A 144,179-nucleotide genomic window follows, 5' to 3' on the forward strand; every position below is an offset into this window, starting at 1 on the left:
TAAAATTAGACTGTTCATGTCTTTGTCAGTGGGCAAATTTACAAAATCAGCAAGGGATCAAATACTTATTTCCCCCACTGTAAATACAGCCTTTGTCTGTCAGAAGGTAAAATACAAAGTAACAAGTCAATACAGTTAATACAATAGTGTGACAAAGTCACTGGAAAAGTACTAGAGGGGAGATATGTAGCTTCAGTAATATAAACCTAAGAAAAAAAATCTACAAATATATATACAGTATATATATATATATATAAATATATATATATATATATACAGTATATATACACATATATATATACACATACACATACACACACACATGTATATATATTTATATATATATGTATATATATATATATATATATATATATACACACAGTACATTTAGATATACTGTAAGAATATATAGCTCTACATAATATAGTACATGGCTAAATCAAAATAGAAATAAAATGTGCATTTGACATAAAACATCCATAAAAGTCTTTTTTATCAAAATATGTATTTTTCCTTAATGTATAGCAAAAATAAAAATTCTAAACTCCGAAATCCTGTTTCTCCATCACTGATCCTCTGTAACAATGCAATAAAAATTGAATATAACATTGTATGTCCCCATTACTGTTAATAAAACAAAACATCTTTTCACATAACTTATTATACATTTTGTGCCATTGTAAGTCAATATTGACAATATGCTAATTTATTCATATTTGTGTACCAGATTTTACACCACCCAGGTAGAGAAGTGATTTTTATGCAAAAGCCATAGTTACATAATACGGTTGAAAAAAAACATGTCCATAAAGACCATCTGAGAGCACATTTAAGAAATGAGTCAAAAACAATTACTCTCTCTAAATGATACCTATGTTGTCCAACAAAATCTCTAAATGACAGTTATAGCACAGCAGCAAAAAAAAAAAAATATTTAGAGGCATGACAAATATGCCGGACATTAAAGAACTCTAGAAAAAGACACAAAGTAGCAGAACAAGGAAAATAATTGGAGATGATAGAATTGTCGAATTTGACAGCTTCAATAAATTTTCCTCAAGTGCAGAGAGGCCGTACGGGGCCCCCGGCCATCAAGGGAGGCCGGCATGACAGGGTAACGCATGAATTTTGGTGAGCGTTACAGTTTAGGTGGCATTCGTGGTTAACAGGAGGGCTTAGGTGGTGAAAAGGTGTAGGTCATGAGGGAAGGAGAAGATAGAGGTGGGACGTAGGGGCTTGATACAGGGGATAAGCCATCTTGTAGGGGAACCTTTTCACGTACCTCCACTGAGCAGACAAGAAGCTCCCACCCTCCCTTTTGTTTGGTATTGTGGTCTCCGTTGACAAATTTTATTCCTAGTGTTCATAATTTTTTACGGCAGTGGGGCATGGGGGTGAGGTCCTCGATGTTGGTGGAATTGGTGAATGGCGGATTGGAGGGGGGATCTCAAGTGGTCCTGGACTCCCCCTGGGTGAGTGCAAGCGGACGGGGTTTAAATAATCCCTCGGATGTGATGATTAAGGAGTTTATTAATTGGTTTTGGCTTGGCCGGATTGGTTACTATTTGCCTCTGAGCTGGTGCATAGCGGCTGGGGGTAAAAGGGGCTTTACACATAGCGATATCGCTAGCAATATCGCTAATGCATTACCGATTTTGTGACACAGCAGCGATATCACTAGCGATATCGCTACATGTGATACTCACCTCCGACCCGGCTCCCCGCTGGTTATCGCTGATCGCGCGAGATCGGCCTGGTCCATTTCTCTTTGTCAGCTTCAGGAGGAAGAAGACATCATCGCTGCGTCTGACGGTAAGTATCGACCACCGACCACTGCTGCATCGCTAGTGAGATCTGCCTGTTTGGCAGCTCACTAGCGACCATTTAAAGATACACCAGCGATCCTGACCGGGTCATATCGTGGTCGGGATCACTGGTGCATCGCTAAATGTAACGGGGCCTTAAGACTAAACCTGGAGGCCAAGGTGTAATTTGCATAGCTGCAGTTTATATTTTTGGCGCTTCGAGGACCACCCCTCCTGGGAGGATATTGTTGAATTTGTTTGTAATTTAATGTTCAATAAAAAGGCTGCTGTGATCATTTAATCCAATTAGAGTCTCATGGTTTCCTTTGTAAGGGGAGGGTAATAGGTAAAAGTAAGATTTTATAAGTTAAGGGTTAAATGGGTGATTACAATAGGCTCACATGAGTCACTTGTACCCCCTACGTCATGCTAAGCCTGTAATTGCAAAGAAATGTGTGACACTCTGTGTTGTCCTAGGATTGTATAAAACCCATTTTGAGCTTTTAATTCAAACACAATTTTATTAATGTCTTGGTGACCTTAACATATATAGCTATAAATAAGCAGGTACTAACTGCTTGCTACAAACAGCATACAAAGACTTTTCATATGTTTTAATATTAGAAAACTGTCCAAAAAAATTATATTTTTGTGATGAAACACACCATTCTGTCATTGGCTGCAAGCCCATAAGAACAAATGACATTTCCTGCATGAGGGACAGAAATCACCTGGCCAGGTCTTTGGTCTACGTAAAACCTGACTGACCATGCATTTTACAATGAGGCATACAGGGTTCTGGACGTGATGATGACCTTCAATTATTTTGGCAAGCAAATTTTGAGTTCTGTCAACCAATGCTGGGAGTTTCCATGGACAACATGGTTTCAGACCGTAGAAAGCTGAAAATAAGGGTTCTGTTAAATAAATAAGCACTCCCCACTAATAGAATTGCCAGAAGTAATAGTAGTACCAAATGTTACCTATATATTTTTGAATTAAAATTCTCCCATCCTAAACAAAAGATGCTTAACAGTAAATAATGAGTTTGCTACTAAGGTTCACATATAGAAAATCATTTGCGGTAACAGCTAGCAGTATTGTTGTGCCACTTACAATTGTTAAATGCAACTAATAATACAGTTGCAAACCCTTAACTATATAGTTTTTTATTGTTTTTCATTTTGAAAATGTAATAAGAAACTCCTGGGCTCCTATGCAAAATCTATAACAAGACTATCTTCCATATTCATCTACAAATTACAATTTATAATACTAAGGACCCCCTAAAGCATCAAGATGTGGGTTGAACTTTTATACTGTTTTAAGAGGAGGGCAGGACGGTAGTCGTAGCCAAGGACACCGGGGCTCTGGTGTCCTGACCTCCTCCCACAGGAATATCTTCAGGAATATCTTCTGGTTACTGGTCCACGGTCAGGAATTCCACGGCGGTGTGACCCAGCTCCTGCACACTTGCTTCCATTGCGTATAGATGAAATAACGGACACAGATACTGGTTCTGATGCAAAGTTAATGCTTTTACTTTCTTCTTCAATGGTCCCGGACACATCAGTTGCAACACAGTCCACACCGCATTCCTCCTCTTTTCCTTTCTGACTTTCTTCGCCCTCAAGTACATTATGGGGTAATAGCACCTTTGGCTGTACCGCAGCTCCACTACTGTAGGACCTAAGTACATAGGGGATCCTGCTCATCCGCTTTGCCTCAGACTTGCAGGCCTCAGTCCTATTGAGAATCTGCCACATCATGAACATTCTGCGCCCTGCACGACTTTTGGATCATGTTTCCTTCTCCATCCCTGCTGCTGACATGAACCGTAACGTCCCCGGGTGCTCCGGTCTTATCCAGCACCCATCTGACTGTGCCGGTGCTTCTTCACTTAACAACGTTATGTAGCTGCTATGTTGTCCTGGGCTTAGAGCCCTGGTGGACCTGTCGGCGTGCGTGCTCTTTTGCCTAATTCCTACAACCTACACTAGCTTAACCCATTGCATTTCCTTCTAAAATTAACCCATAAGCAAACTTCCTAACAGCTATACCTCATAAGACCCACTAGCATGCCCCCATCTAGTGGCCCGTTTCAAAACTATGCTTACCCATTCTATGAATACTATATACTACAAGTGCCCTCCTCTAATGTTCCCGAAGGATGCACTAACTTACCCTAATCTATACAATAATGTACTGCATACAATACAATATAACACAAAGTCATAACAAAGCATAATATCTTATAGTTTGGCCACACAATCGTGGCAGTACCAAAAAGACCATGGGTAATACATGTGCAGCAGTACCTAAACACCATAGCATATTTACATGAGAACTCTTAAAGGGGAGGAGGCAGAGGCGTAACTACCATGGTCACAGCGGTCGCCACTGCGACTGGGCCCGAGGGGAGTCAGGGGCCCGGCAGGTCAGACCATGATATCTCCCAACCGTGCTGATTCTCATGGGATAGTCCTGTTTTTGACCCACCTGCGACCCGCACTGAGCCGCCACCCCCCCATGCACCCCATCCTCACCCTCCCATATAGACCCACCGCAGCCAGCCCCCCACAGCCTGCAATGAAGTCCTATTCTGTACACACAGGACCTGTGATGAGGTCACAGGAGAGGAGGAGTCAGGAGTCACATGATCAGGAGCCTTGTTGTCTGCAGGACTCTGCTGTACTGGTTGTCATACTGCTGGATGAGTTAAAATTTCTGTATGGAGTCAGGGGGGTTTACAGGGTGGATGTATCAGAGCTGTGTGTGTATGAGGAGTACGGAGCGGAGCCATGTTTGTATGGGGTGTGTAGAGCAGAGCTGTGTGTGTACGAGGTGTACAGAGCGGAGCCGTGTGTGTACGAGTTGTGTGGAGCCGTGTGGGTACGAGGTGTACGGAGCGGAGCCGCATGGGTACGAGGTGTACGGAACAGAGCCGCATGGGTACGAGGTGTACGGAGCGGAGATGTGCGTGCATTTTGTCATGGGGTGCCCCATTTGAAAGTTCGCACCGGGGCCCATAACTTTGTAGCTACGCCACTGGGAGGAGGCATTAAAGGGGTGTTCCATTCCAATCCCCTACAATGTATATCCTATAACTGAACCCTGATCTGAGGGCGCAGTCAGACGGCCGTATAGCATGGTCAACGATTTCATCACAATGCTTGGACTGGCCATTGGCTCTCCTGACCTGAACGTGACAGACTATATTTCTATACAGCTGTCACGCTCAGGTCAGGAGAGCTGTCAGTCAGTCCATGCACTGCGATGCAATTGTTGTCCATGTTATATGGCCGTCTGACTGCTCCCTTAAATTGGTTCTCATGGTTTTCAGTCAATAGCAGCAAACGTTTTGTTAAAGAATAAAGATACTATGAAGTTTTACATAATATACTGTACATTTTTCATGATATAAACTTTAACTAGTTTTCTTGCTAAAAGTAGACTTATCAATTGTGCTTAGGTTTGCAGTTAAATAGAGAACCAAGAGATTTAATTTCGGGAGATATGATTACTTCAGTAAACTAGTGCAATATAGGGAAGGCACATTTTGTCAATCATTTCCCATTTTAATTTACAGGTGCACATCCTTTTCTTTGCCCATGTAGAGATTTGGGAATAACTGCATCAGCATTTTGGACTTTATGGAAACTGTATGCTATTTTCTACCATGTACAGCTCAGTACATTCTAGCTTTACTTTAACATTTTTTAAATGGACAATGTAAGATAATTATTTCCTTTATTGGTTAATGTATAGTAAATGTTACATTTAATTCCTCACCCTTTTCTTTTTTTGCCGACTTTGTAGTATATGCATACATTAGGAAGGCAATTTATGTAATGTTTGAGCGACTCATTCACCTGCAATTAAATTGCAATCAGCGTCTGTCTGCAGTGTTACTGTATAGTGCTCAACCCAGTGGCCTGTAGAGACATTTTGTGTGCAGAATCAGGACTTATGAATTAATCCATATACCACTTATTCTGCTACTTTATATAAAGCTCCACAGCACGAACCTTGTATGACAGTAGATGGATCTCCTATAATTTTGCTTTATGAAAACGTATACTTTTAATATTCCGCATATGGTGCAATTATGAGGCATTCTATCCTTCTCTATAAGTAATGCAGTAGAAAAAAAAAGTAAATTAGAGCATACATTTAAATGTTCCACATTTTCATCTAAATTCCTGTCTGGGAAATGTTTCTGTGCAGTTAAGTGAACTGAACTGCCCCTAGAAGAGGTAAAGTAGCAATGCACCATAGCGCCACTCCAAAAAAAATGGATAGATTCTTGTTGAATCCGAAATTGCAATGAGGGTTAAAATTAAAGGGTTTTTCCCATGTTATAAAATATGACTAAGTAGGAAGACTATGCTAAATGAAAGCCGTTGTCCCCTACTTTAATCTATCCTTAAGCAAAATGGGGCCCTAGGCAAAGTTTAAAATGCGGCCCCAAATGCTAACATATTTCACATCAACACAGAAGTATTTCGATTGTATTTACATGCGCTGAGTTCAGGCCGCTAAATAAGTGTGATCGACAATATTGAAGTCGTTCAACACTTGATTTCCGGCCTCTTTCCACCATCTGAGAAATAATAATGGGGACAGAACAATTACTAATGGATCAATCTGTCCCCATAGAGTATCATGTTATCAGCAGCACATCTACAGTTTACACCCTATATTCCTCCATATAATACAATGTGCCCCATAGTCCTCCATATAGTATAATACACTCCCTATAGTCCTGCATATAATATAATGTGTCCCATAGTCCTCCATATAGTATAATACACTCCTCAGTCCTCCATATAGTATAATATACTCCCCATAGTCCTCCATATAATACACTCCTCATAGCCCTCCATATATTAAAATACACTCAGTTCTCCATATAATATAATACACTCCTCATAGTCCTCCATATATTAAAATGCACTGCTCTGTCCTCCATATAGTATAATATACTCCTCATAGTGCTCCATATAGAATAATACAACACCAGTCATCCATGTAGAACAATTCACTTCCCATAGTATAATTCACCCCCATAGTTCTTCACATAGTAAAATGTATTCCCATAGTCATCGATACAGTATAATGCAGCCCACATATAGTATAATGCAGCCACCTCATAGAGCATAATGTGGCCACCCCACAGAGTATAATGCAGCCCCACCATACAATATAATGTAATGCCCCATAGACTATAATGCAGCCCCATTTCTTATAGTATAATGCAGCCACCCCACAGAATATAATGTAATCCCCCATAGAATACAATGCAGCCCCTCCATAGACTAAATGCAGCCCCTTATATAGTATAATGTAGCCCCTCCATAGAATACAATGTAGCCCTCCTCATATAGTATAATACAGCCCTAATAGAATATAATGTAGCCCCCTCATAAAGTATAATGAAGCCCCCATACAATATAATTTAGCCACCCCCATAGAATATAATGCAGACCCCCCATAGAATACAATGCATCCTCCTCATATAATATAATGTAGCCCCCTCATAGAGTATGATGCAATCACCCCCATAGAATATAATAAATATAATACAGCCCCCCATAGAATAAAATGTAGCCCCGAATAGAATATAATACACCCCACCTCCCCATAGAATATAATGTAGCCCCCCATATTATATAACACAGCCTTCCCCATAGAATATAATGTACCCCCATGGTATATAACACAGCCCACATAGTATATAGCACAGCTGCATAGTATATAACACAGCCCATATAGTATATAACACAGCCACACATGGTATATAGCACAGCACCCCATGGCATATAGCATAGCCCACATGGTATATAGCACAGTCCCACATGGTATATAGAACAACCCCATATGGTATATAGCACAGCACCATAGTATATAGATCAGCACCATGGTATACAGCACAGCCCCACATGGTATACAGCACAGAATCACATGGTATATAGCACAGCACCACATGGTATATAGCACAGCCCCACATGGTATACAGCACAGCCGCACATGGTATACAGCACAGCACCCCCCGAGAATGGCCCCACAGTGCAGTACTCACTGTTACATCAAAAAAACACAATCCTCACCTCTCCCCGTGCCCGCACTGCTCCTGACTCCTGTCTGAGCAGCTGCAATGATGGAGGAGAGAGCGTCAGCTGACGCGCCCTCTCCCATCATTCCCCTGTGTCTCTCACACTGCGGGTGCACGATGACATGACGGCACCCGCAGTGTCAGAGGCACAGTGGGGAATGATGGGAGAGGGAGCATCAGCTGACGTTCTCTCCTCCATCATTGCTTTGAACTGTACCGGCGTCTATGATACCGGTATAGTTCAATGCGGTGGCTGGGGGAGTCGGCACTGGGGGCAGGCAGGCCCCCTGCCTCACAGGCCCCATAGTGGCTGCATGATGTGCCGCTACCTGGGGGCCCCTGGGGGAGCGGAGTCCCTAGGCAGCTGCCTGGGCTGCCTGCCCCTAACACCGGGGCAGGCAGCCCAGGCAGCTGGTGTATCGCTAGGTGGTCGCTAGTGAGCTGCCACACAGGCAGATCTCACTAGCAACATCTCTGGGGATGGGGATTGCTACTTACCTGTCAGACGCGGCGATCCTGACGTCCTCCCGCCCGGCTCCACGTGTCGCTCGTCGGCGCCACAGGAAGCGCCGCAGGAAGTGACCGACGAGGAATGGTCCAGCAGCTTCTCGCGCGATCAGCGGTAACCAGCAGGGGAGCCGGTCGGAGGTAAGTATCACATGCAGCGATATCGCTAGCAATATCGTTGCAACGTCACAAAATCGATGACTTTACAGCGATATTGCTAGCGATATCGCAGTGTGTAACGGGGGCTTAAGGGTAGGAGATCAATGTCTGACTGGTGGGGATGCGACACTCTGCACCCCTGCAGATCAGCTGTTCTAGGTCTGTTCTGAGCTGCTTCGTCTACTGATAGTGGTTGCGACCGGGAACTGCACAGTCCCTTATTCAAATCACAAATTAAGTTAAATTGCTTACTATGTAGTGCATATATTGGAAGTCGTTTTTTGTTTATTTCTTATAATAAGGTTCATTTGATCATTCAAAATGAGTAAAAATGTGCATTTTGTTAATTAACATGAAAATTTTCTCCAAATGTAAATTTTTAATAGGAAAATTTTGCTAAATCTATCCGTCTGACTGATGATTCAAAACGATGCTGTAAAAAATATAAAAGTGAATAGGTGGTTGATATACTAGCTTAAGCAGATGGTCTGCAGCTTTGTGGACTGTCAAGACAAGATGAAAATGTGTCCTCTCCTGATAACTCTTGTGAAATAGCTTTATTGGCTGGCATGGTTCCAGCTGACAGGTTTATTAACCAGATACAAACGAAGAGAGAAATTATCAGTGTGCTTATCACAATCACAATCCCTTATCAGTCCTGGATCCTCCATCCCGGAGATTGCAAAAATTAATTATCAGCTTTAATCAATCATTTCCAGGAAATGATTGTAGGAAATGCTGTAATCTTTTTGAACTTCTCAAGAAAAAAATAACCTTTAATGGAGCCAGGACAATAGAGCAGTATCCTGTATACCAGACATTATCTGTAAATTCAATTGTAGAGAGCAAATATTTAAGGCTTGTTTTCTTCCTATTTGGCAAACAGTATATTATTTTGTGATTGCTCATCGTTATGCATACTGCATTATTCCAGAATAAAGATAGTTATTCTATGAATCATTTTCCAAATTGGTAAAATTCTGTTCTTTGCTTTTTAAGTACGTGACCGTTATTGTAGCATAAAATAACATGTTTCATAATGATTTGCTTATGTGTCCCCTTCTGTGCTACTGTTATAGGGAATCTGTCACCCCTTTTCTCGAATATGAGCTGCTGACTAGAGTTGAGCGATACCGTCCGATACTTCAAAGTATCGTATCGGATGGTATCGGCCGATCTTTAAAAAAAGTATCGGTATCGCCGATTCCGATACCGGAAGTCCCATTCAAGTCTATGGGACTTCCGGTATCGGAATAAGAAAAACCCTTTCCTGCCCTTGTACAGCCTCTCTGGGGTCTGTACGGGCCTTTCGGGGGGCTGTGCCGGCCTGCCAGGGGGTCTGTGCAGGCTCCGGTGGTCTGTGCCGGCCTGCCGGTGGTCTGTGCAGGCTCCGGGGGGCTGTGCCGGCCTGCCGGGGGGCTGTGCCGGCCTGCCGGGGGGCTGTGCCGGCCTGCCGAGGGGCTGTGCCGGCCTGCCGGGGGGCTGTGCAGGCTCCGGGGGGCTGTGCCGGCCTGCCGGGGGGCTGTGCCGGCCTGCCGGTGGTCTGTGCAGGCTCCGGGGGTCTGTGCAGGCATCGTCCGATGGGACTACAAGTCCCATCGGGCGATGCCTGCTACCATGACAGTGATTGACACATTAGCCAATGATGGGACAGTAGTAGTCCCATCATCCGGCTAATGTGTTAAATGTAAAAAAAAAAAAAAATTACATGCTACATACATACAACATGCATACTACATACATGCTACATTCATACTACATACTACATACATGCTACATACATACTACATATATACTACATGCATGCTACATACATACTGCATGCTACATACATACCACATACATACTACATACATGCTACATGCTACATACATACCACATATATACTACATACATACAATACATTCATACAATACATACATAGACATACAGTACATATAACATAGAGTAACATACTTACCAATACTTGTCACATTGTTCCCCGAAGCCATTGTCTTTTCCGGAATAAATATTAACATAACAAACCACAAAAATACTCACCCACGATCCGAAGCAGTCCACGAGTGTGTCCCACGACGATCTTGGGTAGAGAACTGCAGCATCAGATGATGCTGCCGTTCTCTACGGGCTGCAGGAATCCAATGACGGAAGGTAGGTATCCTTCCGCACTGTATTCCTCCGCCACTTTAAAAAAAAAAAGTCCCTAGTCTCACTTTATGCCATTGCTGTGTGGGAATTTCCCACACAGCAATGGCATAAAGTGAGACTAGGGACTTTTTTTTTTAAAGTGGCGGAGGAATACAGTGCGGAAGGATACCTACCTTCCGTCATTGGATTCCTGCAGCCCGTAGAGAACGGCAGCATCATCTGATGCTGCAGTTCTCTACCCAAGATCGTCATGGGACACACTCGTGGACTGCTTCGGATCGTGGGTGAGTATTTTTGTGGTTTGTTATGTTAATATTTATTCCGGAAAAGACAATGGCTTCGGGGAACAATGTGACAAGTATTGGTAAGTATGTTACTCTATGTTATATGTACTGTATGTCTATGTATGTATTGTATGAATGTATTGTATGTATGTAGTATATATGTGGTATGTATGTAGCATGTAGCATGTATGTAGTATGTATGTGGTATGTATGTAGCATGTAGTATGTATGTAGCATGCATGTAGTATATATGTAGTATGTATGTAGTATGTATGTAGTATGTATGTAGCATGCAGTATGTATGTAGTATGTATGTAGTATATATGTAGTATGTATGTAGCATGCATGTAGTATGTATGTAGTATGTATGTAGTATATATGTAGTATGTATGTAGCATGTAGTATGTATGTAGCATGCATGTAGTATGTATGTAGTATTTTTTTTTTTTTTTTTTTTTTAACATTTAACACATTAGCCGGATGATGGGACTACTACTGTCCCATCATTGGCTAATGTGTCAATCACTGTCATGGTAGCAGGCATCGCCAGATGGGACTTGTAGTCCCATCGGACGATGCTTGCACAGACCCCCGGACATCAGCACAGCCCCCCGGCAGGCCGGCACAGCCCCCCGGCAGGCCGGTACAGACCCCCACAGGGTGCACAGACCACCGGCAGGCCGGCACAGCCCCCCGGCAGGCCGGTACAGACCCCGGGCAGTCCACACAGCCCCCCGGCAGGCCGGCACAGCCCCCCGGCAGGCCGGCAGAGACCCCCGGAAGGCCCGAAATGACGGCGCATCATGATGCGCACACACCGCGCATCATGATGACGTCAGGCCGTCAATCAACTGAACTTCCGATTCCGATGCCGAATTCCGATATTGAAAAAATATCGGAAGTCGGTATCGGAATTCCGATACAGCAAGTATCGGCCGATACCCGATACTTGCGGTATCGGAATGCTCAACACTACTGCTGACACTGACATCAGGGGCTTATCTACAGCATTCAGTAATGCTGTAGATAAGTCCCTGATGTAATCTGAAAGATAAGAAAAAAGAGTTAGATTATACTCACCCGGGGGGCGGTCCGGTCTTGGTCTGATGGGTGTTGCAGTCCGGCGCCTCCCATCTTCATACGATTCCATCCTCTTCTTTCCTTCCTATCATGGCACCGGCGCAGGCGCACTGCTTTGCCTTGTTGAGGGCAGAGCAGAATACTGCAGGGCGCAGGCGTCGGACCTCTCATGGCGCAGAAGCCACGACTGTCAGGATCCTGTCAGCGTCGGCAAGCTGCCACGGCTGAGCAGGGTGACACCCACACTACGGGAGGGCACAGGGTCCGATACTGCTGGGAAAGTTCAGGCAGACAGGACCTGTGACGCTGAAAGTAGTAAAGAGTACAAGGACCTACAATCATGTGACTGCAGGGGGAGGGGCTTAGCATCCTACTGCTGCAGATGATGTAATATACTTACTACAGGGATACTGTAGTAAAGGAGAGGGAAACTCAGGTCAGACATGCAGAAGTAATACATGGAGAGGGCGGCACGGTACCAGAGGGATGAGCAGAGTGTAGTCAGGTCACAGGCAGAGAGTCATACACAGAGAGGGTAGCGCAGTACAAGAGGGACAGGCAGAACTCGTAACAGGGATGGAACCGGATCAAAACCAAACAAGCAACAAGTTATCAGGCACAAGGCACACGTACGCAAGGGGTCAACTAACTCAGCCGAGGGCAGGAGTATAACTGACACCGGACCTAGGTCTAGTGGCCACTAAATAGCCGCCCTCTGCCAGAGAGAGGTAGAAACAATTAACCCCTGTCTGACCAGGACGGGCCAAAGACAAACCCCCGTCCTGGATCATGACAGTACCCCCTCTCAACGGGGGGCCACTGGACCCCCGGGTCTCTCAGGATACCTGGCATGAAAGGCCCGGACCAACCGATCGGGCAGGAACCCACGACCGATCCTCAAGACCGTAGCCTTTCCAATACACAAGTTATTGAAGAGCCCGATGGACCAACCTAGAGTCAACAATTCGTTACACCTCCTACTCAGACTGCCCGTCTACCAAAACCGGTGGCGGGGAAGACAATGATCCCTCCCCACAGTACCCCACAGTTTTCAAAAGGGCCCTATGGAAAATGTTGGGGATCCGTAGAGACGGCGGGAGACGCAACCGAAAAGCCACTGGGCTAACCACTTCGGTAATTTCATAGGGACCAATAAATTTAGGTCCAAGCTTCGCAGAGGGGACCTTGAGCCTTATGTTCTTGATAGACAACCATACCTTATCCCCAACCTGGAACACCGGCCCCACGGACCGTTTTTTGTCTGCAAAAAACTTATATTTAGTCTGAGACTTCGTAATGTTACTTTGGACCTCCCGCCATACCTAACCCAACCGCTGGATAGTCTCATCCACCCCAGGACACCCAGAGTCCAAACGGGAAAACTCTCCAAAATGTGGCTGAATCCCATAGTTGCAGAAAAAGGTGGATGTATCCGTAGACTGGTTAATGCGGTTGTTAAATGCAAACTTGGCCAAAGGTAATGCAGTACACCAATCATCCTGTCGGGCTGAGGTAAGGCAACGCAGAATTTGCTCCAGAGACTGATTGGTCCGCGCAGTCTGCCCATTAGTCTCTGGATGATAAGCGGATGAAAAAGACAGACCAATACCCAACCTCTTACAAAATGCCCTCCAAAATTGGGAGACAAATTGTACCCCCCTATCAGACACCACATTCAAGGGTACCCCATGCAACCGCACCACATGCTCAACAAACAATCTGGACAATGTTTCCGCATTAGGTAAAGCCGCCAAGGGTACAAAATGTGCCTGCTTACTAAACCTGTCCACCACTACCCAAATGATGGTATTACCCTTGGAAGGGGGAAGATTGGTGATGAAATCCATGGACAAATGGGTCCATGGTCTATCAGGAATTGGCAGTGGCAACAATTCCCCGGCCGGCCGGTTATGGGGGATTTTCGCACGTACACCACAACCAGACACAAATTCCCCAACATCAGAGGCTAAAGAAGACCACCAGAATATCCTAGCAATGGCCTTCAGGGTAGCCGAGATCCCAGGATGTCCACCCAGAACTGAGTCGTGGAATTCCCGAAGGACCCTGAGACGAAATTGAACTGGTGCAAAAAGTTTATCCACCGGCTTAGCCGGAGGGGCAAGAGACTGAGCTTCCCGAATCTCCCACTCCAACACATTAGAAATACCTGCCACCACCACCCCAGGCTGAAGAATGGAGGATGGAGGTTCAGGGGGAGACACCGGATCCAGACTGCGTGACAAGGCATCAGCTCTGACATTTTTGGATCCTGGCCGAAAAGTGACGCAGAACTGGAATCGGAAAAAAAAGTGACCATCTAGCCTGTCTAGGAGTCAACCTTTTCGCTGACTCAATGTAAGCTAGGTTCTTGTTGTCCGTAACCACGGTAATAGGATGGACAGCCCCCTCCAAAAAATGCCTCCATTCCTCAAAGGCCAACTTCATGGCCAGAAGTTCTCGATTCCCAACATCATAGTTTCTTTCCGCAGGGGAGAATTTCTTAGAGAAAAAGGCACAGGGTCTCAAATTAGTCAAAGTGGCGGGTCCTTGGGACAACACCGCCCCCCACCCCAACCTCTGAGTCGTCCACCTCAACAATAAATGGTTCAGACGGGTCCAGTTGAATAAGAACCGGAGCAGACATGAAACATTTTTTTAAAAACTGAAACGCCGCCATCGCTGCATCTGACCAATTCTTGATATCGGCCACCTTTTGAGTTTATCTGTGAGAGGTTTAACTACCTGTGAGAACCCCCTTATAAACTTGCGATAATAATTACGAATCCTAGGAAACGCTGCAGAGCCTTCAAATCACAAGGTTTAACCCAATCGACAATGGCCTGCACCTTATTAGGATTCATGCGATACCCCTCAGCAGACACAATGAATCCCAGAAAAGACAGTTCCTGAACAAAAAATAAACATTTCTCAAGCTTAGCAAAGAGACAGTTCTCCTGGAGCCTTTGGAGAACTGCCTGAATATGACCAATGTGAGCCTGTTTATCAGGTGAGTAGATAAGTATGTCATCCAAATACACAACCATAAAACGCCCAATAAAATCAGAGAACACATGATTGATGACATTTTGGAAGACTGCTGGAGCATTGGTCAGACCGAAAGGCATAACCAAGTTCTCAAACAACTCTTCAGTAGTGAGAAAAGCAGTTTTCCACTCATCTCCCTCCCAGACCCGGATAAGGTTATATGTTCCCCGTAGATCCAATTTCAAAAACAACTTAGCCCCAGACAACTGGTTGTGCAAATCAGGAATAAGTGGGAGGGGGTAAGTATTTCTCACAGTTATGTTATTTAACTCTCGAAAATCGAGGAATGGGCGCAAACCACCGTCTTTTTTCTTTACGAAAAAGAACCCCGCCGCCACGGGAGAGACAGAAGGACGAATGTGTCCTTTACGAAGACTCTCAGAAATGTATTCTTTCATAGCAGCCCGCTCGGGACCCGAGAGGTTATACAAGCGGGTCTTGGGCAATTTAGCACCTGGAACCAGGTCAATGGCACAATTAAATGGGCGGTGTGGTGGTAAAACTTCAGCCTCTTTTTCAGAGAAAGCGTCCGTATAGTTCTTCAGGTACTCCGGAATACCTTCCAGACCAACGGATGACACAGACACAGTAGCAAGACATCTATCAGAAGAATTAGGTTCCCATTTAACAATATCCCAGAACCCCAGTCAATAATCGGGTTATGCCGTTGCAACCAGGGAAACCCTAACACCAGGCCAGCAGAGAGGTTATCCAAAACAAAACATGACATATGCTCCTGGTGAAGGGCCCCCACCCTGAGGGTGAATTCTTCAGAAACAAAATGGAGACCGTCCTTGGTGAGAGGTGTAGAATCAATGGCCATTATTTTTTATAGGAGTCGCCAACCTAACTGTCCCTAATCTACAGCTGGCCACCAGCTTGGAGTCAATCAGGTTCAGGGATGACCCACAGTTCACAAAAGCCGAAGTAGGGAAAAAGCAGTTCTTAACACCAAGTTCCACCTTTAACAGTATCTTAGAAAATGAAGAAAGGGGTACCTGAGAGTCTGAGTGACCTCCAAGATGATCACCCAGACTCAGCCGCTTGTTAGTCGGTGGGCAGGAGGGACAGTCCTTTCTCCAATGTCCAGAATCACCACAGTAAAAACACAGTTTTCCTAAGCGCCATCGTCTCCTTTCTTTCTCTTTGAGGTCGATGATTCCCATCTCCATGGTCTCCAATGTAGGACTGTCTCCCCTTCCTTGGGAGAATAATGGGGTCTCAATCTGCATCACTCCTCTTGGCCGTAGCCTGCGATCCATTCGGATGGCCTGTGTCATAGCATCCTCCAGAGAATCAGGCGGAGGGTGAAGTGCCAAGGCATCTTTCAGATGTTCAGACAGGCCTATACAGAACAAGCCCCTGAGGGCGGCATCATCTCAAAATACCTCAGCAGCCCAGCATCTGAACTCTGAGCAAAACCACTCGGCTGAGTGCTTCCTCTGACATACACTCATCACCATGTCCTCAGCCATACGCACCTGATCAGGCTCATCATAAATATGCCCCAGGGCCTCAAAAAATGCATCCACTGACATACGCTCAGGGGCAGTGGTAGGAAGGGAGAAAGCCCAGGCCAGGGGGCTCCCCTTAGCAGAGACATAATGACCCCCACTCTCTGACTTTCATCCCCAGAAGAGTGCGGTCTTAATGTGAAAAAAAGCTTACAGCCCTGCTTGAAAACTTTAAATTCCTTTTTATCTCCAGAAAAGGTATCCGGCAATTTAACCGGCGACTCAGGGGAAACTAGTGTAACATCCTGAGCCCCCGAAGATAAAGCCCCCTGCACAGTGTCAGCGATCAGCTGCTGAGACTGAGCCAGGACTCGTTGTTCCCCAATGAGTTTCTGAGACATCTGAGTCAGGTGTTTTACCTGCTCAGAAAGAGCGTGCATAGGATCCATCATACACACAGGAGGAGAAAAAAAAAAAGGTAAGTTAGTTATAATGTCAGGATCCTGACAGTGTCGGCAAGCTGCCACGGCTGAGCAGGGTGACTTACCCACACTACGGCAAGGCCCAGGGTCTGATACTGCAGGGAAAGTTCAGGCAGACAGGACCTGCGATGCTGAAAGTAGTAAAGAGTACAAGGACCTATGATCATGTGACTGCAGGGGGCGGGGCTTAGCATCCTACTGCTGCAGATTATGTAATATACTTATTACAGGGATACTGTAGTAAAGGAGAGGGAAACTCAGGTCAGACAAGCAGAAGTCATACACGGAGAAAGCGGCGCGGTACCAGAGGGACGAGCAGAGAGTAGTCAGGTCACAGGCAGAGAGTCATACACAGAGAGGGTAGCGCAGTACAAGAGGGACAGGCAGAACTCGTAGCAGGGACGGAACCGGATCAAAAACAAACAAGCAACAAGTTATCAGGCACAAGGCACATGTGCACAAGGGGTCAACTAACTCAACCGAGGGCAGGAGTATAACTGACACCGGACCTAGGTCGAGTGGCCACTAAATAGCCGCCCTCTGCCAGAGAGAGGCAGAAACAATTAACCCCTGCCTGACCAGGATGGGCCAAAGACTAACCCCCGTCCTGGATCATGACAACGACAGGAAGGAAAGAAGAGGACAGCATCGTATGAAGATGAGAGGTGCTGGACCGGACGGCGACACCCAACGTATAATTAAAACCTGGCACTCAACTTAATGCTTAGTGAGACAATTTATTGTAGTACCAGAAAATGTTTTGGTCAGTTACCTTCATTCAGTTACCTTCATCAGTTACGTGCTAGTATGTTTGAATGCAGTTTAGAGGAGGGCGCTTTTTATGATTCTCATAGGTGAAGCCGATAATCAGATAGTCAGAATGCTGCTGTAATGCAGAATGATCTTAACAGTGGGCAGTATATGCGCAGCTTGGTCCTCCTGGACGTGGGTGAATACAAGAATCATAAAAAGTGCCCTCCTCTAAACTGCATTCAAACATACTAGCACGTAACTGATGACGGTTTATACTGACCGAAACGTTTTCTGGTACTACAATAAATTGTCTCACTGAGGCTAGTTTCACACTAGCGTTTTGGAGCGCAGCGACGGCCTGCGCACGGCCGCCGCTAAGCCCCACCCCCTGCCGCACCCCGTCGGTAGCTCCGCCCACCGGCGCATGATGCTGCATGCGCCCTGCATCCCCTATCTTTATCACAGGGGGCGCAGGCCGTGCGCAGTATGCGTTTGGCGGCGCATGCGTCCTTTTGACAGTGCGCCGACCTGCGCCAAACGCAACCTGCTGCAGTTTGGTTGCGTCGGCGCACCGTCAAAAAGGCGCATGCGCCGCCAAATGCATACTGCGCACGGCCTGCGCCCCCTGTGATAAAGATAGGGGACTCAGGGCGCATGCAGCGTCATGCGCCGGTGGGCGGAGCTACCGGCGGGGCGCGGCAGGGGGCGGGGCTTAGTGGCTGCCGTGCGCAGGCCGTCGCTGCGCTCCAAAACGCTAGTGTGAAACTAGCCTAATAGTGTTGAGCATTCCGATACTGCAAATATCGAGTATCGGCCGATATTCGCTGTATCGAAATTCCAATATCGAGTACCGATATTTTTACAATATCAGATACCGGAATCGGAAGTTCCCATAATGCAATGAGCCACTGTTGTGACTGTGATTGGCTGCTGAAATGATGTCATCATGACGTGTGGTCTGTGCGCATCATGATGTGCGGTCTGTGCGGGCCTGCCTGGGGTCTGTACGGGCCTGCCGGGGGTCTGTGCCGGCTGCCGGGGGTCTGTGCGACCTGCCGGAGGTCTGTGCGGACTGCCGGGGGTCTGTGCGGACTGCCGGGGGTCTGTGCAGACTGCCGGGGGTCTGTGCGGGCCTGCCGGGGGTCTGTGGGGGCCTGCCGGGGGTCTGTGTGGGCCTGCCGGGGGTCTGTGCGGACTGCTGGGGGTCTGTACGGGCCTGCCAGGGGTCTGTGCCGGCTGCCAGGGGTCTGTGCGGGTCTGCCAGGGGTCTGTGCGGGCCTTCCAGGGGTCTGTGCGGGCCTGCCAGGGGTCTGTATGTAGGCCTGCCTGGGGTCTGTGTGGGCCTGCCAGGGGTCTTTGTGTCTGTATGCAGACATCGTCTGATGGGACTACAAGTCCCATCGGGCTATGCCTGCTACAATGACAGTGATTGACACATTAGCCAATGATGGGACAGTAGTAGTCCCATCATCCGGCTAATGTGTTGAATGTAAAAAAAAAAAATATATATATATACACGTACTACATGCATACTACATATATACAACATTCATACAACATACATACATACTACATACATACTACATATATACTACATTCATACAACATACATGCATACTACATACATACTACATTCATACAACATACATACTACATACATACTACATATATACTACATTCATACAGCATACATACTACATACATATTACATATATGCAACATTCATACAACATACATACATACTGCATACATACTTCATATATAGTACATTCATACAACATACATACATACTACATACATACTACATATATACTACATTCATACAACATACATACATACATACTACATACATACTACATATATACTACATTCATACAGCATACATACATACATACTACATATATACTACATTTATACAACATACATACATACTACATACATACTACATATATACTACATTCATACAGCATACATACATGCTACATACATACTACATTCATACAACATACATACATACTACATACACACTACATATATACTACATACATACATAGTACATACTACATATATACTACATTCATACAACATACATACTACATACATACTTCATATATACTTCATTCATACAACATACATACATAAAACATACATACTACATATATAATACATTCATACAACATACATACATACATAGTACATACTACATACATACAACATACTTACAACATGCTACAGACATACAAAATGCATACTACATACTTACTACATACAACATACATACAACATGCTACAGACATACGACATACATACGACATACATACTACATACAATACACTCATACATTCATGCAATACATACATATAGACATACAGTACATATAACATAGAGTACATACTGACCATCACTTGTCACTTTGTTCCCCAAAGCCAGTGTTATCTGTGAAAAAAATTAGAAAATAACAAACAAGCAATATACTCCCTGATCCACAGAAATCCATGTGTCCCATGACGATCTGCTGCACTGCATCACTGAGAGGTTACTATCGTTCACTGGTCTCACTTTATGGCAAAAGCTGCGTGGGAACTTTCTCACACAGCAATGCCAAAAGTGAAACTAGGGACTATTTTTTTACAGTGGCGGAGGAATGCAGTGCGGAATGATACCTACCTCCCATCATTGGATTCCTGGGGCCCGTAGAGAGCGGTCGCATCAGCTGATGCTGCTGTTCTCCATGGGAGATCATTGTGGGACACTCGTGGATTTCTGCGGATCAGGGAGTATATTGCTTGTTTGTTATTTTCTAATTTTTCTCACAGATGACACTGGCTTCGGGGAACAAAGTGACAAGTAACGGTGAGTATGTACTCTATGTTATACGTACTGTATGTCTATATGTATGTATTGTATGAAAGAATGAATGTATTGTATGTAGTATGTATGTTGTATGTCTGTAGTATGTCTGTAGCATGTTGTATGTATGTTGTATGAATGTAGTATGTATGTAGCATGTATGAATGTTGTATGAATGTAGTATATATGTAGTATGCATGTATGTATGTTGTATGAATGTAGTATATATGTAGTATGTATGTAGTATGTAGTATGCATTTATGTATGTTGTATGAATGTAGTATACATGTAGTATGTATGTAGTATGCATGTATGTATGTTGTATGAATGTAGTATATATGTAGTATGTATGTAGTATGCATGTATGTATGTTGTATGAATGTAGTATATATGTAGTATGTATGTAGTATGCATGTATATATGTTGTATGAATGTAATATATATGTAGTATGTATGTAGTGTGCATGTATGTATGTTGTATGAATGTAGTATATATGTAGTATGTATGTATGTTGTATGAATGTAGTATATATGTAGTATGTATGTAGTATGCATGTATGTATATTGCATGAATGTAGTATGTATGTAGTATGTAGTATGCATTTATGTATGTTGTATGAATGTAGTATACATGTAGTATGTATGTAGTATGCATATATGTATGTTGTATGAATGTAGTATATATGTAGTATGTATGTAGTATGCATGTATGTATGTTGTATGAATGTAGCATATATGTAGTATGTATGTAGTATGCATGTATGTATGTTGTATGAATGTAGTATATATGTAGTATGTATGTAGTGTGCATGTATGTATGTTGTATGAATGTAGTATATATGTAGTATGTATGTATGTATGTTGTATGAATGTAGTATATATGTAGTATGTATGTAGTATGTAGTATGCATGTATGTATATTGTATGAATATAGTATGTATGTAGTATGTAGTATGCATTTATGTATGTTGTATGAATGTAGTATACATGTAGCATGTATGTAGTATGTAGTATGCATGTATGTTGTATGAATGTAGTATATATGTAGTATGTATGTAGTGTGCATGTATGTATGTTGTATGAATGCAGTATATATGTAGTATGTATGTAGTATGCATGTATGTTGTATGAATGTAGTATATATATAGTATGTATGTAGTATGTATGTTGTATGAATGTAGTATATATGTAGTATGTATGTATGTATGTTGTATGAATGTAGTATATATGTAGTATGTATGTAGTATGTATGTATGTTGTATGAATGTAGTATATATGTAGTATGTATGTAGTATGCATGTATGTTGTATGAATGTAGTATATATATAGTATGTATGTAGTATGTATGCTGTATGAATGTAGTATATATGTAGTATGTATGTATGTTGCATGAATGTTGTATATATGTAGTATGTATGTAGTATTTTTTTTTTTACATTCAACACATTAGTCGGATGATGGGACTACTACCGTCCCATCATTGGCTAATGTGTCAATCACTGTGATTGTAGCAGGCATAGCTCGATGGAACTTGTAGTCCCATCGGACGATGCCTGCACACACATACAACCCCCGGCAGGCCTGCACAGACCCCCAGCAGCCGGCACAGACCCCGGCAGGCCCGCACAGACCCCCGGCAGGCCCGCACAGACCCCCGGCAGTCCGCACAGACCCCCGGCAGGTCCGTACAGACCCCCGGCAGGCCCGTACAGACCCCTGGCAGGCCCGCACAGACCCCCAAGAGGCCCGCACAGACCCCGCACCTACAAACAGACACGCACAGTGTCCACCCACACTCTACCCCCCTCCCGAACAGGATGTGCAAGTACAGAAAGGGTTTTTTTTTTAATTCCGATATTTCTGTCTCATTGACTTGAATGGGACTTCTGGTATCGGAATCGGCGATACCCGATACTTTTTGGGAATCGGACGATCCAATCCGATCCGATATTTCTCAATATCGGATGGTATCGCTCAACACTACTCACTAAGCAATAAGTTGAGTGCCAGGTTTTCATTTTGCTATATATGGTTTGGGAACCTAACTTGGCACCATTACAGTAGTGCACACGCTGTTTTCTCCTAGGCGACACTTTTAGAGTGGATGGTCTGGAGCCGGAAACTCCAGGAGTGGATCCTCTAGACCGTGGCATCGAGGGGCCCCTGGAGAGCTGCCAGGTGGAACCGACCCCTATACAGGGACCGTTAGGAGCAGGCCCAGGGGTTCGAGTACCACGGTAGCCGGTAACGAGAGGGATGGCTCACAGGAGACACGGATGAGTATGACTGAGGGATGGTACTGGATACTTGGAACACCAGGTGTGTACACGGAAGTGCGCTAACTACAGGATAGTATGAGACAGGTACACGTGAGCATGTATGGCGTGTGGCGAGTAATACGTCCGGAGGTAAACCAAGCAAGACGCGTGCAAGAAGCACGACAGTACAGAATGGAGCAGTAGTCGTGCCTGGAGGAATATTAGAGTATAGGGAGAGGGAGAGTGCCCGGAGGCACAGCGGAGCAAGAGACAGAGCACAAGATCTGAGTGGATGCCAGAGGGCACGACTGAGCAAAGACAGAGCGGAATGGAAGTTCAGAAAGGGTGCCCTGGAGCACCAAGAACACAAGGCGGAACAGAGGACCTGAGTACAGCAAACAGCCTGGCAGAGACACAGACGTCCCAGCCAGGAAGCATAACAATAATCAGGCACCTCCCATAGGGGGAGGTTGCCTGATATAGCACATGACTATTATTGGTTCTGGGTCAGGTCCTCTAGCCAGAAGCACCTGATCACTACAGCTTCTGGGTCAGGTCCTCTAGCCAGAAGCACCTGATCACTACAGCTTCTGGGTCAGGTCCTCCATTACCATAGAGAGGACCGACCCGGAGACAGCACTGACAGGAGCGCACAAGTGCAAATGTGACATGGGGGAGGAGCCCCTGGAATGAGAGCTGCACGTGCGCACCCGACGGGAGCCCCTGAGGGACTGCCGTACCGGAGGGAGTGACGTCGGGACCGAAGCCCCGCCTACTGGAGAGCGCAGCATAACAGACACCCATCGGACCTGACCGGGCACCAGGGTGAGTATAATCTCTTTTTTCTTATCTTTCAGGTTACATTGGGGGCTTATCTACAGCATTACAGAATGCTGTAGATAAGCCCCTGATGTCGGTGCTGGCAGCTCATATTTGAAAAAAGGGGTGACAGATTCCCTTTAAGTTTTGTTGCTCGAGTTGGGCTTTGAACAGAATCATAATTTTTCTTCCTCTTTCATGAGCTGATGACAAGGATTTGCAAAGTGCCGTAAAAAAAGAATCCATCAGCTCAAAAGTAAACTTCTGCACACAAACTTGGCGGAAGCTATTTTGTTTCACAACATTCAGAAGCAGGCTTGGATTGGCCCATAGGACAAGAGGAGAATCCTATGGTGGGCCCCTGTGTAAGAGTGGGCCACCACCCTCTTATATGAGTAGTACTTAGCACGATATACTTTAATCACTATATACAAACAAAGACAGCATCTTATTCATTTATCAGTCTGCCCAGTTCATTGTTATATACATTTATAATTGAGGATAATGTTACACGTGCATGTAATTGAAAAGTGGGACAGTGGAGTTGGTTACTTTTGGGTCCTTGGCTGCCCACTCTCCAGAAGTTTCCTTTATATCACCTTTTAATGTATTCATTGCTGCAGGGGTCTTCAGGGTTGTGTCCACCAAAAGGTGGCCTGCTGACTTATAGATGCAGCCAGGGCCAGATTGTGAATTAGGGCTCGCCCACACGAGTCTATAACTCGGATGAGTGTTATCTAATGTTTTATCGGAAAGCATGTTATACTGTGGGACAGTGCAGATTTGCAATTTTTTTCTCATGTTGATTCAGCATGAGAAAACAATCGCTGCATGCTGTGAGTGCATCCGATCATCAGATACAAGTCTATGGGTACGTGTGACTCATCGGACTGCATTGGATGTCATCGGAGTAAAATCCGAATTTCGCGGACATAGAGAATGTAGAAGATGGAGAAATTAAGTTTTCCATCTTGTCCACACTTGTGCTGTGATTTTCTCATGAGAATCGGATCACACTAAGGTGACACTCGGATCAAAATCTGACAGTGTTTGATGTGAATGACATTAGCATAATTGGACTGATTCTCTCGCATGAGAGACTGTACGCCAGTGTTACCCAGGCCTTAAATTCAGCCTTGGCATTTGATAGCACACATAACCAATTGCTATGAAGTGAATTTGCAATATGTTTGTAAATTTGAGAATTGCTTGAGGTGTATAATCAAGTCAGAATCACACTATATAGAATTTAAGTTTCCCTCCTGAAAATTTAGATTGCGCTTAATGTTAAGCAGGACCATATTTGTAACAAAGAAGCTATGATTTCATTATTTACAAAGACCATGCTTTTCCACCCACAAATACACTTGCTAGATAAGGGTCTCTTTTACAATTATGTCCCTGCCTGGTATTAGAGGAAATCAAAATTTATTTTAAGTTACGTGTAATTCCATAACTGTTCCCGCCAAATATGTCATTTGCCCCTTCCCAGTTAGACCAAGGTTAGACTGTAGACCACCAAACTGATCTTGAGGACATATTGTTGGCAGAGGATTATTCAGGATACTCTCCAAGTGTGTGACAAGAGAGCTTCTTTATTGAGGAACAAACAGGAACGATATGCTTAATAGATCAGAAATAAATCATTTGTGTGTCTCTGTGCAGCATCTACAGCAGGCTGCTTCATTCACACACAGACACAGGAAAAACAGGAAATACAGTCACACGCTCTCCCTGTGTGAGCCTCTTGGAGTTTTTATTAACTTTATAAACAGCATAAAAGTCTAGCAACTAAACACTCAGACAGGAATGGAGTTGTTACACCAAATATATTCCAACACATATCTCTTGCAATTTTCTAACCAATATATCTATATGCATATAATTGCCTGTAAATGATACTGTGGATATTGTTCTTGTGCGATTTATCTGTGATAATATTCTTTCCTGCATTTGACCCTATTCAGTGAACAAAGTAGAAGAAGATTGTTGATCCTGCTACTTGCATTCAGATCACCTGTATTTACACACTGAACATAATAACAAAACAGTGCTGAAGACCTTCTAGACTCCCCTTAATGGCAGTTACAGAATTTTATCACCTAGCTCTATGTTTTTGTAGTGAGTTTTGAGCTCATTATAATAAAAACATTGCTAAGATATCATCGAGCAAATAATGTAAGGGTACGTGCACACGCTGCGGATTGGGGTGCGGATTTGGCCACGCGGATTGTGTAAAATCCGCTGGTAAATCTGCAGGTCAAAAGACCTGTGGTTTTACCTGCGGATTGGCCTGCGGTTCTGCCCTGCGGTTTTTCATCTCCACAATGGAGGAGATGGCAAACCGCAGTGGAATCCGCAGAAAGAATTGACATGTCAATTCTTTCTGCGGTTTCAAAACCGCAGGAAAACCGCGCGGAAAAATCCGCACCGTTTGCACAGCGGTTTTTTTATTCCCATAGGGAATAATGATACAGTAAACCGCAGCAAAAACTGCTGTGGACCCGCAGCAGCCAAATCTGCAGCGTGTGCACACACCCTAAGATGGATAGTTTTGTTCACACAATTGACCATCTTGGTAAATGGCAAAAATTGGTTCCTTAAAATTTAGGCCGCATAGTGTAATTTCAGTCACTAGTCAGATAAAAGAAAAAATGCATAACATAATTCCGTTAAAGTAAAACTAAAGGAGAAACATTTTTACGTCTTTTACAATCTGATCATGAGGCCAGGAGGTGAGAGAACTGAGTCACCCAGCTTCGTGAAAAGTGAAGCCTGCAAGAGATATGCCATAAAAGGAATATGCGAGACAACTGGAATGTAAAAGCCTCAAAACTGTAATTAAATTGAATGGGAAGTCTCCACTACAAATCTCATTTACACTGCACTGATCCAACTAAAGACATTAGATATTGTGCCACTGTGTGAGTAACCATATGCAAATGACTCATTTTGTGCAATTATTATGCTTGATTGCCTCTTTTCAATAATGTAAATGTATGCTTGAGTTGACAAGTTATCCCTCCATGTTTCCTTCAATGCCATTTTTATTCCTCCATTATATGCCTCAACTGCAGGTTCATCGGAGCTCTGTCCACGCCTGTTAACATGTTAAATGTTGTCAATCTTTGACACAAGCATTTAACATGCGACAGCAGGAGGGCACACCATTCTAGCCCCTCATTGGTGCTTCCATGATATGATGCCGGTATGTTGCCATGACAGCCAGGGGTCTGTTATCACTGTACTCCACCCTTGGATGGGGTTCATATGAAACTGTGATTTTAGCTATACATAGAACTGCTATGTATAACAGACACGATCAGATGATCGCAGCTTCAAGTCCTCAAAGGGGACTAACAAATACAGTAAAAAGTGAAAAAAAGTTTTAAAAAAAGAAAAAAAAAATATTATCCCCTTATCCCCTGGAGCTTTTTTCCGTTTTGCGTTTTCGTTTTTCGCTCCCCTCCTTCCCAGAGCCATAACTTTTTTATTTTTCCATCAATATGGCCATGTGAGGGCTTATTTTTTTTTAGGACGAGTTTTACCTTTGAACGACACCATTGGTTTCAACATGTTGTGTACTAAAAAAATGGTAGAAAAATTTCAAGTGCTGTGAAATTTCAAAAAAAGTGCACTCTCACACTTGGTTTTTGTTTGGCTTTTTTTCTAGGTTCACAAAATGCTAAAACTGATTATGATTCTCCAGGTCATTATGAGTTCATAAACACCAAACATGTCTAGGTTCTTTTTTATCTAAGTGGTGAAAAAAATGTCAAACTTTGCTTGAAAAAAAAAAATTGTGCCATTTTCCGAGACCCGTAGCAGCTCCATTTTTCATGATCTGGGGTCGGGTGAGGGCTTATTTTTTGCATGCCGGGCTGATGTTTTTAATGATACCATTTTGGTGCAGATACGATCTATTGATCACCGGTTTTTGCATTTTAATGCAATGTCGCAGTGACCAAAAAAAGTAATTCTGGCGTTTTTAATTTTTTTTGCGCTCAGGTTAATCCTTTTTTATTGATTGGGTGATTCTGAATGCAGCAATCCCAAAAATGTGTAAGTTTGATTTTATTTTTATTGCTTTATTTTGAATGGGGTGAAAGGGGGGTGATTTGAACTTTTATACATTTTTTAGTTTTTTATATTTTTAAACACACTTTTTTTTACTTTTGCCATGCTTCAATAGTCTCCATAGGAGACTGGAAGTTGGCACAACTCGATTGGCTCTGGTAACCTAAAAATTCCAAACCAGACTGCAGTTCCCAAATAAACGCAAAATAGAAAAATAATTGCACATTAATAGACATTTGGATTTACACAACTCCAAAATGTTATGCAAAAAGGTCGCTTAAAAAAAGCAATAGTAAATCTAACCAACAAAGGCTTTCCTTTTGCAGTCTGAATACTTGTAGCATTCTTAAAAATAGAACTTTTTTATACTCTATGTAGCTAAATTACTGACTTGCTGTTAGGAACGGCAGAATGCACTAAATAAAAATAACAATAAAGTGCGTTCGCCGCTCGGGGTCCACCGTGCAGTAGGTGATATAACCGCAGCTAAGTGGTTGCAGGAGCAATATGGCGGTAATGCGCAGAGGGTAAAAGTCACCCAGGTGCGCAGAGCAATCTCTGTTAAGACACAGAGATGCCAAATAAACACAAATACACAGACTGAGCCTGTTGAGGTCACAGTACTCAGTATAAATACTCACACGGTATCAGGTCACAGGAGTAGCCCAAGATGGCGGCACTACGTCTGTCTAGACCTACCGTGTGTGCAGCGTCGCAGCTGCGGATGCTAAGGAGAGCTGCTACTGCAGCACGGCATGGACACTGCCGTTAATCGACAAAGCTATGACGCAAGCGCAATGTCGGACGCTAGCAGCTGTGGATGTTGCAGCAGAGGAGCGCTGGTGCTGATTCTAGACTCAGTCCCTAACCACATACGTAATATCAGAGGGAAGAGGTTTTATAATGAGTCATTCACCAGAATCATACATCCATCCTCATACACACAGCAGCAAGTAAGTCTATACTAGCGCATGTCGGAACATCCATGTGCGCCTTTTATAGCAGCCGGGATGTTCTGCAAGCCTCCAGATCTCTGAGATGGACCAATGAGATCTGGAGCAGGACCTGAGCACATGACTCCTGATCTCCAATGAGAGATCGTCCCATGAGCATGCTCAGTAGGAGGGCAGAAGGACTTAGCCTCAGGAGAGATTTGCTGCAAGGCAATCTCCTCTGCAATCTCCTTTGCAGTAGATAAACAGCAGGAGACTGCAGAATGTGAGGGTCTGAATCCCTGCAGAGTAAATGCAGAAATCCGACGCCTAACACTTGCTATGAGCGCCGACCACTGGATGGCGCTCATTGAAATCTGACACTGACAACCATAGAGGTCTCCTGGAGACTTCGGGTTGTCATGCCAATATGTGACGCAGGTCACCGGTGTGTGCATTTCTGGCCCGATGGCCAGAAGCGCCATTTAAATGCTGCTGTCAGTGTTTGACAGCGGCATTTAACTAGTTAATAGCCATGGGTGGATCGTGATTCCACCCTCTATTGCAGGCACATATCAGCTATTCAAAACAGCTGACATGTCTGGGGAAAGATGTGGGCTCACCAATGGAGCCCACATCAAAGGCCGAGATACCGACATTGGCGTAATTATACGTCCGATGTCAGTAAGGAGTTTACAAATAAAGAATTTAAAAAACACGCATGTTTTTTGTTATGCCAAACACAAGGTTTGCTTCCAAGTTTGGGGAACAAAACGATCAAAGTGACTACTATACACGTTTAAAAACACATTTTATTAAATAATTAAATTAAAATACACGAATATGTAACACAGGAAAGGTGGGGGATACTAGAAATTAGAGGTGTATTAAAGTCATAAAATGTAAATATAGCAGCAGGTATAAATTTTGCTAAGCCCAAAAAATGGCTACATATGGTATTAATTCATATTTATAAACTATTGTTTTGATGGAAAAATAAATATAATCAATAAATAAATTGATTAACTCAAGATATAAATCAATACAGACAATAAATGACACCAATGAAATAAATCAGAGAAATATATTCTATTTACAATCACATACATAGACACAGGGTGGGTGGTGAAATTGTCTTTATGTTTAAACAAGGTGCCAGTTCCAAACCTTGAAGAAAACACAACAGAAAACCACTGAAGTTACCCAGGTCAAATTAATTAAGACATTAATCTCATGATTTATACGATGCCTTCAATGTAACCATATGACTGTAGTGCTAGGTTGAGCATACGTTTTTTCGTGACATATTTTACTTCATATTAGTGGTAAAATTTCTTCTATATGACTTGTGTTTAGCTATGAAAAAAAATGGAAATATGGCGAAAATTTTTAAAATTTTGCAATTTTCAAACTTTACATTTTTATGCCCTTAAATCAGACAGATGTGTAACACAAATTTCTTAATAAATAACATTTCCAACATATATACTTTACATCAGCACAAATTTGTAAACAAAATTTTTTTTTTGTTAGGAAGTTATAAGGGTTAAAAGTTGACTAGCGACTTCTCATTTTTACAACACCATTTTTTTTAGGGACCACATCATATTTAAAGTAATTTTGAGGGGTCTATATGGCAGAAAATTCCCAAAAGTGACACCATTCTAAAAACTGGACCACTCCAGGTGATCAAAACCACATTCAAGAAGTTTATTAACCCTTTACGTGCTTCACAGGAACTGAAGCAATGTGGAAGGAAAAAAATTAACATTTTAAATTTTTTACAAACATTTTATTTAGAACCATTTTTTTTTATTTTCACAAGTGTACAAAGAGAAAATGAACCAGAAAATAGGTTGTGCAAGGTCTCCTGAATATGCCGATACCCTATATGTGTAGGTAAACCACTTTTTGGGCGCATGTCAGGGCTTGGAACGGAAGGAGCGCCGTTTGACTTTTTAAATACAGCCTCTGATGTGCCTAAACAGTGAAAACCCCCAACAAGTGACCCCATTTTGGAAACTAGACCCATTAATGAACTTATCTAGATGTGTGGTGAGTAGAGTTGAGCGAAACGGGTTCAAAAAATTCAAAAGTCGCCGACTTTTGGCAAAGTCGGGTTTCATGAAACGAAACCCGACCCTAGGATGAGGTCGGCCACGAGGTCGGCGACTTACGCGCCAAAGTCGCTTTTCAAAAGTTTGTTTTGTGCTCTTTTTCAGCCAATCAGGATCCACGGACACTGTGGGCAACGTGATGACATAGGCACGGGTCACCACCATCTTTCAGAAGGGCATGCAAGTGATTGGCTTGCTTTGGTGGGCGTCACAGGGGGTATAAAAGGGCGTGCACGCCGACCGCCATCTTACTTCTGCCGATCTTAGTATAGGGAGAGGTTGCTGCTGATTCTGTAGGGAGAGCGTTAGGCAGGGAAGAAGACAAAAAAACTGCTTCTGTGTGTGCAGTGCAAGGGGAGGCTATATTGTGGTGTATCAGTGGTGTTGGTTGTTGGGCTGCCTTTTAAGGCTTCCTGACACGCTGGCATTGCTGTTTACCCACTGCTCCGCAAACTGCTTTTTTAAAAGCAATCCAATCTCCCTTATCCTCTCGTCACTTTGGTCACAGGCAGCTGTGCCATCGAGCGTGTCACATAGCGCTCAGATATCAGTGGGCCGCACACAATCCACAAGTGTCCACTGTCCACAAGTGTACGCAGAGATTCAAAATCTCCATTATCCTCTCGTCACTTTGGTCACAGGCAGCTGTGCCATCGAGCGTGTCACATAGCGCTCAGATATCAGTGGGCCGCACACAATCCACAAGTGTCCAGTGTCCAAAAGTGTATGCAGAGATTCAAAATCTCCATTATCCTCTCGTCACTTTGGTCACAGGCAGCTGTGCCATCGAGCGTGTCACATAGCGCTCAGATATCAGTGGGCCGCACACAATCCACAAGTGTCCACTGTCCACAAGTGTACGCAGAGATTCAAAATCTCCATTATCCTCTCGTCACTTTGGTCACAGGCAGCTGTGCCATCGAGCGTGTCACATAGCGCTCAGATATCAGTGGGCCGCACACAATCCACAAGTGTCCAGTGTCCAAAAGTGTACGCAGAGATTCAAAATCTCCATTATCCTCTCGTCACTTTGGTCACAGGCAGCTGTGCCATCGAGCGTGTCACATAGCGCTCAGATATCAGTGGGCCGCACACAATCCACAAGTGTCCACTGTCCACAAGTGTACGCAGAGATTCAAAATCTCCATTATCCTCTCGTCACTTTGGTCACAGGCAGCTGTGCCATCGAGCGTGTCACATAGCGCTCAGATATCAGTGGGCCGCACACAATCCACAAGTGTCCAGTGTCCAAAAGTGTACGCAGAGATTCAAAATCTCCATTATCCTCTCGTCACTTTGGTCACAGGCAGCTGTGCCATCGAGCGTGTCACATAGCGCTCAGATATCAGTGGGCCGCACACAATCCACAAGTGTCCACTGTCCACAAGTGTACGCAGAGATTCAAAATCTCCATTATCCTCTCGTCACTTTGGTCACAGGCAGCTGTGCCATCGAGCGTGTCACATAGCGCTCAGATATCAGTGGGCCGCACACAATCCACAAGTGTCCAGTGTCCAAAAGTGTACGCAGAGATTCAAAATCTCCATTATCCTCTCGTCACTTTGGTCACAGGCAGCTGTGCCATCGAGCGTGTCACATAGCGCTCAGATATCAGTGGGCCGCACACAATCCACAAGTGTCCAGTGTCCAAAAGTGTACGCAGAGATTCAAAATCTCCATTATCCTCTCGTCACTTTGGTCACAGGCAGCTGTGCCATCGAGCGTGTCACATAGCGCTCAGATATCAGTGGGCCGCACACAATCCACAAGTGTCCAGTGTCCAAAAGTGTACGCAGAGATTCAAAATCTCCATTATCCTCTCGTCACTTTGGTCACAGGCAGCTGTGCCATCGAGCGTGTCACATAGCGCTCAGATATCAGTGGGCCGCACACAATCCACAAGTGTCCAGTGTCCAAAAGTGTACGCAGAGATTCAAAATCTCCATTATCCTCTCGTCACTTTGGTCACAGGCAGCTGTGCCATCGAGCGTGTCACATAGCGCTCAGATATCAGTGGGCCGCACACAATCCACAAGTGTCCAGTGTCCAAAAGTGTACGCAGAGATTCAAAATCTCCATTATCCTCTCGTCACTTTGGTCACAGGCAGCTGTGCCATCGAGCGTGTCACATAGCGCTCAGATATCAGTGGGCCGCACACAATCCACAAGTGTCCAGTGTCCAAAAGTGTACGCAGAGATTCAAAATCTCCATTATCCTCTCGTCACTTTGGTCACAGGCAGCTGTGCCATCGAGCGTGTCACATAGCGCTCAGATATCAGTGGGCCGCACACAATCCACAAGTGTCCACTGTCCACAAGTGTACGCAGAGATTCAAAATCTCCATTATCCTCTCGTCACTTTGGTCACAGGCAGCTGTGCCATCGAGCGTGTCACATAGCGCTCAGATATCAGTGGGCCGCACACAATCCACAAGTGTCCAGTGTCCAAAAGTGTACGCAGAGATTCAAAATCTCCATTATCCTCTCGTCACTTTGGTCACAGGCAGCTGTGCCATCGAGCGTGTCACATAGCGCTCAGATATCAGTGGGCCGCACACAATCCACAAGTGTCCACTGTCCACAAGTGTACGCAGAGATTCAAAATCTCCATTATCCTCTCGTCACTTTTGTCACAGGCAGCTGTGCCATCGAGCGTGTCACATAGCGCTCAGATATCAGTGGGCCGCACACAATCCACAAGTGTCCAGTGTCCAAAAGTGTACGCAGAGATTCAAAATCTCCATTATCCTCTCGTCACTTTGGTCACAGGCAGCTGTGCCATCGAGCGTGTCACATAGCGCTCAGATATCAGTGGGCCGCACACAATCCACAAGTGTCCAGTGTCCAAAAGTGTACGCAGAGATTCAAAATCTCCATTATCCTCTCGTCACTTTGGTCACAGGCAGCTGTGCCATCGAGCGTGTCACATAGCGCTCAGATATCAGTGGGCCGCACACAATCCACAAGTGTCCACTGTCCACAAGTGTACGCAGAGATTCAAAATCTCCATTATCCTCTCGTCACTTTGGTCACAGGCAGCTGTGCCATCGAGCATGTCACATAGCGCTCAGATATCAGTGGGCCGCACACAATCCACAAGTGTCCAGTGTCCAAAAGTGTACGCAGAGATTCAAAATCTCCATTATCCTCTTGTCACTTTGGTCACAGGCAGCTGTGCCATCGAGCGTGTCACATAGCGCTCAGATATCAGTGGGCCGCACACAATCCACAAGTGTCCAGTGTCCAAAAGTGTACGCAGAGATTCAAAATCTCCATTATCCTCTCGTCACTTTGGTCACAGGCAGCTGTGCCATCGAGCGTGTCACATAGCGCTCAGATATCAGTGGGCCGCACACAATCCACAAGTGTCCACTGTCCAAAAGTGTACGCAGAGATTCAAAATCTCCATTATCCTCTCGTCACTTTGGTCACAGGCAGCTGTGCCATCGAGCGTGTCACATAGCGCTCAGATATCAGTGGGCCGCACACAATCCACAAGTGTCCAGTGTCCAAAAGTGTACGCAGAGATTCAAAATCTCCATTATCCTCTCGTCACTTTGGTCACAGGCAGCTGTGCCATCGAGCGTGTCACATAGCGCTCAGATATCAGTGGGCCCCACACAATCCACAAGTGTCCACTGTCCAAAAGTGTACGCAGAGATTCAAAATCTCCATTATCCTCTCGTCACTTTGGTCACAGGCAGCTGTGCCATCGAGCGTGTCACATAGCGCTCAGATATCAGTGGGCCGCACACAATCCACAAGTGTTCAGTGTCCAAAAGTGTACGCAGAGATTCAAAATCTCCATTATCCTCTCGTCACTTTGGTCACAGGCAGCTGTGCCATCGAGCGTGTCACATAGCGCTCAGATATCAGTGGGCCGCACACAATCCACAAGTGTCCAGTGTCCAAAAGTGTACGCAGAGATTCAAAATCTCCATTATCCTCTCGTCACTTTGGTCACAGGCAGCTGTGCCATCGAGCGTGTCACATAGCGCTCAGATATCAGTGGGCCGCACACAATCCACAAGTGTCCAGTGTCCAAAAGTGTACGCAGAGATTCAAAATCTCCATTATCCTCTCGTCACTTTGGTCACAGGCAGTTGTGCCATCGAGCGTGTCACATAGCGCTCAGATATCAGTGGGCCGCACACAATCCACAAGTGTCCACTGTCCACAAGTGTACGCAGAGATTCAAAATCTCCATTATCCTCTCGTCACTTTGGTCACAGGCAGCTGTGCCATCGAGCATGTCACATAGCGCTCAGATATCAGTGGGCCGCACACAATCCACAAGTGTCCAGTGTCCAAAAGTGTACGCAGAGATTCAAAATCTCCATTATCCTCTTGTCACTTTGGTCACAGGCAGCTGTGCCATCGAGCGTGTCACATAGCGCTCAGATATCAGTGGGCCGCACACAATCCACAAGTGTCCAGTGTCCAAAAGTGTACGCAGAGATTCAAAATCTCCATTATCCTCTCGTCACTTTGGTCACAGGCAGCTGTGCCATCGAGCGTGTCACATAGCGCTCAGATATCAGTGGGCCGCACACAATCCACAAGTGTCCACTGTCCAAAAGTGTACGCAGAGATTCAAAATCTCCATTATCCTCTCGTCACTTTGGTCACAGGCAGCTGTGCCATCGAGCGTGTCACATAGCGCTCAGATATCAGTGGGCCGCACACAATCCACAAGTGTCCAGTGTCCAAAAGTGTACGCAGAGATTCAAAATCTCCATTATCCTCTCGTCACTTTGGTCACAGGCAGCTGTGCCATCGAGCGTGTCACATAGCGCTCAGATATCAGTGGGCCCCACACAATCCACAAGTGTCCAGTGTCCAAAAGTGTACGCAGAGATTCAAAATCTCCATTATCCTCTCGTCACTTTGGTCACAGGCAGCTGTGCCATCGAGCGTGTCACATAGCGCTCAGATATCAGTGGGCCGCACACAATCCACAAGTGTTCAGTGTCCAAAAGTGTACGCAGAGATTCAAAATCTCCATTATCCTCTCGTCACTTTGGTCACAGGCAGCTGTGCCATCGAGCGTGTCACATAGCGCTCAGATATCAGTGGGCCGCACACAATCCACAAGTGTCCACTGTCCACAAGTGTACGCAGAGATTCAAAATCTCCATTATCCTCTCGTCACTTTGGTCACAGGCAGCTGTGCCATCGAGCGTGTCACATAGCGCTCAGATATCAGTGGGCCGCACACAATCCACAAGTGTTCACTGTCCACAAGTGTACGCAGAGATTCAAAATCTCCATTATCCTCTCGTCACTTTGGTCACAGGCAGCTGTGCCATCGAGCGTGTCACATAGCGCTCAGATATCAGTGGGCCGCACACAATCCACAAGTGTCCACTGTCCACAAGTGTACGCAGAGATTCAAAATCTCCATTATCCTCTCGTCATTTTGGTCACAGGCAGCTGTGCCATCGAGCGTGTCACATAGCGCTCAGATATCAGTGGGCCGCACACAATCCACAAGTGTCCACTGTCCACAAGTGTGTGCAGAAATTCTAAAACTCCCCTGTCCTATAGACACCTTGTACCTTGTTTTACATTACTATATAGTTTGTTGGATTTTGTCTACATTTCTACCAAAAATGAGGAAGGCTGGTGGAAGAGGCCGTGGAATTGGGCGGGGGTTGGCAGCTGGTAATGATGGTGTTGGTGGTGGATCTGATGGTAGTGGCAAGAGCAAAATAGGACCGAATGCAGGAGGTGCTGACCCTGCGTCATCGTCTGGCTACATAAGGCCTCGAACGCTTAGTTTTCTAGGAGTTGGCAAACCGCTTTTAAAGGCAGAGCATCAGGAAAAAGTTTTGTCTTACATTGCTGACTCAGCCTCCAGCTCTATCGCCTCCTCTTCTTCAGTTGTAAAAAGTAAAAGCACTGAGTCGTCATTGGAGGCTCATGTTCATGAACCACACCTTTCCTTGTGTCCTTCACCCCAACAAGATTGAAGGATGACGCAGGCCATACTACTGATTACTCCATGGAGCTGTTTTCACATACCATGCCTGGATTATCAAGTCAAATGGTGAATTACCCAGGCCAAGATGAATCTGACATGGAGTGCACTGATGCACAGCCGCTGATGGATGATTCTGCTGGTCCATTCACTCAGAGCACTACATTGTCCTCGCAGTGTACAGAGCCAGATTTTGACCCTGATGAGACTCAGGTGCCCCTTCCCACACACTATACCACCATACACGGTGACACAGAGAAAGGTGCACATGACATAGAAGAGGAGGTGATGGATGACCCAGTTGTTGACCCAGATTGGCATCCATTGGGGGAAGAGGGTGCTGCTTCCAATAGCTCAGATGAGGAGCATCCACAGCAGACATCGACATCGCAACAGCTGTTATCTGGCAGGCCCGGAGCCCTCCAAAGACAGGTTCCAAACATCAAAAGAGTTGCTGGACAGCTTGTCCAGAGGGTCAAAAGATCCAAGCGTGCTAGGCCGCAAAATGTCTGCCAAAGTAGGAAGAGTGCAGTGTGGCACTTTTTTGAACAAAATCCTCATGATCAGGCCAAGGTTATCTGTAAGAAGTGCGCAAAGACCTTTAGTCGAGGGAAAAATCTGAAAAATTTGAATACCAGTTGCATGCTTAGACATTTAACCAGCATGCACTTGCAAGCGTGGACACAACACCAAACCTCAAGTGCCACATGTGCAACTGATCACAACGAAGGTAGTCAGCAACGCTACATTGTTTCCCCCACTGTAAGCCCACCGGTTAGCACAGCAGCAAATGTTGAGGTGTCGTTGCAAGGCCACAGCAGTCAGGGAATCCCAATGTTTTATCAACGAAAGACTGATTCTAGGCCATCAGAAAGAACACCAACTCCATCACCATCATCAACCCTCTCTCAGTCCGCCCTGTCCACCGCTACTTCCACCATATGCAGCTCTCAAGTCCAGCTCACCCTCCCAGACACTATGAGTAGGTCAAGAAAGTACTCAGTCTCTCATCCGCGTACACTGGGTTTGAACGCCCACATTGCCAAACTAATCTCGTTTGAGATGATGCCCTTTCGGTTGGTGGAAAGCACAGCTTTCCGCGAACTCATGGCCTATGCAGTACCACGCTATGACCTACCCAGTCGCCACTTCTTCTCTCGCAAAGCCATCCCAGCCCTCCACCATCATGTGAAAGACCGCATTGTCCATGCACTCAAGCAGTCAGTGAGCGGAAAGGTGCACCTCACAACTGATGCATGGTCCAGTCGGCATGGCCAGGGCCGTTACTTGTCCATCACTGCGCACTGGGTTAACGTGGTGGATGCAGGGTCCACAGGGGACAGCGGTGGTGGGACAGTGCTGCCTAGCCCACGGTATAGGAAACAGTTGGCTGTAGGCGTTCGACCCTCCTCCTCCTCCTCCAGAAGCGACAGCTCGTCCACAGAGTGCAGTCGTACGAGCACTCCATCTGCAGCTGCCACTGTTGCACACGATGTGTCCCCCTATCGAGCAGCTAGTGGAAAGCGTCAGCAGGCTGTGTTGCAGATGATGTGTTTGGGCGACAGACACACCGCCGAGGTGCTGGCCGAGTCCTTGAAGCGACAAACTGAGTCATGGCTGGGCAGTGTACATCTTGAGGCAGGCAAGGTAGTTAGTGATAACGGCCGTAATTTTGTGGCAGCCATAGCCCTTTCAAAACTCAGCCACATACCTTGCTTGGCTCACACCTTGAACCTGGTGGTGCAGTGCTTCCTCAAAAATTATCCGGAGTTAACAGCCCTGCTCCAGAAGGTGCGAAGACTGTGCGCGCACATCCGCCGGTCGCCTGTACACTCCGTTCGTATGCAGAAGCTGCAGCGATTGCTCCACCTTCCCAACCACTGCCTCATTATCGACATTGCAACAAGGTGGAACTCCACCCTGCACATGGTGGAGCGGCTGTGCGAGCAGAGGCAGGCCATAATGCATTTGTGGGAGGATACACGGCCAGGCACTTTGAGAGCAGACATGGAGTTGACAAGCGTGCAGTGGTCGAAGCTGAAAGACCTTTGTAAAGTCCTTCAGTGTTTTGAGGAATGCACACGGCTGGTAAGCGCAGACGACGCCATCCTAAGCATGAGCATCCCACTTATGCGTCTGCTCATGCAAACTTTGACGCACCTTAAGGAGCAGGCGTCTGCAGCCAATGTTGATGAGGAGGAAGAGGAGGAGGGAATCCTTGATGACATTCAGCCATTGTCTGCTCAGGGACCTCTCCTGGACGAGGTGGAGGAAGAAGAGGAGGAGGAGGAGGAGGATGATGGGGATGATTAATTAGGGGAGGAGGATGCATCTCGTGGGGCAAGTGAAAATGTTGGCGTGGCAAGGTCTGGTACAGGGTTTGTGCGTGACTGGAGGGATGTGGATTTGCCAGAAAGTGCTCCTCCACCCAGCACTCTCAGTGTATCATTGACACCGGGAACATTGGCCCACATGTCAGATTATGCCTTGCGGATCCTAAAAAGGGACCCCCGCATTGCCAAAATGATGAACGATGACGACTACTGGTTGGCCAGCATCCTGGATCCACGCTATAAAGGCAAATTACAAAACATCATGCCACAGGAGAACCTTGACCTAATATTGGCTAATAAACAAGCAACTCTGGTAAATCGGTTGCTTGAGGCATTCCCAGCACACAGCAGCGGTGATGGTTCTCACACGAGCCGTACGGGCCGGGGGCAGCTTGGCAGAGGTGATCGTGGTGCACACAGCAGAAGTGGCGTTGGAGACAGGGGTTTCATGACAATGTTGTGGACTGATTTTTCAAATACCGCTCACACAACTGGTAATACTGCATCGATGGAAAGTGACAGGAGACAGCAGTTGTCAACTATGGTTACAAACTACTTTTACTCCCATATCGATGTGCTCCCACACAGGTCATTCCCCTTTGACTATTGGGCCGCTAAACTGGACACCTGGCCTGAATTGGCCCAATATGCCTTACAGGAGCTCGCTTGCCCAGCTGCAAGTGTGCTATCGGAAAGAGTCTTCAGTGCAGCTGGATCAATCCTGACAGAAAAAAGGACCCGTCTGTCAACCCAAAATGTGGATGATCTAACCTTCATTAAAATGAACCACACATGGGTTTCCAAGGATTTTGTCCCACCTTCCCCTGATGACACATAGGTTGACAGAAAAATGGCTTGCTTTGGTCCACCTCTTCCTGGTACTTCACCTATTTCGCCTTTTGCATCAGTTGAATGTCCAACATCAACATATGCCACTTTCTAAAACTCCCTAACTGTGCTGCCTCCCCCCCATGGCCGGGGTCACCACCTAGCGCACGACACCGTGCGAGTGCCGTTGCCCTGGACAGGTGGGTAGGCCGACTCTTGGGCGCGGGCACTGGCACAGGGTCCCTCATAGTGCAATCAAGTGTCTCTGACGGCGGTGGTGCACACCCGCCGTCAGACACACCGCTGTACTATGAGGGGCCCAGTGCCAGTACCGACGCCCACGAGTGGGCCCCCCTTGCTTGGCCAGGGCCCCAGCATTTGCAATCTTTACCTCTCCCTGCTCCTCCGCTGTGTAATCTGGGCCGTCAAATCCATACTGTGCCTGACACCGTCTGAGCCTGCCTCCTGAGACATATATTTTGAATGTGTACGCTATCCATACATGTTATCCGGGGATACGGTACCCCTTCTAACCTTTGTGCAATGACGTGCAATCCATACTGGGCCTAACACCGTCTGAGCCTGCCTCATGCTGTATAGACATATATTTTGAATGTGTACGCTATCCATACATGTTATCCGGGGATACGGTACCCTTTCTAACCTTTGTGCAATGACGTGCAATCCATACTGGGCCTAACACCGTCTGAGCCTGCCTCATGCTGTATAGACATATATTTTGAATGTGTACGCTATCCATACATGTTATCCGGGGATACGGTACCCCTTCTAACCTTTGTGCAATGACGTGCAATCCATACTGGGCCTAACACCGTCTGAGCCTGCCTCATGCTGTATAGACATATATTTTGAATGTGTACGCTATCCATACATGTTATCCAGGGATACGGTACCCTTTCTAACCTTTGTGCAATGACGTGCAATCCATACTGGGCCTAACACCGTCTGAGCCTGCCTCATGCTGTATAGACATATATTTTGAATGTGTACGCTATCCATACATGTTATCCGGGGATACGGTACCCCTTCTAACCTTTGTGCAATGACGTGCAATCCATACTGGGCCTAACACCGTCTGAGCCTGCCTCATGCTGTATAGACATATATTTTGAATGTGTACGCTATCCATACATGTTATCCGGGGATACGGTACCTCTTCTAACCTTTGTGCAATGACGTGCAATCCATACTGGGCCTAACACCGTCTGAGCCTGCCTCATGCTGTATAGACATATATTTTGAATGTGTACGCTATCCATACATGTTATCCAGGGATACGGTACCCTTTCTAACCTTTGTGCAATGACGTGCAATCCATACTGGGCCTAACACCATCTGAGCCTGCCTCATGCTGTATAGACATATATTTTGAATGTGTACACTATCCATACATGTTATCCGGGGATACGGTACCCCTTCTAACCTTTGTGCAATGACGTGCAATCCATACTGGGCCTAACACCGTCTGAGCCTGCCTCATGCTGTATAGACATATATTTTGAATGTGTACACTATCCATACATGTTATCCGGGGATACGGTACCCCTTCTAACCTTTGTGCAATGACGTGCAATCCATACTGGGCCTAACACCATCTGAGCCTGCCTCATGCTGTATAGACATATATTTTGAATGTGTACGCTATACTTACATGTTATCCGGGGATACGGTACCCCTTCTAACCTTTGTGCAATGACGTGCAATCCATACTGGGCCTAACACCGTCTGAGCCTGCCTCATGCTGTATAGACATATATTTTGAATGTGTACGCTATCCATACATGTTATCCAGGGATACGGTACCCTTTCTAACCTTTGTGCAATCACGTGCAATCCATACTGGGCGTGAGAACGGCTGGCGAGCTGTTAAGCAAGCTACAGCACCTGTCCAGACAAGTACAGGGATTCCCTAGCGAGGAGACTTATTTGATTGTTTTCTATGTTGGGACAGCAATTTTTGGGGAGCACTATACTCTGGAGAATGATAGATGGGGCCCACCATACACTGGAACATTCCAAAGGTGGACATCAGACACTGGAGCAGCATTTACAGGGCCCATTATACACTAGAGCAGTAGAAATGGGGCCCATCATGTTTGGAGCATTATTTGGGCCCATAAGACAGTGGAGCTTCATCCATGGGGACCAACATATACTGTAGCATTATGTGGAGCTCATCATATACTGTTTCAAACATTATATGGGACCAATGATTTTGTATGGAGAAATAGATGGGCCTCGTCATGAGATGTAAAAAGTGAGGTATTTTTCATTGTACTATACCGCTATTTCTCTGCCGTATCGGAGCATGATGAGTTGTGGTATGTGTTAAAGGGGCGCTCTTTCGCCCAGGGCACATGAAAACCTGCAGCCAGCCCTCCCCCCCCACAAATTTAGCCAAATAACCCCCATTTTTCAGTGCGTAACTTGTATTATGAAGTTAATTAAGGTTGACAAGCTTAAGTAAGAAGAATTGATGCTTTTGGCATTCAAATGGGCACTGTTGGTGTGTTTCCTGTCCTCCTCTCACTGCCGACTTTTATTCCCCATTGACTTACATTGGGTTTCGTGTTTCGGGACGACCCCGACTTTTCCCTATAATCGGACGATCTTGCTCGACCCGACTTTTGGAAAAGTCGGGTTTCACGAAACGAAACGCGACCCTAAAAAAGCAAAAGTCGCTCAACTCTAGTGGTGAGCACTTTGAACCTCCAAGTGCTTCACAGAAGTTTATAACGTAGAGCCGTGAAAATAAAAAAATCATTTTTTTCCTCAAAAATGATTTTTTTCATCCCCAAAATTTGCAGACTTTGATGGAATGTTCTGTTGACATCATGTTGCATTTGCAGAGCCCTTGATGTGCCTAAACAGTAGAAACCCCCCACAAGTGAACCCATTTTGGAAACTAGACCCCCAAAGGAGCTTATGCCTTTTTCACAAAAGTGATTTTTTTAGCCCCCAATTTTTTTATTTCCAAATGGTAACAGGAGAAATTAGACCCCTAAAGTTGGTAAATAGTGGAAACCCCTCAATTCTAGCTCCAACCCTAACCCCAACACACCCCTAACCCTAATTCCAACCCTAACCCTAATGATAATCCTAACCCTAATCCCAACCCTAACCCTAATTCTAACCCTAACCCTAATTCCAACCCTAACCCTAATTCCAACCTTAACCCTACTTCCGACTCTAACCCTAATTCTATCCCTAACCCTAATTTCAGCCCTAACCTTAATTCCAACCCTAACCCTAATGGAATAATGAAAATAAATATATTTTCATTATTTCATTATATTTCCCTAACTAAGGGGGTGATAAAGGGGGGGTTATTTACTATTTTTTTTATTTTGATCACTGTGATAGGATTTATCACGGTAATCAAAATGTACCTGTAATGAATGAATGGAATCTGCTGGCCGGCAGATTCGGCAGGCACACTGCGCATGCGCTCGCCATTTTCTTCCCGGACCAAGATGGCGGCGCCCACTGGAGGAGGCAGGAGGGCCTGAGAACCACAAGGACCACCAGGAGGGTACCAAGGGGGGAATCGGGGACCCTATTTCTCTCTCCTCTGATGTGCGATCACATCAGAGGAGAGAGAAATGAAATGCAAAATCACAGCTTTTTTTTGCGGTCGCACCATATGATCTGTCCCTCTTTCTGTTCTTCAATAGTTGGGAGGTATGCTCCCTCACTGCAGTTCTCTCCCTGCCTGTGTCAGGGCTGGCATACTCTGCATTGGAGCCAGCAATGCGATTATACTTGAATAGTCCCTACTCTTACATAGTTTCTGCATTCATATAGAGCTGTGTGAGCAATGAAACAATTAATTGGAAGATCTGTCCAATCAGCGCTAAGGAGGGACAATTCAAATAAAGTCACAGTGCTAGGGGATGCAAGCTCTGAAACATTTCAATTTTACTCTTAACAATCACTGATATGCCTGTTCACCGCAGCCATTAAAACAAATCTGTCAGCAGGACTTTGTTAGGAAAACTACAGACACTGTCAGGTTGGCAGTGTTAGGCTGGGGTCACACTTGTGAGTGCAATGCTAGAAACTCGGGTGAGATTTTCGCCTCAATACCCGGCACTGCCGCCAGCACTTGGGACCGGAGTATGCGGCTGCATGTCTTTCTATGCAGCTGTACGCTCTGGTCCGCACCACCGGCAAAAGTGCTGGGTATTGAGGCGAGAGACTCACGTGAGTTTCTCGCTTTGCACTCGCAAGTGTGACCCCCACCTGATACTGATTAAAATGATTCCTGGGGTAAAGAAATCCATCTTGTGGTTCTTGTGTAATCAGTGTTAGAAGCTTTCAGTTAATGTAATACACGTATTCCTGCTCTAAGCCAGTTAAACCAAGGAGATTCCTGCCTGCAGGCCACCCCAAACCATTTCAGAAGAAGCCTATAGAGAAAAAATGCAACAAAACCTCAGAGTACAGCAGCGTCTGTAGATGCACCCATGTCGGGGGTTTCATGAGAACTGAGCCCCCTTTGCGTCAAAACATGCAGCTGAACTGTGCGGTTTTGGCACTTTTTTTTCCCTCTCTTGGAGTCTGAAAAAAAACCTAAAACACTGCAATTGCGCTTTTAAGTGAAGGATCAAAGCACATTAAAAACATGTCTTCACATCTGCCCCAAAAAGTCATTAAATAAGGGGAAAAAGATTGTTGTTGTGTAGTTTGTTGCGGATCCTGCACAAAACAAGCAGCACATTATTTCTGAAACATATGAACATGACCTATAGACACAAAAAAGCCAGATGTCGAATAGTGAAGCTCCATAAAGATGAGAAAGCTCTGGCGGTTCCGACTTTGAATGAACAATAAACAAATCCACAGGTCCAAACTATAGATGAGCAGGAAGCGCAGATGACGCCATAACAGCACTGGCTAATCAAAAGCCACTCCAGGGAAGCCAGAAGGTTAGAGATTTGCAGCCACCTGTTCAGCTGCCATGTACCACTGATCTGGAGGCTGGACAGGAATACCCTGGATACAGCGGGCAGTCCTGGATATGGGTCTGCACCCTGAAGTCTCTGTCGTCTGCTGAAAGACACTCATTGCCACTTCCCCTCCTCCAGCCAAGGGAGAAAGAAATGGTAAATGGGCATGGATCAGGGTGTAGCCAAAAATTGCTGCGGCGTGCGATCTGTTCTTCAGAAGTTGGAAGGTAGGCCTTTCCTAACTCTATCCTATGGGCTCTAAGCAGTCTTATCCAAACACAATACATTCATAAAATGATGGTCCGTAACCAGCCCCTATGTTTAATACGGTCTTTAATAGTCTCCCCTGATTGGCTGTGCTACACCACATGATCAGATTACTGCATAGCACTCAGGAAAACCTGCACTTTCTGCAGCACGTGTGAAATGGTGCTGTGCATTTTTTTTCAGTTGATCATTGTGAATCAAAGATTGATCGATTCATAAAAGAATTATATGTTAATTTATTTTATTTTAAATAAATCCAAACAAAAGACAATAGCAAAACATGAAACTATTATCCATTTTCTTTTTTCTAGAAACTGCAGCCCCACAAACATTGCTGTTCTAGCACTGCTTCTGCTGTCAGACAATCCCAAGGCACATTACTTGACACGGATTTTGCTCAGTCGTGTGATTTCCTCGCAGGCTGTTAGGCCATTTTGCTGGCTTTGCTTGTAATCCCCTCAGGATCACTAACCGATCTCCCTTCCAGCTGAAGTTGTGACTCTGAGCTTCTTATATAGCTGAACCTAGGGGAGAAGCAAGGTCTAACCTCGTCAAAGTCCGGAATGCTTCATTTCTGTTCCTTTGGGATAATAGTAAATTAATCTCTATGGTAGCCAGAGAAAAAGGCCTCATCACTTCCAGCTATTCTCATTGAATGATAGTGACATGGAACTAGGCTATATTATTATATTACAACATGTAATATTTATTTGTATTTATTATTTTTATTATTAGTTACAGTCATATTTTAATGTATCATTCTATGCATAAATCACATGGAAACTAAAAGAAAAACGTTTTGATCTATATTTTCAGCTTTCTGAGTGAAAATATAAAAAAGATGTCTGGACATACAATATAACATCATCTTAAGTGTTAACAACTTTCAAAGTGTTGATTTCAATCTCCAACTCTTAGAAGGTCATAGTTGAATCTTCTACCACTGCAGAGATAAATACAAGCCATACAATTAGCTGGCATTGTTGAGGGGTGTTTGTTCTGCAAACATAACAATGTTCCTTTAATGTTAAGTAGGAACAAAATTTTGGCAGCTGCCTTCTTTGCAGGGATAAGTTGGTATAAGGGTTTATTCAGATGGATTAGTTTTGTTTTTGTGACAGAAAAATCCAGTCCATACAGTAAATGTGAATGATGTTGATACTGTAAGTCCCACTTCATCAAATCCCTGTACTTTTATACAGACTTCATATGGCAGCTGATATTTCTAGCTCAAAAGCAGAATTATTATGAAAAAGCAAATACTACAACAATGAATAATATTATGTGTAATTAGAGATGAGCAGATCAATTCCTCAGTCTCTCATCCATCATCCATGTTATGGACCAGTGATGGCAAACCTTTCTGAGACCGAGTGCCCAAATTACAACCAAAAACCCAATTATTTATGACGAAATGCCAACGTGTGCCAAATGCCCCATCATGATCCCTTTCTTGTAGTAATATGCCACATCATTGTCCCCTTCTTGTGGTAATATGCCATATCATGATCCCCTTCATGTAGAAATGCCCCATCATGATCCTCTTCATGCAGAAATATGCCCCATCATGATCCCCTTCATGTGGAGATATGCCCCATCATGATCCCTTTCATGCAGAGATATGCCCCATCATGATCCCCTTCATGCAGAAATATGCCCCATCATGATCCCCTTCATGTAGAAATATGCCCCATCATGATCCCCTTCATGCAGAATTGTAGAAATTGCCCATTTCACCACCTCCATCATTTCCTCCTTACCCATCACCCCATCATTGCCCTCTCCCCCACCACCATCGTTGCCCTCTCCCCATCACTACCATCAATGGCCCTTTCCCCATCACTCCCATCATTGGTCCTCTCCCCATCACCGCCATCATTGGCCCTCTCCCCATCACTGGCCATCTCCCCATCACTCCCTTCATTGGCCCTCTCACCATCACTCCCATCATTGGCCCTCTCCCCATCATTGTCCCTCTCCCCATCATTCCCATCATTGGCCCTCTCGCCATCACGCCCATCATTGGCCCTCTCCTCATCACTCCCATCATTAACCCTCTCCCCATCACTTTCATCATTGGCCATCTTCCCATTGCTCCCATCATTGGCCCTCTCCCCATCACTGCCATCATTGGCCCTCTCCCCATCACTCCCATCATTGGCCCTCTCCCCATCATTGGCCCTCTCCCCATCACTCCCATCATTGGCCCTCTCCCCATCACTCCCATCATTGGCCCTCTCCCCATCATTGGCCCACTCCCCATCACTCCCTTCATTGGCCCTCTCCCCATCACTCCCATCATTGGCCCTCTCCCGGTCACTCCCATCATTAGCCCTCTCCCCATCACTCCCATCATTGGCCCTCTCCCCATTACTCCCATCATTGACCCTCTCCCCATCACCGCCATCATTGGCCCTCTCCCCATCATTGGCCCTCTCCCCATCATTGGCCTTCTCCCCATCACTGGCCCTCTCCCCATCATTGACACCCACACACCACAGAAGCTTCACTGGCACAGTGGCCACACTTACCTCTCCACGTGCTGGCAGCCTCCTTCCTCTCACTGGCACAGCGGCCACAGAGCTGAATGATGATGTCATCCTGCTGCGGCCACGCCGCTCAATGTGTGAGGCAGGAAGCTGCAGCTCCGGAACAAGGATGAGGCGATGCCGCGTACCAGCTGAGGGGGCTATGCGTGCCCTCTCTGGTATGCATGCAAGAGGTTCACCATCAGTGTTATAGACTGACCTGGTTTGGAGCAGTGGTATTGCAACCACTAGGGGCAGCAGAGGCAGGTAGCATAGTCAGGGATAGCCAGATGTAGGTACACAGGAACAACAATGTAGTTTGAAGGAATAAGCAGGAATTTTAGCTAGGGATAGCGAGATGTGGGTTCATGGGCACAGTAATGTAATATCTTGAGGATATGCAGCAGGTGAAAGGAAGCTTGACTAGATTCTGACAGCTCAATAATCTCACAAGGAAGGGAGTGCCATGCCAGGTTTAAATAGGGTGTTCAATCAGGATGAAGCCAATCAAAAACACAGGGTGGTCACCAAGAGGAATTCAGGGTGGAGACCAGCAGAACAACATAGGTACAAGTATTTGGGATAGCACGGAACTGTCCAGCGACCTGAATACGTCAGAGGGAAGAGCCACCATCCGGTGCACAGGAGCTGCTGGGTACGAATCCTGACAGTCCAGGTCATTGGTACATGTCAGCTGGATAGAAGCTCCATAAATCTCTTGCTTTCCAGCACAACGTCATATGTGTGTCACCCCACTCAGATGACATCACGCCAGTCCTGACAAATCAAATGCCGTACCTCAATCACTGGAAGATCAGAGATTCAGAGGTTCCATCCAACTGACAGGTACCACAGAGCTGGAAGCTGGATGGAAGTCCCTTAAATCAATCTGCTCATCTCTCTGTATAATGCATACTTTTTAACTTTCAAAATGGCATCACCATTAGGTACATTTATGGAATATCCACAATTATTTTCTATCTCCTCCTAAATGCTTAGTGTTACCCAGCGTTGTGCCTGGGGTGGCTGCAAGCTATTATTTTGAGATTAGGAAGTAAACAGTATCTAAGGACCTTCCCATCCTATGAGGATCAGTTTTCCAGTGTTGTCATTGGCTGATTATGAAAATGTGTAGACCCACATAAAAAAATGAGTAAATTAGGTTGTTTTACATACTGTATAAACATATTATCCTGTGTTAGCTTGAATATATAACCAGGGGCTCAAGAAGGCAAAAATTGCTTGCTTCTATTCAAAAGAAATAAATGGCCCCAATATTTATTTATTTTACTAATTTGCATAGTGCCATTAATTCTACAGCGCCTTAAAGACATTATTGGCACTGTCCCCCAGTATATCTTTGGAATGTGGGAGGAAACTGGAGTACCCAGAGGAAACCCATGCAAACTCCTTGCAGATGTTGTCCTTGGTGGGATTTGAACCTAGGACCCCAGCGCTGCAGTGCTAACCACTGAGTCACCGTACTGTATAGTGCAAAACAAACTGTTTGACTGTGCATAAATGAACAGAGAACAAAAATAACATGTGTTCCTCTCCTCTTATTCTACATAACAAACCAAGATAAATATGACAGCATTTGACACATATGACAGGTTGCCACAAGAGGTGGTGAGTTCTACTTCAATTGAATTCTTCAAACAGAGCGCTGGACAGTCATCTACCTGGGATGATTTAGTGAAGTCTTCAAACAGAGGCTGGAAAGACATTCATCTGGGATGATTTAATGAATCCTGCTTTGAGCAGAGGTTTGGACCAGATGGCCCAGGAGGTCCCTTCCAACTCTAACATTCTTTGATTCTATGATACTATCAGGATGAAAAGATCCAACAATACTGTTCCTGTCACAACCTAAAAACACCAGCCAGCAGTCACTTCAGAGGTGCAGCGTGACAAAACAACTTGTGAAATGTACGTTGAAGTGTGGCGCAGCAGTGGCAGCACATGCAACATGAATCCTGGTTAGTATACTTACCTTATTCATATGTCTATTGAGACTTATTTTGGTTAATACATTCATTGAGACATATTACTGTCATGACATGACTTGGCCCTGTGTGACGCGACCAGATGATCGGTCAGTCACAAAAACAAAAAAGACAGAGACAAGTTGACACCGGGAACACAATTACAATGGTGGTCCCTGCAATAGAGACCGGGGAAATGAATACCTCCTGCACTCTCCTAAGGAAGTGCCCTGAACTCTCCTGACGTTCCCTATACAGGTTCTTTCAACCTGTCGCCGACCAGGATATCTTGGTCCCTCACTACTTGCCCTGCACCTATCCCTTACTAGGGAACTGGCAAGTGCGGACACGGGTCCCAACGCTGTACTAATAAAACACCAAGGAAAAATAACAGACAGGGAAAAATAAACAGCACGTATCTTCCTCTGCTGTCAGCAGAGTAAGGTACCTGAACACCGCTTTCAGCTGTATGGCCACTGCACCAGATAAGCTGCTAACACCACTGCTCCAGATAACTCCTCTCTTTAGAACAGTTGGTTTCCAAAGGAACTGATTTACCAACAGCTAGCTGGTGTATCAGGTGACCTTATATAGGAAGATGGGAGTGGTCATGTGACACCCCAGAGTCCGGTTGACACAGTGACATTGCCTCCCTCTAAGAGGTGAAGTCATGCTTGGAGACAGAAAAGGGACCCCCATGCCAGGTAACAGAGATTAAAAATCACAATTCCTGCTGCAAGTCAGAAAAGGGAGATTCCTTATAAATTCTGGTCAGCAGAGGGGGTTGGTGAGTCAGCTACAAATCAGCTGAGGGGGTTGTCATGGAAACGAAACAGCTGTGAGCTGTGAGGAGAAATAATGACAGTTACAACGTGAGGAGGTGAGGTAAAGAGATCTTTCTGGAAGATCCTGTCAGATGAAGACAGGGAGCCATTCTGAGAGGAGCTCGATAAGCAGAGCTGATCTGTGAAGAGGGAAAGGACAAGAGCAGAGACTCTAGGGGAGCTATAATACTGCATATAGCAGACCCCTGAGTGAAGCACTAATAAAGAGAAAAGGGACATCAGAGTCCTAGGCTGACAGGAGCTGTACGCCCTGATAGCCGAATCTGAAAGTACAGGGAATTGTAAATTCCTGTGCACATTAATCACCTGAGGGCACGGCAGCGGATAAGGAGCCCGGGGCCGACGGTGAAGAGAATGGTACCCTTGGAATAGGCTCACATTGACAGCCGTACAGGTTAGTGAAACCATCACGAATAGAGGGTCACAGCATAGTTATATACAGCGGAGACCCACACACAAAGCGCAGAAAGGAAGGTCCTAAATCCCCACCTGGCAAGGTGGATCCCCTGAATGCCTCCAGGCGAGCCAGGCTCATTCCATCACCTGTATGTGGTACTCCGGACTGCAACCTATTACCAGTAAAAGGTAAAGAAACTGCACCTCTCCGTGTCTTTCTCTCATTTATCTGCACCCAAACGTTTACAGCCATTTTTACTATTTATTTAACATCTTTGCCCTGGGACTACAGCCCTACCTGTGGACAACATCCTATCTGCGCCCAACATCCATCCCAGAGAAGCAACACCGCAGACCTGGTCACCTCTGTCCACAGGTGGCATCACGTATTTCACCATCTAATAACTTTATTTTCATTTTTACCACATAAATACCACACAACTTTCCCTATTTTATTACTGGACGCCTCTGGGCCACGGACCGGGTCGCCGCTGCCATGACACCGTCCCCCATGGAAGTCGACGGGCCTGGTACTGAGTACCCCCAGGCCCCGTGGGGCGCTCCAGTCACCAGCAGACTAACTAAACATGCAGTAACACCAGCGGCAAAAACTGATATTAACCCCCAATGGCCTGAAAGGAAAAAAGTTTATATCAGAGCAGCCCAAACTGACACAGATCCTGGCGGTGGATAGGCAGAGATTCTGTCAAGTCATGGCCACCACTATCCCCAGATATTACGCCCTTAGACTTTTACTTTTGGGGTTATGTGAAGCAACATGTGTACATTGAACGTATAAACTACATTGATCACTTAAAACAGAGAATCAAAGTTATTCTCTCTGTTACACCAGACGTCCTTACCTGTGTGTGGCAAGAAGCTCACTATTGTTAGGATGTGTGTAGGGCAACAAATGGAGCCCACATCAAACTGCAGTGAATAGGTATGGAACTCTGAGAGTTTTTCTTTGATTTGGAGCAGATTTCACATTTCTATCGTCTTTTGTTGCTTTCCAGTGATTGGTCAAAAGTGCACCATGACTTTACGGACACACTGTATATATTGTGAGGGGTTGACTCGCTCCGCTGTTTCACAAAGGTAGACACAGGAACAGTCCTAGTAGTAAATCACCTGCTGGTTTATTTTAGACAGCATAAACCTTCACAAGGTTCAGGAAAAACAAACAAAGCCTGTCTGGCAAAAAGGTAAAACAAAAAAAAGTCTCTCAGAGTCCTTGCCCTGCAAGGACATCGCAGGTAACACACACAGCATCCTTAGCTCCTATGGGAGCCATGTGGGAGTTCCACCTCTCTCCCAACACACACCCAGACTGAAGCACAGGTCCAGGTACTGTATATATCACATGTACCAGTCATGTGATCATGACATCACTGCAGGTCCTCATACAACTGAAGGTCCTGCAGGGAAAAGGGTATGGTGAGCACCCTCCCAACCGCAATGCGGGTGCTCACAAAAAAATGGGCCATTAAACTGTGTACCAACCGCTCAGCACCTGGTGTGCTGGAAACACAAAAACATTCCAGGTACACATCACTGACCACCACATGTGCAGTGACACGTACCTCTCTTCCTCCATAAAGCTAGTGACTCTGTCACTATATATCTAATATATAAAGCTCAAGTGTGTGTTTGTATGTATGTGTGTGTGTATGTGTGTGTGTATGTCTGGGATTGGCATCCACACCGTCGCAGCTACAGCCACAAAATTTGGCACAGTTACACGTCTGGAACCCGAGAGTGTCCTAAGCTATGTTGTGAGGCGAAATTTTAACCCCGCGCATTCCAATTCACCAAACAATTTTGCCCCTATCTACATAATGGGGAAAAAGTGTGTGTGTATCAAGCCCCGCCCCTCATTATGATGTCATAATGGTTGCCATGGCGATGCTGATGTTATCATAGGTTGCAAGCCCCGCCACTCATTATGATGTCATAATGGTTGACTATGGGATGGAGGATGTGTGATGGGTATATGGGCACTGGATTATGGGATGGAGGATATGTATGATGGGTATATGGGCACGGGACTATGGGATGGAGGATATGTATGATGGGTATATGGGCATGGGACTATGAGATGAAGGATGTGTGATGGGTATATGGGCACTTAACTATGGGATGGAGGATATGTATGATGCGTATATGGGCACGGGCCTATTGGATCGTGGATATGTATGATGAGTATATGGGCACGGGACTATGGGATGGAGGATAATTATAATTTGTTATAACTAACCACAGTTAGTTATTATGCCCGGGCAGCGCCGGGCTCTTCAGCTAGTATATATATACAGTCATATGTAAAAGTTTGGGCACCCCTATTAATGTTAACCTTTTTTCTTTATAACAATTTTGGTTTTTGCAACAGGTATTTCAGTTTCGTATATCTAATAACTGATGGACTCAGTTATATTTCTGGATTCAAATGAGGTTTATTGTACTAACAGAAAATGTGCAATCTGCATTTAAACAAAATTTGACCGGTGCAAAAGTATGGGCACCCTTATCATTTTCTTGATTTGAACACTCCTAACTACTTTTTACTGACGTCCTGAAGCACTAAATTGGTTATGTAACCTCATTGAGCTTTGAACTTCATAGCCAGGTGTATCAAATCATGAGAAAAGGTATTTAAAGTGGCCACTTGCAAGTAGTTCTCCTATTTGATTCTCCTATGAAGAGTGGCATCATGGGCTCCTCAAAACAACTCTCAAATGATCTGAAAACCAAGATTATTCAACATAGCTTTTCAGGGGGAAGGATACAAAAAGTTGTCTCAGAGATTTAACCTGTCAGTTTCCACTGTGAGGAACATAGTAAGGAAATGGAAGAACACAGGTGCAGTTCTTGTTAAGCCCAGAAGTGGCAGGCCAAGAAAAATATCAGAAAGGCAGAGAAGAAGAATGGTGAGAACAGTCAAGGACAATCCACAGACCACCTCCAAAGACCTGCAGCATCATCTTGCTGCAGATGGTGTCACTGTGCATCGGTCAACAATACAGCGCACTTTGCACAAGGAGAAGCTGTATGGGAGAGTGATGCGAAAGAAGCCGTTTCTGCAAGCACGCCACAAACAGAGTCGCCTGAGGTATTCAAAAGCACATTTGGACAAGCCAGTTACATTTTGGAAGAAGGTCCTGTGAACTGATGAAACAAAGATTGAGTTGTTTGGTCATACAAAAAGGCGTTATGCATGCGCTGTATTGTTGACCGATGCACAGTGACACCATCTGCAGCAAGATGATGCTGCAGGTCTTTGGAGGTGGTCTGTGGATTGTCCTTGACTGTTCTCACCATTCTTCTTCTCTGCCTTTCTGATATTTTTCTTGGCCTGCCACTTCTGGGCTTAACAAGAACTGTACCTGTGTTCTTCCATTTCCTTACTATGTTCCTCACAGTGGAAACTGACTGGTTAAATCTCTGAGACAACTTTTTGTATCCTTCCCCTGAAAAGCTATGTTGAATAATCTTTGTTTTCAGATCATGTGAGAGTTGTTTTGAGGAGCCCATGATGCCACTCTTCATAGGAGAACTACTTGCAAGTGGCCACCTTAAATACCTTTTCTCATGATTTGATACACCTGGCTATGAAGATCAAAGCGCAATGAGGTTGCAAAACCAATTTAGTGCTTCAGGAAGTCAGTAAAAAGTAGTTAGGAGTGTTCAAATCAAGAAAATGATAAGGGTGTCCATACTTTTGCACTGGTCAAATTTTGTTTAAATGCAGATTGCACATTTTCTGTTAGTACAATAAACCTCATTTGAATCCAGAAATATAACTGAGTCCATCAGTTATTAGACATATGAAACTGAAATACCTGTTGCAAAAACCAAAATTGTTATAAAGAAAAAAGGTTAACATTAATAGGGGTGCCCAAACTTTTACATATGACTGTATATATATATATACACATTACGTCTTGAGTCCTAGGGAAGAAGTCTGGAATGACTTTGAAATGCATTGCCTGAAAACCTGGATTAAAAAAATCCTGTATTATACTTCCATACTTCCATCTGGATCTTCATTGCCTAACAGCAGTGCGGAGAAACCACATTTGGCCCCTTTTTCCCATGTGTTAATTGGAGGATGTTTTTACCTAAATTTAAGACCTTTTAAGGACCAGATATTTTTTTTATTGTGTCAAGATATGTAAAACTTTAAAATGAAAATAGGGAATAGAAGTTCACAGGGAGACAGTGAGCATGGTGCTCAGTGTCTCTGCTGGAAGACAGGCTATATGGTGAGCACAACCCCCATCTGTGGACGTCGGGCACTCAGACCATCCTCATGGAGTTGGTTTCTATCTGTTTGTACAGACACATTCACATTTGTGGCCTGCTGGTGGGTCATTTTGCAGGGCTCAGGCAGTGCTCCTCCTGTTCCTCCTTGCACAAAGGCAGAGGTAGCGGTCCTGCTGCTGAGTTGTTGCCCTCCTATGTCCCCCTTCATGTCTCCTGGTGTACTGGCCAGTCTCCTGGTAGCGCCTCAAGCCTCTGGACACTACGCTGACAGACACAGCAAACCTTCTTGCCACAGCTCGCATTGATGTGCCATCCTGGATGAGCTGCACTACTTGAGCCACTTGTGTGGGTTGTAGAGTCCATCTCATGCTACCAGGAGTGTGAAAGCACAACCAACATTCAAAAGTGACCAAAACATCAGCCAGAAAGCATTGGTACTGAGATGTGGTCTGTGGTCCCCACCTGCAAAACCACTCCTTTATTGAGGGTGTCTTAATAATTGCCAATAATTTCCGTCTGTTATCTATTTCATTTGCACAACAGCATGTGAAATTGATTGTCATTCAATGTTGCTTCCTAAGTGGACAATTTGATTTCACAGAAGTTTGATTTACTTGGAGTTTTATTCTGTTGTTTAAGTGTTCCCTTTATTTTTTTGAGCAGTGTACATACGGTAAACAAATTTATGGCTTTTTGCCATCTTAGCTCTTTTGTGCTTATCTCACATTCTTTATCTTATACACACTCTTGGTTCCACACACTCTTCCCCATCACTTCCATCACTTCACTTTCCCTTTTTAATTTCTATTTTTTATTTTTTATATTTCTATTCATTATTTTTCCTTTCTTTACTTAATTCCCCACTTGTGTTCCCCTGATCATCCATCCCTGCTCCTATTTTTCCACATTAATAGCCTCTTACTCATTTCCATCTACGCCATGCAGGGGTGTGCACTCTGTCTAGTGTCCCATATGAGCATTGCTGGGGCGACGCATCTCTATGTGGCCGGCGCCTCCTCCCTGCTCTGACGCTCTGAGGCATCGCCTGAGGAGGCATGGCATCGCATGACGCCTGTCCCTGGTGACATCAGGCGGGAATCTCCAGCGGAAGCGCCACAGGACAGCCGCTGCCAGCAATGATTCGAACGTATATAAACCCAGTCACCCTAACTCTTTTACCTGCGCCCCTCGAAAAAGCTACATGCGAAACGCACATCGGGATATCCAGCCTGCACCTCATAGGTAATGTGCCTGCACTATTTGCCTTATACTTTCCTTAGGTAACTTTTTTTTTCATGTTTTGCTTTCTACTTCATTAAATCTTTTTTAAGCATTTAGCATGCACTATTTTGCGCTATTTTGATACTCTACACATATATAGATTTACTTTGTGTATATTATGTACTTCTGTCTTTTGTCACTTGACCCCTTTTTGGCAACATCATACTAATTACTTACTTGGCTACTGTAATCTTAACCCCTGATTTACCCTTTATGGCCTTCAACTTAACCTTATGCTTGAAGCATTTTTCATTTGTTTTGAATAATTTGGCGCTTTATTGGTAACCTTTTGGTATATCACCACTTTGGTGTGGCTTTTCATCTGCACATTGTGTCCTCATTATTTTATCATGGGTCATTGTTTTTATTTAAATATTTTTTTTATTTGAATTTAAATAAAGCTTAAACCATTTTAAGTCACATAGCTTCTCTTTTCCTTTTTTGATGTTAATTATATAGCTGTAAGCAGATATTAATAGCCTGGGAAGCTCCATGGGTATTACCCCCTTCCCAGTCTATAAACATCTGCCCCCAGCCATCGGATTTCTCTCTGCTGGTTAAGAAAATTACGTGGGAGTCCACACCATTTAAAAAAACAACTAATCTATTATTCATTAAAGACATGTACAGTAAACTGCACACACACTGTACTAATTGTTTATGTCACTGACATCTATATACACTGGGTGCGGAAAGTATTCAGACCTCTTTAAATTTTTCACTCTTTGTTTCATTGCAGCAATTTTGTAAATTCAAAAAGTTTATTTTTTTCTCATTAATGTACACTCTGCACTCCATCTTAACTGAAAAAAACAGTAATATAGAAATTTTTGCAAATTTTAAAAAAAAGAAAAACTGCAATATCACATGGTAATAAGTATTCATACCCTTTGCTCAGACACTCATATTTAAGTCACATGCCCTTGATTTCCTTGTGATCCTCCTTGCGATGGTTCTACTTCTTCATTGGATTCCAGCTTTGTTTAATTAAGCTGATAGGACTTGATTTGTAAAGGCACACAACTGTCTAAAAAAGGCCTCACAGCTCACAGTGCATGTCAGACCAAATGAGAATCATGAGGTCAAAGGAACTAGCCAAGGAGCTAAGAGACAGAACTGTGGCAAGGCACAGATCTGGCCAAGGTTACAAAAGAATTTCTGCAGTACTCAAGTTTCTTAAGAGCATATAACACCTGTCACTGCCTCACATACCTCCCCTGTTCAAACTTGGGTTAAACATTTGTCACCATATAGGAGGTCTGTGACAGGGCATCTGCATTTCCCCGCCCAATGTTCCACTGGGAAACTAAAGTTTTGTAGGGACAGGAATCATCTAGTGACTCAAACATTCCTCTCTTTTGCATTGCTCATCCACATAAGGAGTGAATGGATCACTGAGGTCCGCCCTGGTAGCTCTGAGAATATGTCCGTATTTTGTTGCACAAGAACTGAGTCTCCCGTCACTGCTGTTTTGTGAGAGCATCATTTATTTTAACCTGACCCCCGGCCACGTCCTTAGCCAGTGACAGAGAGGGTTCCCTGTTGGTACAACCAGAGTCACCTCTGTTACCAAACATTCCCAATCCTTCCAGGCTTTTAGCAGGTTTACATAGTACAGTTGTTCGGGTTTCCTTTTTCCAGGCTGGTACATTCAGTAATTTACTTCTCCCATCTTCCCCCATAGCTCATATGGCCCTTTCCACTTGGCCATGAGTTTACTCTATGTAGTATTACCAACATCTGGTCCCTTTCTCTAAAGGTTCTGAGTGTGGCTCTTTTATTATACGTGCGGCTCTGCGTGGCCTGGGAATCCTTTACTATGGGCCTGACTGTCGCAATCCGGTCCTGCATGCTTGCCACATGCTCAATTACAATCTGATGCGGAGTTGGCTCCTGTTCCAACGTCTCCTTGGCTACGTCCAACAACCCCCTCAGATGACTGCCATATAATAGGTCAAATGATGAGAAACACGTGGACGCCGGTGGTACCTCGTGGATAGCGAACATTAGTTAGGGCAATAACATGTCCCAGTGTCTCCCATCTTTGGAGACTACCGTTTTAAACACAGACTTAAAAGTCTTATTAAACCTCTCTACTAACCTGTCGGTTTGTGAGTGGTACACTGATATGCATAGCTGTTTAATCTGGAGCAGTTTACATAGCTCCTTGGTCACCTTGGACATAAAAGGAGTCCCCTTCAGTGCCGACTTTTATTTCCCATTGACTTGCACTGGGGTCGGGTTTTGGATGAAACTCCAACTTTTTTTTGCCCTAGTAGGACCAGTTTCATCTGAAACAAATTTTGTTTCATGAAACCCAATCCGACCAAAGTCGCTCAGCTCTAATGTTCAGATCAGGGTACTGTGAAGGCCATTGTAAAACTTTCTGTTTTTGCCTTTTGAGGTAGTCTTTTATGGATTTTGACATGTGTTCAGGATCCATTTGTAGAAGCCATCCTGATTTCAACTTCAGCTGTTTTACTGATGGTGTTATGTTTGAATCAAGAATTTGTTTAAATTTCATTGAATCTATGCTTACCCTCTAACCATGAAATGTTTCCCATTCCATTGGCTGCAACACAACCCCCAAGAATGAATGATCCACCCCTCATGCTTAGTGATTGGCAACATGTTCTTTTTCAGAAATTATTTCCCTTTTTCCTTCAGACACACCTTTAAACCTTGTGGCAAAAGAGTTTTATTTTAACCTCATCGGTCCACAGGATTTCGTTACAAAAAGCATCAGGCTTGTTAAAATGTTCTTTTGGATTCTTCTGACACTGAATTTTATGGTGAGGATGCAGGAGAGGTTTTCTTCTGATGCCTCTTCCATATGAAGGCCATATACAGTATGTGCAGGTGTCTGTGTACCACAATTCCAGGGTCTGCTAAATCTTTCTGAAGTTTTTTCTACAGTCAAGAAGGGGATCTTATTTGGCTCTCCAGCAATTATACAAGCAGCTCTCACTGAAATTTTGCTTGGTCTTCCAGACCTTATCTTGACCTCCACTGTTCCTACCATTTCTTAATTACATTTTGAGCTGAGGAAAAACTAATTTGAAAATGTTTTGCTGTCTTGGTGGAGGTCTCCTGCTTTGTGGTCCTCCACTATTTTCAGCTTAGAGTGCTAGGCAGCTGCTTAGAAGAAACTATGACTGCTGTTTTTGGCACAAGGTTTGAGGAGGTTGGGTTTTTATAAAGCTGGGAAATTTGCATCACCTGGCCTTCCCTAATGATGACAGTGAACAAGCCACAACCCTAACAGGCTGATTAAGGTCTGAAACCTTGGAAAAAGTTATTTGGGCACACAAATTTCCAAAACTGTCAAAACTTTTGGACTGACCCATTTTCCTTTATGTAATTCTTAAAATGTAAAAAATGACATTATGTATAGTCATATATATATTGCCTAAAATACGAAGGAAATGTGTCATCTTTAACTTTAGCCCTTTTAGAGATAATGTCATTTTCAACTTGCTTAACTGTTCACAATAACAGTAATTTTGAGCATGAGTGCCCAAACATTTACATGCCACTGTACATGCCTGTGAGTTCTTAGCCCAATAGGAAAAAAAATCAAAAAGTCCCCAAAACACCTTTAATTTAAAACAATACCCAGAAAGATGTATAGGTTGGTAAGTCACTAAGGAAATATTAATCACAAAATAATAAGTTTTCTTTTTAATTTGATAGGATGTATAGTAGAGGTGCTAGAAATACACCAATCTTAAGGAAGGCTCATTTTAAAAGCTGATATTTTGATCCATAAACAGGAAAAATGCCTTTAAAAATAAAAATACATACAGTAAGGAAATGGAAAACTTTTTAAGCATCCTGAACAGGAGCATGCATAGAAACCATAGGTACGAACTTTGACTGGGCCATTCAAACACATGAATACGCTTTGATTTAAACTAAGGGTGGGCAATTAATTTTCCCAATGGGACACATAGAAGAGGGGAGGGAAGAAAAACTTCCTGGACAACAATTAAAGGTCAAAAATATAAAACTGCTTTATTGGACACAGGGCAAGAAACAAGGGATTCTGGTGCCTGCCCCGATGTGCGTTTCGGGAACCTTCGTGCCCCCTGACAAAGGCTCCCGAAATGCGCGTCGGGGCGGGCACCAGAATCCCTCACCTGTCTGCGTGCACTTGCACATATAAGGCAACGTAGGACATATGGTTCTTAGGGTATGGCTATCTGCATTAATGACTCCTGTGATTTCAGTACAAACTTTTGAGCAGTCTTTTTGTCTGTCTCCTCTTAGAGGTTTATTGAAGCAGCAGGTATGGATATTGGTGTCCTGATGTTTCTTTGACAAGTTATCAGCAATTTTAACATGTTGTATTGTTTCTTGCCCTGTGTCCAATAAAGCAGTTTTATATTTTTGACCTTTAATTGTTGTTTTTCTTCCCTCCCCTCTTCTATGTTATTTTTGACAATTGGTCTTTTTACAGTCCACAGTAGATACATATGGGGCTACACATATTGTCTGTACCATTTACAAAAATTCCCCATATGATACTCATTCTGTTGTGTTCTACCTCTTGCTCCGATGGGACACATGACAGACTGTAACTGATGTGGAGGGAGCTATGCTCTGGTTTCCTATGCACCAACTCTCTGCATAGAAGGTGAGATATAATGATGTCATCGTGACTGTTGTCTCAGTCAAGCAAATTGATTCATGTAAAAAACAGCTGGTGGCTCCATCTTCCACTGCTGTCTTCATTCTGATGATGAGGATAGCAGTGACAGTAGGTCATGTCAGACAGGAGGTGGGTGAGGGATTGGTATGGCCCATGAGTCACTGTTTGAGCCCTATGACTGTCTCTGGCTGCAGGACGGACTGAAACAGCCAGTGGACCGGATGTGCAACTTTGCCCAGCTCTGGTCTAAACCATTCCATTGCAGCTCTGGCATACCTTTAGGGTCGGCCCTGCTGGAAGGTGAATTTATTCCCCAATTTCAAGATATTTGCAGCCTTTAACAGGTTTTCCTTCAAGATTTCCCTGTATTTAGCTCCATCCATTTATCCTTCAGCTCTGACCAACTCTCCTATCACTGCTGAAAAAAGCATCCCCACAGAAAAATGCTGTCACCACCATGTTTGATGGTGAAAGTTTTATGCAGCACATAGCTTTTTGAATTTAGCCCTAAAAGTTCTACTTACACATACCATGTAGGGGACACAGCTAGGATACACAGTAGGACTAATCTTTATCTCATTATAAGCACATCTCCAGTTGTAGTTCTGCACTCACAGTGCTCTTATCTCACCTGTACTGCCCCGTCACACATAGCGACTCACCAGCGATCCTGACAACGATAACAACGTGTCAGGATCACTGGTGAGTCGCTACATGATTGCTGGTGAGCTGCATCACTTAGAAACCCAATGTGTACCTTAGTTACCAGCTCTCTGCATCAGCGCGTTGGTAACTAAGGTACACATCGGGTTTCTAAGTGACGCACGTTCCTTAGATACCCGATGTGTACGTTAGTTACCAGCTCCCTGCATCAGCGCACTGGTAACTAAAGTACACGGCGACGCCGCGCGCTCGGCGTTGCTGGTGCTGATCGCTGGTGAAGCTGTCTGTTTGACAGCTCACCAGCATTCATGTAGCGACTCACCAGTGATCCTGACACATTGTTATCGTTGTCAGGATCGCTGGTGAGTCGCTATGTGTGACGGGGCAGTACAGGTGAGATAAGAGCACTGTGAGTGCAGAACTACAACTGGAGATGTGCTTATAATGAGATAAAGATTAGTCCTACTGTGTATCCTAGCTGTGTCCCCTACATGGCAGCGATGCGTGCTGGCCAGCGGGAGACCAGCGATCAAAGAAATGTCCAGGGCTTTCCAAGAGCGATCAGCGATACCGGCAGGGGGGCCGGTCGCTGATCGCTGTCACACACAGCGATCTTGCTGGTGAGATCGCTGTTGTGTCACAAAACTTGTGACTCAGCAGTGATCTCGCTAGCGAGATCGCTATGTGTGATGGGGCCCTTAGTTGTAATCAGACACAGCTCTGCAAAAGAGCTGACAGCAGAAGATGAAGCAAACGTGTTTGCAAATGTGTTTGCCATGAGACAAGGTTTAGTTCTGCAGTATTGTATTAGTTATAATCAAAAACAACTCTGCATTGAGATCAGGAGAGCACACTGTCAGTGATTACATGTTTCACACTGGTAATGCCAAAGAGATCTGGCAGTTCATTTACATATTAAGAAAAAAATAGATTTCTCTGGAATAAGGCATTTTTGATTTTGGACTACACCTTTAACATGCTTGTCCAACATGACAAAGATAAATTGCTGACAGGGATATCTTCCACTGTTTATTTTTTAAACAAAATTATTATGGATGTAAACTTATCATATTGTTCTTCCTCTGAGCAAGAACCTCCAGTAGTCTGTTGAGTAGTGTCTACAAATAGTGGATTACCACCATTTTTTTCCAAAATTTTTGAAGATTGAGGATCTGGTGTTGTATGTTGCTAAAGCCAAGGTGCAAATGCCACGTGCTGCTTTTTTGAAGACTAAATATGAGTTCAGTAGAAAGTCTATGAGCACTTCTTCTGTTTTCAGAGGACAGTAACACTTTTCTGAGGTCTTTGCTCCTTTCTGTTATCCTTCTATTTTCAGCACAGGTGTCAGCACTCAGAGCTCCATCAATCAAAATTTCCTGACTTTTTATATGTCAAAAGTTTTGTAAAAGTACAGTTTCTCTGTAATTATTGTGCTGAGAAAATTAGAATTCATATTTGAAACAAAGATTTGCCGAGCATAGAATATGACCATTTTAGTGCTGTGTTCCTTTTCATAACTACTTATAATCATCTGAAATAATTTTTGGGGGGAATTGAATGGATAATTAATAACGTGAGTTCATCAGAAGTAATTTCTGAAACCACACGTCTAGAGAAAACAATTTTTGTCTGGTTTCATAATGGGATTTCATTTCAGATCCCATGTTGCTAGGTATGAATAACACAGTTTTTTAAAAGGGGATTAACAAAGTAATGATAAAGCACAATATTAAAGGGCCAGCCTTAAGTAGACTCAATTTAGTTCTCTTTTGCCTTCTCCTACTTAGCTTTTCTACGCAGTATGTGCCTATTTTTTGACCGTTCATATCCTTTAAACCACTGTTGTCTTCTATTGTTTTACTGCTGAGCTATTTCCAGACTTTTTGTTTCCTTGTGAAAAGTAAAGTCTGTATGAGATTCTATTATTCCATTTTAAAGTTGTTAGTATGTGCTGCATGAGTTATGTGTTCAGAATATAAAGAGCTTTTACTGCTATTTTAAGATTAAAGTGCCTTGTGCTGAATGGCACAGTTGGTATGGAAAAATGTAAGCACGTAGTGTTCTGAGTCACTTATTAGTAGTCTCATTGAATTGAGGTAAATACACACATAAATGTGAATGGATGTGAATATTTTGCATTCAAGGGGATATTTTATTTTTTTAGAAAAATTAATAGATTTGCTGTTTGGAACCTATATCTTTACAAAAATGAATACATAGCTAATGTTTATTTGGAATTCTCTACATCAGTATCCAGTTTTTTTTAAATGCTAGTCTACACATTTAGAATAAAAGATTTGATTGCATTTCTTTTATATTCTGATATCGGTGTATTTGTCAATCAATTGGATTTCCAATTACTTTCAAATGTGCACATCATATTTGATTATCTGTTGATAATCTGAGCATCATACTAGATCGTTATGATTTCTTCCTGGCATAAAATATTTACACTTATCAACTTTATTCTGTGTCACCTTTCTGATAGACTAAGTTCAATGGACACATGAAAGCATCATCGGATTTTCATTCAATTCACTTTTTATCTCCATATGATATCTGAATTTGTACATTAGCAATAGGGATGAGCGAACGTGCTCAGTGATACTTGGTTATCACTCGAACATCACGGTGCCTGGATGTACTTGTTAGGACGGAGTCACACTACCGCAAAATACGGACAAGTGCTATGCAAAAAAAAAATCGCAGAGCACTCGGACCAATGTAAATCTATGGGGCAGCTCCCATCATCCACTATCTTCTCGGCCGTATTACACGTGCGAGAGAAATCGCAGCATGCTGCGATTTGCACCATATTACGGCTGAGACTCGCCAATGCAAGTCTATGGGTGCGATAAAAAAACGGATTACAGACGGACCATGCATGTGACTTGCGAGAAATACACACCGGTGTCCTTAGAAAACCCAGTAATTCAGTGTGGTGTACAGTAAAATCACACTGACAGCTTACAATGGAATACAGTGCCTTGAAAAAGTATTCGGTCCCCTGGAACTTTTCAGTCTTTTCCCACATATCATGCTTCAAACATAAAGATACCAAATGTAAATTTTTGGTGAAGAATCAACAACAATTGGGACACAATTGTGAAGTTGATCGAAATTTATTGGTTATTTAAAATTTTTATGGAAATTTAAAAACTGAAAAGTGGGGAGTGCAATATTATTCGGCCCCTTTATCTTAATACTTTGTTGCGCCAACTTTTGCTGTGATTACAGCTGCAAGTCGCTTGGGGTATGTCTCTATCAGTTTTGTACATCGAGAGACTGAAATTCTTGCCCATTCTTCCTTGGAAAACAGCTCGAGCTCAGTGAGGTTTGATGGAGATCGTTTGTGAACAGCAGTTTTCAGCTCTTTCCACAGATTCTTGCTTGGATTCAGGTCTGGACTTTGACTTGGCCATTCTAACACCTTGATACGTTTATTTGTGAACCATTCCATTGTAGATTTTTCTTTATGTTTGGGATTATTGTCTTGTTGGAAGACAAATCTCTGTCCCAGTCACAGGTCTTTTGCAGACTCCAACAGGTTTTCTTCAAGAATGGTCCTGTATTTGGCTCCATCCATCTTCCCATCAATTTTAACCATCTTCCCTGTCCCTGCTGAAGAAAAACAGGCCCAAACCATGCTGCTGCCACCACCACCATGTTTGATAGTGGGGGTGGTGTGTTCAGAGTAAAGAGCTGTGTTGCCTTTACGCCAAACATATCATTTGGCATTGTTGCCAAAAAGTTCGATTTTGGTTTCATCTGACCAGAGCATCTTCCACGTTTGGTATGTCTCCCAGGTGGCTTGTTGCAAACTTTAAACAACACTTTTTATGGATATCTTTGAGAAATGGCTTTCTTCTTGCCACCCTTCCTTAAAGGCCAGATTTGTGCAGTGTACGACTGATTGCTGTCCTATGGACAGACTGTCCCACCTCAGGTGTAGATCTCTGCAGTTCATCCAGAGTGATCATGGGTCTCTTGGCTGCATCTCTGATCAGTCTTCTCCTTGTTTGAGATGAAAGTTTAGAGGGATGGCCAGGTCTTGGTAGATTTGCAGTGGTATGATACTCCTTCCATTTCAATATGATCGCTGCACAGTGCTCCTTGGGATGTTTAAAGTTTTGGAAATCATTTTGCATCCAAATCTGGCTTTGAACTTTTCCACAACAGTATCACGGACCTGCCTGTTGTGTTACTTGGTTTTCATGATGCTCTCTGTGCTTCAAACAGAACCCTGAGACTATCACAGAGCAGGTGAATTTCTACAGAGACTTGATTACACACAGGTGGATTATATTTATCACCATTAGTCATTTAGGACAACATTGGATCATTCAGAGATCCACAATGAGCTTCTGGAGTGAGTTTGCTGCACTGAAAGTAAAGGGGCCGAATAATACCGCATGCCCCACTTTTCAGTTTTTGAATTCCCACAAAAAATTAAAACAACCAATAAATATTTCGATCAACTTCACAATTGTGTCCCATTTGTTGTTGATTCTTCACCAAAAATTTACATTTGGTATCTTTATGTTTGAAGCATGATATGGGGGAAAAGGTTGAAAAGTTCCATGGGGCCGAATACTTTTGCAAGGCACTGTGGATAGAATACATATATATATTATATGGAGGCCCAATGCTATCGCATCGGGAGGGTGGTAATGTCACTATGGAGGCAGACTTTGCAGTGTTGAGACTCTCCACTCTCTTTCCCCATATGCTGACTTCTCCCATCTGTGCTCTCTTCTTTGACCTGTCAACCCCATGTGCTGTCCCCCTTGTCTGTTGTCACTCTCCTTCCTGTGCTGTGTTCTCCCCTCATGTGCTGTCCCATTTGAGCTGTCTCCCTCCTGTGTCTGACCGTGTACAGAACATACCACAGCTCCTGGGCAAAAGACAATACTGACACTACAGCAGGAGATCGCAGAGGATACATTTGGCGAGGTAAAATATTGTTTAAAAACAGTCAGCAAAATATTTTACCTCACAAAATGAATCCTCTGTGATCCCTTGTTGTAATGTTAGTATTGTCTTTTGCTTCCTTCCCTGCCCAGGAGATGTGGTATGCTTCGTACACAGTCAGACACAGACAATTTTTAAAATGAACTTTCGTTCATGGGAAAACCCCATTAATGTGACCGGCTTTCTCTGCTTGTAGACATGTTGCGCATCTGCCGCCGGGATCAGCCAAATGATTCACTGTGCATGAGCGGAATTCGCACAGGCATAGTGCGACAGTGTTCCGCTGGTGGTACCGCACAAGAGGCTGCATGAGTGTGTGAGTGTGAGAGTGTGAGTGTATGAGTGTATGAGTGTGTGAGTGTGTGAGTCTGAGTGTGAAAGTCTGAGTGTGTGAGTCTGAGTGTGTGAGTCTAAGTGTGAGTGTATGAGTCTGAGCGTGAGAGTCTGAGTGTGTGAGTCTGAGTGTGTGTGTGTGTGGTGCCACGGTGTTCCGCTGGTGGTACCGCACAATAGGTTGGTACCAGCTGCAGTTTCCATATTGAGACACCCATCACTTGGGTGTCCTAATATGGCGGTCGTTGAACTTCCTCAGCTTGGAATTCTGGGATACGGTGACATCTGAACAAAACAGGAACTGAAAACATTACAAGGCACTTATATAAATAGATATATCTTGATATTTATTTGAGATATAGATAGCAGAATAGGTGATATTTCAATTGTTGGCTTCTGTAAAATCATTACAGAACCCGACAGGATAGGAGACAATGTTTACATACAGTAAACCATTGCATATCACTTATACTGTATTTATATATGTAAGTCACTAAAAATGTTAGTAGTGTTTGTGTGTAAAATTTTGTAGCTGTAGGTGTTTAATAAAAGAATGTATTCACAGGACAAATTGGCATAGGCTCCCATGCATTTTTCTGCGCCAGAGAGGGAAAGCCAGTGATGGAGGGCAGATATTAATAGCCTAGAGAGGGACCATAGTTATTGGTCCCCCTGGCTGAAAACATCTGCCCCCAGCCACCCCAGAAAAGGCGCATCTGTAAGATGCGGCAATTCTGGCACTTAGCCTTTCTCTTTCTCTTCCCATTACCTTGTAACATTGGCATATGGGTTAATAAGGGGCTAATATCACCTTGCTGTTGTAAGTTGACATTAAGCCTGGTTAATAATGGAGAGGATTATCCATTATTAATTCAAAAGTATGAAAGGGTTAAAAAGCACATGAGACTTGACTGTACGGCAGACAGGTATGGTATATTGTTGCATTTTTATTTTCTATTATTTACAGGAGAACGAGGGCTTCACTTGGCTTGGAAGTTTAATAAGGATGGCAAACTGTGTGTTTAATTATTTCATTAAAATACTTTATTCTTAATGTGTGTGTGCTTTTTTAACCCTTTCATACTATTGGATTAATAATGGATAGGTGTGTTTTTTACACCTCTCCATTATTAACCGGGCTTAATGTCACCTTACAATAGCAAGGTGACAGTAATCCCTTATTACTCCATATGCCACTGCTACAGGACAATGTGAAGAGAGAGGCTAAGTGCCAGAATCGGCGCATCTTACAGATGTGTCTTTTCTGGGTTGGCTGGGGACAGATGTTTTAGCCGGGGTGGGCAATAATTATGGTCCTTCTCTAGGCTATTAATATCTGCCCTCAGTCACTGGCTTTCTCTCTCTGGCACAGAGAATAGTGCGGGAGCACATGCCAGTTTGTCCCGTGAATACATTTTTTTGCTTAACACCTACAGCTACAAAATTTTACACACAGACACTGCTAACATTATTAGTGACTAACATATATAAATCTAACTGATATGCAATGGTTTACTGTATGTAAACCATGCCTCCTATCCTGTCGAGTTCTTTAATAATTTTACAGAAGCCAACAAATTAATGGCTATTCTGCTATCTAGCTCTGCATGAAATATAAAAACATATATATATATATATATATATATATATGCATCTTACTGATGCCATACAAATGTCGCATCCTCGCATTGCACACATATGATATGGATCACTCTTCAGGGAACATTTCTGCGATTCTCCTCCGTGTAAAATGGACTGATTTATTATACGTTTTGTGTGACGCCGGCCTTACTCAGCAAATATCGCTCTATTTTCTATGTAAAACTCAAATCCCTGCCCTGCATGTGTGGTGCCGGTTACACAGTCAATTAGCATGTGGGAATTACCTTTTAGTCACTGCAATGCCGTAGCCATCTTGGTTGTGGCTTTACTGTGATTGGCTGTCCCTGTGATATCAACATGGATTATAATAGAGCAGGCACTGCTTGGCTCGTCTCACTGACACCATTGCATAGCTATGTGACACTTCATATTGGGGAGAGAGAGTGTTTGTCTAGGCCTTTGTGTGCATGGTATCTCAAATCAGAGGCCTATAGCAAGCCTCCCAACCATCCCGGATCCAGCAGGACAGTGCCAATTTTTACAGCCTGCCCTGCTGTCCCAGTCGGGAGTTAACCTTTCCTGCACTGCACTGATAAACCGCCACCCCCCATGCATCAACCCCATCCCTTCTTTGCCCTCCCAGAGAGACCCACCGCAGCCCCTCACTGCTAATAGATCCCAGAAATGACGTTCCTAGGCTGTTCTGTGCACACAGGACCTGTGATGTGGGCATAGGAGGGGAGGAGTCAGGGGTCACATGATCAGGGGCCTCAGTGTATGCAGGACTCTGCTGTGCTGGTTGTCATGGTGCTGGATGAAGGGAAGTTTATATGTGGGGTCAGAAGGGGTTTACAGTGTGGGTATAGCAGAGCTGTGTGTGTACGAGGTGTATGGAGTGGAGCCGTGTGTGTAGAAGGTGTACGGAGCAGAGCCGTGTTTATGCGAGATGTATGGAGCGGAGCCGCATGTGTATAGGGTGTGTGGAGTGGAGCCGCGTGTGTACAAGGTATACAGAACAGAGCCTTGTGTGTATGAAGTTTACAGAGCCGTGTGTGTACGGGGTATATAGAGCGGAGCCACGTGTGTACAGGGTGTACGAAATGGAGCCCTGTGTGTACGAAGCGTACGGAGCTGATCAGTGTGTTTACGAGGTTTATGGAGTGGAGCCATGTGTGTACAAAGCGGAACCATGTGTGTATGAGGTGTGCGGAGCCGTGCGTTACAAGATGTATGGTGGGGAGCATTCATACCTCCCAACCTTCCCGGATCCAGCTGGACAATCCCGATTTTGAGAGTCTGCCCCACTGTCCCGCCCGGGAGCTTACTTTTCCCACAGACATAGGAGTACATGGCAGAGCCCCAGGGAGCACTTTAAAACTCACATGACATTCCACTGGAAGTGATGTGCTGGCAGCTAACCGGAAATGAGGTAATTTCGGGAGGAGATTGTGACGGAACCATAGAGGCATTTCAGGGTATGCTGCAGATCCATCACTGTGTCCTCCTCTGACAGTGCGGACAGCGAGATCACCTTGGAATCGGGGATGCTAGCCATGTGAGCGGATCATGATATGTTCTGCACCAAGAGGCTCAGGTGGGCAATACAATGGGAGCTGGGCTGCTATAGTATGTTTATAGAATCTTTCTTTCTCTCTGTTTCTTTCTCTCTCTCTCTGTTCTTTATTTCCCTCTCTAATCTTTCTTTCTCTCTGTTTCTTTCTTTCTCTGTTCTTTCTTTCTCTGTTTATTTCTTTTTCTCTGTTTCATTCTCTCTCTCTGTTCTCTTTCTTTCTCTCTGTTCTTTCTTTCTCTCTCTAATCTCTTTCTTTCTCTCTATCTGTTCTTTCATTCTCGCTGTTCTTTCTTTCTCTGTTCTTTCTTTCTCTGTTTTTTTTCTTTCTTTCTTGCTGTTCTTTCTTCCCCTCTTTCTTTCTTTCTTTCTTTCTTTCTTTCTATCTTTCTTTCTCTTTCTTTCTCTCTCTCTGTTCTTTTTCTTTCCCCTCTTTCGCTCTTTCTCTCTGTTCTTTCTTTCTCTCTGTCTGTTCTTTCTTTCCCTTCTTTCTATCTCTCTATCTCTCAGTTCTTTCTTTCTTTTTCCCCTCTTTCTATATTTCTCTCTGTGTTCTTTCTTTCCTCTCTGTTATGAATGGGTCACCGAGGAGGAAAACAAGACCAAGCTAAGTCACAGAAAGCCAGAGAGGTTGGTAACTACGCGGATTGCAGACCCCTGATCCTAACCACACAACTAACAGCAGACGTGGAGCATACCTACGATGATTCTAGATGCCTCGTCACAGCCGGAGGACTAAATAAGCATAAAGCAAGAAAAGGGAAAATCTAAAACTGTCCCAAAGCAGACCCCAAAGGAATAGACAGCCCCAACACATGTATTGATGGTGAGACAAGATGAAAACACGAACACAGGTAGGAAAATAGGCTGAGCAAACAATGGGGCCCACACTAACTAGAAAGGACAGGAAAGGAAAGATACTGTCTGCAATCACGCCAAAAAACCCTGCCAAAATGTACAACACTACTGATAGCAAAAAAACCCTGAAGTCACTAGACTTCTCCCACTATATCAGCACTCTGGCATATTCTGAGAACAGAGCAAAAAGAGGCCAATCTAATAAGGGACAAAAAGCAAACTGGCACATACAGTGACATAAGAGTGGAAATTCAGCACAGCCCCTGCCGGGACTGGCTGACCACACAAAAAACTGAATAGACCAAGTCAAATGTGAACATTAGCAAAGACAACTTAGCTTGAGAAGGTAGGAACTGAGCTGGAAACTAAGACCTCAGGAGGCAGGAAAAAATCACCAGCATGGGAATAGGGAGTTGGCTGTCTTAAATCCAGTCTGAGACTCCAGATGTCCAATCCTCTTCCTCATTATCAGGTGGCAGGTCTCTGTTAATTAGATCAGCTTCATTACCTCCTGCCACCACCAGAGGGAGCCCGGAAAGAGAACTCACAACTCCTCTGTCAGCACAACCAGCTCCCTCACCAGAAACCAGAGGCAGACCAGAAAATGAGTTCACAACACTCTCTTTCTTTCTCTCTCTGTTCTCTTTTTTCTTTCCCCTCTTTCTTTCTTTCTTTCTTTCTTTCTTTCTCTCTTTCTTTCTTTCTTTCTCTCTGTTCTTTCTTTCTCTCTCTGAAAAGTTAGATGCTCACCTAGTCATGCCCCTCCAGGCTCTTAATAGACCATGGCACAGTGCTTCCACAATTCTGATATATTGGGTATTTGTGTTTGCATTCCAAGGCCTTAGATGAAACACAAAATAACATGTTTCTAGCAGTTATCCAGGTATCACAATCAATTCAAAACCAGTGGGAAACTTGCAAATGCAAAAAAAAGAAACTATAGTGAATCCATTACACCGGTTAAGGAAACTAGACATGTTTGTGATAGATTAACCAAATAGGGGTATCCCCTTGGTTGTTAAATTTAGTCCAGTATATAGTTAGACTGAAAATCATTGTGAATTAATTTTTAATAGCGTCAATCAACAGAAAAATGGCGTAAGTTAAAATACAAGTAAATAATTTATATTAGTTCTTTCTTTATTATTCAGTTTATCAATTTAATGATACTGGAGGAATTATTAACAAATATTTGTTTTGCTTGAAAATAAGATTTTGACATCTTAATTACAATCAAGATGTATAATAGTGGCTAGGAGATCATGCGTTTTGGGTTATACTGTATACTCTCTCTCAGTTTCTTCATAATATCCAGGAATGAACTTCGTTTTATGATAATTGTTATTTTAAGTCAGATGCACATCATTGTAAAACATACCAATATACATTGATTTATACTGATCAGAATAATTCAAAAAATTACACTATTAAGCAATTTATTTATGAAGATGTCAAAGTTTTATGATGTACATTACAACAGAAATTATGTATAAGTTGTATTTCACACAAACTGAAAATTTGTATCCCTGAACACCTTAACAACATACCTAACAACACCAATAATACAAACTACAATATTTAATCTTCGGCTAAACATTTTAACGCTTTGTTATCAAGAATGACAACAAGTCTATTTGTGAGGATAAAATGAAAAGACTCATCCGTGATTGGGAAGCTTTTGGATTTATATAGAAATGAGCAAAAAAATTTGTGTTGAATAGAATTTGGCAAAAATCTGCATTTGCCAAAATGCGGAGTTTTTGTCATTCGCTTCTGCGCAGATTTCAGGAAAATTCTGGACCTTATTCGCCATTGTTTTTACCATGAAAGACCATGAAAATTTTATGATATAGAAAAAAAACCTCTTATACTCACCTCTCTGGTCCCTCCAATTCTAAATACCGCCTTTCCGGTCCTGGTGGCATCTTTGGATTGGTGTCAACAGAGTTGAAATACATGCGGCCTTGGTCATTAGCCTGGGGCTGCTGTGTTTGCTAGGCCTCAGATAATTCTATGAACATGCCTGCAAAGGTTGTGGCCCATGAAGTAGCTATTGTGGGAGCATGCACTGAACCCTCCAGAGCCTAGTACAACTGTAAGCCTTGGCCCGGCAACTGAAGCCCAGGTGATTTAAGCACCACTGCCGTTCCAAAAATGTGACGAGGATCAGACAAGTGGGGGTGCCACAGAGGTGAGCTTTGAGGTGAGTATAAAGATTTTTAGAGATGCAGCAGAAGATAATAAGGGACATTAAATTCACAGAGAATAATTCTCTGTGGATGAAATTTCCTCATAAAAACCTTATCTACTCATCTCTAGATTTGTAATCTTGGTACTTGATCCCCTGATGGTCTGAAGATGGATAAGGAAATAATGATTAACATCCACTAGGTGTTTTTATATTACATATTCTTCTTGTGATTACTTGTTTATGCTTTATGTTTTATGCATATTATGTATCATTTGACTTTTATTCAATTTGATTAAGTGGGTTTTAAGTGATTGCTTTTTTTAATTTTCCTATTTTTTGTGCTGTTCAAATCACACATCAGATTGATAACATCTAGTATTTATGAATGATAAGAGCTTATAGAAGAAGCCTGAAGAAAAAATACTTCTCTCAAAATGTATCACAAAGGTTATGTCACTGTCAGGTGACCCAATAACCAAGAGTGTCACTCATTTCATAAAATACATGTTTTATTAAACATTAATTGACAAACAACCATAAAACCATTGTCTCAAACCAACACTTATAGGAAGGAGAAACAGCAAAAGGATACGAATTCAATTATATAATGAGTCAAAATTTAAAGAAAATGACTACAGTATCCTGAATAATATAATATGCCCAACAATATACTTAGTATTTATTGATTAGATACATTTTTAATAAAACTATAGAAAATTGCATGCAAAAAACCTGCATAGGTGTGAATAAAATTTACTGCCTTAATTTGAATAGAATCTAACACATAATTCACACCATTGAATAACTATTCATTAATCAGCTGTTCCTACTGCTACACCACCATACCATGGCTGTAGAAAATTGCATGCGAAAAACCTGCATAGATGTGAATAAAATTTACTGCCTTAATGTGAATAGAATCTAACACATAATTCACACCATTGAATAACTATTCATTAATCAGCTGTTCCTACTGCTACACCACCATAGCATGGCTGCAGAAAATTGCATGCAAAAACCTGCATAGATGTGAATAAAATTTACTGCCTTAATTTGAATAGAATCTAACACATAATTCACACCATTGAATGACTATTCATTCATTAATCAGCTGTTGCTGCTGCTACACCACCATAGCCTTACACATGGCTGCAGAAAATTGCATGCAAAAACCTGCATAGATGTGAATAAAATTTACTGTCTTAATGTGAATAGAATCTAACACATAATTCACACCATTGAATGACTATTCATTAATCAGCTGTTGCTGCTGCTACACCGCCATAGCTTTACACATGGCTGCAGAAAATTGCATGCAAAAACCTGCATAGATGTGAATAAAATTTACTGCCTTAATTTGAATAGAATCTAACACATAATTCACACCATTGAATGACTATTCATTAATCAACTGTTGCTGCTGCTACACCACCATAGCCTTACACATGGCTGCAGAAAATTGCATGCAAAAACCTGCATAGATGTGAATGAAATATACTGCCTTGATTTGAATAGAATCTAACACACAATTCACACCATTAAATAACTATTCATTAATCAGCTATTGCTGCTGCTACACCACCATAGCCTTACACATATGTGGATTCTAATCACCCACAATATCCAGGAAGAAGCACGGGCGAAACGCGCGTTGGGGTGCAGGGAAGCAGCATCCTACTCTATGCCTAACTCCACTGTGCAGACTGCTTAGGTAATATGTATTTGGCCATTCATTCATCACATTTATTTTCATGCTTTGGGTCATTTTAACCTGCATACATGAGAGGCTGTGGTAGCGCTGTAGCAGCAATGGCTGCATAAATTGCATATTGTGGGTGATTAGAATCCACATATGTGTAAGGCTATGGTGGTGTAGCAGCAGCAATAGCTGATTAATGAATAGTTATTTAATGGTGTGAATTGTGTGTTAGATTCTATTCAAATCAAGGCAGTATATTTCATTCACATCTATGCAGGTTTTTGCATGCAATTTTCTACAGCCATTTAGCCCTGTTGTACCTAATTAAAGATACTAAGTATATTGTGGGGCATATTATATGTGTAAAGCTATGGTGGTGTAGCAGCAGCAACAGCTGATTATTGGTGTGAATTATGTGTTAGATTCTATTCACATTAAGGCAGTAAATTTTATTCACATCTGTGCAGGTTTTTGCATGCAATTTTCTGCAGCAATGTGTAAGGCTATGGTGGTGTAGCAGCAGCAACAGCTGATTAATGAATAGTCATTCAATGGTGTGAATTATGTGTTAGATTCTATTCAAATTAAGGCAGTAAATTTTATTCACACCTATGCAGGTTTTTTGCATGCAATTTTCTATAGTTTTATTAAAAATGTATCTAATCAATAAATACTAAGTATATTGTTGGGCATATTATATTATTCAGGATACTGTAGTCATTTTCTTTAAATTTTGACTCATTATATAATTGAATTTGTATCCTTTTGCTGTTTCTCCTTCCTATAAGTGTTGGTTTGAGGCAATGGTTTTATGGTTGTTTGTCAATTAATGTTTAATAAAACATGTATTTTATGAAATGAGTGACACTCTTGGTTATTGGGTCACCAGACAGTGACACAACCTTTGTGATATATTTGTGCATTGAGAGTGTAGCCCTCTCCTTTGAAGGATAATGGGCTTGGGTATTGTGCTTACCAATTCTCTCAAAATGTGTTGCTTTTCCTAAAAGTGATTTTTTAACAATTGGAAATTTTAATGGAAATTAAATAAACAATGTGCAATTTTTATCAATCACATTAGTATTATTTTTAAAATATACTCTATGTAACTTGATTTCAAATACATGTGTAGTGATATTTGTGCGATACCATGATTAAGAACATTGCATTTGAAAGCAATCTGACCTTTAACACCTCGTATTGCCAAGTTTGTAACACTAACTTTCGGATACAGCTTTAAAGAAGGCTGCTACTTGCGATATAATGCAATTTTATTTCAAGCTATTAAATTAAAGGAATAGTATGATTGCATACACTTTTGTATATTTCAACATACAAACGTTAAGCTCATATAAAGGTTAAGTACATATAGTTGTGCTGAAAAGTTTACAGACCCCGGCAGAATTTTGGCTTTCTTGGCCTTTTTTTCAGAGAATATGAATGATAACACCAAAACCTTTTCTCCACTCATGATTAGTGGTTGGGTGAAGCCATTTATTGTCAAACTACTGTGTTTTCTCTTTTTAAATCCAAAACATCCGAATGACCCTGATCAAAAGTTCACTTACCCCATTTCTTAGTAATGTGTATTGCCCCCTCTAACAACAATGACAGCTTGAAGCCTTTTGTGATAGTTGTGCATGAGGTTTCTTATTTTCTCAGATGGTAAAGTTGCCCTCTCTTCTTGGCAAAAAGCAAAATGCCTCCAGTTGCTGTAAACTCCTAAGCTGTCTAGCATGTACTGTGCACTTGAGATCTTCCCAGAGTGGCTCAATGATATTGAGGTTAGGAGACTGAGATGGCCACTCCATAATCTTCACTTTGTTCTGTTGTAGCCAATGACAGGTTGACTTGGCCTTGTGTTTTGGATAGTTGTCATGTTGGAATGTCCAGTATTTACTGATAACGTGATGCATTCATCTTTCCTTCAACTTTGACCAAGTTTCCTCTGCCTTTGCAGCTCACACATCCCCAAAACATCAGCGATCCACCTCCATGCATTACATTAGGAATTGTCTTTCCTTCATCATATGCCTTGTTGACCCCTCTCCAAATGTAACGTTTATGGTTGTGTCGTGAGGATGATACCTTTAGTAGACATTCAAACCCATTTGTGTCAACTTCTGTGCAAGTTATCAGGCCAAAATCACCAAGGTATGTGAACTTTTAATCAGGGTCATTTGGATGTTTTGGGTTGTAATTATGATTTAAAGAGAGAAAACACAGTAGTTTGACAATAAATGGCTTCACCCAACCACTAACCATGAGTGTAGAAAAAGTATTGATGTTATTCATATTCTCTGAAAAAATGCCAAGAAAGCCAATATTCTGCCGAGGTATGTAAACTTTTGAGCATAACTGTATACTCACATCATCACCAAGGAGCTTTTAAACATCATCCATGTGGAATATCAGGAAAGCATGCACCAAGACCGAGAACCCCTGGAAAATTCACAACACTGCAAAGGCGTTCCCACTTATGCAGGTATTACAACATTGTACACGTTTAAGTACAGATACACAACTTTCTGCTTCTAACTTAGTCAGGTTTCTCTGGCCTTATATAGTGATTTGCACTATGTAGTAAGTCAGGTTCATTCTTGCACTTGAGTGGCCAGCCATTAGGATAAGATGAATCAGAGATACGAGGCAAATATCAGACAATGGGGCAATAATCACAGACAATTCAAAAGCTCCCACAGCAGACAAAGGTTAAATAAACCTACATGTTTTACAATAAAAAATATAGAAAAATATGAAGCTATTTGTGAGGTAAAAGCTTTCAGACAATAAGTAAATAGTTCTCAAGATTGGGTCACTATGTGCATTGTCTGTAAGTAAATGTATGACCAGCAATGCTGCTCTGTCATGGTCTGAATTCATTCTGAAAAATTTCATTTTGGACTCAAAATATCCATTTCTATGTTCTCACTACACGCCTTCACAGCCATCAAGCCTTTTTCAATCTTTATGACGAAATGTTACAATTTTGACCATTGTCATTTAATGTGGTAATAACTCTGGAATGCTTTAACGGGTCCTAATGATTCTTGGATTATTTTTTCGTGACATGCTTACTTCAAATTTGCTCACTATGACTTGCATTTATTTATAAAAAAAGAAGGGAAATTTGGCAAAAAATTTGAACATTTTGCAATTTTCAATCTTTAATTTTTACTCAGGAGCGTTATTTATCACAAAATTGTTAAATAAATTAAAAATCACAATTACAAACTGCAATTCTAAATGGGTTAATTTAAGGGTGCAGTGATCATATTGACACCACAGTTGTGTCACAGAATTTTATACAATTTAACAGTGAAGAAATAATAATTACATTTTTACCACAAAAAATGTGTCTTAGGCCCAGGTTTTACATTTTCAAAAGGAGAAATTGGTAAAAATGGCATCAAAATTTGTCCCAGAATTTCTGCTGAAACTAGAAATACCCCATATGTGGTCATATAGTACTGCTTAGTCACACGGCGAGACTCAAGAATGATGAAGTGCTATTTTCCTCCTGAAGTGCTATTTGCCACCTGGAGCACAGATTTTCCTAAAATAGCTTGCAGACTACATATATAGAGCCCCTACGTGCTAGAAGAGCAGAATACCCCCTCTAGAGACCCCATTGTGCAAATTATACCCCTTTGAGAATTTGTCTACAAGTGTAGTCATGATTTTGACTCCATAGGTGTTTTCCAGAAACAAGCAGTAGTGGATGTTGCTGAGTGAAAATTGTATATCTGCTATAGTAAAGCCTGTGCATTGTAATGCTTCGTACATTGTGGTACCCAGTGTGTTATGTCCAACTTCTGCTTCTGGAGACATGTGCCAGTAAATTAAGATGGCTCTCATTGCTACAGAAATGCCAGACATGTGGATGCCAATTGTGGTTTAGTTACACTGATGGGATCAGAAGGGAAGTGAGCATTTGGATTTGAGAGTGCACAATTTGCTGGATTTTTTTGAGGGGAGGTTAAAAAGCTAAAGTGTTTTTCCAGAGCCTTTATTCTACAGTAATGTGGAAACCCCTCTATATTTCTGTTAACGGATGACAGATCTGAGTGGGGACTTGCTTTTTTGTGAATTGAGTTGAAGCTTTTATTGGGAACATTTTAGATAATATTTGAGATCACGTTTATCTGACACTCTAGAGCACTGATAAAGGGGTTTCCATCTAAATCTCTAAATGATGTGATTCAGATGAAACCCTCAATTGGTCCATTCACTATAATGAGGCAGCACAGTTACTCTGGACTTCGTCTGGCCTCTCTCCTTCTTTTCACGGGTGCATAAAACAGTAGCCGAATGTACTTTTATGCACGCCTAAAAATAAGGGCACTGCCAGTTCATAGGCCAGATGCATCCACAGTGCCTCCAATTGCCTCCTTATAGGGAATCTTCCACCGGGGGTTCCATCTGGATCATGTATTTCAGATATTTACACTGTGTAAGCACTCGATGCAGAACTAAGGATAAATATAAGCTGAGCGTTACTGCCATTCTTGTGAGGCAGAGTGAACAAATCATCAGCAGATCAAGAATTGGTTTTATTTGTTTTTACATTATTCGCTGTAAGGTGTAAGTGATTAGATTACGTTATTCTTCTGGTCAGTGCGATTGCTGCGATACCAGATTTATTAGAGTTGAGCGAGTTTGGTCGGATCGTGTTTCATGAAACAAAATTTGTTTCAGATGAAATTGGTCCGACTAGGGCAAAAAAGTCGGAGTTTCGTCCGAAACCCGACCCCAATGCAAGTCAATGGGGAATAAAAGTCGGCATTGAGTGGATGAATGTCCGACTTTTTTTGCCCTAGTCGGACCAGTTTCATCTGAAACAAATTTTGTTTCATAAAACCCGATCTGACCAAAGTCGCTCAACTCTAAGATTTATATATTTTTTTTTAGGTTTGGCTGCTGTCACACACTAAGTATATGTGCACATGTTGCGGATTTGGCTGCGGATCCGCAGCAGATTTGACCCTGCGGATCCGTAGCAGTTTTCCATGCGGTGTACAGTACCATGTAAACCTATGGAAAACAAAATCCGCTGTGCACATGCTGCGGAAAATTCAGCGCAGAAACGCAGCAGTTTATTTTCCACAACATGTCAATTCCTTGTGCAGATTCCGCAGTGTTTTTACACCCATTCCATTCTAGAAATCTGCAGGTGTAAAAACGCAGCCTAAATAAGCACAAAAACTGCAGACAATCCACAGTAAATCCACAGTGAATCCGCAGGTAAATTTTACCTGTGGATTCTGCAGATTCTGCGTGGAAAAGTCAGCACAGCAGTCCGCAACATGTGCACATACCCTAAAAGATTCTATTTTTTGCAAAAACAAGGTTTTGAAACCCCATATTTTGAAAGCTATAATTTTTCCATATTTCTGCCAATAAGAGTCATGTGAAGGCTTTTGGTGGGGCGAGTTGACATTTTTAACGGTATCACTATCAGGCACATGACATTCATTGCTTTTGCTTTCTATTATGATTTTTGGAAGGCAAATTGAATAAAAATAGCAATTCAGGAATAATTTCTTGGGAGATTTTATGCTGTTCTGCATGTGGTAAAATTGATAAGGCAACTTTATTCTTCAGGTCAGTATGATTACAGAGATACCCACATTTATCTAATTTTTCAATCTTTTGATGCTTTTACACCATAAAAACTATTTTATAGAAAAATATAACTATTTTTGAATCATTTCTTTTTGAGAGCTACAATAATTTTTCTGCTGATGGAGCTGTATGGCACCTTGCTTTTTGCGATACCATTTTTAACTCTATTTTTTTCTCGTTTTATTCCACTTTTCGTTAGGTGGTATGTTAAAAAAGCATCGTTTTTTGCCTCATTTTTTTATACTGTTCATTGATGGGGTTAACTAATGGATCAGTTTTATAGGTCGGGTCATTACGGATGCAGAGATACCAAATATCTGTGGCCTGCAATACGTGGGTCGGACATCCAGTCCTTATGAGCCCGTATGAATGGCCACAGACACGATATCAAAAATGGCTCTTTAAAACAGAGCACTTATGTTTGAAGCATAATAAAGCATTCAATATTTCTGTGACCCCGCTGGAGCAAATACCTGAGAATTGTACTAATACTGTAGGGGACAAAAATTAAACCGGAAAGAATCATATTGGATCTTCCGTCAGGGTACATTATACTCGGTAGATTTTTTGGTAGGTGTTATTTCAATATAAAGTTGCCTGACTACACATGTGTTTTTTACACTTAGTGTTATGATCATTTATAGGTATGAAATTTGGTGTTAAAACTGTTACCTTTCCGTGTATATTCACAGCTCTTCTACCTGATCATATGGATCATAAAACCCGCGAAAAAGCGTGGCTTACAAAGCTTAATGAGGTATTTGGTGGAGACCAGAGTGTGGCTGCTAATTCAAGAGAAACAGAGGATTCTATTTTGAAATTAAAACAACTTTTAAATAAAAAGACAAGGTTATGGTGGAACAAGTCGTTTCTGGAGCGATATATTGATAGAGGCCTGATACCTAGGGGACTTCGGGTACAAGTTTTCCCCTCTTTTTCCACTGAGGATGAACTTTTTAGGAGGCAATGGGAGGAAGTGTCCGCTAATTGTTCAAAGGGCTTTATGGGGCTCTTAATTAAATCTAATGATGTAACACTTAATGAATTGGAGACGGAAATCAATTCTCTTCAGACGTCTTTAAAAACTAGTCTGACGACTGAAGCTCTCACTAAATTAAATGAGGATTTAGAAACTGATTTCATGAGATGGGAAAAGGACATTGTCGCCACCAAAACCAAAAAATATCAAAGAGATGTAGCGGATTTCTCCAATGATCGGGTGTATAAGTGGAGTAGGAAACAAGTATCAATAAGGGGGACCCATAGAAGCCATCGTAATTCATTTTCATCAGCATCCTCTATGGATGAAGAGGCACCTGCTGGACCCTCTCTTCCCTCCCTCCTTAATGAAAGGTTGGGATACGTTAAATCCGGTGCGAGGAAGGGGAAAGGACCAAATAAAAGAAAACTTACTCCACCACAATCATTAGAGAAGAAATCAAAGAATAGATTGGAGGTAATTAATTTATCTAATTATACCCTGTCACAGCCTCAATTAGAGGTTCTGAATATGGGTTTATCATTTGTTCCCACTAATTCTTTTGATTTCTTCTCAGCAATGAAGGATTTACAACTCTTCCTAAGGAAGGTGGTTTTACGTAAAATATATACTAAAGCGGAGGTTGGTGCTGATTTACCTACTATTCAAGAACAGGAGGCCTTAATTATCTTGGAGGAATTGAAGACTGGTGTCCCCCCTCATGAAACAGTTACTTTTCCTACATCCATTTTCCCTAAGTCGACCACGTTTCCCTCCTTTTCTATCTGTCCGCAGGTGGATATATTTAACAAATTGGTCCTTGAGGACTTTAGGAACCTGCCTAGAAAGAGAGGTGGACAGAACCTTACATATGCACAACGGCAAGCAGTAAAGGAACTTAGTGGTTTAAAAGATATAATCATTAAGCCGGCAGATAAGGGGGGGAACGTGGTCCTTTGGCCATCAGGAATGTATGAAAGAGAGGCATTCCGGCAATTGAGAGACCGGGATGCCTATATCCTGTTGTCGGGTAATCCAACTGAGAGATTCCAAGGAGAATTATTTAGAATTTTGGATGAAGCCTTAACACAGGGGGTAATCCCTAAAAAGATATTCAATGGTCTGATGGTCGAAAATCCGACTACACCTACGTTCTACCTGTTGCCAAAGATACATAAAGACCCTTTGGTACCCCCAGGGCGTCCGATTGTCTCTGGCATTGGAGGGTTATGCGACTCAGTCTGTAAATTTATAGATTACTATCTGCAACCTTTGGTTGAGTCGCTGCCCTCCCATGTCAGAGACACTACGGACGTCCTGAGGAAGATTGACGGTTTATGTATGGACCCAGACATGCTTTTAGCCACTGTTGATGTCGAATCACTTTATACCAGCATTCGACACCCAGACGGCCTGTTGGCAGTGGAGTATTTTCTGGGCATGAGCAATTATGAACCCGCTCTGGGCTCACTAATCCTGGAACTATTGGAATTTGTCTTAACACACAATTATTTTACCTTCAAGGACCGGTACTATTTGCAACAACGGGGCACTGCGATGGGTGCGGCCTGTGCGTCGTCATACGCAAACCTCTTCTTGGGGTATTGGGAAAGGGAGGTTTTCGGTGACGGCGCTCGGGCCGCTTCCCATGCGCAGTGCTGGTACCGGTTCATTGATGATGTTTTTATGATTTGGCAAGGGTCGGAGGCTGGCCTTCTGGGCTTCATCCAGGAACTCAATCAGAACACATTTAACATCAAATTGACGTATAAGATTGATGCCAAAATGATAGACTTTTTGGACATCAAGATTATGGTCGATGGGGTGGGCAGGATTCAAACTGATGTTTTTCGCAAGGATACTGCAGTAAATGCTTTGCTGCATGCGACTTCTGCCCATACCCCCTCGACCATACGAGCAATACCTACTGGGCAGTTTTTACGCATGAAACGTGTGTGTTCGATGGATGCAGCCTTTGAGGGTCAGTCTCGTGACCTAACTTCCAGGCTTAGTGAGCATGGATACAGTAATAGATGCATCAAGAGGGGTTTGTGTCGTGCCCGGGGTATTCCACGTAGTGAACTTCTTTGTGGTTCTGTGCGCAATATGGGTAACGATCAACCACTGAGATTTATTACAACTTTCAATAATCAGTGGACTGATATGCGCCAGATTCTCCAGAAACACTGGTCAGTCCTCAAAACGGACCCTGTTTTAGGTAAGATTTTACCTGAACACCCCCTGATGACTGCTAGAAGGGGGAAAAACCTTAAGGATTTACTAGTTAAAAGTCACTACGTGGCGACTACCCCTAATCTATTCGGGGTGCAACAACAGCGATGGGGATGTTATCCTTGTGGCTCGTGTCGGGCTTGTAGCAATATCTTAAGGACTTCCTCTTTCATGGCTTCCGATGGTGGTAGAGAATTTCGTATTCTCACATACATTTCCTGCAGCTCATGGTATGTCGTGTATTATGCAACCTGCCCGTGCAATTTGATTTATGTAGGTTTGACATCCCGTGAGCTGTGGGTTAGGACTCGTGAACATGTCAGGGACATCCGGGCAGCACGGGAGGCTGCGGATGTCCCTGGCTTGAAGACAATCCCCAGACACTTTCGGTTACACCACAATTCGGATCCATCTGGATTGTGTGTTAGGAGGATTGACCGGGTCCATTGTGGTATCAGAGGGGGTAATCTCAAACGTACCCTAGCACAGTTGGAGTGCCGTTGGATTGTGACCTTAGGCACAATGACCCCAAAAGGTCTCAATGAGAAATTGTCGTTCTCACCATTTCTTTAATTCTTTGTGCTTTCTCTTGTTCTCTTTTAATTTTAATTTCAATTTTTGTGGGTTTTAATATTAATTTTTGTTTTTAAATTTTCAACAGTTGGTATATATTTGTAATATCATCATTCTGGTTTCTTTGAAGACCCTTCTTCTGGCATTATCTGGATTCTGAGGAGGAGGAACTGCCTTAATAACCATTCTAGAATTGAAAGGACTCATACATCATCCATGATTAAAACAATGAAAGATGCATGTGTTTAGTGTCACAGCATATTTATATATGTACTTATTATTTTTATTTATGTTTATATATATATTTTGTGTCTAATTTATTAAAAAAAAATTTTTGTTATTTAATTTCTTTTTCTTTTATTTATATAAAATTTCCTTATATTTTCCTTTTTTGGTTAAATATATTAATTTTGGTATACTTTATTTGTATATATATATTTTTTTGTCTTATTATTATTATTATTATTTGTTGTGACCTAGATCTGTGCTTAGGTTGTTGTTCTGGCATTATACTGTGTAACAAACTCCCCCTGTGTTTATATTATCTCCCTCAGTGAGGTGGTTTTGGTATATGTGGTATATATGGACGCATTTGTAACAGACTTCATGTGAGGTCATCTTGAGAGGGGCATGCGCTGTGCATGCACCTGCCACGCCGTGGAAGGTATCCTGACGGGATCGGCGTGCGTCTGTGCGTCCATGGTTACATGGGCGTGTTGACGGATGCCGGGTTCCGGGATGACCGGAAGTGACGCGGCGGGGTTTCTGCGTTGCCCGCACTTGCGTCGTCACGATGGCCGCGCGCGTCAATGTGGCCATAGCAACACAGGCACTAGGACGTGCGCCCATTACCGGAAGTGACGTGGCGGTCCTGTATTGACCGCGCATGTCGCATTCTAATGACCGCACATACCGGATACAGATGATTTTAATGATTGCCAGTATAAGAGGGCCTTGGCCCACAGCAGTGGCCACACAGCCCCCCGAGGAAGCCTCTGGGCGAAACGCGTCGGGGTTTGCCAGTACCGCTTGACTTGTCCACATGGGTAAGAGATTTGATCCTTAAGAGCTTATTTCTGTATATCTCCTTCGGGATGATGCAGATTGTGTGGTATAGAGGTGCTTTATAGGTTAATTTACATGTGAGTTACTGGCAGCACTGCAATAGGGAATGTTATCCCGTTTGCTCGCACACTTGAGTATGTTCATTTTGATCCTTAATCTGAGGTATGAGCAAGTGTATGCATAAGCACTTTATTATTACCAATAGCTTACTCCAAGCTATACCCAGCTCTAGATGTTTAACTATTTACACCCTGTGCACATTGTGTTGAGCGGTTTGTTGTTTCCACCTTATATATGCTCATTGAATTTGTGACTATATGTATTTTATTCAATAAAATTGTTTGTACTTTTGCACATAAACACTTGCTTTGTGTGTTTTCTCGTTAGAGTTTACAATTTTTGGGCATTTTGAACTCGGTAGATTTTTTGGTAGGTATTATACCAAGATGGATTAAATAATGTTATAGAGGGTATATGATGTTTAAATCAAATAAATAGACAGGTATAAAATGGCATATTAGGTTTTTTCATTGTTGTTTTTTTCATTATTGTTTTTTACATACATGAATGAATAATCAAAAAATTCTATTTGGTATTTGGAAATAGTCATATTATGTAAAAAAGGAAGAGTTTTAAATAATGTAAATGTTTGTAGGATTTTACATTTTTGTATGAAATCACACTTTAGTATGTTCAATAACATTTTAAAAGAAATTTTACATATGTTATAATAATATTTATAGCATTTTTAGAAAAAAAACTTTTGTGTGAAAAATTTGTGTGTAAAAATTTTTTTGTGTGAAATGTTTTTTTTTGTGTGGAAAAACTTGTGCATAAAATTCATTTAGTATATGAGTTTTGTTAGATTCCTCAGAGTGCGAAATCTTGCATATCTGAGTATCTGAGTATCAGGGTGTGTCTGAAAAACAGATCTTTCAACCCCCACCCAAAATGACATGCAAGGATTTCTGCTATAAAATGTGTTCAGATAGATCTGTTTATATGCATGACATTATACCTGAGGAAGACTCTAAGGGCTCATACTCACTTGCGAGAGACTCGTGCGAGTCTCTCGCATGAAAACCTGGCACTGCCACCGGCACGTGGACTGGAGCGTGAGGCTACATGTATATCTATGCAGCCACACATTCCGGTCCGAGTGCCAGCAGCAGTGCCAGGTTTTCATGCGAAAGACTTGCATGAGAATCGTGCAAGTCTCTCGCAAGTGGGTATGAGCCCTAAGAAGTCGAAACCGGTTGTATTTTAGTTTGAAATAAAAATCATTCTTGAATCTGTCATGTCCGCCATGTCCGCCATGTCTGTTATGCTGCAAGTTGCCTGGAGCAGTGTGCACGCGCGCCTTACCTCTTGGCTGCACGCTGTTGCTGGGTAACCATCAGTCTCTGTCTGACTCTGCAATCCGCTGTACTCCTGAAACCCCTGATCATGTGACCTTACCTATGTTCCAGCCCTGCTCTGGTTCTGCAATCCGCTGTATCCCTGGAACTCCTGATCATGTGACCTGCTCTATGGTTCTACCCAGGCTGTTCTAGTGATGCTCTCTATGATCCTGGAGAATCTGAACCCAAAGTCCCTCCCTGGTCTTGACCCGGAAGTACTGGTGCTATGGTGCTATATCAGAGTATCGTGTTGCTTCCCTGCATGGCTGCTTGGTCTGCTCAGTCGCTCTCTGTATTCTGTGCCCCTGCACTCTGCCCTGTCGTGCGTCTCTGCACACGATCTGTGCTTGTACTTTGCCACCTGTCTCGTGCCTTGTCTTGTGTGGTCTCTCGTGCCATGTTTTGTCTGTGTCATGTTTGGACTTATAATACATTTGCTGTCCTCTGCCTTTGTCTGTTTCGCCATGTCTGGTCTTTGCTATTCTGTTCCTTGTAGTACTTCTCATGTGTCTTGCCTCTGCCTGGTTTTCCGTACTCTGTCCAATGGTGCTCTCTTGCACATTTCCATGTCTAGTCTCAAGGTTCTCCCTTGACCCGGCTCTGGGCTTCGGCCTACGCTCCGCTGCTAGCTCTGTTCTCGCTCTAACCTGGCTCTGTTTCTGCCTATGTTCCTCTCTGTGTTCCGTACCCTGTCTTGCCTTGTTTCTTGCCTAGCCTTGCCTTGTTTCTGCTTTGCCTTGTCTTGTTGCTGCATGTGCCCTTTGCATGCGCCTGGCCTTCCGAGCCTCCTGTTTGTACCTCAGCCGTGCCCGCCCTAGCCGTGCCCGCCTGCTTGTGCCTCAGCCGTACTCGTTGGTCAGTGACAGCTGTGTCACCTGCTATGCCTCAGCCGGGTTCGCTGGAGTCTTGCCCGTCTGTCAGTCCAGCTAGCCAGTGCCCCAGCCATGCTCTCTGTGCTTCCTTGCACCCATGCTGTCACTGCACTATGCTCTCTGTGCTTTTCTTAGCACGCACAGGCCCTCACCTGCCCCGTGGCATACCTCCCCATGCTTCTGTAAAAGTACACGCAGGTCTTGCCTTGTCCTCTGTCGTGCCCTCTCACACGCACAGGCCCTAACCCTGTTCTTGAACCTGACCCTGGCGTGTCTCCTAGCACGCACCCTGCCTCGTATCCTGGTTTGTCTGCCGGATTCCCGAAGCCTGCCGACCGCTGCCAGAGGTCCGGAACCAGATGACTACATTCTGATGCCTGGATCCTGTCAGTCCTTGCCAGTCTTTCAGAGTTCGATGCCTTTGCACCTGCCTTGGACCCTGGCGTGTCTTCTTGCACGCACTCTGCCTTGGACTCTGGCGTGTCTCAGTGCACGCAACTTGTCTTGGACTCTAGCATGTCCTAGCATGCATCCCTCCAAGGTACTCTGGTGTGACCCCTAACACATACCCTGTCCTGGACTCCGGTATGTTTTCTGCACGTGTTATGTCTGGAACATTTGGCGTGCCCTTGCACGCACCTTGCCATGTTTCACCGTTTGTGCCCTTTATCTTATTCTCTGTTTTTGCCTTGTATCTGATTAAAGTGTGTAACCACGTTTGCTGAAGAAACCCTGTGACCTCGCTTATTGTTTCGTATCCTGTTCATCCTGTTGCTAGACACTCAATAGTGTCTCCCTGAGCCGGCCGTCTGGTCCAGCTGCCGTGGTGGCTCACCCCCTTGGCCTTGCCCCTGACACTCCCTGTACAGGGGGTGGGTTCTCACTAGGTCAGCTCACCCTAGGTGGGTGGGTGCCACGGCCCAGATGATCTACTCTAAGAAGAAAAATGACTCAGCGTAAGATGACGCTTGTTACAGAATCAGAATATCGAGTTCCATCATCATCCTTCTGGAGCGCATATTGATGGGAAAAATATTTACAAAGTGTTATTGCCTATGAAAACACTGTCCAGTGCTCTCATTAGTTTCCAGATCTCTGTAGAAAACTGAATGGAAAGAGGAATGGAGTGATTCAAGAATTGGATTTATGAGCATTATCTCAAGACACCAAGCCGGTGAGTGATTTCACACTGAGTATATACCTTTGGAAACTAACTACTACACTCAGAAGCCTGAGCTTCCCATTTATTTCCCTATAATCTCCTCTTTTTTTACATTGCAGCTCTAAGGCTAGTTTCACACTTGCTTTTTTTTGCAGCGCGTTTTTCCCGCAAAAAAACGCATTGAAAAAACGCATACAAACGCATACAGATGCTGCGTTTTTTTCAAGCATTTTTATGAGCATGCATGAAAAAAACGCAGCGTTTTTATGCGTTTGTATGCGTTTTTAGTGCGTTTTTACCGCGTTTGTGTTTTTTTCCAACATTAGGTGGCCCCTCACACTAACCCAAACCATGACTTTACTAACCCTAACCCTAACCCTAACCCTGACCCTAACCCTAACCCTAACCCTAACCCTGACCATAACCCTAACCCTAACCCTGACCCTAACCCTAACCCTGACCCTGACCCAAAACCCTAACCCTAACCCTAACCCTAACCCTGACCCTGACCCAAAACCCTAACCCTAACCCTGACCCTAACCCTAACCCTTAACCAAACCATACCCTGACCCTAACCCTAACCCTAACCCTAACCCTGACCCTAACCCTGACCCTGACCCTAACCCTAACCCTTAACCAAACCATACCCTGACCCTGACCCTAACCCTGACCCTAACCCTAAACCCCCTTAACTAACCCTAACTCTAACCCAAACCCCTAAATTCCATTGTCTAAACTAATGGTAAAAAAAAAGCATGTGCAAAAAAACGCATACATAAGCATGCCAATGCGCACATATGCTCACCATAGACTTATAATGGGTGTCTTGCTGTAAAAAAAACGCATTGCGCGCGCATGCGTTTTTTTGAGGCAAGTCGGACGCCCAAAAAATGCAACAGGTTGCATTTTGTGCGCCCGAGCGCATACCGCAAAAAAACGCATGCGCGGAAAAACGCGTACAAACGCATGTGTATGCGCACATAAGCGCATCCCATGCAAAGTATAGGAAAAAAAAACGCATGCGCTATTTAGCGCTAAAATACCGCGAAAAAAAACGCAAGTGTGAAACCAGCCTTAGAAGGTTATACATGCCTGGAGTGGTGCCACCAAAATCCAGCGGCGATTGAGAGCAGCTTCTGTGCGCACAAAATCGCCTGGACGTATACGAACATCCAAGGTTAAGTACCTACCAACCTGGACGTATGGATAGATCCAAGGTTGTGAAGGGGTTAATATATCTGTTTTCTAGACATTTATTATGTTTACTTGAATATATTAAAGAACATTTTGAGATTTTTTTTAAAGTATTAGCAACGTTTTTGGTTTATATTTCAAAAATTTTAAATAATCTAAAAGATTTATTCAGTACAGTGGTTCACTTCAGAGTTATATAATGATGCATCACATTTTATATACTTCACATGCTTGCTTGTTCTGCTGGGAAAAAAAAAATAAGACTTTCAAAATACATTAGAAGAGACATGAGTGAATTTATTATGATGTAATATAATATGTGAATTATATTAAAAACAAAGGAATAAGAAACTTTTATCATTGAAATTCCTGAAACTGGTGTAGCTACTGCCAGATGGAAATCTAGAATTAAAATTAAAATCATTTTTCTATTAGCGTTATCAGTAACAGGGTTACTTTCAATAATCCAGCTTGTAAAATATTGAACGTTTAAAATTCAGAGCATCCACAAATAATGAATCTGTTACCGTTTTGATGAGGTGGCTGTGACCTGGGATAGCTCTGCGCAATTTAGTTTTGATTAAATCAGACCCCAAATGCCACTGCAATTTTTTAGAGAGCTTTAAAGATCGATGTATATATGACAGGACAGGGAGAGAAAAAGATTATCATATAAAATAATAGTTGGTAAGGAGATAAAGCACGTTTGGTTTATATCACAAGCCAGTGCAGTTTAAGCCCTTTATTGCTTAATTTGACATTATAATTTAATGTGCTTTGAGCAAGCACACAACCTTATAATTTCACCAAGAGCTAAAATGTTAAAAATTACATCTTCTTCTGCCTATGATACTTTAGGAAAAGTGAACTTTACACTTTCGCCTTTTTTTTAATGTACCCATTGTCATATTTTAAAAAAAGAATTAAAAAAAAAAAAATTGATAAAGACATCAAATTGGTAACATCGATGAAAAGTGTATAAGTTGAAAAAACCACGGGTACTTGTCAATAGCATTCAGTACAGTGCCTAAACTACATAAGTCTGAGATTTCTGGAAGTAAAACCTCAAGAACCCTAACACAGTCCATCATAATCATAATTTATTTTCATAGATCTGTGCAGACTTTCCCTGATAGGGCAACATTTAAATCTAATGTTCTTTTTAAGAATAAAAGGGTCAAAATAGTCTCCTGACAAAGTGTCTCCAAAAGTAAATTCATGTTGAGAACGTTGGTTGATTTAATTGCATTTTAGTGCTTTTATGATTATATTTTCACTAATGAGCTGTTTTCTAATTTTGCTAGTAAAGAAGAATCCTGAAACCTTGGCTTGCACTATAACAAGCAAAAGGGTAACAATATTTTAAACTTTTGACTTTCTGGCTCCATATCTCACCATCCACTACTGTTTCGAATGTGAGACTACCATCATTTTATAGAAAATCATCTTGGTTATCTCATACATAAATTTGACTTGCAACTATTTTGCATATGATTAGTTATGCAGATTCTAGTCATGTCACTGCATTGTTACTGTTTTCCTCCTAAAAAATCAAAATTTTTAATTTTTACTATTTTGATAGTATTTTCTAAATCCAACCTTGGCTTTCAACACAGCCTAAATCCTTCTGGGCATGCTCTCAATCACATTAAACATGTTTCAGCCAAAATCTGCTCCCAAGTTTTTTCTACAATTCCCAAAGTTGGTGCATACTGGTCAACTCATTTGAGTTTGTATACAGCTTTTTCTTCAACTCTACCCACAAGTGTTCAATTGGGTTGAAGTCTGGGGACTGTGAGGGCCAGTTCACCACCTCTACTTCATTGCAAATTAACTATTTCATAACCAATCTTGGCATATGCTTCGGGTCATTGTCCTGCTGTAATACTATGTCATACTTTTCATACCCATAGTACTCGAGTGTATGAAGTAACTCATCTTGTCGGATGCTCAAATATAGCTCAGCGTTGAGACCACCAGCAATCCTGGTCAAGTATCCAAGATCTTTGGCTGTCAAACTAACCTATATCAAACTTGACAGGCACTTAGAAACCCACTGTTTACCTTGGTTACCAGCTCCCTACACAAGCGCGCTGATATCTAAGGTACACAGAGGGTTTCTAAGCGCCGCTCAGCACTTAGAAACCTGCTGTTTACCTTGGAAACGAGCTGGGAGCTCGCTGATCGCTGGTCTTCCACCTACTGTGCTGGCCAGCGGGAGACCAACGATCCAAAAAAAGTCCAGGGTATTGGAGCACGATCAGCGTTACCCGGCAGGGGGCCAGTCGCTGATAGGTGTCACACACAGCGATCTCGCTGGTGAGATCGCTGTTGCGTCACAAAACTTGTGACTCAGCAGTGATCTCGCTAGCGAGATTGCTGTGTGTGACGGGCTTTATTTTAAATGCTCACATTTAAACCATCAATAAAAAGCTGGAAGGAAAGTAAAAGCACAAAGAGATTTTACTCACCAGATAGAGCCCAAACACAGGCTCATAGAAATATTAGCAGCTGCAGATCCACTGGTCTCCTCGTGACCAGCCAGAGTAAAAAAAATGGGATAAAAAGGTGGATTAACTCCATGCTGGAAACCATTTTTGTGGGTTCCTGATGAAGGAGTCATAGTAGTCGCGTTGAATAAAGCCACTTTTTCATCTGAATATCCATTTGGACTTCTATCTTTCAAGCAGGGCCGTTGATAATCCACCTTTTTATCCCTTTTTTTACACATTTAAACCATAGATTACTGGAAGTGGGTGTAAAAAGGGTGGAGTCAATGTAATGACCTATTAGTCAAAATATGCCAAAAATATTTCTAAAAAAATAGAGTTGAGTGTCTGGCGTCATGTGACTCAAATGTGTAAAATGAGACCCTGTTATGTATAAAAGCACAAGAATAAAGCTAGCTTACTATAAGATGCGTATGCCTAAGAGTAAGTTGATGTCAGATGATGCTATGTGTGTCATAATAGAGATGAGAGAACCTTTTAAGATTCGGATTGGTGATCTTCCCAATGTTTGCCGAATTCGCCTAACATAACCAAACCCTGTTGAGTTCAATAGGAGACAAAACCAAAGGCAGCACCTTCAGGGGGGCCCAAAAACTGCCAAAACAGCTCAACTTAGAGGCAAACACCAGGAAAAGTGGCATCAATTGATCCAGAGTACAAATAGTATAATTGCTCAGCATGATCCATGACCTCCTCTTGCTACTCTACATTCTACAGCATGTTACATGGATCTGTTATGACTGCACAAGCACATGCACTGGTTAATAACAAAGATAAACTAATTACTAAGGGTTAAAGGTTTGATTCATCGTATCGGCTGAAAAATGGAATTTGAACCTATGTGATTGGTCTTGAGTTAACCTGACCTGAAAGGATAAAAAAACACACAAAAATTGAGCTTGGTTTGAGTTGGTATACATGCAGCATATAAACTCATGTTCACATTGGCCATAAAGCATACAAAACCTACAAAAGACAAAATGAGAAAAACCCTGCTGTAATTAAATAAATAAAAAGCAAAAGTGCTTTTAAGTAACTCAGATTTCTTAGTAATACTGTGTTTAATCAAGTATAGCATAAAAGCCATCCCACTAAGAACAAGGTAACTCTGTGGCTGGGGTGGTCCTACACTGTCTAATATTAAAAACCTCATCCTGTGTCAAAGTTGACATAAGTGTGTGAATAAGGGCAGACAAAAGAACCGGGTCCCAACCAGAGGACACCAGTCAGGGGAAGCCTATTACTAAGAACTCTGTATTATATAAATGAACTTTTGCTTTTTATTTATTTAATTACAGCAGGGTTTTTTTCATTTTGTCTTTTGGTAGTTTTATATAACCTGAAGGACGTTTAAAGGAGATATCCAGGAATTTAGAAGAAAAAAAATAAATGTAGTTGCTAACAGAGCCCACTACCTATCTGTCGTACCTGGCTATGGTCATTTACCACTCCTGCCGCTGATTCAGCTTCTCCCTGTCAATGGAGCAGAAGTTTCTCTTCCTGCTTACAGGGTGGGAATACTAGTGTCTTACTGATGGACAGGTTGCTTCCCCCAATTAGGCAGCAGAGAGTCAGCTATCAATCAGCATGACACCAGTAGTCTCGTCCTGTCAACAGGAAGAGAAACTGCTTATCTGTTCATAGGGAGTAACTGAATCTCTGGCGAGAGGGGTCAATGACTGGTGCCGGGTACAACAGATAGGTGGTTGCCTCAGTTTGCAACGGCGTGCCTTTTTTCTAGTTTTGGATATCCCCTTTAATATTAATATGCTCTGAGGTGTCTCCAGACCCATAACATATTAAATCGAAAAAAAGAAAGGGATTAAAAATAAAAATATATATATTCACTTGACCTACACCAACCCCTCACCAGTCTTACCGATGCAGCTCCCTGCCCCTTCTTCTAGTTATCTTTGTGTCTTTTAGCTTCCAGTTTTCAGACCTTCTGGTTTTTAGGTCTTCGAGAATTGACTCATCTGGTCAAAAGACGTCATTTCTTTTTAACCCCTTCCTGACATCCGACGTACTATCCCGTCCATGGGACCCGGGCTCCTATGCCCATGGACGGGATAGTACGTCTACCACGATCAGCGGTGCCCACGTGGTGAGCGCCGCTGATCGCGGCCGGGTGTCAGCTGATTATCACAGCTGACACCCGGCACAATGTGTCAGGGGCGGTCACGGACCGCCCCCGACACGTTAACCCCTTGCACACCGCGCTCAAACATGATCGCGGTGTACCGGGAGTTAAAGGGAAGCATCGGCAGGGAGGGGGCTCCCTCCGTGATTCCCTGAGCCCCCCACGGCAGCGCAATGTGCAGCGCTGCTGCCGGGGGCTCCTTTCCTGCAGGCCCCCGAATCCAAGATGGCGACGGGGGCCTTCGGGGGCCTGCAGGAAGCTGGCTTCCTCAGTGCCTGCAAAGCGCAGGCATGAGGAAGCCTTGTGCACTGCCTATGATAGATCGCTGATCTGTCACAGTGCTCTGTGATGTGACAGATCAGCGATCTGTCACAGAACAGTGATGTCCCGCCTGGGACTATTTAATAAAGTAAAAAAAAAATAAAAATAAAGTGTTAAAATAATTTTAAAAAAATCGCCAAATAAATTACAAAAAAAAAAAAATATTCCCCCAAATAAATCCATTTTTTGAAAATAAAAAAAACAAAACAATTAAAGTACACATATTAGGTATCGCCGCGTCCGTAATGACCCGCCCTATAAAACTGTCCCATTAGTTAACCCCTTTAGCGAACCCCTTAAAAAATAAAAATAAAAAACGAAGCAAAAAATAATGATTTATTATCATACCGCCAAACAAAAAGTGTAATAACGCGCGATCAAAAAGACGAATATAAATATCCATGGTACCGCTGAAAACGTCATCTTGTCCCGCAAAAAACGAGCCGCCACACAGCATCATCAGCGAAAAAATAAAAAAGTTATAGCTCGCAGAATAAAGCGATGCAAAAATAATTATTTTTTATATAAAATAGTTTTCATTGCATAAAACCGACAAAACATAAAAAACGACCTAAATGAGGTATCGCTGTAACCGTACTGACCCGAAGAATAAAACCACTTTATCAATTTTACCGCACGCGGAACGGTGTAAACGCACCCTCCCAAAAGAAATTCATGAAACGCTGGTTTTTGTTCATTCTGCGTCCCAAAAATCGGAATAAAAAGCGATAAAAAAAGTCACGTGCCCGAAAATGGTACCAATAAAAACGTCAACTCGTCCCGCAAAAAATAAGACCTCACATGACTCGGTGGATCAAAATACGGAAAAATTATAGCTCTCAATATGTGGTGATGCAAAAACTATTTTTACAATAAAAAGCGTCTTTTAGCGTGCGACAGCCGCCAAACATAAAAACCGCCATAAATAGAAAATCAAACCCCCCCGTTATCACCCCCTTAGTTAGGGAAAAATAATAAAATAAAAAAAATGTATTTATTTCCATTTTTCCATTACGGTTAGGGTTAGGGTTAGGGTAGGGTTAGGGTTAGGGCTAGAGCTAGGGTTAGGGCTAGGGCTAGGGTTAGGGTTAGGGCTAGGGCTAGGGTTAGGGCTAGGGTTAGGGCTAGGGTTAGGGCTGAGATTAGGGTTAGGGGTGTGTTGGGGTTTGGGTTGGAGTTAGAATTGGGGGTTTCCACTGTTTGGGCACATCAGGGGCTCTCCAAATGCAACATGGCGTCTGATTTCAATTCCAGCCAATTCTGAGTTGAAAAAGTCAAATGGTGCTCCTTCCCTTCCAAGCTCTGACATGCGCCCAAACAGTGTTTTACCCCCACATGTAGGGTATCAGCCTACTCAGGACAAATTGCAAAACAATTTTTGGGGTCCAATTTCTCCTGTTACCCTTAGGAAAGTAAAAAATTTGGGGCAAAAAAATCATTTTTGTGGAAAAAAATGATTTTTTTTATTTTCACGTCCGAGCGTTATAAAATTCTGTGAAGCACTTGGGGGTTCAAAGTGCTCACCACACATCTAGATAAGTTCCGTGGGGGGTCTAGTGTCCAAAATGGGGTCACTTGTGGGGAGTTTCAATAGTTTAGGTACATCAGGGGCTCTCCAAATGCAACATGACACCCGCTGAACATTCCCTCAAAGTCTGCATTCCAAAACGTCACTACTTCCCTTCCAAGCCCCGACGTGTGTCCATACAGTAGTTTTCTCCCACATATGGGGCATCAGTGTACTCAGGACAAATTGGACAACAAATTTTGGGGTTCAATTTCTCCTGTTACCCTTGGGAAAATAAAAAAATTGGGGATTAATTGATCATGTTTGTGGAAAAAATACGAATTTTTTATTTTCATGCCCGGGCATTATAAACTTCTGTGAAGCCCTTGGGGGTTCAAAGTGCTCACCTCACATCTAGATAAGTTTCTTAGGGGGTCTAGTTTTCAAAATGGGGTCATTTGTGGGGGGTTTCCACTGTTTAGGTACATTAGGGGCTCTCCAAAGGCAACATGACACCCGCAGACCATTCCATCAAAGTCTGCATTCCAAAATGTCACTACTTCCCTTCCGATCCCCGACGTGTGCCCATACAGTAGTTTTCTCCCACATATGGGGTATCAGCATACTCAGGACAAATTGGACAACAACTTTTGGGGTCCAATTTCTCCTGGTACCCTTGGGAAAATAAAAAAATGGTGACTAAAAGATCATGTTTGTGGAAAAAATACAAATTTTTTATTTTCACGCCCGGGCGTTATAAACTTCTGGGGGGTTCAAAGTTCTCACCACACATCTAGATAAGTTCCTTGGGGGGTCTAGTTTACAAAATGGTGTCATTTGTAGGGGGTTTCCACTGTTTAGGTACATCAGGGGTTTTCCAATTGCGACATGGTGTCCGATCTCAATTCCAGCCAAAATCGTCAAATGGCGCTGCTTCCCTTCCGAGCTCTGCCATGCGCCCAAATAGTGGTTTACCCCCACTTGTGGGGTATCAGCGTACTCAGGACAAATTGCACAATAACTTTTAGGGTCCTGTTACCCTTGGAAAAATAAGAATTGAGGGTGAAAAGATAATTTTTGTGGAAAAAATATGATTTTTTAATTGTACGGCTTTATGTTATAAACTTCTGTGAAGCCCTTGGGGGTTCAAAGTTCTCACCACACATCTAGATAAGTTCCTTAGGGGGTCTAGTTTCCAAAATGGTGTCATTTGTGGGGGGTTTCCACTGTTTTGGTACATCAGGGGTTTTCCAATTGCGACATGATGTCCGATCTCAATTCCAGCCAAAAACGTCAAATGGCGCTGCTTCCCTTCCGAGCTCTGCCATGCGCCCAAATAGTGGTTTACCCCCACATGTGGGGTTTTAGCATACTCAGGACTAGAGTTGAGCGAAACGGGTCAAAAAAATTCAAAAGTCGCCGACTTTTGGCAAAGTCGGGTTTCATGAAACGAAACCCGACACTAGGATGAGGTCGGCCACGAGGTCGGCGACTTAAGCGCCAAAGTCGCATTTCAAAAGTTTGTTTTGCGCTCTTTTTCAGCCAATCAGGATCCACGGACACTGTGGGCAACGTGATGACATAGGCACGGGTCACCATCTTTCAGAAGGGCATGCAAGTGATTGGCTTGCTTTGGTGGGCGTCACAGGGGGTATAAAAGGGCGTGCACGCCGACCGCCATCTTACTTCTGCCGATCTTAGTATAGGGAGAGGTTGCTGCTGATTCTGTAGGGAGAGCGTTAGGCAGGGAAGAAGACAAAAAAACTGCTTCTGCTGCTAGCGATTTGGCCTGCACAACACACAAGTCACTGTGTGTGCAGTGCAAGGGGAGGCTATATTGTGGTGTATCAGTGGTGTTGGTTGTTGGGCTGCCTTTTAAGGCTTCCTGACACGCTGGCATTGCTGTTTACCCACTGCTCCGCAAACTGCTTTTTTAAAAGCAATCCAATCTCCCTTATCCTCTCGTCACTTTGGTCACAGGCAGCTGTGCCATCGAGCGTGTCACATAGCGCTCAGATATCAGTGGGCCGCACACAATCCACAAGTGTCCACTGTCCACAAGTGTACGCAGAGATTCAAAATCTCCATTATCCTCTCGTCACTTTGGTCACAGGCAGCTGTGCCATCGAGCGTGTCACATAGCGCTCAGATATCAGTGGGCCGCACACAATCCACAAGTGTCCAGTGTCCAAAAGTGTACGCAGAGATTCAAAATCTCCATTATCCTCTCGTCACTTTGGTCACAGGCAGCTGTGCCATCGAGCGTGTCACATAGCGCTCAGATATCAGTGGGCCGCACAGAATCCACAAGTGTCCAGTGTCCAAAAGTGTACGCAGAGATTCAAAATCTCCATTATCCTCTCGTCACTTTGGTCACAGGCAGCTGTGCCATCGAGCGTGTCACATAGCGCTCAGATATCAGTGGGCCGCACACAATCCACAAGTGTCCAGTGTCCAAAAGTGTACGCAGAGATTCAAAATCTCCATTATCCTCTCGTCACTTTGGTCACAGGCAGCTGTGCCATCGAGCGTGTCACATAGCGCTCAGATATCAGTGGGCCGCACACAATCCACAAGTGTCCACTGTCCACAAGTGTACGCAGAGATTCAAAATCTCCATTATCCTCTCGTCACTTTGGTCACAGGCAGCTGTGCCATCGAGCGTGTCACATAGCGCTCAGATATCAGTGGGCCGCACACAATCCACAAGTGTCCAGTGTCCAAAAGTGTACGCAGAGATTCAAAATCTCCATTATCCTCTCGTCACTTTGGTCACAGGCAGCTGTGCCATCGAGCGTGTCACATAGCGCTCAGATATCAGTGGGCCGCACACAATCCACAAGTGTCCAGTGTCCAAAAGTGTACGCAGAGATTCAAAATCTCCATTATCCTCTCGTCACTTTGGTCACAGGCAGCTGTGCCATCGAGCGTGTCACATAGCGCTCAGATATCAGTGGGCCGCACACAATCCACAAGTGTCCACTGTCCACAAGTGTACGCAGAGATTCAAAATCTCCATTATCCTCTCGTCACTTTGGTCACAGGCAGCTGTGCCATCGAGCGTGTCACATAGCGCTCAGATATCAGTGGGTCGCACACAATCCACAAGTGTCCACTGTCCACAAGTGTACGCAGAGATTCAAAATCTCCATTATCCTCTCGTCACTTTGGTCACAGGCAGCTGTGCCATCGAGCGTGTCACATAGGGCTCAGATATCAGTGGGCCGCACACAATCCACAAGTGTCCACTGTCCAAAAGTGTACGCAGAGATTCAAAATCTCCATTATCCTCTCGTCACTTTGGTCACAGGCAGCTGTGCCATCGAGCGTGTCACATAGCGCTCAGATATCAGTGGGCCGCACACAATCCACAAGTGTCCACTGTCCAAAAGTGTACGCAGAGATTCAAAATCTCCATTATCCTCTCGTCACTTTGGTCACAGGCAGCTGTGCCATCGAGCGTGTCACATAGCGCTCAGATATCAGTGGGCCACACACAATCCACAAGTGTCCACTGTCCAAAATTGTACGCAGAGATTCAAAATCTCCATTATCCTCTCGTCACTTTGGTCACAGGCAGCTGTGCCATCGAGCGTGTCACATAGCGCTCAGATATCAGTGGGCCGCACACAATCCACAAGTGTCCACTGTCCAAAAGTGTACGCAGAGATTCAAAATCTCCATTATCCTCTCGTCACTTTGGTCACAGGCAGCTGTGCCATCGAGCGTGTCACATAGCGCTCAGATATCAGTGGGCCGCACACAATCCACAAGTGTCCACTGTCCACAAGTGTACGCAGAGATTCAAAATCTCCATTATCCTCTCGTCACTTTGGTCACAGGCAGCTGTGCCATCGAGCGTGTCACATAGCGCTCAGATGTCAGTGGGCCGCACACAATCCACAAGTGTCCACTGTCCACAAGTGTACGCAGAGATTCAAAATCTCCATTATCCTCTCGTCACTTTGGTCACAGGCAGCTGTGCCATCGAGCGTGTCACATAGCGCTCAGATATCAGTGGGCCGCACACAATCCACAAGTGTCCACTGTCCACAAGTGTACGCAGAGATTCAAAATCTCCATTATCCTCTCGTCACTTTGGTCACAGGCAGCTGTGCCATTGAGCGTGTCACATAGCGCTCAGATATCAGTGGGCCGCACACAATCCACAAGTGTCCACTGTCCACAAGTGTGTGCAGAAATTCTAAAACTCCCCTGTCCTATAGACACCTTGTACCTTGTTTTACATTACTATATAGTTTGTTGGATTTTGTCTACATTTCTACCAAAAATGAGGAAGGCTGGTGGAAGAGGCCGTGGAATTGGGCGGGGGTTGGCAGCTGGTAATGATGGTGTTGGTGGTGGATCTGATGGTAGTGGCAAGAGCAAAATAGGACCGAATGCAGGAGGTGCTGACCCTGCGTCATCGTCTGGCTACATAAGGACTTGAACGCTTAGTTTTCTAGGAGTTGGCAAACCGCTTTTAAAGGCAGAGCATCAGGAAAAAGTTTTGTCTTACATTGCTGACTCAGCCTCCAGCTCTATCACCTCCTCTTCTTCAGTTGTAAAAAGTAAAAGCACTGAGTCGTCATTGGAGGCTCATGTTCATGAACCACACCTTTCCTTGTGTCCTTCACCCCAACCTAGATTGAAGGATGACGCAGGCCATACTACTGATTACTCCATGGAGCTGTTTTCACATACCATGCCTGGATTATCAAGTGAAATGGTGAATTACCCAGGCCAAGATGAATCTGACATGGAGTGCACTGATGCACAGCCGCTGATGGATGATTCTGCTGGTACATTCACTCAGAGCACTACATTGTCCTCGCAGTGTACAGAGCCAGATTTTGACCCTGATGAGACTCAGGTGCCCCTTCCCGCACACTATACCACCATACACGGTGACACAGAGAAAGGTGCACATGACATAGAAGAGGAGGTGATGGATGACCCAGTTGTTGACCCAGATTGGCATCCATTGGGGGAAGAGGGTGCTGCTTCCAATAGCTCAGATGAGGAGCATCCACAGCAGACATCGACATCGCAACAGCTGTTATCTGGCAGGCCCGGAGCACTCCAAAGACAGGTTCCAAACATCAAAAGAGTTGCTGGACAGCTTGTCCAGAGGGTCAAAAGATCACAGCGTGCTAGGCCGCAAAATGTCTGCCAAAGTAGGAAGAGTGCAGTGTGGCACTTTTTTGAACAAAATCCTCATGATCAGGCCAAGGTTATCTGTAAGAAGTGCGCAAAGACCTTTAGCCGAGGGAAAAATCTGAAAAATTTGAATACCAGTTGCATGCTTAGACATTTAACCAGCATGCACTTGCAAGCGTGGACACAACACCAAACCTCAAGTGCCAAATGTACAACTGATCACAACGAAGGTAGTCAGCAACGCTACATTGTTTCCCCCACTGTAAGCCCACCGGTTAGCACAGCAGCAAATGTTGAGGTGTCGTTGCAAGGCCACAGCAGTCAGGGAATCCCACTGTTATATCAACGAAAGACTGATTCTAGGCCATCAGAAAGAACACCAACTCCATCACCATCATCAACCCTCTCTCAGTCCGCCCTGTCCACCGCTACTTCCACCATATGCAGCTCTCAAGTCCAGCTCACCCTCCCAGACACTATGAGTAGGTCAAGAAAGTACTCAGTCTCTCATCCGCGTACACTGTGTTTGAACGCCCACATTGCCAAACTAATCTCGTTTGAGATGATGCCCTTTCGGTTGGTGGAAAGCACAGCTTTCCGCGAACTCATGGCCTATGCAGTACCACGCTATGACCTACCCAGTCGCCACTTCTTCTCTCGCAAAGCCATCCCAGCCCTCCACCATCATGTGAAAGACCGCATTGTCCATGCACTCAAGCAGTCAGTGAGCGGAAAGGTGCACCTCACAACTGATGCATGGTCCAGTCGGCATGGCCAGGGCCGTTACGTGTCCATCACTGCGCACTGGGTTAATGTGGTGGATGCAGGGTCCACAGGGGACAGCGGTGGTGGGACAGTGCTGCCTAGCCCACGGTATAGGAAACAGTTGGCTGTAGGCGTTCGACCCTCCTCCTCCTCCTCCTCCAGAAGCGACAGCTCGTCCACAGAGCGCAGTCGTACGAGCACTCCATCTGCAGCTGCCACTGTTGCACACGATGTGTCCCCCTATCGAGCAGCTAGTGGAAAGCGTCAGCAGGCTGTGTTGCAGATGATGTGTTTGGGCGACAGACACACCGCCGAGGTGCTGGCCGAGTACTTGAAGCGACAAACTGAGTCATGGCTGGGCAGTGTACATCTTGAGGCAGGCAAGGTAGTTAGTGATAACGGCCGTAATTTTGTGGCAGCCATAGCCCTTTCAAAACTCAGCCACATACCTTGCTTGGCTCACACCTTGAACCTGGTGGTGCAGTGCTTCCTCAAAAATTATCCGGAGTTAACAGCCCTGCTCCAGAAGGTGCGAAGACTGTGCGCGCACATCCGCCGGTCGCCTGTACACTCCGTTCGTATGCAGAAGCTGCAGCGATTGCTCCACCTTCCCAACCACCGCCTCATTATCGACATTGCAACAAGGTGGAACTCCACCCTGCACATGGTGGAGCGGCTGTGCGAGCAGAGGCAGGCCATAATGCATTTGTGGGAGGATACACGGCCAGGCACTTTGAGAGCAGACATGGAGTTGACAGGCGTGCAGTGGTCGAAGCTGAAAGACCTTTGTAAAGTCCTTCAGTGTTTTGAAGAATGCACACGGCTGGTAAGCGCAGACGACGCCATCCTAAGCATGAGCATCCCACTTATGCGTCTGCTCATGCAAACTTTGACGCACCTTAAGGAGCAGGCGTCTGCAGCCAATGTTGATGAGGAGGAAGAGGAGGAGGGAATCCTTGAAGACATTCAGCCATTGTCTGCTCAGGGACCTCTCCTGGACGAGGTGGAGGAAGAAGAGGAGGAGGAGGAGGAGGATGATGGGGATGATTACTTAGGGGAGGAGGATGCATCTCGTGGGGCAAGTGAAAATGTTGGCGTGGCAAGGTCTGGTACAGGGTTTGTGCGTGACTGGAGGGATGTGGATTTGCCAGAAAGTGCTCCTCCACCCAGCACTCGCAGTGCATCATTGACACCGGGAACATTGGCCCACATGTCAGATTATGCCTTGCGGATCCTAAAAAGGGACCCCCGCATTGCCAAAATGATGAACGATGACGACTACTGGTTGGCCAGCATCCTGGATCCACGCTATAAAGGCAAATTACAAAACATCATGCCACAGGAGAACCTTGAACTAATATTGGCTAATAAACAAGCAACTCTGGTAAATCGGTTGCTTGAGGCATTCCCAGCACACAGCAGCGGTGATGGTTCTCACACGAGCCGTACGGGCCGGGGGCAGCTTGGCAGAGGTGTTCGTGGTGCACACAGCAGAAGTGGCGTTGGAGACAGGGGTTTCATGACAATGTTGTGGACTGATTTTTCAAATACCGCTCACACAACTGGTAATACTGCATCGATGGAAAGTGACAGGAGACAGCAGTTGTCAACTATGGTTACAAACTACTTTTCCTCCCATATCGATGTTCTCCCACACAGGTCATTCCCCTTTGACTATTGGGCCGCTAAACTGGACACCTGGCCTGAATTGGCCCAATATGCCTTACAGGAGCTCGCTTGCCCAGCTGCAAGTGTGCTATCGGAAAGAGTCTTCAGTGCAGCTGGATCAATCCTGACAGAAAAAAGGACCCGTCTGTCAACCCAAAATGTGGATGATCTAACCTTCATTAAAATGAACCACGCATGGGTTTCCAAGGATTTTGTCCCACCTTCCCCTGATGACACATAGGGTGACAGAAAAATGGCTTGCTTTGGTCCACCTCTTCCTGGTACTTCACCTATTTCGCCTTTTGCATCAGTTGAATGTCCAACATCAACATATGCCACTTTCTAAAACTCCCTAACTGTGCTGCCTCCCCCCCCCATGGCCGGGGTCACCACCTAGCGCACAACACCGTGCGAGTGCCGTTGCCCTGGACAGGTGGGTAGGCCGACTCTTGGGCGCGGGCACTGGCACAGGGTCCCTCATAGTGCAATCAAGTGTCTCTGACGGTGGTGGTGCACACCCGCCGTCAGACACACCGCTGTACTATGAGGGGCCCAGTGCCAGTACCGACGCCCACGAGTGGGCCCCCCTTGCTTGGCCAGGGCCCCAGCATTTGCAATCTTTACCTCTCCCTGCTCCTCCGCTGTGTAATCTGGGCCGTCAAATCCATACTGTGCCTGACACCGTCTGAGCCTGCCTCCTGAGACATATATTTTGAATGTGTACGCTATCCATACATGTTATCCGGGGATACGGTACCCTTTCTAACCTTTGTGCAATGACGTGCAATCCATACTGGGCCTAACACCGTCTGAGCCTGCCTCATGCTGTATAGACATATATTTTGAATGTGTACGCTATCCATACATGTTATCCGGGGATACGGTACCCCTTCTAACCTTTGTGCAATGACGTGCAATCCATACTGGGCCTAACACCGTCTGAGCCTGCCTCATGCTGTATAGACATATATTTTGAATGTGTACGCTATCCATACATGTTATCCGGGGATACGGTACCCCTTCTAACCTTTGTGCAATGACGTGCAATCCATACTGGGCCTAACACCGTCTGAGCCTGCCTCATGCTGTATAGACATATATTTTGAATGTGTACGCTATCCATACATGTTATCCGGGGATACGGTACCCCTTCTAACCTTTGTGCAATGACGTGCAATCCATACTGGGCCTAACACCGTCTGAGCCTGCCTCATGCTGTATAGACATATATTTTGAATGTGTACGCTATCCATACATGTTATCCGGGGATACGGTACCCCTTCTAACCTTTGTGCAATGACGTGCAATCCATACTGGGCCTAACACCGTCTGAGCCTGCCTCATGCTGAATAGACATATAATTTGAATGTGTACGCTATCCATACATGTTATCTGGGGATACGGTACCCCTTCTAACCTTTGTGCAATGACGTGCAATCCATACTGGGCCTAACACCGTCTGAGCCTGCCTCATGCTGTATAGACATATATTTTGAATGTGTACGCTATCCATACATGTTATCCGGGGATACGGTACCCCTTCTAACCTTTGTGCAATGACGTGCAATCCATACTGGGCCTAACACCGTCTGAGCCTGCCTCATGCTGTATAGACATATATTTTGAATGTGTACGCTATCCATACATGTTATCCGGGGATACGGTACCCCTTCTAACCTTTGTGCAATGACGTGCAATCCATACTGGGCCTAACACCGTCTAAGCCTGCCTCATGCTGTATAGACATATATTTTGAAACTGTACGCTATCCATACATGTTATCCGGGGATACGGTACCCCTTCTAACCTTTGTGCAATGACGTGCAATCCATACTGGGCCTAACACCGTCTGAGCCTGCCTCATGCTGTATAGACATATATTTTGAATGTGTACGCTATCCATACATGTTATCCGGGGATACGGTACCCCTTCTAACCTTTGTGCAATGACGTGCAATCCATACTGGGCCTAACACCGTCTGAGCCTGCCTCATGCTGTATAGACATATATTTTGAATGTGTACGCTATCCATACATGTTATCCGGGGATACGGTACCCCTTCTAACCTTTGTGCAATGACGTGCAATCCATACTGGGCCTAACACCGTCTGAGCCTGCTTCATGCTGTATAGACATATATTTTGAATGTGTACGCTATCCATACATGTTATCCGGGGATACGGTACCCCTTCTAACCTTTGTGCAATGACGTGCAATCCATACTGGGCCTAACACCGTCTGAGCCTGCCTCATGCTGTATAGACTTATATTTTGAATGTGTACGCTATCCATACATGTTATCTGGGGATACGGTACCCCTTCTAACCTTTGTGCAATGACGTGCAATCCATACTGGGCCTAACACCGTCTGAGCCTGCCTCATGCTGTATAGACATATATTTTGAATGTGTACGCTATCCATACATGTTATCCGGGGATACGGTACCCCTTCTAACCTTTGTGCAATGACGTGCAATCCATACTGGGCCTAACACCGTCTGAGCCTGCCTCATGCTGTATAGACATATATTTTGAATGTGTACGCTATCCATACATGTTATCCGGGGATACGGTACCCCTTCTAACCTTTGTGCAATGACGTGCAATCCATACTGGGCCTAACACCGTCTGAGCCTGCCTCATGCTGTATAGACATATTTTTTGAATGTGTACGCTATCCATACATGTTATCCGGGGATACGGTACCCCTTCTAACCTTTGTGCAATGACGTGCAATCCATACTGGGCCTAACACCGTCTGAGCCTGCCTCATGCTGTATAGACATATATTTTGAATGTGTACGCTATCCATACATGTTATCCGGGGATACGGTACCCCTTCTAACCTTTGTGCAATGACGTGCAATCCATACTGGGCCTAACACCGTCTGAGCCTGCCTCATGCTGTATAGACATATATTTTGAATGTGTACGCTATCCATACATGTTATCCGGGGATACGGTACCCCTTCTAACCTTTGTGCAATGACGTGCAATCCATACTGGGCCTAACACCGTCTGAGCCTGCCTCATGCTGTATAGACATATATTTTGAATGTGTACGCTATCCATACATGTTATCCAGGGATACGGTACCCTTTCTAACCTTTGTGCAATCCATACTGGGCGTGAGAACGGCTGGCGAGCTGTTAAGCAAGCTACAGCACCTGTCCAGACAAGAACAGGGATTCCCTAGCGAGGAGACTTATTTGATTGTTTTCTATGTTGGGACAGCAATTTTTGGGGAGCACTATACTCTGGAGAATGATAGATGGGGCCCACCATACACTGGAACATTCCAAAGGTGGACATCAGACACTGGAGCAGCATTTACAGGGCCCATTATACACTAGAGCAGTAGAAATGGGGCCCATTATGTTTGGAGCATTATTTGGGCCCATAAGACAGTGGAGCTTCATCCATGGGGACCAACATATACTGTAGCATTATGTGGAGCCCATCATATACTGTTTCAAACATTATATGGGACCAATGATTTTGTATGGAGAAATAGATGGGCCTCGTCATGAGATGTAAAAAGTGAGGTATTTTTCATTGTACTATACCGCTATTTCTCTGCCGTATCGGAGCATGATGAGTTGTGGTATGTGTTAAAGGGGCGCTCTTTCGCCCAGGGCACATGAAAACCTGCAGCCAACCCTCCCCCCCCACAAATTTAGCCAAATAACCCCCATTTTTCAGTGCGTAACTTGTATTATGAAGTTAATTAAGGTTGACAAGCTTAAGTAAGAAGAATTGATGCTTTTGCATTCAAATGGGCACTGTAGGTGTGTTTCCTGTCCTCCTCTCACTGCCGACTTTTATTCCCCATTGACTTACATTGGGTTTCGTGTTTCGGGATGACCCCGACTTTTCCCTATAATCGGACGATCTTGCTCGACCCGACTTTTGGAAAAGTCGGGTTTCACGAAACGAAACGCGACCCTAAAAAAGCAAAAGTCGCTCAACTCTACTCAGGACAAATTGCACAATAACTTTTAGGGTCCTGTTACCCTTGGGAAAATAAATATTGGGGTGAAAAGATCATTTTTGTGGAAAAAATATTATTTTTTAATTGTACTGCTGTACGTTATAAACTTCTGTAAAGCCCTTGTGGGTTCAAAGTTCTCACCACATATCTAGATAAGTTCCTTGGGGGGTCTAGTTTCCAAAATGGGGTCAGTTGTAGGGGGTTTCCACTGTTTAGGTACATCAGGGACTCTCCAAACGTGACATGGCGTCCGATCTGAATTCCAGACAATTTTGCATTGAAAAAGTCAAACGGCGCTCCTTCCATTCTGAGCTCTGCCGAAACAGTCGTTCCCCCCACATATCAAATATCAGCGTACTCAGGACAAATTGCACAATAACTTTTGCAGTCCAATTTCTCCTGTTACCCTTGGTAAAATAAAAAAAATTGAATCTGTACTACTTTTTTTGTGAAAAAAGTTAGATGTTCATTTTTTTTTAAATATTCAAAAAAATTCCTGTGACTCACCTAAAGGGTTAATAAACTTCTTGAATGTGGTTTTGAGCACCTTAAGGGGTGCAGTTTTTAGATTGGTGTCACTTTTGGGTATTTTCTATCATATAGACCCCTCAAAGTGGCTTCAAATGTGATATGGTCCATAAAAATAAAATGGTGTTGTAAAAATGAGAAATCGCTGGTCAACTTTTAACCCTTATAACTTCCTAACGAAAAAAAATTTTGGTTCCAAAATTGTGCTGATGTAAAGTAAACATGTGGGAAATGTTAGTTATTAAGTTTTTTGGGGGCCATATCTCTGTGATTTAAGGGCATAAAAATTCAAAGTTGGAAAATTGCGAAATTTTCAAAATTTTCGCCAAATTTCCGTTTTTCTCACAAATAAACGCAAGTTATTTGAATGAAATTTTACCACTAACATGAAGTACAATATGTCACGAGAAAACAATGTCAGAATCACCGGGATCCATGGAAGCGTTCCAGAGTTATGACCTCATAAAGGTACAGTGGTCAGAATTGTAAAAATTGGCCCGGTCATGAACGTGCAAACCACCCTTGGGGGTGAAGGGGTTAAAGTGTCAGAATCACAAGACTAACTTATAGGGTAATTTTCATTTTACCGATAAACTATTTTAGAGTACAGATGGTAAAAATCAAGAAAAACAATATTTTTCTTAGATTTGGCAAAGTTTCCTGAAAACCCCATTAAATTCATATACATTTGTGCTATTTTGATTGTTGAAATAGCACATCATATTACACCATTATATCTAGTAAAAAAAATTAAGCCTGATGGGCCCATAGTAAATCAATAGAGGAAATGACATACTGCACAAAATCAATTGTTAATGCATTTGTAAAAACAATTGTTTTACAAAGTAAATAGCTTGAATTTAAAATAGTCCATTTTTCCTTCAACAGAAAAAAAGAGCAATATTTAATAGCTTCATTGTATCATTATTTGCCTTAGCCTTTTCAAGTGCTTTATTCTTAGCTTTGCCACTACCTTCCCTTGCCCTTTTCTGTTTTGACACTCAATTTCCTTGTCACTGTCCATTGTCACTGGGATCCTTCATGTCTCCTTTGTACTGTTAGTCTCTGGTCTGTGTTACTATTGTCACCTCAGTGCTTTGAATGGATGTTTGTGTCTTACTGTCACCATTTCTTTAGTGGTCACTGTCTTTTAACTGTCAATGTTCCTAATTTTCCCTGCAGCCATGTGACACAGTGATCCTTTCCTGACAGCATTAGACACTATAGAGTTAAGACAAGCTTCATCAATGGGTTAATTTGAACGGTAGCAGATGATAGTGGAAACCAGCATGACATTACAGATCCCCATCAAAGATATTCTTTATAGCATGACAAAACAAACAATATCATCTAATTATGGCCATAAATCAGCAAAGTTTGATTGTTGTTCCAGAAAATTGGTTTTCCAATTAATCTCCTTATTACCATATGCTCTAATCTGAAGCGTTACAATATGGAAAAATTACAATGACATTCAAATAAAGTGATGCTCTGCTTAATCAAATCCAAAATATTTATTTCATGTACCCAACTATACAAACTTGTATAATTAATGCATGAATTTGCAATTAAAATTGCCTTCTACAGACTGGAGGAAAAAAAAGCTGAAGGATTTTTAATCACAAAGAGTCTTATATTCCTCATCCATGACAAGAGAGCGATTTTTAACCTTTGATTAGTTCTTTATGCTAAATATAGCACTGACAGGATCATAAATCTTAGGAGTATGGAAATGGACATTGGGTTTGGAGTATCCAGGCAGGAGACAATCTACTTCATCTCCGGTTTTGGAGATTGTCAAATCTTCGGCTCGTTAATCAGTGGTGCCATGTTTGACATAGATTGTTTGCTGGAAAATGTCTTCACTGCATACCTGATTGAGTTTGTGATGCTGAAAATTGATACAAACAAATGATCAATTATGTGTTTGATACAGCAGTGAATTTCACTGTCACCAAACAGCATTAAAACGCAGAATATGGGAATAGTTATTTAATATCTGTCATTCATAAAACAGCTGCATATTACCCAGCATTAAAGAAACACAAGCTCAGACAAGCATGAATCATGATTGTACAAAGAGAAGTCCATCGAATGAAGTCATAGAATCATAGAATCATAGAATCATAGAGTTGGAAGGGACCTCCTGGGCCATCTGGTCCAACCCCCTGCTCAAGAGTATGCAACCTACCTTTCCATGACTTTCTTTAAGAACCCAATATATCATGAATAGAGATGAGAGATCCTCCCAAAATTCATCTAGGGTCTTTCAGACCACAAAGCTTAATAAATTGAGTGGGGAAAAAACCCAAATACAATGTACTCTTGGATCCTGACAGCCATTTCTGTCCAAGATCATCTAGATTTGCTAATCTCTAGTCTTGATACAAATGTACTTTATCACATCGTGCTAAACAAACCATTGGCATAATAACCACAATTCAAAACATGGTCGCCAAATACAGACAAGTATTATATAAACATCTCCGAAAACAGCATTGCAAAATCATTCAAAACTGGCCATTTTGTGTAATTTATCAACGAATATTTTAAACCAAGATAAAGTTGAACCCCTTCATGATCTTACCATTTTTCCATTTTTGAGCTTTTGTTTTTTCCTCCCCTTAATCCAAGAGACATAACTTTTTTTTTCTATCCCCATAGCCAAATGAGGGCTTGTTTTTTGATGGACGACTTGTACTTTTGAATAACACCATTCATGTTATGATTTGATGCACTGGAAAGCGGGAAAACAATTCCAAATAAGTTGAAACTGAAAAAAAATGTGATTCCACAATTGTTTTTCATTTTTTTAATTTACTGTGTTCACTATATGGTAAAACTGACCTGGAAATATTATTCTCCAAGTCAGTATGAGTACACAGATACCAAATATGAATCTTATTCTTTTATTTAAGTTGTAAAAATAAAATCGGTATTTTGTAATAACATATTTTTTTTGCTTATATCGCCATTTTCCACAACCTGTAGCATCTCCATTTTTCAGAATCTGGGGCTGTGTGAGGGCTTATTTTTTGTGCCCTGAGATCACATTTTTATTGGTACCATTTTGGGGTAGATACAATGTTTTGATTGTCTCTTATTGCATTTTATTGCAATGTTGCAGCAGCCAAAAAAAGGAATTCTGGTGTTCTGATTTTTTTTTCTTGTTACGCTGTTTACCGATGGGATTCATTTATTTTATGTTTTGATATATCGGACTTATAAGAATGCAACACAGCCAAATTTGCATTCTTTTATTATTTTATTTTTAACGGGGCCATAGGAGAGTTATGTAAACGTTTGGGCTTTTTTTTCCCACATTTACAACATTTTTGTTCTCACTTTTTCTGTATTGAACAGTTCTCTTAGAGGACTTGAAGCTTTGATCATCTGATCGCCTGTGCATCAGCTCTGTTATTTATACCAGAAATCATGATCTCCTATTAATGCAAGCCATAGGCTGACTTTCACATGGGGATTGCAATCACAGGGGTCAGCGGATCACCCACTGTCATGACAACCCATCATCACCCCACAATCACGTGACAGGGGCATCGATGTGTGGTATGAATGATGCGCTACCACCAGGAGCATGTTAAATCCTAATGTGAGTGATTAACAGCGGGAATAAACTGGTTAACAGCCAGGGGCGGAGCACCCCTCCACCCTCAGCTGTTAAAGGAACATGATGTCTGATTAAATCAGTCATCATAGGCAGAGAAAGATGTGGGTTTGGTGTGTCAGCCCACATCAAAGGCAGGGACACAACCTTTGATGTATATAAATGTCAAAGGTCATAAAAGGTTAAAAGGTTTGAAAAAAAATACCCAAGATTAGTATATCTTTATAATTCAAATTCTCCAGTGTCACGCCGCCACTGCTTCCTCAACCGGCCTCCGCTCCCGCGCCGCAGCCCCCCGCCGTCCGACATCCACGGCAGTCCCTTCTGACAGGTCCGCGGCCGACGGTGTCTCTTCATGCAATGCGCATGCGCCAGAGACCACGGCCAGGGCCTCCCTCCTGTCAATTATGCTCCGGCAATGCCCTGACCCGGAAGCACCACCGAACCAATGGCAGTCCAGACAGGGGCATATCAGGCCATCCTCCTTTGAGGGAGGTGCCTGATCATTGTGTTTGCTAGCACACTAGGTCCTGCTTCCTCGTGTTCCTGCCGCAGTCTCTCAGTCCTGTACTCCGTGGTTCCTGCCGCAGTCCCACGGTCCTGTACTCCGTGTTCCTACTTCGTCCTGCTACCTACGCTACTGCCCTGCAGTCCTACTCCAGTCCTGCCTCCTGTGTTCCTGCCCCATCCTACTCTCTATGTTCCAGCCCTGCAGTCCTACTCCAGTTCTGCCTCCTGTGTTCTTGCTCCGCCCTGCTATCTATGTTCCAGCCCTGCAGTCCTACTCCAGTCCTACCTCCCGTGTTCCTGCTCCGTCCTGCTATCTATGCTCCAGCCCTGCAGTCCTACTCCAGTCCTGCCTCCCATGTTCCCGCACCGTCTTGCTGTCTAGGCTCCAGTCCCTCAGTCCTACTCCAGTCCTGTCTCCAGTTATCCTGCTCCGTCCTGCTGTCTATGCTCCAGTACCTCAACCCCACTCTGGTCTTATCTCCTACAGTCTCGTGCTCCTACTCCAGTGCACTCTGAGCCGCCCCTCTCGGTACCAGCTATTGTAGTTCCCGAACCCCTGGGCCTACTCCTAATGATCCCTGTATAGGGGTCAGCTCCACCTGGCAGCTCACCCGGGGCCCCTCGGTGCCACGATCCAGAGGGTCCACTCCTGGAGATTTTCTGCACCCGACCAGCCGTGGTAACAGTACAATCAGGCCATGGACTCCGCCTGTACTTTTGCTGCTACCCAAAAGGAGTTGCTCTTTTTACGGGAGAATCAGGGATGCATCATGTCTGTCATGAAGTCTATGGACACCCATTTGTCGGCCCTGCAGGTGGCTGATCCTGGAAATGCTACTCAACTAGCCAATCTTCAACTAGAGCTGGGCCAGCAACCGGAGACTCAAGCCCATATTTTGAGGTATATAGCCTCCGTTGATAGCCCTTTGTCGGTCCTTCAGTCTGCCTCCACGACCCCGACTCCGCCTTCCGTGCCCCCAGCTCTCCCGACACCCTGCCTCGCCAAGCCGCCTCGGTTTAGTGGTGATCCCAAACTCTGCAGGGGGTTCTTAAATCAGTGTAGCCTCCATTTTGAATGGCTGCCTCAGCAATATCCCTCTGACCGGGCCAAAGTGGCCTTCATTATGTCCCACCTAGAGGGAGAGGCCCTGTTCTGGCTGAACCCTCTCTGGGAACGGGACAACCCCATTGTCTCGAGTCTTCCGGTCTTTTTGGCTACTTTTCGCATGGTTTTCGATGAGCCGGGTCAGTTAGCCTCCCTTACCGAATCTCTTTTTAACCTTCATCAGGGTTCCCTCACAGTCAGGCAGTATGCGATCCTCTATCGCACTCTCTCCTCTGAACTGGGTTGTAATAACGTAGAATTGGTTGGGGCATTCTGGCGCGGTCTTTCGAGCAGAATAAAGGATGAACTCGCGGGTCGGGATACCCTGACCACCCTAGAGGACCTTATCTCACTGGCCACCCGCATCGACCTGCACTCCCAGGAGCGCACCTGGGAATCAGCAAGAGACAGGAGGTCTACTAGACCGCCTTCCCTTTTCAACCGGTCCACTAGTCCCCGTCCAGCCTGGTCCCCTTCTCCCTTCTCGGTCGAACCCATGCAGGTGGATGGGCTCAAGTTGACCGAGTTGCGTCAGAGGGAGAGACGGGCCCAAGGCTTATGCCTCTATTGCAGGGGTTCGTCTAATTTTGTCTGCACCTGTCCTGAGAGACCGGGAAACTCCTCCACCGAGGTCAGGTAAGAGAGGTCTCCCTAGGTGCTATTGATTCCTCTCAACCTCTTACCATTTCTGTTCTTGTGGTTTCAGGGCAGAGACGTGGGTCCGAGGTGGCCTACGTGGATTCGGGCTCGGCAAGTAGCTTCATCTGGCGTGAAGAGGTGGACAAGTACCAAATTCCCGTGGTTACCCTATGTAATCCTCGCCTGATTGCTGCAGTGGATGACTGTCACCTTGGTCACTGAGGAAGTGGAGTTACAAGTCGGACCCTTACATCGAGAGAAGATAGCCTTTTACGTTTTGCCCAAGCTCTCCCATGTGATTCTACTCGGTCTCCCTTGCTTAAGGACTAATCAGCCTGTCCTAGACTGGTCTTCAGGGGAGGTACTCCGCTGGGGCCACCCGTGCCAAGCTCGCTTCCTGACTCCAGTCCATCTTGCGGCTGCTCCTTGGCCACTTCCTGACCTTGCAGACCATCTTTCAGCCTACAGTTCCTACACCGATGTCTTTGATAAGAAGGAAGCAGAGGTTCTTCCTCCACACCGGACTTTTGACTGCCCAATTGAGCTAATCCCTGGTTCGACCCGTCCTAGGGGCAGAATCTACCCTCTGTCTCCTGCAGAGACCTTAGCCATGTCCGATTACGTCCGGGAGAACCTCGCCAAAGGTTTTATATGGAAGTCCTCTTCGCCCACGGGAGCCCGGTTTTTCTTCATCAAGAAAAAGGACGGATCTCTACGCCCGTGCATTGACTATAGGGGCTTGAATGAGATCACCATCAAGAACAGGTATCCTCTTCCACTCATTCCGGAGCTGTTTCACTGTCTCAGAGGGGCTCAGGTCTTCTCCAAGTTAGACCTTAGGGGAGCTTATAATCTGGTCGGTATCCGCGCTGGTGATGAGCGGAAGATGGCTTTCAACACTCGAGACGGCCATTACGAGTACCTGGTCATGCCCTTTGGTCTCTGCAATGCTCCTGCGGTGTTTCAAGAGTTTGTCAATGAGATCTTCCGGGACCTCTTGTACTCCTGTGTGGTCGTGTACTTAGATGACATTCTCGTCTTCTCTCCGGATCTCGCATCCCACAGAAAGAGTGTTTGCCTGGTGTTACAGCGTCTTCGGGAAAATCATCTGTACACCAAGATTGAGAAATGTTTGTTTGAGCAAACCTCTCTGCCGTTTCTGGGATACATAATCTCAGACACTGGATTAATGATGGATCCCGAGAAACTAACTGCCATTCTCAAATGGCCTCGCCCCATTGGAGTAAGAGCGATACAATAGTTTCTCGGATTTGCCAATTATTACAGGCAATTCATTTCTCACTTTTCCGCTTTAACCAAACCAATTTCCGCCCTCACTCGTAAGGGGACAGCTCCCAATTCTTGGACTACTGAGGCGGAGGAGGCCTTCCAGACCCTAAAACGGGCTTTCTCCATGGCTCCAGTGTTGCACCGTCCTGAAAGCAACCAACCCTTTGTACTCGAGGTGGACGCTTCTTCAACAGGTGCCGGGACAGTACTGTCCCAGAGATCCGCCTCCGGTCGTCTGCATCACTGTGGCTTCTTCTCGAAGGCCTTCTCTCCATCTGAGTGCAACTACTCAATCGGCGACCGTGAGCTGTTGGCTATAAAATTGCCTCTGGAAGAATGGCATCATCTCATGGAGGGGGCTGTCCATCCTTTTGTAATCTTCTCTGATCATAAGAACTTGGCCTATCTCCTATGCCCAGAGACTCAGTCTTCGTCAGGGCAGATGGTCCTTATTATTTGCCCGATTTGACTTCGAGCTCCGCTTTCGCCCCGGCAACAAGAACACCAAAGCCGTCGCCCTATCCAGGGTCTTCCAGCCAATAGAAACAGTGGAGGAACCTTCGCACATTATTGAGCCCACTAAAATCATCACGGTGGCTCCAGTGAACTGGCTTTCTCCACCCCCCGGCAAGACCCTTGTGCATGAAAATCTCAAGCGAAAGGTCCTTCTATGGGGACACTTTTCCAGATTGGCCGGTCATACTGGAACCAAGAAGACGCTTGCCCTTATCACACGTCACTACTGGTGGCCGATGCTTCGCCAAGATGTGCTTGATTTCATGGCCTCTTGTCCCTCCGGTGCTAAGAACAAAGTGTTGCGACGACTTCCATCTGGTTTATTGCTTCCGTTACCTGTCCCTGCGGTTCCTTGGGAACACATAGCCATGGATTTCATCACCGACCTACCCCGTTCTTCTGGCTCTACAGTCATCCTGGTGGTGGTGGAGTGTTTCTCCAAGATGGCCCATTTCATCCCTCTGTCTGGCCTCCCCTCGGCTCCTGAGTTGGCCAAAGTTTTTATCCACCAGATCTTCAGACTCCATGGACTACCGCAACATATTGTGTCTGACCGGGGTGTTCAGTTCACCTCCAAGTTCTGGCGGGCACTTTGTAAGCTCATGAACGTTTCCCTCGACTTCTCTGCCTACCATGCACAGTCCAATGGACAGGTGGAGCGTACCAACCAGATGTTGACTGGGTACCTACGCCATTTCTCCAATACCACCAGAACGACTGAGTTGACTTACTTCCCTGGGCAGAATTCGCCCATACCAACCACACTGGGGAGTCCTCAGCCAAGTCTCCGTTTTTTATTGTGCTTGGTAGACATCCTGGTGTTCCCCTTCCGGTAACCCCTGCCTCTGAGGTATCCACGGCCAATGTCTTGTCCTCTGAATCTTCCAAGATCTGGGCTGAGACCAACACGTCACTCAAGAGGGCCGCTGACCGGATGAAAAATTATGCCGACAAAAAGAGATGGAATCCCCACCATATCACATCGGGGACAAAGTCTGGCTCTCGTCCAAATTTATCCGCTTGAAACTGCCCTCTTAAAAGTTGGGTCCACGCTACATCGGTCCGTTTGAAATTCTTGGACATGTTAATGAAGTCACCTACAAACTTAATCCTTCTAAATACCAAATCAACCAGTGATATGAGTGAAGCTTACTAATAAAAAGAAGAGCTGATGATAAGTGATGAAGCCGTAAAAGAACGAAAGCAGGCACATACCATGAGCAAGTCACACATTGCATAACATCTGGTCACCCAAATCAGAGATCACTTGACACATCATGTGGGCTGGACCAGCATTCAACCAAAATCAGCACTGCTAAGGATACAGCCAGGGGTAGAGTGCAAGGTTAGTTTCACACATGTGCATCACCGGATGACAGTAGAGGGTCGGTCAGAATGCTGATTAGCCAATTGAGCATATTGGAGAAAATAGAACAGAAAACATGTTGAAGAGGTATAAATAACCAAATAAATAAATAAATTTCTTAGAAATGTAATAGAAATAGGTTTAGGAAAAAATCATAAAACATGTATAAATAAGTGTAAATACAATTAATCAAAAGTGAGTTGTAAACTCACACATACTGTAAATAGCCTGTGCTGTAGCATGATAACATGGATAATATGGCTGTTTTCATGTCATTTAGAAATATAGTTTTGTTGTAAAATGAAAAATTCTTACTCAAAGTGTCGTCGACTGATCATGTACTGATAGATGCAACTGCACAAGCGCCGCCGCAGGTGCCATTTTCATAAAGGAAAAAAAATAGGCTCCATCAAGATGGTGCCGGCAGCGCCTGCGCAGTAGCATCTATTGAAATTATGCAACTGCACAGGCGCTGCTGGCGCCATCTTGATGGAGCCTAATTTTTTCTCTACCCAAATAGCACCAGTCACAGCTACTGCGCATTAGCATCAATCACATTACAATAGATGCTACTGTGCAGACACCACCAGTGTCAACTGGATGGAGCCTAATTCTTTATTTTTATAAAAATTGCGCAAATGGCTCTTTAGTTAAGATATTTTTTTTTTTTACAGCCAAACTACATTTTTAAATAACATGAAACAGCCATATTATCCACTTTATCATGCTACAGCTCATACCTGTTGAATGTGATTTATTTTTTTCAAACCTTAATTCTATGCAGTATTTAAAACAGGGGGCAGGTCACTGAAAACTGCAAAGAAAAATAAAAAACAACCACAAGACCGATTTCATCAACCCTGGTATCTTTTTAATCAGTATAAAAGTGCCAGTCTCTGGAGTCCACACCCTGGGGTTAACACCCTTACAGGTCAGGGGTAGAGATTGGAGCAGTCCGAGAGGAAAAATGAGGGATGAATTGATGACAGTAATTAACAAATTTGAGGAACTGCTAGATTGCATTCAGACTGTCAGGACAAGGCCACTTCAGAACTGCAGATACCTTCTCAGGCCCCTTTCATATGTCCGTGTCTCCAATATGTGTGGTGACAGTTTTCACACGTACTCAAGACACGTACAAACGTAGACCCATTCAAATGAATGGGTCTATACACATGTCATTGTGTTTCCACGGACCGTGTGTCTGTGGGCAAAGCACGCTGACATGTCCGCTTTTTACCGTCATCACGGATGGCAAAACGTCCCGCACATATGCACACGGAGAACATACATTGATGTCGTCCGTGTGACATGGACAGCTGCCAGGGAAGAAGCGCTACTGTAAGCGCTGTTCCCCGGCGGCTGGTGCTGAAGCTGGCTGTCATTCTTCCCTACTCTGCCAGTGAACAGAGGAGAATGATGAGCGCTATATTAAAGTATGAACGACAGCAGGTGGTGGCTTTTGGGACTGTTACCCCCATCAACTGACACCTGCTGCCGCTAATAACAGTGACAGTAGGTGTGGATGATCGGGGTATTCCACAGCCCCCACCTGCTGTCGTTCGAACTTTAATATAACGCTCATCATTCTCCTCTGCTCGCCGGCGGCTGTCCATGTGATACTGATGCGACACATGAGTGGCACAAAGTTGCCACATGTGTGCACACATAGTACACACATGGACACGGATATCTCCGGTACCAGTTTTTCCAGTACCAGAATTATAAGGAAGTTTGAAAGAGGCCTCAATGTCCATATTAGTCCTATCTCAGAGATGATGTACCCAAGGAACGAAATAGAAGTTTGCTCAAAGACACATTGTTCAAATTATTCAAATGATTCTTTCTCAGTCTCCTCAGCACCTGGCAAACATCCCTCTTGTGTGTGGGCAAATTGGGAGAGAACACCAATATACCATCCAGGTAAACCACCATTCACTAGTAGAGAAGGTCTCGGAAGATATCGTTCACCAGTTCTTGAAAGACTGCTGGGTCATTACAGAGCCAAAACGACATTATGCAATATTCATAATGGCCATCCTGAGTGTTAACCCCTTAACGACCAGATATATTTTTGGTTTTGCATTTTCATTTTTTGCTCCCCTTCTTCCCAGAGCCATAACTTTTTTAAATTTTTAGTCAAAATGGCCATGTGTGGGGTTATTTTTTGTGGGATGAGTTGTACTTTTGAACGACACCATTGGTTTTACCATGTCGTGTACTTGAAAACGGGAAAAAAATTCCGAGAGCGATGTAATTGCTAAAAAGGTGCAATCCAACACTTGTTTTTTTTCTTTCCACCATGTTCACTAAATGCTGAAACTGACTTCATAAACAACAAACATGTCTAGGTTCTTTTTTATCTAAGTGGTCAAAAAAATTCCAAACTGTGTCTAAAAGAAAAAAAATTGCGTCATTTTCTGATACCAGTAGCGTCTCCATTTTTCGTGATCTCGAGTCGGGTGAATCTTTATTTTTTGTGTGGCTGAACAGACATTTTTAATGATACCATTTTGGTGCAGAAATGTTTTAAGAACATTTTTTTTACTTTTGGCATGCTTCAACAGTCTCCATGGGAAACTAGAAGCTGCCATAACCCTATTGGCTCTGCTACATACAGGCAATGATCAGATCACCTGTATGTAGCAAATTTGCTGACTTGCTATGAGAGCCGACCACCGCCCATAGCAATCCAGCAGTGACAACCACAGAGGTCTCCAGGAGACCTCTGGATGTCATGGCAACCTATCGGTGACCCGTGATCACGTGACCGGGGACACCTATGGGCGGATTTCCGGCCCGATGGCCAGAAGCGTTTGTTAAATGCTGCTGTCAGAGTTTGACAGCAGCATTTAATGGGTTAGCTGTGAGTGGATCGCGATTCCACCCACAGCTGTTCTGGGCACTTATCAGCTGTTTTGAACAGCTGACATGTCCCGGGAAAGATGTGGGCTCACCGCCGGAGCCTACATCAAAGGGAGGGAGTCCAACTTCAACGTAAATGTACACCCGAAGTTGGAAAGGGGTTAAAGGCAGTCTTCCATTTGTCCCCTTGCCTTGGCGCATTGGTATCAGGTTATACACCCCCACCGCAGTTCAGGTTTGATAAAGACTCTGAACTCTTTCAGATGATCAAACTTATATAAGAGCCCTATAGTTTATACAGAGGCAAAGTGAACCGTCCTTTCTCTTAACAAAGAAGAATCTGGCTCCAGCAAGAGAAGTAGACTTCTGAATAATTGGTCATGACTTGGGTCTCAACCTGGGACAGAGGGTAGATACGGCCTGGTGAAGAAGAGCCAGGAAGGAGGTCTATAGGCCAATTGTACTGCCTGTGTGATGGTGTTTCCACCTCCTTTTTATCAAAGATATAGGAATCGTCATCAAAAAGGAAGTAGGGGAAAAAAAATTAAAAAAATAGTTAGATACTGTTGTTACAGAAGGGAATTTTTAATGCAAGTATACTAGAAAATAGTATAGACTTTGGAACTTAATAGATAGGGATTTAGGATGAAAATTACTAAGCCTTGGAGCCACTCCTTTAACAAGCTAACATGTGTTTCCAGTTTACATGGAGGACATGCTCTATATCTCCTGTAGCAATATGCAAATTTTAAGAATATTTTCTTTACTGTGTGCAAACATCCTGCTACATATAAACTGTCACTTTGACAATTCCTATTCCATTACCTCTTGTTTGCTGAAACTGAGGTTATGAAGGCTAAAAAAAACTGAAAAGCTTACAGTAAATATCTACATCTACCCATCTACTGCAGGATTAGTCTTTGCTATAAACTAATATAACCTGATAAGGCCCTTCATATACCATCATGAGCACAAGAACGACATAGGATGGCCTCTATGAATATTTAATAATGCAATTTGGCCACAGCAATCGTTCTACTGTTTTTCAATGTCTTTTCAATGACAAACACAGCAACCTGGCATAGCTATACCGTATGCAATTTTATATATAAAACATCCACTATAAGCATATACTGGATATATATAGTCTCCCATTAAGGGATCTTAGAGGATGTTGTATATTTTAAATTTCTCACATTTATCCTGAGGTTTTTAGATATACCTTATTTTTGAACTATAAGATGCACTGACTATAGGACATAACCCAGATGCAGACAAAGGAACAAATAAACAATTTAATTCTATTTAAAACTTTTCAAAGTCCCAGAAAGTGAAAATGTTAAAGTGGTTGATTACTTCTGGACAACCCCTGCTTGACCAATATGTTTCCAGTGATTTCAATGTTTGCCTTCATTAGGTATGTTTTTGACATGCGACTACTGCAGCCAATCATCCGCCACAGATCAAATACAACTTTCACTACTCCATCGGAGCAAACATCGCTGGAATGGCATTGATCCAAAAAGGAGTACATTTTTTTTTATATGACGTTGTGTCCACTGTACACTCCAGGTAACGTGTGCAGCTGGTTTCCATCTCATATTTTGATGTGTTGAGATATGAAGGAGGGGGAATTTGAGAAGTGATTGACCATAGCAGGTTTGAATGTGTGTATTTTCCTGTGTGTATTTTACTTTATATATGAGTGTGCATGTATCACTTCCTGTGTGTGTGTTTGTATGAGCATGCATGTGTATTTTCCTGTGTGTAAGAGCATGCATGTGTATTTTTGTTAGCACCACACCAGATCCCAGCTCTGACAAGCAGGGTCTCCGGGGTGTTGCTTCACTCACCCATGATGTGCTCTGTTCCTCTTTTCCTCATGCTCTGCATGCTCCCAGCAGCACTTCCAGCCAGGCCTCTAGCCATGTCCTTAGGGCACGCACGCTCACTTCCGCCCTCTTAAAAGGCAAGTGTGTGCACTTTCTATTTCCTCCCAGCCAGTGCTTGAGAGGCATTATGTATATATTGCTTCTCCACTGTGGAGGTGCCTGAGCAACCTTCCTGTTTTGCAGTCTACGCTGTGTAAGGTTACATACCAGTTCCTGCTTCACTCTGGTGAAAATCCTGCCTGCTGCACTCTGGTGCAAGTCCTGCTTGCTGCACTCTGATACAAACTCTGTCTGCTGCACTCTGATACAAACTCTGTCAGCTGCATTCTAATAAAATCTCTGCCAGCTGCTTCCTCCAGACTGTACTCTGGGTTCAGCTGCTGCACATCTATTGGTCCGTCCTGGAGTGAGACCTGGCCTTCATTGGGAGCCAAGTCTAACCTCACCATCAGAGGCTCTAGTGAACAATCAGGTGTTCACTTAGTCACGCCCCTCCAGGCTCTTCACAGTCCGTGGCGCAGTGGTTCCACAAACCACGTCCGTGACAATTTTACTGTGTGTATTTTCCTGTATGTATAAGTGTACATATGTATTTTCCTGTGTGTATGAGCATGCAAGTGTATTTACCTGTGTGTATGAAATTGTGTGTATTTTCCTGTTGGTAAAAGTATGTGTGTATTTTCCTGTGTGTATAAGCATGCATGTGAATTTTCCTGTGTGTATAAATGTGCATGTGTATCTTCCTGTGTGGGTATTTTTTCCTGTGTGCATTTTCTTGTGTGTATGAGCGTATTTGCGTATTTTTCTGTGTATGAGCATGTGTGTGACATCACACACATGTGAGCAGATCCCGCCTACATTTACTGCATTCATAATCTGAGCTAGTTTTACACTATTTTTTCATGGCACATATTAGGGATCTCACAGGGGAAGGGGGGGCATCATCTTTGCTCAACTCAGTGGAGGGGAGAGAAGGACCCACAGGGATCGACTCTCTGGCACCACCACTTGTTCCAGGTCAGTCAGGGAACTGCACCGAGGGCAAATAGTCACCGGTAAGGCTTCCCTTATAGGTACGAGTTAGTGAGGTGCTCCCAGTGAGGGGGGATATATATCACCTGTCCAGGCTGGGGATATATATTTAAACCTCCCGGTCATCACTGCCAGAGTTCCTTACTAAAACAATACAGTATTCTGTCACCAGTTCATCGTTCGACATAAGACCCGTCTGACAACAGGCTTATATCGGGACAGAAACCAACCCAAGTAGCGTAAAATTGACCATCCGAGCGTGTGGAGGAGGGGATTCGTGAATTGGGATAAAAGAGCAGCCCAATATTAAGTTTATATTTAATCGCTGAAAAGGCGCACTAGAAATATACAGGTATATATTTTCAAGCACAATATACAGGTATACAGTCACAAGTGTAGTACAAGGATAGGGTATAAATAGGATGCAATTACCGTGTTATGTAGCATGTGACCACAGGGAGGCACTGATGGATCACAGGTCCAAATCTTGGTTACATGTTCCCTTGGCCACATCAGCTAACTGGTCCTCCTGCCAGTATAAAACTAAGTCTATAATGAGGGACTGCCTTATATCTCCTATGCTGTTTCCTGCCTCACTCTGCTGCCACCCCTGGGCTAGGCTGCCTCCCTCCTCCCATGTCTGAGAATAAGATTTTCTGTCCAGAGTCGTGGATGGCCCATAACTTTGCGCCCAAATCTCTGAATGGGTTGGCTGTGCTGCCACTGAGTTCCGCTGGATTTTATCTGCGCATAGAGACTAAATATGTCTACTGCATGTAATTCCTGTTAGCTATGCTTTATATCTCCATAATGCAGAGTTCTGGAGGTGGCTAAATAATATGGGCATATGGGGAAAGGAATGCCAATTCCGATAATGTGCTCGGCTAGGTTCAGAGACATTACATTCTGTTATTATAGGTCATTATCCAGATTTAACACTTCAGAGCCTGCTGTGACTTGTGGTACCACGGGGTCTCCATGTGCTTCAGTCAGACAAAAGAGCCAGCTGGTTGCAGCTGTAAAAAAAACTTGCACTCTTGAGTTAGGAGCTTCAAAGACTTTCTTCCAAGCTCTATTAATTAAAAGAAAACAAGGATCCTATGGAATCCCAAGAGTGGCGGAGCATTTCAGGAGGGGAGAGACTTTTAATTTGTCCCTCACAGCACATTTCAGCAGCTGGTCACCCTAGTTTTTTAAAGTGGAGATATCAAACCTTTTAAAATTGTTTTTCATATTTTATTTAATTAAAAATAAATGCTAACATTTAAAAAAATGGAAACATTAATATTTTACTTTTCTTAGTTGATGACATTTTTTTTTTAATGGCACCTTCCCTGTAACTTCCCTAAACGACCCATCACAGTAAATGACATCACAGTGTACACCGTACCAGAAGTCTGCTGCCTCAGAGTAACCTTTGATTCTGCCCTGCCCTTCAAACCATACATTCAAGCTCTTACCACCTGCATGTGAAGTCAATGCCCCACCATGTCTGATTTTATCCAGACTCAGAATTTTCAGAAATAACATAAAAACCCATTTCTTCAAGAAAAGTCAGAGCATGCAATGACCCTGCTATCACCTCACCACCATTAGAGCTGCTGCAACCCAGCCAACCTTTTGTCTCCTTCCCCAATAACCTGTAGACTGTAAGCCAACAAAGGCAGGATCCTCTCCACTCTGTACCAGTCCATCACTGTTATTTTGTTCATTGTAATTTTTATCTGTATTTTGTATTTAAACACTTTTCACATGTACAGCACCATGGAATCAATGATGCACTAAAATTAAATAATAATAATAATAATAATAATAACATCAATTATGAAATTGCCTCAGACATATGATTGAACACAAATTAGCAGTGATGAATAGACAAACTTTTTACTTGCTTGCAGTGATGAGATTACACACAGGAATAGTACCTAATCTGCACAGAAAGTCCATTCACACATATTAGTAGCAACAGAAATCTGGCGTGGAGTAGAACCATGTCTGATCTAGGAAGTAGATGCAGACTAGAAAAGACTCAGAAGAGTTTGCTGGAAAGTTGATTACTCAACTGCGTAAGGTGGATGATGAGCCAAACTCTCTTTATACACTGGTAGCTGAAAGCTGAAAGACTGTCATCTACTGTCCAAGCAGGAGCATGCAGAACTGACTAGAAAAGGAAGAGTTTCAGGAGGGAAGAGTGTGGATGGAGCACCGCTTAAGGTGACCTTGATTTTGCAGTTCCCAAATATAAAACTCAGAGAGCCAAAATAGGGGGAGATTTGGCACCAAGTAAAGGAGTGGACAGGGCGTGTGTCAAGGGAGACAGTGAGGCCTTGAAAGAAAGCCATTCTATAACCTTCCTGACAGCGAAAATCTGACAAAATGAAAAGAAATTCTTTTGCATTTTGTATGTATGGTGTATTTCTGAGTAATGGTCTCAAAATCCAATCCACTTAGTGGGAAGGAGTCTCAGAAACTGATTCCATTCCCAGTACAATGGGACGTGCAGCTTTACAGAGTGTTGATTTATAAAATTTTGGCATTAAATAACAACATAGTTTTTATGAATGGTCAAGGAATATTTTTTCTACAAACCGCCTGGAAGATATGTCCATTTCTATGACTGACTTTAGCAGTGTTCTGAGCATATTTAGATTTGTAAATCTTGGATCTTTGTACAATTACTCATAGACTGCAGTCAATTAATTGACGTGTTGGTTGTTGTTCACTAATTAAGTAAAGACCTCCATTTCTCCCTCAGTCAAACTTAGAGTGGTCGCAGGGTTTATCAAGGCCTTAATGTTCCTTATGACATGTTTAAATAATATGTCTGTGGGAGAGCTGACGGGCAAGGGAGGATTAATGGTAGATAGGATACCTCCTGTAAATCTTTGATCATTGAGAATGTATCTTTCCCCATCAATTTCTATATCCATTGTTTGATATAATATTTGTTTGTCCTCACTTGAAAAATTAGGGTTATGGCTAAAATAAAGTGGTCCTATTGAAATCTGTCTTTCATTCACTATCTGTGTGTATATTAACCCCTTTCCAACATCGGACGTAATAGTACGCCGATGTCAGACTCCCTCCCCTTGATGTGGGCTCCGGCAGTGAGCCCACATCTTTCCCTGGACTTGTCATCTATCCCGGAACTTGTCACCTCATTTTTCAGCAATACGCTGTGGCCACTGCCTTTCGTGGCTTATCTACATCATTTTGTAATGCTGTAGATAAACCCCCAATCTAACCTGAAAGAGAAGAAAAACAAGTTATATTACACTCACCCGGGGGCGGTACGGTCAGATGGGTGTCGCAGGTCCAGGTCTGGCGCCTGCCATCTTCATGTGATGGCTTCATCTTCCTTGCTTCTTGTCGTAATAAACAAAAATAGGAAGCGCACATAGGGTGTATCGTCTATTAAGAAACCACAATGAAATCCCCAATCAGTTAGACTCACCTGCTATAGTTGTGTGAGTCACAACAAACTGGGAATCACTCCTAGATATCCGGTCGTCGCTGGTGTCCCGCTGGCAATAAATAAAAAAAATCCAAAGGAATGGAAACATTTCTGAAGTCGGTGTAGTCTAGAGTGTTAGTGCATGTGAATTATATTTTTTTAGCCCGTTTGATGTGGCAGGTTCGATTCCACGTATTTTACATATTTTAAGTTTTGATTTTTTTTTTTGTTTATTAAGGTTTGACGATATTGATGAAATGTTATTGGATTTTAGAGCATAATAGCATGTATAAGCAGCTTTTTTAATATATACAATTGTTTTTAGATGATATGTGGGCATTTTCACAGGAAATAAATGTCAAAGGAAGGTGTATTTGTAATGATTTTTGTCTGTATATATATCTGAAACTTGTGCTTATACCTGAGGCCCTGATGAAGTGGCTGGTTTAAGCCACGAAAACCGTAGGCTCATTAAAGGATTTTTTCTGTTACCTCTGCTGCGGAAGGTGTGTTTTTTGCTTCTTGTCGTGGCTCCTGAGTAGGCGTACTGATCTGCCCTGTTGAGGGCAGAGCCAAATATTGCAGTACACAGGTGCCGAGAAAGGTCAGAGAGGCCCAGTGCCTCTCATATAAGAGAATCAGATCACACTATAGATCAAACTCTGATCAGAGTTTGATAGGAGTGTCACTAGCATAATTGACCTGATTCTCTTGGATGAGAGAATCTTCAATTGTGTGACCTTAGCCTGAAAGGGGATCTTCAGCATTCTGTCCTGCAGTTTAACAATTAGTATTTAATAGTAACAACACAATCTACATTTCAAAAGTGTACTTTTTTTCTTTGTTCAGTAAATTTGCAGTTGTGCTGCACCAATATTAGCAAGATGATTCAATCACTCGGTCTAAAAGACCAAGTGGTCAAGTCTTTTTCTATCTCAGCAGCCCCTTATTTTCACACCTCTGCATACATAACTGCTCAATGTCTATTTAAAGTTCTTCTCAAATTCTATTGTGAAGAATATATTCTTGAAAGGTCGAGATAAGAGATGTACTCAGCATGCTCACACCAGCAAAGCACAAAAGGAAGATTAGATGCAGACCTGTAATTTGGAACACCTAAGTGCATCCAGATATTATTTTTTTACAGCTAAGATTAAAATGAAGTATGCATGGCTTCAGCGAGAGAGAACATATGATTAGGTTAAATTGAAAAATTCTTATTGAGATACCATATGTTATCACTTCAAAAATTGAAAAATAGAACACCACTGGATAGTAAAGGGGAGACAGAAGATCTTCATGGTGATAACTCTCAAGGACAGGAGTTATTTCGTAAAAGAGACAATTTTTTTTTTACTCTGAATATGTATGAGAAAATTAGTTTCATGTGGCCTTTCTCATCTATATTGTGAGAGGACTCTAAGCAGTCTTCTACATATGACTCTTCAAGCCTACTCTCAATATTTTATCCATAAACCCTGAGAATCTTTATTTATGAGCAGTGTATTAGCGATGATACTAGATGTCCACTCCATACTACTGGTATCAGCCAGACTGAGACTGATGCATAATGTCTTCATGATTTTGAAATATAAATCAAAGCTTTACTTTCCTTGTCCATTAACTACACCCACAAAAATGCTGTGATTTTACTCTTTTTGATTGTATTCTCACATACTTACCTGATGACTAATCAGTTGTCCAGAAAAAAATGAACAATTTTCTTCTGTAGCTTTTAACTTTACTCCCCTATTGCATCTGTTTGCCACTTGTGTCAGTTGTTTGTCCAATTTTGACATCCATGTTACATCTGAATTACAAATGTTTTTTTTTCCATCCAGTTTTTAAGAGAAACATGTCTACTTTTTGTCAAAAGCATATATATATATATATATATATATATATATATGTATATCACTCAAAAGAGATAACATATCTGCTAGTACACTCTTTTCCCATGCTAAACACAATAAAAACTATGCTTTTTGTGTTTACTAACCATATTTGCTTTTGTTCCCCTTGAGTAATGCCAAATTCCGTACCATTACCATGCCCTCATGGTCTGACTGGTGATCATAAGGTTTGGAGGGAGGCAGAAAAGGCTTGAGGTAGAGAGGAGGAGGGTAGCAAAGGTCATTTCCATTGACTATGCAGAGATCTTCAGTAGCACCCTGATGCTTTTATCACCTTCTGTAGCATGTACATCCAGACCTTTATTCCAAGAGGAGGAATATTCAAAAACACAAATATGAGATGTTGCTTTTCAGCAGAGGAACTATTTTTGTATTGGAAATTCAATATGGTCTCTTTATGTTAAAGTTAGGTTAAAAAATTCAGATATGATGTGAGTAACTTATTTACTGGGCAAAAAAGTTGCTAATCTTTTCTCAAAGTTGCAGCTAGACTTAATTTCTTCAGGAGTCAGGTGCTAAGGTTCAATCTATTAGCCTCACCTGGTATATAAATACCTTAGCCCAGAAAAAGTGGGTTTTTTGCACCTCCACCTCCTTACACAGCTACCTACCGGAGCAGTTAGGCTGTTTAACCATTCTGCTACACCCCTACTCTTATAATACAGCTTAAATACCTACTAATGACAACATCCCTGTTGTTTCTAAGGAAAGATGGGGATATTATTTTAATACTATGCTCTACTGAACTATTTTTTTTATCTGTGCAGTTTTCTTGCCTCCAGAATATCGTTTTCTGCACAACATTTTTATTTTTTTGGTGTGGACATCTACTATTTTTAGTCCTGTGTGATCGAAATGTGACCTTATCTGGGACTGACAAAAGCAAGTTGTAATGCTAGTTTCACACTAGCGTTTTGGAGCGCAGCGACGGGCTGTGCACGGCCGCATCTAAGCCCCACCCCCTGCCGCGCCCCGCCGGTAGCTCCGCCCACCGGCGCATGATGCTGCATGCGCCCTGCGTCCCCTATCTTTATCACAGGGGGCGCAGGCCGTGCGCAGTATGCATTTGGCGGCGCATGCGCCTTTTTGACGGTGCACCGACGCAACCAAACTGCAGCAGGTTGCGTTTGGCGCAGGTCGGCGCACCGTCAAAAGGATGCATGCGCCGCCAAATGCATACTGCGCACGGCCTGTGCCCCCTGTGATAAAGATAGGGGACGCAGGGCTCATGCAGCGTCATGCGCCGGTGGGCGGAGCTACCGGCAGGGCCGCGGCAGGGGCGGGGCTTAGCGGCGGCCGTGCGCAGGCCGTCGCTGCGCTCCAAAACGCTAGTGTGAAACTAGCCTAATGCGGAAGCCTACACAATAACAATAGCTGAAATTTCTGAGATTTTGTATGCTAATTTACAATTTCTATACTGCATTGAGGCAATGAATGGCAAGCACATCTGGGTGAAGAAGCTGCCACACATAGGGTGCAGCCATTACAATTATAAACAGTACATTTTGGTAGTACTTTTAGCCTTGGACTTCTCTCCTTTTACCGTGGGCGACCGCACGCCGAACAGTTTATTATATACATCAACAGAACATAACCGCAGACAGTCTGCTCCAATAGCAGATACTTCTCTGCCATTATAACCACCTTGCTGGAGTTACCTTCCTGGAGCTCCTGCTCCACACACTGACTCCTGTCAGTCCTCTACCCTTGGGAAGCTGTCTTACTGGGATCACCATCCTTGTTACCAGGGCACTCCCAACAGTCCAGACCCTCAGAAGAACAGTAGCTCCCGACGCAGTGCAGTCATGGACTCTGCACATTTGACCTCTCCATGTGCTCTTCAGGAAGTCCACTCCTTGGAACTTCTAACACACATGCCTTTCTGTCTCACAGGACCTTAGAATACAGACCATTCAGGTCCACACACACTGACCATGTGACCCAAACCATGGTCAGAAAAAAATGCAATATGAGAAGAAAAATTAGGATGCACCTCCATAAATGAGTACTAATAGTAGGGTGCTACACCTTGTTGGAATACATGACTGCAAACCAAGGAGTAGAAACAAAGAAAAAAAAAATGGCATGCACACCTAATATAAGACAATATTACAAAATCTTTATTGGAAAAACCCAGGACAAACAACAAACATTAAAAACATCTAAAACCGGGATATGGAATGATGATCCAAACATACCCATGAAAATGATATCTCTGGCATGGCACAATATTTCTGCAAGGCTCCACAAACTTTAAATAGTAATAATACCACAAAAAATCATAGACATCCTCTTTCAAGAAATACTGGTAACTGATCATACCGCACAATCCTATAAGGCTAACAATATATAATCACTTGAAAATGAGCCTAATAAAAAGTTGTATAGGAATTGCATGATCTGGATATAAAAAAAAGACAAAAACGTGTATATGTGCATGCTGATGCTGACGTTGCAAGTAAAGAGCACAAAAGCACAAGCTGAAACACACTAATAGTTCTGAAAATAAAGCTTTGCATATTCTGAAAATAAAGTTTTGCATATTTTTACATATTTCCCATAAGGGATGGGGGCATTGGTCTAGAATCACTGTGTTGAGAAACATGTGATGGTGTCTCTGCAGTTTTGGATGTTGATCTCCATGAGTTCATTCATCCTCATTTTTCACAGTCTTCTACTAGGCATTGCTCCTACTGGCCAGTTTCCCACTCCACACTGATGAGGGGCAATACCCCGAAACAGCTGTCTGTGGAAGGATACCATGTTTTGGCATAGGTGGTGTCAGGGTCCTGACTGCACCGGCGTACAGCCTCCGCTTAGCAGGGACTCACCTGCACCGTAGGGACCCCTGGGGACAAGAACAGACGGAAAATAAAGATGCACAGGACCTGAATGTAGAAGTTTAGCAAGCGGGCACAGGACCTATGGTCATGTGAATGCAAGGGGGCGGGGCTTAGCATCCTGCTTTCAGAGAAGGTAGAAAACTCAGAGTCGGGCAAAGCGGAGGTCATGCACAATAAAGCCAAGCGAGGTACAGGAGGGATAAACTGATGGGAGGTCAGACAAAGCCAAAGGTCATACACAAGATATCAGTAAAGTACCAGGGATGAGACAGAACGGATAGTCAGGGCCAAGCAGAGATCAAAACCAAACAGACGTAGAAGGTACCAAGCAGAATCCAAAGCAATATCCAGAGAACAGACCGAGTCTTATACAGAGAATCATGCCACCAGAACACAGCACTAACACACTCAGGGGTCACCACACAATGCCAAGGGTGAAAGTATAACTGATGGGGGATGGAAGCTTTCTGAGGCTATAAGAAGCCACAAAAAATCATAGACATCCTCTTTCAAGAAATACTGGTAACTGATCATACTGCACAATCTTATAAGGCTAACAATATATAATCACTTTAAAACGAGCCTAATAAAAAGTTGTATAGGAATTGCATGATATGGATATAAAAAAAAGACAAAAACGTGTATATGTGCATGCTGGTGTTGCAAGTAAAGAGCACAAAAGCACAAGCTGAAACAAACTAATAGTTCTGAAAATAAAGCTTCATGAAGAGGAATGTGAATATAATGATAGCTACCAAAGTAGCTCAGAGCAAAGGAGCCAACATAAAGCCCATTGGGCAGTCAAACCACATGCACCAGGGGTATGTGGGAGAACCCCACACGTATCGCTGTGCAAGACAGCTTCGTCAGGAGAAGTCTGTACCGGGTCCTGTCAATAATCAGCACACCGGTAAACACAGGCTCATTAATTTGTCTCTATATAATGGCTGTTTACAGGACCCTAATTCTCATAATTACATGAAATTTCACTCGTAATCAGGATTTTCTTTTGCAGGTGGGCAATCTCACTAATTAATTTTTCCAAAGGGGTTATCCCAGGAGGGTAATCTCCTCAGCATTTCAGAGAGCAAAACAGCAGGATTAGATTTTGTTGCTTTCTCCACATGTAGGTGAACAGGACTCTTATCCAAGATTTATCACCGAGTTTAACAACAGTTGGCATCAGGTGAGAAACATACTAAATAAACATTGGTCAATTTTGACCACTGATAGCCAAACATCAATGGTGACAAGTAGTGTTGAGCATTACGATACTGCAATATCGAGTATCGGCCGATATTCGCGGTATCGAAGTTCCGATACTGAGTTCCGATACTTTTTGAATATCGAATACCGGAATTGGAAGTTCCCATAATGCAATAAGCCAGTTTGATTTTATTCAGCCAATGAGGAATCCTAAGAAGTGTGGGCACATCCTGTTATGCATGTTAGGCATGATAACTAATGGCATGGCTGTGATTGGCTGCTGAAATGATGTCATGATGCACTATAAAAGCCGCCGCCACCGCCATTTTGGGTTCACTCTGCTGTGAATTTATTTAGGGACAGGACGCTGCTGTTCTGACTCTGAGGGACAGTTTGAGCTAGCGATTTGCTTTATTGTGCTTTACCCAGGCTACTTTAGCAACTGCTGTGTGAGAAGCTTTCTTTTGCCTTGCAGCGCTGTTCACGGCTGGCTGCGAGGTCTCTGTGTGTGAGTGCAGCTCACGCTGTAGTGTGTTCTGTAGCCACCTCCGGTTGTAGTCCGCACAGCGTGCGTCACTGCCTCATACATTGTCCTTTTTTGCATTAGTGCTGCTCATTTTTCCAGATTTCTCCTATTAGTGTGGTTCCATCCGTATCCAGCTAGAATATTTGCAAACACTATATAGGAGTAGATAGAGGAGCCTTTCTGCTGGCTTGTGCCCTGCAGCCCCAGCCACATTAGTATTAGCCTATTTTTTGGAGCCTCATCTATTGCATTGTAGGTTACCTTCCTGCATTGTAATAGCTACAAAAAGTTTGTGATACTATCGGCTTTACATCTTTGGGCACATCCAGTGACTTTTTGTGAAAAAAAAAAGTTAATAAAGTTCAACAAACACTCCACTTTACAGTTGTGTAGGCCACATTAGCTCATATTAAAGTCTAGTCCACACATTATAAAATTAGTGTTTCTTATACCTGTTAGCAGCGGTTCAGAAATAACCCCACTAAGCCCTTAGTACTTTTCTGCCTATCTTTATCAGTCTACCAAGATGAAGAAGGCAGGGAGTAAGGCACGTGGTCGTGGGCGTGGAGTTTCTGCAGGGAGAGGACGTGGGGATTCAGTGACTGCTGCGGGCACCAGTGACTCAGCATCCCCCAGTTTTACCAGGGAACAGTCCTTTATGCGCAGCTTTGTAGGAGCTTGCCGTACCCCACTGCTGCGGGACGAACAAATTGAAGCCGTTGTCGGATGGATGGCAGCTAACGCATCGACTTCAATTAGTTCCAGATCCTCTCAGGTCCAGAGCACTGAAGAGCACCCATCTGTCTCTTCACCACCTGCCAAATTGCCCAGGCAGTCAGAGAGCCCTGGACAGGAGCCATCTCTACTTCTGTTCTCTGAATCTGTTGGCTTGGAAAGAGGGGGCCAGCCAAGCAGCATTCGAGAATTTGAAGAAGAGGTAGTATGCAGTGATGCGCAACAGCTTTGTCTCTCTGAATCTGAAGAGGCGGGTGGGCCAGTGCCTATGGTCAGCACACCTCAGTACGCATCAGATGATGAGACTCAGGTGCCACTTTCTGGTGCGTACTGTGCTGGCGAGACTACCTAGTAGAAGCAGGTGTTTGAAGAGGGTAGTGTAGATGATCAGGTCCTTGACCCATCATGGCGTGAGGTACAGGAAGGTGGTGGGAGCAGCTCTGAGGAAGAGATTCCCCGAACAGCCAAAAAAGGAGGGAGAGGGAGGGGGCAGACTCGGTTGCCTGTAGCCTCCACTTCGGCACCCATTAGGAGCATGCCTCTTCCAAAAGCCAAAACGGGCGCTCCCAAGACTTGCAGTGCCTGGTCCTTTTTTGACACAGTTGCAGATGACATTTGCTTTGTCAAATGTAAGCTGTGTAATCAGAAAGTGAAAAGAGGGAAAAGTGTCAGCAACCTCAATGCCACAAATATGTGGAAACATGTGCGGACCAAGCACATGGTGGAGTTACAAAGACACACTGAAGGCCTAGGCCAACCTACAGTGCCACCTACCACCTCTTCAGCTCGTGTTGTAGCCTCTTCCTCCAGCTCACACACAGCTGGTTCGGCTTCCTCACAGGATCGCCATGGAAGAACCTCTGGCACTATTGTACAGAGACACAGTGTCGTTCCACCCACAGCACCACATTCCCTGCTATCCTCACACTCCCAGGCCAGTCTACAGCCATCGGTAGCAAAGGCATGGGAGAAAAGGCGCACATACTCGGCAAACCACCCCTGAGCACAGGCTCTGAATGCTGGCATTGCAAAACTACTGTCCCTTGAAATGCTCTCATTCTGGCTGGTGGAGACTGACACCTTCTGGAACTTCATGGCATTGGCTGTCCCACAATACAACGTGCCCAGCCGCTTTTATTTCAGTAGGCAAGTCGTCCCTGCCCTGCAAAAGCATGTGGAGGGAAAAATTAAACATGCGCTGCTAAACGCCGTCAGTAGCAAGGTCCACCTGACCACCGATGTGTGGACCAGTGACCATGGACAGGGACGATATCATTTCCTTACTGCCCATTGGGTAAATGTTGTGGAGCCGGGTACAGATCTTGAGAGTGGCTCTGTACGTGTTCTGCCAACTCCAAGGTTTGCAGGAATCCAGTAAGTACACATTGACTCCTCCTCATACTCCAGTTCCTCTGAATCAGCGCTGCAGGAGCCGTCACAGTGTACCTCCACATGGACACGTGAACGCTTACCTGTTACGATCGATATCAGCATGGGCAAACATCAACAGGCCATATTGAAATTAATTTCTTTGGGGAATCGAAGCCACACAGCGCAGGAGCTCTGGAATGCCATCAAGCAGGAGAGCGACGTGTGGTATGTGCCAGCGAATCTCCAGCCAGGCATGGTAGTGTGTGACAATGGCCGAAATCTGGTGGCAGCTCTGGGCCTAGGCAACCTCACTCACATCCCATGTCTGGCACATGTGCTCAACTTGGTCGTGCAGAGTTTTTTGAGGGACTATCCGGATCTTGATGCACTGCTACACAAGGTCCCCATAGAGTGCGCACACTTGCGGAGTTCCAGCATGGCAAGATCGCGCATTGAAGCTCTGCAGCGCCGATTCCGCCTTCCGGAACATCGTATCATATGTGACCTACCCACCAGGTTGAATTCAACATTACATATGTTGGAGCGGTTGTGTGAGCAGCAGGCAGCAGTAATGGAGTACCAGCTGCATCAGGTACAAACAAGTCGCACTGCGCGCCGTTCACACTTCACCACCACTGAGTGGGCCTCTATGAAGGACATCTGCCACATTTTGCGTGCCTTCGATGATTCCACGCGGATGGCGAGTGCTGATGTTGCACTAGTCAGCATAACTATCCTCCTTATCTGCCTGCTTTAAAAAACACTGCAAGCACTAAGGGAGGAGGTTGTGGAAGAGGTGGAGGATGAAGAGTCACAAATGCCATCTGCTTCTGGACAGTCTGCTCAACGTGGTTCCTCACAAAGGCCTAGGCAGGGGACACTTTGTGAGGAGAATGAGGAGGAGTCAATGGAGGAGGAAGACATCTGTCCAGAGGAGGGAGGTGCACAATGCTCTAGTAGTCAGTATGTAGAGCGAGGGTGGGGTGATGCAGAGCAGGCAGAGATGATGCCTCAAGCAGGGGGCAGCGTTACTTGGCCAGTTGGCAGTCTGCAGCACATGGTTGATTTCATGCTGCAGTGCCTGAGAAACGACCGCCGCATCGCCCACATTCTCAACATGGCTGATTATTGGGTGTACACCCTCCTAGATCCTCGCTACTGGGACAACTTACAAAGCCTCATAACACCGTTGAACCGGGAGCGTAAAATGCGGAAGTACCAAGACACACTGGTGCATTCCATCATGTTCTCCATTCCACCCGAGAGCAGTGCTGCTAGTGCTTTACAAAGCAGCTCTGTGCGTCGAGGCAGTGGAGGAAGCTCTGCACAAAGAGGGAGCAGAAGCAGCGCATCAGCACAAGGCAAGACCAGTATGGCCCAAATGTGGCAAAGTTTTGTGTCCCCGCCACAAATGTCTACACCATCACACGGCTCCAGTCAGCAGGAGGCAACGTTTCCGTCAGATGGTGACAGAATACATGTCTTGCACTCTCAGTGTTCTCCCACACGGCTCTTCCCCCTTCAAGTTTTGGGTCTCTAAGCTGGATACATGGCCAGAGCTTAGCCAGTATGCATTGGACGTGCTGGCTTTCCCTGCTGCTAGTGTATTATCGGAACGCGTCTTTAGTGCTGCAGGTGGTGTACTAACAGATCGTCGCATTCGACTATCCTCTGATAACGTTGACCGGCTTACTTTTCTGAAAATGAACAAGGCCTGGATCTCACAGGAATTTGCCAGTCCTCTTCCAGATTAAATAATTGGTTTGCAACAGTATCCAGGTCTCCTGTTGTGTTCATGTTTCTACCACCTGAACTGTAATTCCTGGACTCCAACATCGCCAGTTGCTGCTCAGAAGTGCCGTCTGCACAGTCAACACTTGCTCCTGTGTTATTGGGGTTCAGTAACGTCAGCTGATCCCCTGCTGTGTGTCTGGCAATTTCTCCTGCTCCGACCACACTCACACTACTACAGATATTAAACTTGCTCCAATTAGGCCTCTGGCTACACTCTGTTTCTCCTGTAATCCCTGGGCTCCAACACCGCCAGTTGCTGCTCAGAAGTGTCTTTGGCACGGGTACTCCCTCCTGCCCAGCCTGGTTCCAGCACGCCAGCTGTTTCCGGGTAGTGTCAACGTCACTTTGCCTCCAATAGGTTGTCCTGTCGTGTTGCGGTCGGGTTAGCCGACTCTATGGTGCCTGCAGTTTAGGTGCTTCCTATGTGGGCTGCGTGATCTGACAATGAAGGCTGGTTCCATAGTGCCAATAGGACAAGTTCCCCCTGTAGGACTGTGGGTTTCGGTAACTCCGGCCGGCTCGTGGCCTTGCAACTTTTTTTTTCATGTGTACCTTCTGCTGCCTATCTGAGTTCCAGTACCATTAGCTGGTTCTTTGGAAGTCAATCTTGAATATGTCCCCCTGGGTTCCAGTAACGTCAGCTGGTTTCAGGCAGAGACTTTGGCTTAGGTGCCTCCTTCTCGGTATTCGAGTTCCACCAACGTCTGCTGGTCCTTGGTAGTGCTTTCTGGCACAGGTACCTCCTGCTTAGTAACTGGGTTCCAGTACCATCAGCTGGTCCTCGGTAGTTCCATTGGCTCTTGTACCCTTGGCTACCCATACAGGTTCCAGTACCATCAGCTGGTTCTCAGCAGTTCCTCAGCCTTCTTGTACCTTCTGCGACATTTCCAAGTTCAAGCTTTTTGAAATGGTTTTTGGTAATCACTCTGGATCTCCCTGACGACGACCCTAAAGACGACGACCCTGAAGACCACCCCGAAGAAGATGAAGACCCCGAAAACAACGACCCTGGAGACGACGACCCTGAAGACCACCCCGAAGAAGACAACGACCCCGAAAACGACGACCCTGGAGATGACGACCCTGAAGACCACCCCGAAGAAGACCAAGAAGATGACCCTGAAGAGGATGATGAAGGAGAAAGTGTGGGAGAAGTAAAAAAAGAAGGTGAAGAGCATGGAAGTAGTGAAACATAAATATCTGACAAAATATAAAAAAGCTTAACATAGTCAATATCTTTGTGACTCCGAACGTCTGAAAAAAAAAAATTCCTGCTATTCCATTTGATTGGGCTAAACCTCGATGCCTTTAATGTCTCCTCCACCTCCCCCAATACATTCTGCATTAGTCTTAGTTGTTTTCCTTCATGTAGAATTAACCTACAAGGAAAGTAAGGGTTTATTTTCATTCCGATATTTGTGTCCCATTGACTTGCATTGGTTTCCATTATCGGAATCGACGTTATCCGATATTTTTGGGGTATCGGTCCGATCCAATCCGATCCAATATTTCCCGATATCGGAAGGTATCGCTCGACACTAGTGAAACGTTCATGCCCCTTGCTTACTGCTAGACGTGTTCCAAATTTGCGGGACATGCTCACTAGGAGTCATTTTTCTTGTCCTACTTATTGGTTCAATAGAGGTATCTCCATGAAGGGATTATTTCCGTGTGGTGATTGTAATGTTTGGCCATATATGGACTCGATTCGGGATGCATTTTTGAACCCTCTGAATTTGAGGAGGTTTCCCCTTAAATCATTTTTCAATTGTAAAAGCAGGGATGTTATCTACGCGATAATTTGCCCATGCAGGAAAGTTTATGTCGGACAAACTTCACAGGAGCTACGTAAGAGAGCCTAAAAACATATTTCTACCATCCAACTATCAGTTTCTGATCAGAAAAAGGGCAAGGCATTGACTCCTGTGGCTTCTTATTTCTTGACTATTTTTCCTCTTTGGCTAGGATACATCTTTGGATATACAAGTTGGAATTATTTCCCCACCATTCATAGGATTCTGAACTCTGGACCCATTTGTCTGATGTCAGGATGGAGAGTTTTTCATATAGATAGGACTTGGTTTTTCATTTGTTTCAACCCTCGTGGGACTTTGCCAGTGACTACAAACTTATTAATTTACGGATATTCTCTATTTTTATGAAGCATAATAATAATAAATAATAAATTTTATTTCTATAGCGCCGACATATTCCGCAGCACTTTACATTTCAGAGGGGATTTGTACAGACAATAGACATTACAGCATAACAATAATCACATACAGTAGATTATAACAAATAACAAGAGGAATGAGGGCCCTGCTCGCAAGCTTACAGTCTATGAGGAAAGAGGTAGACACGAAAGGTGGGTGGTAACAGTTGCCCTGATTGTATGGACCAGCCATAATGTTAAGTGTGTGACAGTACAGACAGAGGGCTAATGGATGCATAAAGCATGTGGGAACATGATGCGGGAAATCTGTTTGTGGTAAAACTTTTGGCTGTGCCACACAGGGATAGATTAGGTTAATGTGTTGAGGCGATAGGCCAGTCTGAATAAATGCGTTTTCAGGGCACGCTTAAAATTGTGGGGATTGGGGACTAATCGTATTGACCTGGGAAGTGCATTCCAAAGAATTGGTGTGGCACGTGTAAAGTCTTGGAGACGGGAGTGGGAGGTTCTGACTATTGAGGATACTAACCTCAGGTCATCAGCAGAACGGAGGGCGCGGGTAGGGTGGTATACTGAAACAAGGGAGGAGATGTAGGGTGGTGCTGAGCTATGGAGGGCTTTGTGGGTGAGGGTAATAAGTTTATACTGAATTCTGGAGTGGATGGGTAGCATCATTATGATTATTCTTATTTGATGCACTGATCAAGTATATATGTTTCTTACATGGTTTAGGGCCTTCAGGGACCTCTATGGACCTTTTCATATCTAATTGCATGATATGGATATTTACATTTTTACCATTTTGAAGAATTTTTTCGGATATTCCATATATAACTTGAGTCTTCTTTCATGCGTTCATTTTTTATTTATTTATTTTTTTGGCTTGCATGATATGGATACATAGTTCTTTCGATCTTTCTCCTTGGACATGTATTTGGACATGGCTATCCATATATATTTTTGATCTTCTGTCGTGCTCTGATGGTATGGTGCACCCGTATGATACATTGACTGAAATTTTCTTTTCCTCTCTGTGAATTTGTGATGAGGACACTTGATTAATAAAATATTTTTTGCATCCTCTGTATTTCTGCCAGTCCATTTGACAGTTCAGGTTTGCCTTGAAAACTTAGGGATTGGATATCTATTGATCAAGGTTTTTAGATAACACATTTTTTTTGTTATCATTTTATTTGGGTATACAGCTGGCCATTATCTGAATTGATCTCTATGCCATGCATTGGCAATGAGTTTTTGCAACCTGACATTGGGCTCCTTTAAAGGGAATCTGTCACCTCATTTTGGAGAGGTATTAAAATGACTTGAGTCCGGTCTGGTGGGCGGTGTTTCAGGTCCTTTCCTCCACGCCTCCTTGGCTGCTGTCTGCAATATTTCTGGGAATTTCCATACTTGGCCTCCATATTACACATGTGCGCATTGCAATCTGGACTCGCGCACGTGCAGTATGCTTTGCCCAACTGTGGGCGAAGCCAAAAAGCATTAGTGCGCATGCGCCAGTGAACTATGTCCTGGAACACAGCAAAATACTTCAGGGAAAGGGCCCGAAACACCTATCATCGGACCGGATGCAACTCATTTAAATACTGCGCCAAAATGAGGTGACAGATTCCCTTTAACATTGGTCTGATTGTGCCTATTCCTATATGACTAGTTATCTCTAGTGTTGAGCGATACCTTCTGATATCGGGAAATATCGGATCGGATTGGATCGGACCGATACCCCAAAAATATCGGTTATCACCGATTCCAATACCGGAAACCAATGCAAGTCAATGGAACACAAATATCGGAATGAAAATAAACCCTTTCTTTCCTTGCACATCCAGTTCGGGAGGGGGGAAGAGTGGGCAGTGCATGGGCGGAGACTGTGCGTGTCTGTGTGTGCGGGCGGGTTCTGTACGGGCCTCTCAGGGGTCTGTGCGGGCCTGCCAAGGGGTCTGTGCGGGCCTCTCGGGGGTCTGTGCAGGCCTCTCGGGGCCTGTACGGGCCTCTCAGGGGTCTGTGTGGGCCTGCCGGGGGTCTGTGCGGGCCTCTCGGGGGTCTGTGTGGGCCTCTCGGGAGTCTGTGCGGGCCTGCCGGGGCCTGTACGGGCCTCTTGGGGGTCTGTGCGGGCCTGCCGGGCGTCTGTGCGGGCCTCTTGGGGGTCTGTGCGGGCCTCTCGGGGGTCTTTGTGTCTGTGTCCCATCGGGCTATGCCTGCTACAATTACAGTGATTGACACATTAGCCAATGATGGAACAGTAGTAGTCCCACCATCCGGCTAATGTGTTGAATGTAAAAAAAAAAATACATACTACATACATTCAACATACATACATACATACAACATACTATATACTACATACATACTACATACATACATACAACATACATACAACATACTACATACATGCATGCCACATACAACATACATACCTACATACATACATACTACATGCGTACTACATACATACATACTTCATACATACTACATATATTCTACATACATACAACATACTACATGCATACTACATACATACTACATACAATACATTACATACAATACATACATATAACATACAGTACATCTAATATATAAAGCTCAAAGTGTGTATGTATGTATGTATGTATGTGTGTATGTATGTGTGTATGTGTGTATGTCCGGGATAGGCATCCGCACCGTCGCAGCTACAGCCACAAAATTTGGCACAGTCACACGTCTGGACCCCGAGAGCGTCCTAAGCTATGTTGTGAGGCGAAATTTTAACCCCGTGCGTTCCAATTCACCAAACAATTTTGCCCCTGTCTACATACTGGGGAAAAAGTGTGGGCGCGTCAAGCCCCGCCCCTCATTATGATGTCATAATGCCCCTATCTACATACTGGGGAAACAGTGTGTGCGTATCAAGCCTCGCCCCTTATTATAATGTCACAATGGTTGCCATGGCGACGCTGATGTCATCATAGGTTGCAAGCCCCTCCGCTCATTATGATGTCATAATGGTTGACTATGGAATGGATAATGTGTGATGGGTATATGGGCTGTGGGTATAATAGATTATTTTTAAAACAATAATGCCTAATCAGAAAAGGAAGTCCATGGCATGAAGGTCAGCTGATGCAAAAAGAAAAGCTGCATTACGGGCCAATGAAAAATGTGAAGACCGAGAAAGAAGGCTGACACACATGAGAATAGCAGCTGCTTCCTCAAAAGCCAATGAACTTTCTGATGGGTATATGGGCATGGGACTATGAGATGAAGGATTTGTGATGGGTATATGGGCACTCGACTATGGGATAGCAAATATGTATGATGGATATATTGTCATGGGACTATGGGATGGAGGATGTGTGATGGGTATATGGGCATGGGACTATGGGATGGAGGATGTGTGATGGGTATATGGGCACTGGACTATGGGATGGAGGATCTGTGATGGGTATATGGGCACTCGACTATGGGATGGAGGATATGTATGATGGTTATATGGGCACTTGACTATGGGATGGAGGATATGTATGATGGGTATATGGTCACGGGGCAAAGGGATGGAGGATGTGTGATGGGTATATGGGCACTGGACTATGGGATGAAGGATATGTATGATGGGTGTATGGGCACGGGACTATGGGATGGCGAATATGTATGATGGGTATATGGGCACAGGACTATGGGATGGAGGATATGTATGATGGGTATATGGGCATGGGACTATGAGATGAAGGATGTGTGATGGGTATATGGGCACTCGACTATGGGATGGCGAATATGTATGATGGGTATATGGGCATGGGACTATGGGATGGAGGATGTGATGGGTATATGGGCATGGGACTATGGGATGAAGGATGTGTGATGGGTATATGGGCACTCGACTATGGGATGGAAGATATGTATGATGGGTATATGGGCACGGGCCTATGGGATCGTGGATATGTATGATGGGTACATGGGCACAGGACTATGGGATGGAGGATAATTATAATTTGCCATAGATAACCACAGCACAGTTAGTTACTATGCCTGGGCAGCGCTGGGCTCTTCAGCTAGTATAACATAGATTACATACTCACCATCACTTGTCACTTTGTTCCCTGAAGCCAATGTCACCTGTAAAAAATATTAAAATAACAAACAAAGAATATACTCCCTGATCCACAGAAATCCACGAGTGCCCCACGATGATCTCCCGTGGAGAACAGCAGCATCAGCTGATGCGACCGCTCTCTAGGGGCTCCAGGAATACAATGACGGGAGGAAGGTATCCTTCCGCACTGTATTCCTCCGCCACTGTAAAAATAATAGTCCCTAGTCTCACTTTTGGCATTGCTGTGTGAGAAAGTTCCCACGCAGCTTTTGCCATAAAGTGAGACCAGTGAACTATAGTAACCTCTCAGTGATGCACTGCAGGAGCCATTGTCTCCTGTCAGTGTGTCACTGAAGGTCCTATAGAGCAGTGACATCACCCGCTCGCACACACAGACACGCAGTCTCCACCCACACACCGTTCACACTCCATTATAGCGCATCAT

This window comes from Dendrobates tinctorius, unplaced genomic scaffold, assembly GCF_039654945.1.
Source record: "Dendrobates tinctorius isolate UK_male_01 unplaced genomic scaffold, ASM3965494v1 ptg000098l, whole genome shotgun sequence".
Lineage (NCBI taxonomy): Eukaryota > Metazoa > Chordata > Amphibia > Anura > Dendrobatidae > Dendrobates > Dendrobates tinctorius.